Here is a 122,991-nt window from a genome sequence, read left to right as displayed (position 1 = left end):
TATTATAAAAAAAATATTCCTTTTGGGTGCAACTTAATACATAGAATTTCATACCTGAAAAATACCGAGCACAATTTACAATTTTTTTCCTTTCGTTGGGCACAATTTACGTTTGTCCTTTACAATGCCCTTTATGAAATAATGTTAATAGTAATCAATACCCACATAAATGTCACAAATGTATAGTACCAGAGTACCTTTATAACGTATGAATATTGATAAATGATATAACTAGATATAAATATTTCAACCAACATCATTCGTATAAATTAATAACTAAAAAAAAAATGAAGATGTATGTTTCTTATATGTTTGGAAAATCATCATTTATACAAGGTGATTCATTATACATGCTTATCTCTATTTTTTCCTTTAATGATGAATTTATTCAAATTCTAATTAATGAAACTTTTAAGTATAACTAATTATGATAAATATTTTCATTATTTGGACTTTTCGTAGCATTTAATGAGTGTCCAACGGTGATATAAATTCATTTCCAAATAAGACATACCCTTTTTTGATGTATTTAAACTTTAAATCAAAATTCTATCAAGTAGTTTATGAGTTATTACAATTTGTGTACTCAGAATGATTGGTATATATTAATGGGGTTGGAAGGTATAGAGAATATGATAATTTTAAAACCTTAAGTAGGTAAGCACTTAATTATTAATAAAAATCAATCTATAAACTTTTACAATTTGTATAATTAACATAGTCATCCGCTAGTTTAAATTTAAATTTTTATATATAAATATGTTCAAAAACTAACTTTTCAACAATATATAGTAAAAAAGAATGTTTGTTATATTATATCTCCACAGAACATAGGATTCAAATTATTGAAACAATTACTGAAAACATGGTCTCTAAGTATACTGAAGATTCTAGAAATTAGAATTTGAATAAATTCGTTACTTAAGAAAATGTAAATCACCCTGTATAATATATTATCTATAAAGGAACAATTCAATGTAGTTACCTTAGACCTATGTCCTATATATTATATACGTTGCCGTTTACCGGAAGCTATCTTGCGTGTATTTAAATTGTCGAAAAAACACTTAAAAAAAAAAAACCAAAAATGAAGATATAGTGCATTATATATGTTGAGCGCACGGCATATTACAATACAACGAAACGTCATTGACACGATTATGGCAATAACGACAGAAATTATGTATACAGGGTAATTTTTTTATATTATCATCATGGTCTACAAAATTTACTATTTTTATAATTTTCAATAAATTCCAAGGTTACAAACATCGAGTAAAAAATATTTAATTTCTATTTTCTAATAAATTTAAACTTTTAACGTTTTGATTAGTGATGTCGAGTCGTAGGACCGTAGGGAAAACCCCTTGAAATGTTGATACCTTACTCCGTTCATTGAAACCATTTAAATGCTTATAAAGTTATAAATCATTAACTATTTATTCAAATTCTGAAATTAATATTTCACATACTAAATTAAAAATGTAGGGCACCGTGTCGTTAAAAAAACTTTAAGACCGTATAAACAGAAATAATTATTTTATAATCAAATATTTCACATTGAAACTTCCAAAATCAAACTTACTTCTGATCTTCAAGCCCATTGCTTGTTCACAATAAAGAATAAAATCATCAACCTGTTCAATGTTTTGCAACATAGTGATTCACAAAGAATGTCCATCTCTTTTTTTCCTTTAATATTTAATTAATTTAAATTCTGATTTTCAGAATTTTTGAGTATTTTGGAATCTTAATGACCTTATGTTTAATACTAAGATATTTAATAGAATTTAAAAAGTTTCCTATGGTGAAATATCAACTTCTTTTTTTTTTGAATGAGAATCACACTTTTTTTGTAAATTGTTCAGCTTATAGCCTATGATTTTGATCTTTAATGTTTCCAAACTCGAAATTCTAACAAGTAGTTTTTTTAAATATTTAACCTTGTGTACTAAGTATAAAATATTTTTTATAGATAATAATTACCTTTAGTATAATATACATATTGTATTATCTTAGGAACTACTCGTACAATTTCTAATTTCAATAATTCAACATAAAAAAAAAAAAAATCAACTGTTTAAAAATTAACAGTGAAAAGGTTGAATCGTCATTTTAAGAAAATAATATTGGTATCGATACAAAACACTTCTCAAATCGTAAGTATAAAAAATCTATAAGTATTTGAAAATATGAATTTTAAGTATATATACTTACTACCTAGTTAACTTCCAATACAACGAATTTCAAGGGATCGAGAAAAAAAATTATTATATTCAAAAATCTCTTAGTATATCGATTAATGTTGTATTATATCACTATATTTTCAAGAAAATAACAGTTTCGTTCGTTATTACAAGATTTTCATTGTATATTATGAGCTTCATTATACACGAGTCTGCTGTATATACTTAAAAATTCCTTGAATCGGTATTTGAAGAAAATGCTTGTTAAACGAAAAAAATGTGTTTTAACTACTTTGTGAATTACCCTGTATATTGCGTATATTTGCGTGACGTGTCTGATGCCGTATAAACCCGGCTGTTTTGCCAAGTCGGCCGTTCGTGTCGTACCATATTATATTAATTGCCAGACGAAAAGTCGTTCCCTTACACTTGATCGAAATTATACAAACGAAATATGTACAGTGTTTATAGTGTTTATACAACCGTATTTACGAACCAAGCATCATCACTGGCACACTATATATACTATAATATACAAAATAACAAGCGAAAAATGTGTCCAGATCGTTACTGAATACACGAATGTAATGTTAAGTTTTCGTACCCATTTCCAAAATTATTGTTATAATTAAATGCTCGTCTAACATAACATCTTATAGTTAACATATAAATTATCATTTTATTTTCAATTCATCATATTATTTATACTAAAGGCTACGATTGAATTGCCTAAAAATCCGTTAAAAAAAATTTCCGAAAGCTAATACCTCTAAGTATTTAGGATTTTTTGTACCATTTAGAAAATTTCCTGTAGTAATATAAACTTCTGTTCGTCTAATGAGAATCAAACTTTTAGACTCTGAATAGAACGATGAATGCATTGATTTTAATATTTTACAAAGATTTAATTTTTGGTTATGTTATAACGTTTTTAACCAATAAAAATTATTCAACCTTCAACTTAATATCTTTTATGATGTAGGAAATAAATTTAGTATATACTTTGATAGGTCAAAAAGAAAAACATAAAAACAAATTAGGTTATTCGAATCGAAAACTTAAAAAATTTACCAATTTTTATATAAAATACTTTGACTCTTTTTCAGTTATTTATAGACTTTTAAATTTTTCAATCGATATCAATAGATAAACTTACCATCGGTCAAAAAGCTTAAAAATTTAACACAAGATTCTTCATAAATTATAGAATATCACAAGTTGTAATATAAGAATTTTAGAAAATGTTTATTGTATATATATATAATTAATTATAAGTAATAATAATAGTTTTGTAAATGAATAGTTTAAAGTAAAAAGGAGTAGTTATTGCCAGATTGTATCATCACAGGACCTCATTTTACGATAAAATAATCTCAACGTTTTGAAAATACTGTCTTTAATTATATTGTTTAAAAATTTTAAAAATCAGATTTAACTTTGAACAACTGAAGATAAAAGTATAATAAGTAGGTTAAAATGGTTGAGAATGCAAGGTAAATAACTCTCTCCATATATATTTATATTTAACATATTAAAAATATGTATAGACTATTAATTTATATTTTAATAGTCCTTCAAAAGGAAATTTTCGTCGCTAATAACAATAAGATATATTTATTTGTCTAACAAAATAATGATAAATACTAGGTTTCATCTCAATTCATTCCCTTTTTACTGCTCCTTCAAACCGCTACTTTGAACATTCATGAAGTATAATATTATTGTAGTGGACTATCCATTAATTAAACTACTCATATTTGGTGATATGTCACAACTTCGTCTTAAGAAGAAAACCGTTGCCGTTTTCTCGTGAGTAAATAATTACCGTACTTAGGTTTTTGTATTGTTCGTTGAAAGGCACCGGAAGTATATTCTTTTATTGCTATTTCTCTTACTTATCTTCCACTGTATCAGCATTAAAAAACTTAAAACCAATCTATTTACGTACTAAACATCTTGATTCATATCATAATATGGATAAAAAAAATTTGATGTACTCGTCCGCAGTAGAAAAAGACATAGGATACAAAATAATATGCTAGTATAAACCACTTTAATTTTAATCTCTATCATAATAGTACAATAATAGTAAATATTATATAATATACATACTATATCAATATCAAAAACAAATAAAATAGCTTTTAGACTGTCGGTAACTTGAAGATAAATCTTGGAAAACTCATTAGGTATTACAAATTTTGTGATATCAAAAACCAATTAAATGGACGGTCTTTGAAGGAGAACTTGTTATATTCGAGATATTAAGATTAAAATTACCGAGAGTAGAATGTATAATGATCAATTGACGAACGTGATGCACTTACTAACATATAAGACCCCAATAATTAAAATTTATGCGCACTCTAGGATCTTGAAATTACGTCCCTGTATTCTTTGTTTAATATACTATTCAATTTTAAATAACGCGTTTTCCAAGTAAACCTAATTACAATAATATTAGAAATAAGTAATAACAATAAACTGTTATATTATTTGTATTTTGCTTAAAAGTATTTATGATATTTAATTAATATATAAATCATTTATAATAAATATATTGCTTTAAACTTTTTAAAAATAACATTGATAATAGACATCATGCCTTTATAAAACGTTTCTATTACAATTTAAGTTATTTTATTCAAGCTCATGTAAGTATTTATATTATTATATGATGCCAAAACAATTACTAAATATTAAAATGTCTATAATTTGAGTACATTAATAAATACAATGGTAATTATTTAGAAGCTATTAATAATAGATTAACAATTTGAATTCATAATATGATACAATAATAAAATATAACAATTAATACTAAATTTTAGATACATACTATAACACTATTGCTATTATGTTAACATAAAGTAAATAGTTATAAATAAAAATATATTATTTTCTTAGTATTAATTAATTTGTGTTAATAACAATTGTTTTTATTTCGTTGGTATTATCAGTCGTGCCATGACATTGAAACTTTTATCTTATACTAACATTAACTATATTAATAATACTAATGCATATAATAAGCAATATAATATGCATTAGTATATTGTTAATATTTTATTATTTATTACCAATTAATACTGTTAGCCATTCGATTTATTTTCGTAACACGGCGCTTTGTATATGCAATTTTAATACATAAATTCGATTCATCTTGATTTACTGTTTCATAATAACGTCACTCATATCAAAATTAATTGGACACACCTTCCTAACATACTTCTATATAATCATATAACAACATCAACCAATGTGTGACACATGCCAAAAAGCTCTAATGATAAAACACGAATTCCAAGAATTTACTAAATATTCCACGTTACACCTGAATGTGTCAACCTACACGACCTACACAGTAGATGCACTCAATGATGTTAGTTATGCTACCAAACTATGAAAATAATTACATTCTAACAATATAACACTAGCAAAATTATAAGGAAATTTTTAAAAGTGAATAAGTGGATAACCTACTCGTATAGTATATTTCAAGATTTGTTTATTGCTATCACTATCAAATATTCTAATACTAGTACAGATATAAGGTAAGTTGAACATTGAATTTATTACACATTATCAGTATGAATTGATTATATTAATATTTAATAATATGTAAGTGTATTGTTTTTAACTATTAAATCAATACTATACACCTTACCATACAACAGTCTGAATGGATTTGTGGTAAAAACCATTATACATTTAATATCTTAAATTCATCTAAATGTTTTTAAAATATCACTGCTTTTAATAAAATTCAAAATATACCTATATCTATATAAAAGTTTTAAAAACGGTTAAGTTTCCTCGAATAATGTTTTTAAATTATAAAAAATAATTAAATAATTAATATTGTTATTTATCATTAAAATATTATATGATTACGTATAAATTTGAATTCCATACGTCTATAAAAATAATTGTGTTTGTTTATTCTTAAGGTTTTTAGTTATAATAAAAACTACTACTAAATATAAGAAACATGGTATACATTTTCAAACATTTGTTATACAAATTGAAGACTAAATATATTTTATTACAAAATATTTGTGATTGTAATACATTCATCTCTCCACTCAGAATCTAAAATATAAAACGTTATATAATATTTTAATATCCAATTTTTATATGCAAACTCATTCGGCAGCATGCTAATAACCTTTGCTGTTGGCATGATTTCTTAGAAAAAAAATAAACAAAATAATAGATTGAATTCGGAATTTATTTATAGTGTATATTATATTACATACTAAGCTGTGAGCACCAATCTATAACATTTTAGACTGTGCTTATAATATTTTGTCTTATAGACTTTTGAAGAATCAACCAAAACTTTATTGATAACTAAGAAAAATCTAATAACCAACAAATAATTTTTATATTAATTTCAGGATATGATTCTGTTAATGAATTATATAATTCATCAATAAGAATACATACTTCTGCTTAAGAAATTTAGTTATCGAAAGTTAAAACCAAAAGATAATTTTATGTTAGTTGTAAGTGTTTTTCAGTATCTAGTATTTTTATTTCAATATCTTTACTTGAATGTCTTCTTATAAATCTCATGATAAAAATATTTTGATTATCTTTATACTTTTTATTATTTTCTTTCGCGAAATATTTAGATCGTACCTAGCTAGATACAAGAACGCAAAATATTATTATAAACAATATACAATTTTTTTTAGATAGCAAAACTACATTAAATCACTAGGTATGCATAAATATACGTATTTGTATATTTGTGTATGCAAGTGCACATAGCCCCGGTAAATCCAGATGTAACAAACCGATGACTATATTTCTGACAAGAGATTTGCAATACGAAAGTATGAAATCTGATAAATATATTGTAGGTTAAACGTATTTTTTCCCGTTCTCTAGTGCATTCTTATTTCCTAACGTAATTTATATAATGGTATTCAGTTTGAAATTTAATTTGTAATCATATACCAAGTGTACACTTTTTATGCAAATAAAAATTTAAAAAATGTATTAGTTGCAACTATAATTAATTATGTATACTGTGTACTACGTATTTGCATTTAATTATCTAATTGGTAATCCACAGTTACTTGATACGATATATTTTTGAAAATGCAAAAGGCCAACTCAATATTTTGCACGAACTGTTAGATGATTGATTAACTTTATAACTATACACAAACAATAAACCTTTCATTTTACTTGGAACATATTATAATATTATATTTAATGCATAGATTTTAAAAATTATTACTAGTTTGACCAATTTTTATTTAAATAAGTAATCACTTTAAATATAATGTTTCAGAATTTTACAATCAGTTTTTTTTTTATCGACTATACGAGAGTTCTTAGATTTACAATCTGTATCTTTATCATAATATTATGTATAAAACTCCTTCATTCTGTATCATATATATATATTTTTTTTTTTTAAATGCCGTATAAAGTAACCTAAAACTATTCAACTATACGACCCGATCGTATCTGGCTACTAGAGGATAAAAAAAAATATTTAAATTTATATGATTTATTCTTGTTTTGTTTTTATAATTTTGTTTGTTTTTGTTAAAAATAAATCTATACATTTTATGCATACTAATATGTTTATATGCAAACAACAGTGAAATATTGTTTTAGCATTGAAAAATTTATAAAAACCAAGAATTGGAGATTAAAATTTTTAAAATTTGATTACTTTTTTTTATCACTTTTAAATAATTTTATGTGTATTTTAATACAAACTATTATAATACTTATCACTTGTGGTTTTAATACGAATTTCAGAAGAAATAAATATTTAAAAAACAATTAATAATAAATAATAACAAATGAAAAAATTAATGATATTTTAAATTTTAAATAAAAACACTGCACCGACGTAAAGTATAAACATTTCAAGAAGATATTTTAGGATATAACTATGTATTATATTTAAATATTAAATTAAAAACAGTTTTATTTTAAATAAAACGTGTATAATTTTCTTATTATAAAAACAAAATATTTTTTATGATAAGTTCTAGGTCATGATAATAGCTGTAATTATTAATTATTATTAAAACTTCGTCAACAAAAATAAGCAATTTTTGAAAAAAATTTTTATCATTTTACTATAAATAATCAAAAACAATTATGTTAGCCCGCAATCGTAGCACTCAATGAATTACCATTATTATTTGTATTCAAAAATTAAATTAAATTTTTCACGTTTTTGTGACTTCAAACACTATATAAAATACGTGCTTAATTAGTTTATAAGCTGTAGCGGTAATCTATATAACTATAAATTCAGCAGATAATTATAATTTATTATTAAACATATTATTCCTTATCGTATATTCTATATACGACGGTGTGTTTTTTGTGTTTTTACCGGGATCCCAAACCCACATCAACCCAAAACTCGAATTAATTTTGAAATAAAAAAATCTCACAGCCACTATCCAATGCTGGTCGAATAATGCAAACGATAAAACGTCTAAAATTAACCCTCAAAACCAAATATTTTTATTCTATGTATACCTATATATAATTCTATTAGATATTCAGAGTGACCCTAAACCCGAATAATAAAGTTCTGAATAAAATAAATAAATGAAAAACAAATATATATAATATCTTAGTTATATATACTTATAATACGGTACGCCCAACAATTTCCGTATCATCATAAATATTCTAGTGGTTAATCAAAACATTCAAAACCCTTTGATACGATTTTTGAAATTTGTACTTTAAAATCGGTTTTTCATAAAAGTATGTTGTTTATGTATGTTTGAAACCCAGAATTTAAATATATTGATTTACCACGGAGATACATCTTTATTATTGTTATCACCTCAGATTTTATTTATTGAGACACACTATAATATATATAATAATGAAAATAAATATTTTACTCGACAAAACGTTAAAAATTCAAAAAATAAGATACTGATAGGAAAACAATAAATTTAATGATTTTACAAACAACAAATATAAGTCAAGTGTGTTTATAATAAGTAAATCAGTTTGAAAATTAATTTCATATAAGTTAATTTAGCAGTAATTAAGAAATATTGAATAATCAAAAACATATAATCACATTTTTTTTATTTATTATTGTTACCTGTAAAGGTAGTGAAAATTATATTTTTTTTCAAAAATATCGTTTAGTAATATATTTTTCAAATACATTTTTTTACAATTCAAGATAATAATTTTTTATTAAAAGGATACTTCTCTGTACTTTTTATAATCTACATTATGAAGAATTGTAACGCCATAAATGATAAATTTAAAAATCGTTTTTCTGTAAATTATCTATAAATAATAACATTGAACGATTGAACAAAAATTATTGTGTTAATATTTTCAATCATTTTTTTTTAAATTTATTTTACTGTCGATAGAGCTTGTTAATCGTACATAAATGTAATTCACGTAATTATTGGGTAATATATATGTAGATGTGTGTACTTAAATAATGACAAACATATATATAACCAAACAGTAGGAGTAATAATATTTAATTAAAAAAAATAACACCTGATTGTTGTAATAAAATATTAATTGTGGACTGTATTAAAATAGTATATCAGTACATCACATACACGGAATACATATTATATTTAAATAAAATGACAACTTATATGGGGAGTAGGCGCCCACCTACTATATAAAAATCAAAATGTATTATAATAATACTAAAGTGAACAAAATCAGTGGTAATATAATGATAATGAAAATAAATAATAATAAAAACTGATTATAGTATCAACAAAACAAAAATGATAATACAAAGATATAAAATATCGCGTATCACATGTGTGATAACGCGTTACCGTGAACATGTCGCCGATTGAACCATAACCTCTCAAAATGGACGATATGCTGTTGACCGCCAAGATCCGCAACCCACGTGCATATGCTTGACTTCAATAGACAAAATAAACAATTCGAAAGTCAAAAAACGGCCCGATGCACTGTCGAACAAAATAACAAAAAAATAATACGCATTACCGTTAATTTATCGATGCCCGGTGCACCATAAATTCACAAAACAAAAGGTAATGACAAACCGCACACCGCCCGCGCTGGTGTCTAACACGTTTGGCATCCGTATGCACGACGAATAACGATGGTCTCAATACCGTTACGGAATTGAGAGCCACCATCAAACACGAATCGCCCGCGTCACATACGCCTTGAGCACAATTGCGTAAATAAAACAACAAATTCTATGCCACCGATGGCAAGTAATAAAAAAAAGGCGACGATCGGAATCGGAATCGCGACGACACTTCGAACGAGAGTAGCCCGTAAAAGCCAGCGCGATAGGCACAGTCGCACGCGCGAACTGCGCAGGCGTGCTAGCAACCGGATCAAAAATTAATTATAACTAAAACAATTAGCTGGTGCGATCTGACGGTATTTGGTCCGAACATCCTCCCGCCTTTGAAAGCGATGAGCTTTCAAACTTTCTTGACTGCAGGTCATTGTAGACATGGTCTTCGAAGAAACATAATTGAATACTAATAAAACTAATAATACTAATAATAATAATTACAATGCATAATAATATAATAATATAGGAAAATAAAAAAAAAAGAAGATAAGGATATTAATGGGTGCCTTTTAGGGTCTTGGATCAATCGGAAGTTTCACTAACTTGACCACAGGACGGGTCAAAGTTCCCTCATGTGTTTTGACAGTTGCCACACGCACAATGTCATCCGCACCTGGATGGACTTGAACGATTCGACCTATCTGCCAGGACATGGGTGGTCGTGATGGTGTGTTGATAAGCTCCGTCAGACGAACCTTTTGAGGCAGAAGGATTGGATGTTTTGCATCTTCATCCAAAATGCACGCTTCAATCTTCCAACGACGCGGATGATTCCCTTTTTAGAGACATCCGCAAAACCCAATAATCGTATGGTTTTTGATGAGAGTACGTTAATGAATCGACAAAGCGACAATGACGATAATGCAGGTAACTCCGTTGTAAAATCTTGCCATTTATTGATGATATCAGGCGGAGGCGGCTCATCCCAATCTAACTTTTCTATGCATAGCTCTTGCAGAACGCGCTTGGCCCAAAATATCACGGGTCCCAACGTGCCAACTGGATCATATAGACGAGCAATTGCTGAAAGTATTGAGCGCTTAATTGGGTTGACTTGGTTGATATTAATATGATACCCTAAGATATCCGAATTAGTACTCCAATGCAAACCCAGTACTTTCACTGATTGGTCATCTTTAAGTTCAAAAGATGGGTCCATTGCGCGATCTTCAGCAGGTATACCTTTTAATATTGCGTCACAATTGCTGGCCCATTTCCTTAGATTGAACCCTCCTTTACGTAATAAGGATATTAATTGACGTTGAAGTTCTAGCACAACCCTTTCTGTATCAGCTCCTGCCACAATATCGTCAACATATGTAGATGTAACTAACAGATTTTTTGCCAGAGGAAATTGATTTCCGCAATCTGAATCTAATTGGCGTAAACATCTGATTGCCAAATATGGAGCTGCATTGAAACCATACGTTCTTGTACATAATTCGTATTCTTTGACTTCCTCATTGGGTGAATTTCTCCAAAGTATATGTTGATACGCACAGTCTGCATCATTGACTCGGATCTGCCCGTATATCTTTTCAATGTCGGCAATGAATAAATATTTGTAAAAACGACTTTGAAGTAGTATATCCGTAATATTACTTTGTAATTTTGACCCGGTTGCCAAGCAGTCGTTCAATACAAACCCAGATGACGACTTAGCCGACGCATCAAATACTACCCGAATTTTCATCTTACCGTTTTTCCGTTTGACTACTGCGTGATGCGGGATAAAATATTTTTCTGGTTTATCAGCTGCGCGTATGTGACCTAATAAAAGATATTCATTCATGAAACAACGATACGCGGAATATAGTTCAGGGTCTTTAGCTAAGCGGCGTTCAATATTAAGCAACCGGTTTAATGCCATGGTACGCGAGGAACCAAGACCACTTGGTGTAATCAAATCTTGCTTTGAATTACATTGTACGTTAATTGTAGATCGAAAAGGGAGAGCAACACAAAACCTGCCTGATGTGTCCCGTGACACTGTTTTGCTAAACCACTCTTCGCATCGTTCGTCTTCTGTTGTTGACTGTGTTTGAACTATCGGCTCTTCAATCCTGCAAAATTGTTGCAAAGTCTCATTCATAACTGGTACCGTACTAATCGTTAATGACGTGAGAGATAATGGAGTAGAATCCTTCAATGAACCAACAATTATCCAACCAAGGTTTGTGTGCATTGCTGAAGGTAATCCAGGCGTATGAATAATGTCAGTTCTAGGTTGCAAAATCATCGGATATAAATCACCACCTATCAGCATGTCAACGGTACCGGGACGATCAAATTCTGGATCAGCTAGTACTAGGTGTTGATAGCGTGTGCGAACGGTGATAGGAAGTGAACATGTTGGCATTAATCCAGTGATTTGGGATAATATAATAACATTGGTTGCCTTAAACAGTGGTTGCTCTGACTGAAGAGGGAAAAAATCACACTGAGTAACCCCTTTTACCTTGGAGACTGGTTGTTGAGACAAGCCAACCACTTCTACGTGACTTTTGCTACGTTTGAGACCGAGTCTGTTGGCACAATCCGCTGTGATAGCTGAAACTTGTGACCCACTATCTAATAAAATTCTGATCTGATGCATAGCACCTGTGTTATCTTGTACCCGAATAACGGCAGTCCCTAATACTACAGTTGTTTGTGTTGATATAGTACCTGCGAATACAGTATTATTTTCAACTGGTTCGGACGTAGTGGCCTGAACAATTGTATTTTCCTTCTGCGTCACCTCACTGTTATTCGTTACACCACCAAAACTTTCCAGATGTAACAGTGTGTTATGACGACCTTCACATTTCTTGCATGTAAAAACGGCAGTACAAGAGCTAGCATTATGCCCAAGTTTTAAGCATATAAAACATAAACTGTTGTCACTCACAAACTTACGCCGCGCCGTAACTGGTTTGCGCTTAAATGAGAAACAACGATGAATTTGATGTTCATGTTGACAGAATGGACAATTTGATGCAGTAGATGAAGTTGAAATTGTCAATGAAGTTTTGCCAGAAGCCCACCTGTGTCTTCTATTACCTACCTTAAAGGTGTTATCCTGTTTTTCGTTAGTTCCAACCGAGGTTCCAATATTTTCTAAGATTTTGCATCTCTTTTCTACAAATTTTAATAGCATATCTAAACTAGGTACTTTCATTGTTCGATGCTAGCTTCAAAAAGTCTCCTGGTCTCTGTATCAATTACCCGGGCCCCGATGTGAAACAAGATAAAACCAGCCAAATCTTGAACACCAAGTGCTTTAATAGCCGAGACATTTTCGGTAAATACGTGAACAAATGAAGATAGTGACGACAATGATTCTTTCTTCAAAGGCACAAATGAAAATAGTTTATCAATATGTGCAGAAGCTATTAACCGTTGATTCTCAAATGATTGTTTTAATGCGTCCCAAGCTATGACATAATTATCAGCCGTCAACGGAATGGCTTTCACTACCGCTAGTGCTGGACCGGACAAGCTTAGAATTAAAAAATGATAACGTTGAATGTTGGAAATATCAGGGTTGTCATGAACTAGTGATTGAAACATGTCCCGAAATGATACCCAATCAAGTACATTACCATCAAATTTTGGTAATTCAATTTTTGGGAGCACAACAGGCTGAGCTATTTGTCTTGCACCAGTAGAAACATTATTAGTAGCAACAACATTAACCGAAGCGTTATGGAAGCCAGTAGCAATGAGTTGAATATTTGCACATATCTCTTCCATAGCGTCAGTGACTTCAGAATCAACCGTTTCAAACTCGCCTACATTATCCGAATCAACAAGAGCATTTAATACTGCTTGTTGTGCTAACTCAAATTGATCAGTGAACCGTTTCAATGACAAGTAATGAGCTTCAAACAATGCGCGAAGTTCGACATTTATTTTAGCTTCCTCGCCTATAGTATTTATTTTCTTAATTGACCGTAACGATGCATCCCGCGATGCACGAGCACGAATTAACGACCGTTTATTTTCAACATTGTCCGAGTCTTGACGCTTAGGCCTTCCCATATTAACCGATTTTTAAGGAATAAAAGAGCAAGCAAGACAAGACGGAGAAATTAATTAATTAAAAATTACATAAAATTATCCGGATCGAAGGTCCAAAAATGTAGATGTGTGTACTTAAATAATGACAAACATATATATAACCAAACAGTAGGAGTAATAATATTTAATTAAAAAAAATAACACCTGATTGTTGTAATAAAATATTAATTGTGGACTGTATTAAAATAGTATATCAGTACATCACATACACGGAATACATATTATATTTAAATAAAATGACAACTTATATGGGGAGTAGGCGCCCACCTACTATATAAAAATCAAAATGTATTATAATAATACTAAAGTGAACAAAATCAGTGGTAATATAATAATAATGAAAATAAATAATAATAAAAACTGATTATAGTATCAACAAAACAAAAATGATAATACAAAGATATAAAATATCGCGTATCACATGTGTGATAACGCGTTACCGTGAACATGTCGCCGATTGAACCATAACCTCTCAAAATGGACGATATGCTGTTGACCGCCAAGATCCGCAACCCACGTGCATATGCTTGACTTCAATAGACAAATAAAACAATTCGAAAGTCAAAAAACGGCCCGATGCACTGTCGAACAAAATAACAAAAAAATAATACGCATTACCGTTAATTTATCGATGCCCGGTGCACCATAAATTCACAAAACAAAAGGTAATGACAAACCGCACACCGCCCGCGCTGGTGTCTAACACGTTTGGCATCCGTATGCACGACGAATAACGATGGTCTCAATACCGTTACGGAATTGAGAGCCACCATCAAACACGAATCGCCCGCGTCACATACGCCTTGAGCACAATTGCGTAAATAATAACAACAAATTCTATGCCACCGATGGCAAGTAATAAAAAAAAGGCGACGATCGGAATCGGAATCGCGACGACACTTCGAACGAGAGTAGCCCGTAAAAGCCAGCGCGATAGGCACAGTCGCACGCGCTGAACTGCGCAAGCGTGCTAGCAACCGGATCAAAAATTAATTATAACTAAAACAATTAGCTGGTGCGATCTGACGGTATTTGGTCCGAACAATATATTTATAAATATTGAAGTACATCGTATAATAAACAGTTCAAAACTAAAAAATCCTGCTGCAATAACTAATGAGCGTTAAAATACCACGAAATCTACGTCAAAGTACTACCATTACATAATACATACCTACCCATAATATATAACCATGTATTTAATTGGCTTTTCGGTTCATATATTAAAGCGGTTTTAAGACCATAACTGCACTAGCAGCGTATAACTAAATCAACCTGCAGATGTCAAAACGTCACATTTCCGTACTTACATATTTCCTGCGTGATTTATATACCTACTCGTACATTGCTTAGTAGTAGCAAAGCATAAGGATCTACTCGTAAAAAGATCGGAGAACATTTTTTTTTATTTTACATTTATATCGTTGCATTAAATATTTTATATTAAAAAAAATAATTTAAACAGCATAATAAATGTTATTAATTAAAAACTTGGTTAATAATAAAACATGAATATTATAAGTATCAGGGTATACAATATGCAATAAGTTATGTAACAATAAAAATTAATACATTATGCAAAACTAGATTGAAAAATCATCATTAAACTGTACTTATACATGCTGCAATATTGCACCTAGCCAGTAAGTATCAATTAATCAATACGTACAGGATACGTTATAGGCGTGAAAAGGTGTTCTTGGGTGGTGTCTTGTGATACGATCTCTATAAAAAACCGACAGTAGTAAAATGTTATATTTTAAAATATTGTACATATTATTCAATACTTATTAGTCTATGTGTGAAGCAATTGGAGTAAATGACAATATTGTACTACGTACATGTTATATCTTATATGTATATATTTTTATACAGAAACAGTGCGATTTATCAAATAGGTATGCCCCTCCCTATTATTTTTTTTAATAATGAATTTATTCAAATTCTAACTTTTAATATTTGTAAGCACTTGCAAGTATAATCAAGGACAATATTTTCAAACACTTCGATTTTCTATCAATCTTTAAAAAGTGTTATGAGACAATACTGACTTTTTTCAAATGAAAGTCACACTTTTTTAGTCATAGCCCATTCAGCTCCCGTTTGACAAAAGATCAATTTCTAAACGGTTCCAGTTTTTTACAGCACAAATTGAACTTTCAACACACAAACTTTCATTTTATACAGATTTAAAACTGTCTCAAAAGAGGTGTGGTTAAGCATATGTTGGTATAAACTAAATAAAATAAAAAATCATATATTATTGTGAAATTTTTATTAAAATAATATTAAATTTTAACGTTAAAAAAAATGCATGTATAAGTAGAAATATAAAAAAAAATCATACATTGGGTAATTTTTTTAGGTATAGTTTTTTAATATAATCCATGCACGTGTTCTTACACTCGATGAAAATTTGTCAATTATGTTTCTAATGAACTCTTGTTTTTTTTTTTTTTTTAATTAAGGGTGTACTGACATGACTTTGAGCTTTAATTTTATTTTTTATTTTCTTTCTATAGTGGGAGCTGTTTAGGAATTTACTTTTTCTGTAATTTGTTTATCAGGATTAACAATAAGACATATTCGAAAAACGTTATCCTGTGTATCTTAATATAAGCTCAGACTTCAAATTGTTGAAATTTAACTTTGTGATCTAAAGAGATTGGCTCATAATAATAATGGTAAAGAAGATATGGCAACAATAAATCATATTTTTGATAAAATATGTTCTCGGTTGACCCTTGCCATTCTTTACGTCAATTTATTTTTCCTTTTATTATCCTATAAGTTAGTTCATTTTCATGTCACATAGTATATCCAATAATATATTATTCCGCATTTCCGCTATATTCATTTAATTTATTGTTCTTAGTATATTTCTAGGTTTATTTTACACTAAATAGTTGTGTTACATTATATAAACTAAAACGTCATTGAAAATTAGATTAGATAAAACAATTTAAATTTAAACATGTAAAGCAATATTTTGAATTTCAAAATGACTTACCTAAATGTGAGTTTAATTTTACAAATCTTGTATTATATAAAATTCAATACCGAATAACCAAAAAATGTAAGGTTTGTAAATTAAATAAAGATTTAAACAGATTATTATTTACTACCTACTATATTGCTAATTTGTAATTAGCAATTAGAATTTTTTACAGAATTATAACGCACATTTTTCTTAATTTACCTGTAAAATCATAACGTGACTGAACACCAAATTAGGAACATAATTTGTGACAACTCGATTATTTGTCAAAGTGAGCAATTCAAGAACCGAATGTCACGTGGTCTCTTGTTAGTTTGGTATTCAATCACTAGCCGAAACATGAAGAGTCGGAGTTCTGCGTATTTGATAATATAGGAATAAAATATTATGATGGAAATAAGTGAAGTAAAAAATAATAAAAAAATTAAATTCATAACACAATAATGATGGACACATAATATTACAGAAAATGGTATAAAAGACAAAAATACTTTCCATAATTTCAATGATTTCAAACACATATATGTAATATGTATACCTATATGTATTATATATAAATCCAAAAACCAACCGTTAATCTGGACGGTTACCAAATAATATGATAATAATAATACATACATAACTACATGATAATTTCATAATGATGCTAACGTCATAAACTAACCAAAGGACTAGACATCTGCCGATGTTTAATGATCTCCCACATCATCGTTACAAACGTCGTAGGGGAAAGTTTCAGCTGATGCACTCCATAATAATTGATATTAAAATTTTGTATACAACATAAGATATTTTGTTGTCCATGATGTTTTTCTTGGGAAAAGCGAAGAAAGAGCTGAGCAAACAGGGCGGCACGCGGCGCTAGCCTGTCGTTGCCCGTTAAAAAATGATGCGATCCCAGTAATTAAACTAATAATAATAATTTAAATTGGGTATTCGCGAGTAAAGATGATGGTTGAGTACATTGGTCGGAGTACACGGATAGAGCCATGGTGAGATTTTCTACACAGTCGTGAGGCACGTGTATGATAATTACAACAATATATATAAATTAATAATATAAACATATGTACCCCGTGTTTATACTAAACGTTACAAATTACACTACAAAATTATACATATTATACAAGTATGCATGAAATGTATAAAATACACAATTAAAAAGTTATGAATTGATTTTATTTATAATATTTTCTATACATTTACTCATAAAAACTTATCATTAAGTTACATTTTTTCTTCTAATCAGGAAAGTCATGTAGGATTTGGACTGAAGCAAATGATCATAGTTGCCATAGTTAAAAATTATATGTCAATCCATAGGCACGTTCCTACAATAATAAAATTGCTGTAGGTGCATGATTGTAACAAAGAAACTAGTAGAAAAATCTTAATTTGTGCAAAGCTATAGATTATAAAATACTAACGCAATTGTTACTAAATTCACATGCAACATTGTGTAATGATTTTTCAGATTAAAAAAGAAAAACGTGCTGCACTGAAGTTATTTATTTATTTAGTAAAATAAATAAACAAACCTTATGGATAACATTTTATAACTCGTGACAAAGAAATTTCTATTGTTTTTTTTTTTACTGTTATGATTAAAAAATAAACAGTTAGGTAGGTAAATAGTATAAAAAACAAAATTGAGTTTAAAATAAAATTCATTATATTGCACAAATAATGACAAAAACAATTTTATAAGAAGTACAAGCTCAAAAGGTGGATTTTGATACAAGTACCAATCTAAGAACTTTAATGTTTCTAATACAACTTAGTACTTACTCGTATTTTATTACGATTACATTATAATACTATATAGGTTAATCAATAACCAATAGATATTATGTTATACAACGGTAATCATAATACGTATATGACAACTGTTTTCAAATAAATTAGTTTTCATTTTTTTTTTTAACATTAACATAATACAATAATTATCACACAAAAATAATATTACGTTATTTTTTATCAACAGTTGAAATAATTATATATATATAATATACACATACATAATATATATATTATACATACATAAATACAACATACATTTATAATTTTCAATTAAAACAAATATTAAATAATACACTATACATTTGCCTATTATGAATAAATAAAAACAAATTAATGCATTTGTATTTAATACACTTTGATATTCATGATTTAAATACAATTTTGGAACTGTGGTAAAATTTCCAGTTGACATGCTGAATAAAGTAATGATTATTATTAAAAAGTTTATTTTGTATTGAATTGCCTAGTAGTTCGGTGAATAAGTTTAATACCGTTATGATAATATAAAATATGCATTATCTAAAACACAATAGATGTCAAATTTCAGAATCTGATGAGAGTTTATAATGAAATATCATGGAATCAATATTATCATCTTAAATACAAACACTTGCATAGTTATAATTTTTTTTTGTTATTTTTAAATATAAATCTATGTAAATATACTGACAATTAATTATTTAAAATTTAAAGTATAAGAACAATTATTATTAATTAAAGCATAATGTATTACCTAAGTATTAAACTTTTAATAAATGTGTTTAACTCTAAATAAATTGTGACAACATACATAATAGGTTATATTTAACTATACTTTCAAAACTTCTATTTATCGAATGCTTATAAAAAGTCATTCAATTTAATTAATAAAATACTGAAAATAATCGGTCAAGTCCATACTTTTTTCATTAATGAATAAAAATTTTAACTTAATATTAAATACATACTTCAATTTAAGTTATAATAATATTGTATACAAATAAAATAGGTACCTACATATTATGTATTGTTTAATTAATATTTCTTGAAACATTATTTAATAAAATAGGTATATCAATTATTTATAAACTCTCATCTTAAAACAATTTCTTTAGAAAGAAATTATTAACAACTCTGATTTTATAAACTTATGCATGTTTGATGCAACTTATAAGAACATAATATTTTTCCTACCAAAATTTCAAGAATTAAAAATGCATTTTTTTCTACTTGGTTTCATAATGGAAGTTAGAGAATAATACACAATACTACAAGTGATCCATTAAAATATAGTTTTAATATTTGTGTTAAAATAAACCTTTTAATCACAATAACAAATATCAACAAGCTTTCGTTAGACTCACTGCAATATTGTGTTAGAGATATCAAATGGAAATACCACACCACTTTAAAAATTTTTCACAAAGTACGGTATGGACCATTTACCTTGAGATAAGTCATTACTAAAGATGGACCGCCTTTAACTGCATCTCCAAGTTGACTCAATGGACAATTTTCAATTCCCAACAACTGCAACTTGGAACACAAGGCAAGTTCGAATGGCAAATGATGAAGACTTTGGTTGTCGTTAATGTAAAGTGCTTCCAAATTTTCCAGTGTACCGATTTCTTCAGGTAATGTACTAAGCTTGTTTTCACCGACACTAAGGTAGGCCAGATTAGTGAGATGACCGATTGCCCGAGGTAGAGATAGCAATTGGTTTGACTGTAAAATTAATTTTTGTAGTTCTCGTAAATAACCAATTTCCTGAGGTAATGTTTCTAGTTTGTTTTCTTCAAGATCAAGCACTCTGAGTTTTTGAAGATTTCCTATGGTAGCTGGCAGTCTTTTCAATAAATTGTTGGATAAAATCAACACCTCCAAAGACTGAAGATATTGTATGTCATCAGGCAATTTGGTAATCATATTTGTTGCAACATTTAGCTCTACCATGTTGGTCCAAGAACCAACATCTAATGGAAGTGATGTCAAAGCATTATCTTTCATATTTAATTTTGTTAGGTAATTAGCTTTGGAAAATATTCCGTAGGGTATTTTATCAATTTTGTTATGTTCAAAATTAATCGAGTCTACAGCAATAAATTGTGCAGGCCCTCCAGTAGGATATGCTGTGAAACTATTTCTAGCTAGTGTTATACTGTTCATTTCTTTTAAGTTAACAAGTAGACCATCAGGCAAACAACTTAGCATATTACCTTCTACATTAAATTCATCCATTCGATTACAATTACTCAATGAATTCGGTAAAATTTTCAATCTGTTATATCGTAACCCTAAACGTGTCAGAAGTGTAAGATTGCCAATGGTTTCAGGAATGTCGACAAGTTCATTATGTTGAAGGTCTAGTGTAGATAATTGTATACAATTTCCTATCTCTTCTGGTAAATGTTCCAAATGATTATGTGATACATCAAATGTAATCAATCTTTCCAGTTTGCCAATACCAGATGACAGTTCTTTAATTTTATTTTCTCGTAAACTGAGCATGACTAGATTGACTAATTTACTAATGTCATCACTCACTGTACGTATACGATTGAAGCGCAAAAACAAAGTAGTTAATGTATCCAACTTATAAACAACATCTGGTACTTCAGTAAGTTTGTTGTGCCTTAAATCTAAAACTTTAAGACTAGTAAGATTAGCTAATGAATCCGGTAGACAGGTCAGAGAGTTTTCGCTGAGTGCTAAAGTCTGCAAGTTGGTCAGACATCCAATTTCTGATGGTAAAGTGATCAATTTATTACCATACAAATACAATTCAGTCAATTGTGTAGCATCTCTAATGGTTATTGGCACTTTGGTCAGTCCTGATTTACTCAAATCTAGGCGCCATTCAGAACTATCGTTGCAGTTTTGAATCTCCTTTGTTGCATCTTGAACAATTTTTTTTGTATTTTCCTTTTTAGCAGTCGGCGTGTACAGCTTTTTTGAATCGTGTTGCTTGACAGTCACCACTCGAGGTTTCAAGTCCGATGCCGGACTGCTGTTGATAGAACTTACCGACAACTTTTTCTCCTTTCGCATTTTGTTGGCATCGATCATCTTGACCACGTCTACTTCGCTGGACTTCATTGTCACGATATCAAATTACTATTTACATTAAATTACATTTTCAATTAACGAGGAGAAAGAAAAAACATTTTGAACTTAATGTTCACTTTAATAATATTATAAATATTATTATTTGTGTTTTTATTATTATAATACAGTATACAGTTTTTCTCAGGATTTATTATTGATTATAGTTTCAGATAAAAAAAGATCATGGGTGAAAAAACATTTGTTGTAGTTTTCCTGCCATGACTAAGCATCGATATACTTGTAGACTGAAGTCTGAAATCATAAATAATGAACAGTGACCCTCAACGTGTGAGCACTGCGCTGCCGCCGCATATCTCGTGAAATCCACAGCCTCAGCCATGGTATACAACTGTATTCAATATTGTTTCAACTTCATAATGTTATCATACTAGACTAATTCAATTAAAATCGAATATGATTGAAATTTTATTTGTAAATATAATGTATGATATTAGTTTATTTTAATTCGTGGTCTATGATTGTTTTAATAAAAAAGCAACTTATTCAAGCATTCATAATAATTAATGGTCCTGATGGACCTAAATCACAGAATAGATTGCCTAAATCTCCTAACATCGATGATATTATTATTATCATCTGTGATATTAACAACACCCATTTTGGGCACCAATAAAAATATTGTATTTTGAGGTTAGAGGCATGACTGTTAAATTTCATTGGAGTGTAAAAAAAACAAACTTAAAATTCCCTATTCACTTATCTCATTAGTTATTATCTTTTATAATCGAAAATTCGTAAAGAGTATTAAATACTAAATTCTAAAGTTGCTCTATCCAAAAATTAACATTTTTTTATAAGCCATGGGTAAATCTACAGAACCCAAATCCGATGGGGATAAGCAAAAGAATACTTTGGATATAGGTCTGCTAGAAGAAGACGATGAATTCGAAGAGTTCCCAGTTGAAGGTAAACGATTCAATCTTTTTGTTATGAATTTATGTTAATATATAATATCATTATAATAATTGACAACATATTAATAAATATTTCTTATTAAATTTTATTTCAAGAATGGACCAGTCAAGATGAAGAAGATAAAGAGGCTAATGTTTGGGAAGACAATTGGGACGATGATAACGTTGAGGATGATTTCAGTGTTCAGTTAAGGTAAATATATTAATTATAATTATTATTGTCAATTTCTTCAAAAAGATAATGGGCCTCACTGAACAGGTTTGTGTGGAGGACCATTACTTCACAATTTACAATTATAGTGTACATTACTTTCTGTTATTAATTTACACTGTATTGGATTAAAAATGTATTATATATTAAATGCCTTACGTCTGACTTTTTCAAGATAGTAAAAATATAGTATAATAGTTAATATAAATTATAATTATAGTTATTAATTTAGATCTTCAATAAATATAATACCTCTTATACTAATTATTAACTTAATAATTTAAGAATAGTTTTCTGAAAAAATAAATACTTTATTACATTATAAAATAACTTAAGAATAATATTAACTAATAGTTTTTAAGAATGGAAATCTATTTCGAGTTTCTATTATATGCTTATCATTTAAAACCATTTCAAATCTGATGGGTGTTTTATGGTTTTCTATGCCTTTTCCATTTTAAATAATTGATTATGATTGCTTTTGTTTTATTATTGATTAATTTTAACACATTTTTATTATATTTTACAGAGCTGAATTTGAAAAGCAAAATATTCCTGCTACCTTCTAAGTCTTCTGCTGGTCCATAATATGGTGTTTTTTGTATTAATAATATGTAAAAATAAAAAATTATAATTTCATACAGTTAATATAACGTTATTACTATTTATAATATTTCTTCTTGTTTAATATTTGTAATTTGGATTAGAATATTTTATAAATGTGTACATTATACTAAAACTAAACATAAATATTATAGCTTTACATTACCAAAAGTATTTCCAAGTTTTTATTTAAGATATTTAATAGATCTCTTAATAAATCATCCTTGTCTATTCAAACATTCCATAGAACAGTGTATTGTTTAGAATAAGTAAGATTTTTAATTGAGATTCTTACATTTTTAAATTATTATTAATGATATCAAAGTCTTATTTTAGTTAGAAAAACATATGTTTTCTACATAAATAATTTCATTGGATACTCATAAATTAGTTCCTTTTAAAGTAGAGCTTTTACCTAGTAAAATGTGTTGCCACGAATTACTACATAATTATATCCTATTGGATAAGAAATGTCAAACAAAATGGGGTAGAATGCAATGAATTACTAAACACTTTCAATGCTGCTTACATGTACAGTGTATACACTTTAACAGGCCAGTGATGCATTTACACTTCAGAAATGTATATATTTGTATCAGCTATAGTTAAATTGTTATTTTAACAAACTTTGAAACATACTTGGACTATAGACCAGTGGTTTTCAAATATTTATTATACACGGAACATCGTAAACTTAAAAAAATTTTCACGGCACGCTGACTTTATTTTTAGATGAACAAAATTGTTTTGAATTAATTATTAATTTATTTTCTTATATCACAATTCAATACAATCGGTAATTTATGGGAAAACCATGGCACACTAAGTGGATACTTGCGGCACCCAGTTTGAAAACCACTGCTATAGACATTAGACAATGAACTTGAAATTTAACCACGTGGTTAGTTTTAGTCAGAAATAATGAGTACCATCGAGTTTTATTATTATGTAAACATAGGTATTGTAAAAAAATATTTACTTAAATCATACTACCCTTTAAACAAATTTTTTATTAATTTAAATATCTCAATATACCTACTCAAAATGTAAACTTTTCTTCAAATTTACTTAACCTACATTCATTTATCACTATTTCCATATCATTGCAATTTCTTGATAATACAGAATTCTCTGTGTACCTACCTGCTATTTAAAAGTTAATCTATAAATTAACGTACACATTTTACCAAAATCATAAATCATGAACACAAATCACGTTTTGATTATAGCTTTTTATTATTTTAACTCTTGAGTAAGAATCAAGATTAAGTATTTAAAATGAAAGTTGTGATTTAAACATAACAAACAAGTTCTTTTCATTTTCAAAATTAATTAATAATAACCACCAGTGTGAGCAATGAATTATATGTAGACACACAAGATTAATATATTCTGCAAAAAAACAGTACCTCCCCTCTGCAACACAGGCATAACTGTGTTTGTAATTATATTATTTATGTAATATTGTGTTTGTACATCAATAAAGTATTTAATAAATATTAACTACTATTAGGTATGTTATAGTAATACATAGCAACAGATGAAAATTTACAAGTGATTTCTACTCAACGCTGATCTAAATGAAGTGCATCATATTTTTATTAATTTATAGAACAATATTGAAGACTTTGAGAATATTTAAATAGATTTAACTATTACTGTCATAATAACTCAATATTCATCTAACTGTAAAAAAAATATATATATAATAATAATGTATGCTCATTAAAGTCAGTGAAAACTTTCTGATGCCAATTAACAGTGAGATTTTTGTATGGAAATGATTTAGAAAAAGTGGTTTTAAGCTGATACAGAAGTTTCAAACATGTTAAAACATGAGCAAAAATAAAGTAGATGCAAAACTTCAGAGGTAGAACACTTTGAGTTAGTAACCACCTGTTTGCTTATAAATGATACAACATGGATTTATCAATATTTTTTTTATTCCAACTGACATATTGTCTATTTATACATGTATTATTCGATATATCATATGATAAACATAATAAAATGTTTAGCAAAAGTTTTTGTTTCAAACTTTTTTTAATCATGGCACTTTGTTGTACTATTAATTACGATTAACATAATTTTAGCAAACGTACAATCATCGGGTTTGTAATAATAGTGTTATACTTAATATTATGAAGTGATTAATGTTTAATTTTGATATAATATTGAATATTATACTTTAAGATATATTAATATTATAATATATTAACATATATATGTTTTTAAATATGTTATATTTTAACATTGGAAAACTGGTACGTGATATAGAATATTATATTTAATTGATGCTGGTACTCTGTTAATACTATTGTTTAGATGTATGGTAAATAATAACAAAATACACAAATAAAATAAAAATACCAAGTGTTTAAAAGCAGTCTTATTTGTTTAATTAAACAAAAAATAACAAAAATAAAATCTTAAAGGACCTATGATTAAAGTCTATAAACTGAAATATAAAGGGAACAAAATAAAAAAAAAAAATGATAATTTACAACATAATATGATATCATAAACCTTATAGTTATATAAAGCAACATTAATACAGTATTAATCAAAGCTATTTTCTTGCTTAAGCGAAGGGCTAAATTATTTTCATACATTAGGCTTGGGGGTATACAAAAGCATAGTGGGTAGTATGACACACAACATCCCATAGATAGGACAAGGGTCATTCAACACACAAGTCGAGACCTTTTTTGTTCAAATCTGTTGCACAAGAGCCGAACAAATAAGGTCTCAACGTCAACTAAAATTTAAAAAAACAAAACAAAGTGATAGTAGAAAAATTTTGTAAAAAATAAAAATTAAAGATATGTTCTATAATCTAAGTATTAGTGTAATACTTTTAATTTATTTTTTATTACAAAAGTAGTTTTCTCGTAGTAAGTATTATAAATAATGCATCGATTCTTGTAACTAAAATATATTATTATATACATACCTATTACTTATTAGGTATATATAAAAAATGTATTTTAAATTATAAGAAGAGCTGTGTGGTTGAATAACAAATGTTTGCGTGATTTATAAAAACATAAGAATTAATTTTTTCACAGTGCACAAGAACAACACAATACGCGACAACAAAATATCATAAAAAGCACCTAACGACACGTTTCCCCGCGAGAACGGCTGTAGATAATTGTTTTATTTCCTGCAAAGTGCGAATTTCATTGCATAAAACAAAAAAAAAGACTGGTGAAAATTGTTAAAAATAAAAAACAAAACAAAAACAACGAAGAAAAACAAAGCAGCAAATCGACGATTGCACTTGGACGCCAATATTATTATAATATGACATCACAAAACTATCCCATCATCACGAACCGTCGGTCAATATTAATGTAATAATTAGCAAAACATATTAAACAAAAACACAAAAAAAATGTACATAATATTATCGTAGTAATACTCTATACACAGAAATAAACACAAAATATAAGGAAAATGAGACCATTAAAAACGAAAGAGAAATACATATTAATAGACGATAAATTAGACGCACAAAAATAATCAAAATCAATTATTATATAAAATTATATAAATAATATCATTGCGGAATGTGCCGGGCGGCCGCTATACACGACATCCATCGATGGTTCTCACTTAGACACCATCAGCACGGATGACCTGGGCACGAGACCTTTGCGCGCGCCACGACAACAAAGTATCCATTTGTCATCCACGTCCAGGACGAGCTGCAACTTCTCACCCTCGTTGAACGATAAATGTCCGTTGTCGGCCGACAGTCGATGTGAAAGGGTTCGCACGTAACGAACAGGCTCCCCTCTACAGGTCGTCGTCGTCCTTTGCGTTAAGCTGTTTGGTCGTGTAGCTTTCGAAGCGGACGCTGGCGGCGGTTTTCTAAGCCTGAAAATCCAGAGAAACAGTCATAAATACGTATAATCAATAATCATAATACTATAGGGTCTTTGACACGTTTTTAGCAGAACGGCCACCACTCGTTTAAAAAATCAAAAACTATTTACATAAAAAATCTCACAAACTGCATATAATTTACTAAAAATGATCATGTTTTTTATTATAATATATTATACCTAATTGATTTAAACTTATTGACAAACATAGTTTTAGATTGGAAATTAAGGTATTAGTTCACAATTAAATACATAAGGATTTATAGCGAGAGCATGATGCACAACGCCGTTTTACCTTTATAATAATTTATTTATTCTAATACTGATTATTATTGGTACTTTTAAAATAATATACTTGAGGACTTTTTTTTCAATTATTTAGATTTTTTAATACCATTTGAAGAGAAGCGATGTACAGACTGTAGGCGTCGGATAAAGGTTAAAATTATAAAATTTGTATACCTACAAATATATTATGCTTATGTAAATTGATTCAACTTTCAACATTTTAAAACATATTAATTTATAATATTATAATGAGTGTTACAGCATTATTTCAGGCAAATAATAATATATTTTTGAATCAAACCAGGTAAGGGTATTCTATTGTTTTAAATACCTATATTTATAAGTAATAAAACAATTATATTATGATCATTATTTTGTGTTTTACGTAATCCCTCCCCACTTCCATCGTACAGTTTGAAATCACCAAATAAGTAATGTACGTTATACAGTGCCATAGTGGGCAAGTATATAATAGTGGCGTACACCGACCTGGTGGAAGTATGTTCGATTTTGTTGTTGGTATTGCCAGACGGCGAAGTCGGGGAATCGGCTCTGTAAGTAGCGGTCATCGGACGCTTACTGTTGCCGAACGCATCGGGACTAGGTTGTTGGACCGGCGATAGAACTGGCCGTGGTATACGTGACTTAACGGCAGCTCTCCTGTATAGGGCGAAATTGGTGATTCGATTAAAAATTTCTTTTAACATAAAGCGGTGATCTGTTTGACAACTACTTTTAAAGCGTATATATATATATATATATAAAATATATGCTTTTTAAGTTATAATGTTGTATTGGTTCAGCACTCCTACATCGCAATATTTATGTTTTCTTTTAGACCCACAATTAACATACATAATATATAAAAAACATTCACGTAAAATCAATTCTTATGATTTGACATGATTTAAATTGTATTATTATTTCACTATTTTTACTTTATACTCAACATAAAAATACAATTTCAATGGTCATTTAATGATTTTTACACAATGCAAATAGACATGTAATATCCTCAAAAACATTACTCTCTTTAATTTATGTGATTGGCGATTTTACTCTAAGAATATAGGTACTCTTAAAAATATTAAAAAAAATTATTTTGTATTTTGTTTATATTAAACTTGACCAGAGAGAAAAAATAAACAATATATTATTTTACGCAAGCTTTTGTGCAAAAATATAGATTTTTAAGTATTGAATAAAAAATTTTATTTGCGTGTGAACAACAATGAGTTCCTCAAAAACACAGTTAATAGTTATACTATTCAAACGTTATGAAAATATCAAACGATTTTCCAAACGTCAGTGTAGCACGTCAAATAGATCACCAAGGTATATCTATTTTCTATATCATAATCAATAAGTAGATAACACTAAAAATAAGTACATTGGTAGCAGTTGAAAAATGTGTTACAATATAAATACCTAGAGCTCGCCGATTCGCCCCGAGGTCCATCAAAATCAGGGGTGTCCAACGTCAGATCTTTGGTGCTAAGCAGCTCCCATTTCATCTGAAGTCGTCTGAACCGCTGTCCTTTCACAGGCGTCTCCTTGGGGGTGTCACTGCTACTGTGGCAAGGCTCGGCTGCTTCCGGTCTGTTACGAACATATCAATTGTATAAATTATGCAAGTCGAATCATATAAGAGATGAGAGAGAAAAGAAAAAACTTAAAACATCTAATAATCAAATCATTGATCCTCTCCCTTACATTGTGCGTCATTGAGCTTACAGTGAATTGTGTTATTACTATTATACATAGAGCTATAAAAAGTTAAAAATCGTTTTGAAATCTATTTTTTAATCATTTTCAAATTTGAACTATTAAAATCATAGATAATAAAGATATGGATAGGACATATCGGTCTTATCAGCGGTATTTAAGGGGTTCAGTTGAGGCCAAACAAGTATACCTATATAGAGTATCAATTATATCATTATAAAAACGCCTCAATTGCCTTCAACTCCAGGCACGCGGCCTCAAATATATTAAACATAGGCGTGGCCTATCCATATCTTTATTATCTATGATTAAAATATAAAATAAACAACTTTATAGCACAGTTAAATTTGTATTATTATTGTTGGTGTATTAAAAATACGTATTCACTCAACAACTTACAATGGGGTTCTGACGTAAAATTTAAAACTTAACTTGTCATAAAAATATAAAATGCTATACTCGTACTTTCTTAGTATTACATAATATCTATTAGTTATTATTATACTTAATATTTTAATATAATATACACTACACTTACTGGATCCTCTCGTCAATATTGTCCAACCTTTCGAAGGCCGTGGCCAGCTTAGAGCCCATGTGCACGCCGCTCCAACGTTTGCTAGCTGTACCCGCCACGTCTACCGTTGTTTTAGCAGCCGAATCGACGTACGACCGGGGCCTGGAAGTTTCATTTTCTAACGTTCGAGCGGTTTTTTTCAACAACCACGACGTCCGGTTCTGTTTATTTTTGAAAAAAAAAACACGATCGTCATTCACAAAACAATAATATACATAATACAGTGCTTGTATATACTAAAAGCAATTCAGTAATATTTTCTGTTTTTATCGCGTACCAACAATAGTATATTATTAATATTATTAGAGAACATATTTGAAGTAAACTTATTGGTATAGATTTTTTTCTCAACAATAGTGTTGAGTGGAATCATTTAAGTTCAACTTTGGGAAAAAAACAAAAACGATTAAAATAAGTTAATAACATGTTTAAAACCATATGAACAAAACGCTATTTCATAAATAATTATGATAAATTACCGAAATTTTATTTACTGAAAATGTTTACAAAACCGCGTTGGTTCACGATAAAATGAAATATAATATACGATAAAATTATATGAAAATTAGTTGACAGAAAACACTTACATTTATATTGGATAAGCTTTCGTGGAGCTTGCGACATTCGTACAGTGGATCGAAAGCGGGCCTGTATTTAGCCAAAGGTTTAGCGGAAGCAATCAAACGATCCACGAGATCCCTGTGCAAGGTGCACCCAAAATTTGCACGGACAAATAGCGCGTTCCGGTTATAGTATTTTTGCCATATAGATTCACGGGTTCTCATATAGCTCAGCCAAGCGTCCAAGCCCCCAACACTAAAACAGATATATTATTACAATTATAAAAAAATATTTTTTCTACCGTTAATATATATTGTTTTTAGGTTTTAACGATGCTCACTTTAAGAGGCCGAAAATAAATGCATTGAACTTCATTACACCCTCGTTGAGTGCCAGTTCATTGTTGACCTTTGCCGTCAGTTCATTGAGCGCCGAAGAAAGAACACCTGAAACAAATAATTAATTTATAAATGGATAAGTATAAATTAGATAACCCAAAATCATTTACACTTCAAATCACAGTTGTAATATTGTATGCATGTACTATAAATAATATTTTTATACACCCAACATATGAAATTTTTTTTATATTAGAAGTTTTAAAATAAAATGATCTTCTATGTGCAATGTACACATGAACGTTACAAGCCTAATTGAGCTTTTGGAACGAGGACAGCCTATTATTATTTCACCAGAAATTAGAAATATGAGTTGTATTTATATTAAATATATTTAACGTTAATGCGTATGTAAGATGGAGAACTAACACAGGTTTTGCCATCCCATGTTGTAGCCATGTTGACTACGTTGCATCATACACCTTAAGATTTGTTACACTTGTCAATTAGTATTTTAGTGAGAAAAAAGTGATTTTTTTTTATATATACCTATTGGCTATTATACCATTATACCTATACTTTATGTCAAATTGCCAACGTGTTTAGAAATAAAACAATGCAAATATATTGCAACAATTGATATGACGAAATATTAATTTAAAATTTATAATAAATTTAAAAAAATCTAACATATTATGTACATATAAATAGCCATAAATAAGATTTAAAAAATATAATATAATATATTGTATATTATTCAATAACAATTAGCTATACTAATAATAGTACCTAATAGTATACATAAAAATATTAATTAATCGCTTAAAACAATTAAAACCAAGTTTCCTCATAATTCACATCTCTATCATCAACCGTTTTTGGTTGTATCAATAAACACTGGCGATAATGTATTTTCCATGTCATTAGTTCATTAATTATTAAATAATAGTTTTAATTTATTTTATTATACAGTTATTTAGATTAATAACTTATGAAGTTAAGAAAATTTTTGAACGTAAATGCACAAATAATAATTTAATAAAAAAATCATAGTTCATAATATTGTATTTCTACTATCTATAGTAGATAGTAGATACATACTATATAACTCTAAATTTAACTATTTGATATTACATAATACGAAATCGCTGTAGGTAATTGACAATATAAAATATCATAATGGAATTAATAAAATGCGGGTAAAAACATCATGTATGATTGATATTATATGGGTGTATCGATATTATATTTTTACGTAAAAATAACGAATTATGGATCGTATAGAGGTATGAGATAACAGTAAATACCAAATAACTAATAATTTAAGCTATACATTCTACTTTTTGGGCGATTATAAAAGTTAGATTAATAATATCTTGAGTCAACAATTACAATTTTTGTTTGTTTTCTGTTGAAAATAAGAACAAGAATTATTTTTATTTTTTATTTTATATTAAAAACAAATAGAAAACAAATATTAATAAAAACACTGACTGATATAATTATATTAACTAAGATATTTATCTTATTCCGTGATTAAAAATATTGAGATCAGGATAAAATTCATCTATCAACTATTATAGGATAACAAAACCTAACCTGTCTGTTATTTAGTGACTGATTACAAATTATAAATGTATTACACTTTACTCGATAACGAACGATAATTTAGCATTTTTGACATCGAACAATAATAGTAATAAATTAATAACATAATATTATAATTGCATTACTCTACCAAAAGACAGCGCTATCCGCAATAATCTAATTAATAGTATTATCTTAAAACATCCTGATGATTACCAATAGACTGGAGACAAAAATAGAAAAAAAATCGAAGGGAAGATGTAATAGTTTATTATTATAATGATAAAGACGATAAAATAAAATCGGTTGCAATAGGGGGCAAAGTTTAATAAACTTGTAATTACTGATAAACAGCTGAGCATGATCCTCTATCCGCTGACCATCATAAATTTAAACCAAATGTCCTCATTTGTTCATTCAATTATAGTCTCATTGTCTCATAAGAGTTTCACCTAGCGGGCGAAACTAAGCCTGAGTCGACATTCCACTTCTTCAGGATGGCATAATTGTTTCATGTTTGAAATTTTTCAAACAATTACCACGTTAGATCAAGATGTCCAATGGCCAGTAAGTTTTCTAATATTTCCGTACACTAACAAGGATATTATTATTTTACTACTCTATATTTTAAGGTCAATTCTACGATTTTTAACTAATTTAACAATTATATATTTATTTTGTAATCCTCAATTTTTTTAGATTTTAAAATTTTAAAAATTCACTTTTATTTAATAAATTATTAAATTGAAAAAAGTGTGTTTGACCGATAACATGTTCATTTTTATATTTATTAAAATATATAGTTGTTAAAGTTACTGATCATTCGTGTTAAACTTTTTACTTTAGCGTTTGGTACTTTAAGTATCTACTACTCTACCATTTGAGTTATAAGACAACCGTTTTGCGAAAGTAGACAAAATATATTTAATTTAATATATGTTTGTTTTTTGTATTATTAAACTTATACTATTGTACATTTATTAATTTTGATATAAAAAAAAGAACGAACAAATACTTGTAGCTAACAATTGATTTTTTAATTGGGATATATAAGATTTAAATTCATAATGAAGATATAAATGCTAGCAGTACTCATTTAAATTATATTTTACTAATTATTTAAGAATATTTTTAGTAGGTAGTAAAAAATGTATGCTTAATAATCAATAGTCATAAATAATAAATCCTCGTTAGATGCAGGATCGTCTTCATAGGCGGATGCTGTGTGCTTCGGTACCCCCCTATATTTTGTAAATGGGACTCTAAAACTTAAATACCAAAGTAAAGAACTTGTATTAAATTGATGTACCTAACTAAAATAGAAAGGTAATTTTTCAAATGGTTATTTTAAAGTATTAAAAAGAGTCAACAATTATATTTTACGGTCAATAGTCAAGACTCATCACTTATTATCCTTTATTAGAAAATGAAAAATTATTAGCTCTATAAATATTATGTGTTATAGACTGAGTTGTCAGGAATATAAATATTAGATAAGTAGTTACTAGATTTTTAAAACTTAAAGCCAAAAAAAAAAAAAACAATTATGTAAGTTTTATAATAATATGATAATATGTCGCATAAATCATTATTATTAAATTATTTTGTTTTTTTAAATTATTAAACGGGGGCCATAAAACCCCCTTTGTGTTAACGGATCATGATCCTTCCCCACGAAAAAATCCTGCATCTGCAGCCACCAATGATCACCACCACCACCACCACCACCACTAATTCGGGGATGGAAATCAAACGATCGTTTCGTCATTCGCAGGGCACAACAACCCGAATCACAACAACGTTTGCAGCGACCAGTACAACCACCGGAACGGCGACGGTCGGTCACCAGGCAGGGGAGTTTGGAGTGCGCTGAGGATTTTGAATGCGACAAGTGCGCGCGGATGTTTCCTACCAAGAGGTTCATGGCCCAGCATTTGGCGACGGACAAACGCAAATGCCAAATGTGCTGCAAACGGTTCCGGCACGTTAGCAACCTGGTGAACCACGTCCGAGTGCATACGGGCGAAAAGCCGTACACGTGCGCGGTGTGCCGCAGGTCGTTCGCACAGGTGGGTAACCTGCGTACGCACGTCCGCGGCGTCCACTCTGGCCACACGCCGTTCGTGTGCGACATCTGCGGCCGGCAGTTCACGCAGATGGGTAACCTGGCCACTCACAAGCGCGTTCACGACGTCGACAAACCGTACGCGTGCGACGAATGCAGGATGTCGTACTGCCAACAATACCAGTTGGTCAGGCATCAAAAGAAACACAGAGTATCCGTCTCTTGCGGTCCTTTGCCACCGGTACCGGTTCTTCCGGCATCACCTCAGCGCCAATAAAAGGATCGCGGTCGATTGGTCATCGTCTTAATCACTATTATTATAATAATTATATCAACAGATCACGGCGCACGTCTCACTCCCGAAGGTCCGGAGAAAAGTTTAAGAATCGTTCAAATAATATATAATTTAAGAATAATATTATGCATAAAGCGTATCCTATTATAGATTCTATGATCATTATATATTATTTTTATGTTATTCTGCGAACAGGTGTCACGAACTCTGAACAGTTATTTGAGTATTATTTATATTTTTATTTGTATATTACACTTGAATACTTTTTGTCCTACGCCACGAACAAGTAAACAAAGTTAAATTTACATTTATCTCGAAGTATTAATTAAAAATATACATTTGTTTGTTTTACATGTATACACTTGGTTTTAATTGTTCTAATTTTAAGAAAAACGTCAACACCCGCATTTCACCATAACTTGAAATGGTATTTACAGAACTAGAATATAAAAATACATTTAGAAGTAGTTATGTTTTTGAACAATAAATAGTACGTATATTTATTATTCATAAAAATACTGTTATCTCCATAGCAATGCTGGTTATACGTAAACTGAAAGTAATAGGTACACCAAAACTTTTAGTTAACAAAGGCTCATTGGGAACAAAAAAAAATTCGTTTTATACAGAAGAATTCGTTAAACAGAATTAACACATGATTAATAATGAAGGTCATGGTTCTAAAAAATAATTCATTAAATGGAAGTTTCATTGTATAATAATCAAAATAATTTTAGTATAATGTTATAAAGTATTATAAGTTACAACACAGCCAATGTATAATAATAATAGGCAGATTGAATTTAATTGATATCGTACATTGTATATAACGCCATGCATCATATTTTGAAGCTTATAATTTTATTATTTAGTATTTAACTTTAACGTCTAGTTTCTTTTTAAAAATACTAATATTTCAAAAGCTACATCAATAGAAAATACGTTCTACAGATGCTGAAGAGCATAAAATAGTATTAAATCAAATAAATAGTTTTTTTATACAAGACACTGTCTTGAGTTCTCAAAAAAATAATTATTTGGCATTAAAAAATATTATTGTAATATGTAAATGAATTAAAATAAAAAAAAGAACAATATTTTTATAACTTTTCATCAATGACTTATATAAATTTAAAATTATGCAGCATAGAACATATGATTATGTCTTGTATGTGCCATGTGTTTATTACTGACTGGAAATATTATTATCTAGGTTTCCGACCATAGTTGTACAATTATAGGAGAAAGGATAAGAATAGGCTCTCGAATACCCAATTAAGTGTTCACGACATAGGTCGGGTATAAACTATGTACACAGGTACGCAGGAGAATATAAAAACGTGGAATGTAAATATACCAAAAAACGTATAAATGTATTGAAACAATTAGATATTATACATTATATTGGCAAGAAGCAATTTTCTTATAGATCAGTCTGTTTATGAAATGTTTAAGATAATATTTCTAACCACCATCAAAGATTGGTAAGTAGTTGGTACTAAAATATCTTCTTATTTAAGGAACTAATTTTAATCAATAAAATAAATGGAAATCTATATATTTCCTAAGCATAGAGGAATATTGAAAAATTAAGTTGTATTTCAATTTCACTGTAATTATATTTTATTACGAAATTTTTCTTGACACTTGAATAATATTTCTTTTTTCATCATTTTAAAAGCCTAAAAATACTTTAAATTGTCCTAAAATATTGAGAGATGGCTAACTCATTTTCAAATATTTAATATTTTCCATACTCATAACTCACTAAAAAATCAAAATATAGTAAAAAAACCAACAAGAGAACACTTAATGTTCTTACCTAGAAGATTGATAATAGGTCAATTCACTCTAATATCAAAACTAAATGCACACTATTAAAACTAGTGAATGAAAATTTACTAATCGTATGGGTGGAAGACGGAGACACCACATGTGGGTGAAACGCCCTATTAATAAAAATTTACTAACCTTGTTGAGATGAAGCTTCTATTACTTGCCATACAGAGTTATTAACAGAACCAAAAGATGTTTCTAAAACGGATTTAAGATTTTCACTGAACAATGCATACAGAGCTGGACAAAGAACATCCAGGACAATTGAATGCAAATCTTCTGTATAGTCATTGTCCAGACAAAATGTAATTTTCTCAGCACCAAAACAACAATTTCTTACTAGGTCTACAAAAAACAAATTATATAAAATTATAAGAAAAAAGTTTCTAATAAAATTTACCTTTTTTGTGTGTTATAGAATCTGTCAGTTTATTTATTTCACATCCTTCATATCTATCAATGTTATCACTTCCTTTCTTTGCCTAAAATTATAAGTTACAATAAATATAATATTTTAATATTGAATATTGCATAAAAAGGTAATATTACCTGAATAGTTATTTGATTTGGTGAATTTGGTGGAGTATGATGACCACTGGCACGGTTTAAATATTTATTGACTTGTGCTTTTAAATTAACACGAGATTGTTTATTTTGTCTTAATAATGAGTCTAATCGTTTAGCTTCATCAACACATGGATTAGGACTGTCACAGTTACTTCCTGAACATTCAACTCCTTCATCTTCAGAAGTGCCAACATCAGAACCAACCTTAAAAAAGTAATTTAGTTATTTTTGTTTTGAAATTAGAATTATTTGTACATAGTTTAAGGTTTAAGACAAACAACTCAAAATTCATTTTTTATTAAAAATATCTATGTATAATATTAATCTGAATATTCTGATGCAGAAATCTTAAATTTAACTAGTTATTATAATTCATTGTTATGCAATTCGCATTTATTACATTTGGAAAAGTAGACTACTTTTATAGGTGTATAAAAGTATGTACATATAATTGTAAAACCAATACATTTGTCTTTTAGCTCAGAATCTAAAAATTGATCTTTTATTATAGGCTATATTATTTTGTTACTTACAATAGGAGTGATATTAGGAATTATAGTCAACTGTGATGGAAGAGAACGCCTCTTGTTTTGTTGTTCTTGAATTGTTTCTGACTTCATATCGTACATACTAAATCTATAAAAAAAAATATTTTTAGTTATCATCAAGCTGTTATTTAATTTAACAAAAAAAATACAATACATAGATTAATAATAAATTGCATGGAATTTACCTTTTTGGCACTTCATGTATAGGTCTTTTCTGTTCATTTTTAATTGGAATCTTTGAGTTAACTCGACCTACTGGTGGTTTTTGATGTTGACTCAAATCATCATATTGATAAACGAACATGTTATCTTTTTTATCAACGGGTTTAAATGCCATTTGGCAAAATGATGGTTCTTTAATATCAAAATCAATATGTTTGAAACGATCCTTAAGCTCGGGAGTTTTGGATAAAGCTATAGACACATTTCGTGGTAATAACAAAGCCAGTGAATCCCAATCACTAACATGGTCAAATCCTTTAGCACAGACTGATTTTAAATCAAATGAATTTTCTGCCGATGATGGTTCATGTACAGGTGTAGTGTTAAGTTTTTTGCTTTCAACTTCAGGAGATGGCATAGGTGAAAATTTTTGAGGTACAAGAAATACATTGTTTATATCCAATGCAGCTTTGGGATTCTGCAGGAATGAGAGATCTGGTAATGTATAACTAGGAAACATCACATAAACAGGACTATTCTTACACTATAACAAAATAAAAACAAAATAAAAATAAATAATAATATTTATTTAAAATTTGTGCATACCTTGGTTTCTGGTTTTGGGCTGCTTATTCCGTCTAATGATGAAGTTTGCATACTTTTATTTAAACTAGAACCCTTCCATAAATGCTTGCTAGGTATAATAGATGAATTGTTGGACCCATTATTGTTACTTACACGTTTGATACTTTCAGTTTTTTCATTTTCACACATCAGACTATCTTCCAAATCATTTTTACTAGGTTCAGTTACTTCAACAGTAGCATCATTATCACTAATAACTAAGCTGCCATCTGACTGACGGTTTTTCTTTTGACTAATAAACATTTTGACAAGGCTGAATTTAGCACTATCGGTTTGATCTTTAATACCAGATACATCGTACAACTTAGCTCTACCTTCTATAAATAAATAAATAATAAAAATTTCTTATAATTATTCAATAAAAGCTTATAAAATATTACCATTTCCTCCTTCAGATTGTGTAGATTTGACTAGATAATCATAATGACTTTTCTTTTGCTTTAACCATAATAGTCGTAATGGCATAAGGTCGGGTAAACTTTGGGTCTTTTCATTCACACTTGATGATAAACTTGTATGCTTTAAAAAATAAAAAAAAAGGTAATAAATACCAATATATTAAGTACACACTACAGTGCTAAATTTATAGGGTATAAAAATGTAAATTTTATTTTATTCAATATTTATTTTAAAGTTTTAAACATTAACAATAGACAACATGTAGCTTGGTTTACATAAGTACCTAACTATACATTTATAATTAAATATTTAATAATATTTTAAACGTTTTTGAAAATCAATTATTTGAAAACTGACCTGTGGCCTTCCTAGAGAATTTTTATTCCTAATTCAGAGATAATTGTATTAATTTCTCAAATTATCAATCAGCATATATTATAATGCTAATTATATCTCTTCTCCCTAAAAAAAATGTATAATACTCTGGTGCTAGCTCTATGTACTTATAAGAAACTTTGCAGAAAAATTTGGTAAGTTAGATTAGATTTTATTAATATTGATATTACAAATAAAAATGAAATTTTATTATTTTAAGATAGTTTTAATATCCAATTTAATTTAATAAAATGTTGTTTTATTTTATTAATAATATATTTATATAAATATAATTAATACCTCTTTATGTTGTTGAGTGCAATTGGTGGTCGCTGAAGTGGTACATTTTTTTAACTTATTCCACGTGGTAAAAGTAGTATCTGAAGATATCATTGGAACATTGACTGGAACACTACCATCACTTGACCATGCTTCACCTGAACCAGTATTACGGCTCTCTCCTGTACTCATAGCTTCACTATTTTGAAATTCTTCCGAAACACCCATGGTTGGTTCTTCAAAAGCAATTGTATAATTATGTTTGTTATTAGCCTTACATGTGATTAACATATCATCACTACAGTCTAATGAATCCGTGCTAAATGTTATGAATGGATTTGGTGATTGTTCTTTTACAGGGGAGAATAGCTGTTTATTTTTACAAAATGATTCAGTTGATACATTCTGAAAAAAAATCAGTTATTTAATAAACAAAGTAATATTAAATAATCACTGTTTGATTTTATATATACTTGTAAATCTTGACCACACATAGATGGCAATGTGCTGAGTATATTGTGTATGTCTTCGGTTTTAAGATGTTCCATGTCTACTTGAGCCAAGTTAACATCCAAATCTCTGGAAACTTCTTCATAACATGGAATATTATAATTTTCTGATATGGATGATAGAATACTTGTGTGATGGTTAAAATTGTCTGAATCACGATACCTAAAAGAACACAATTTAATAATTAAATAATTATAATAAATTCATGAATTTTACCTATAATCGGCAAACCATTGGTAATCTGAATAATCTTGGAAGAAATCTGCATTATCTTGAGATGATGCATTGCTCCTATATGAACTTAAGGTGGCATCCAGCACTTCCAAATTATTGGAATTGCAGTCGCCTTGATTGGCAGCAAATACCTCAACCATTGCAGATTTTTGAAGAACACTGCAATATGTGGTAGAAGATAAACCTAATATAGAATCTGTAAAAAACACCAAGTTTTAAAAAAAATTAAGTGCATTCAACAAGGAATTGTAAAAAGATTAGAACATGAACTAATTTTTAATATATTGAATTTGGGACTCTTAACAGTATAAGACAAATGGTTGGCAGCAGTATATGTTTAAATTTAGTGAACAAAAACAGATGCTTGCCAGTTGCCAGACTTGCAACAGGGTGACAGAAATACATACACAAAGACCTACAGTTAAACACAGATTTTATACTCATATTTTAATACACTGTAATGAATATACTAGAAGAATTTAAATTATTAAGATTTTAAATGTATAAATGTATAGTTGTTATTATTTACCAATCTAAATTCTTAAATTATTTATGATCAAGAAGATTTAAGATATTTAACATAATTATACTATATATATTATTATGATACATAATATAGGTACTTTTTATTATTTGCAATTATGTTTAGATAAATTGAAACTAATAACAAAAAATAGACTCTGAAGAACACAAATTTGCCATGTTTTTGCCAAACGACACATGAGGACATCAAATTCTCTTTTTGTAAAAATGATTATACATAAATAAATAAATATAGGTATAGTAAAAATTATTCCTGCATCATTTCATATGCACCACTGGATACACCTACCTAATATAACATTAATTTTTACTTATTAATTTTGTATAGAGATTGTTATACTCTGGTCTCTGATCAATAGGTTGGGTAATAATAATATAACTAAAGAACTAGAATTACATTTTAGCCTTAAAGCATCTGTAAATATGGGTTTAAATAACATTCTTAAATAAACTCATACTGGTGTGATATACCTATAGTTAAATAATAATAATAATTATTCCATCCAGTATAATTATAATATAGAGAAAAGTAGCATAAAAAAACTGAATTAATTTAAAGGAGCAATCAAGAGCCACTAATTCATGAAAATCACTATTAATTTGCATGTTTAGAGACTGTTTATTCAACCCGGCATAAGTATACAATAAAATCTATTACCTAGCAGGTATATAAATTCTTTGATATATTATGAATATGATGTAATACTATTAGGTGTATTGTTATGTTCTATAGACACCCCTATCCATATATTATATTATATTTGATAATAATGTTTAAACAGAAAAATAAATAGATTATAAAATGGCATACCTAATGATTTAACATTTTTTTGTAGATTAATAAATAATAATGGGATTGGAAAATTATGAATAAATGTATACTACCAAACAAAATATATTATAAGCCTTCATTCAACTTATACTTGACCATTAATATACAAATATATTGTTACATAGTACCTATTACTGACATAATTTTCAAGCTGATAAATATAAATTGCAAAATAGGTAATTTTTCAATTGTAAGTATATATAATATAATAAATACAATTCTTCGTGAATGTCTTATTTTTAAATAAAGTTGATTAATATCATGTTAAATTGAGTATTCATAGTAAATAAAAATCTAAAAATTATTCATACATAAATAATAAACAACATACCTACAAATGCATACACAATTTAATAAAAATTAATTTTTTCTTCTAAAAACTGTAACAAGAAAACTACATTAGGTATATTAACCAAGAATAGAAATATTCAATTTCTTTAGAAATTATATAACATTTTACACCTAATTTAATTTATTGGAATTTTCAGTAAGAAAATTTTCAAAACTTTTTTGGTAGCTCCACCTACTACCTATACTTTATGCACAAGCTTACTATTAATAAATGCTCAATAATTGAGTATTTTTTTTTTATATAAATATCTATTAAGTAATACCTATTTACTATTATTTATATACTAAATTGTGAACTGCAATTCTACTCATACCTATTCTAATTAATATAATTAAGAGGATGCAACGCCCATATGTATAGTCCCAGTTTTACAAACAATACATTATAACACATAACATAGGAAATTGTACGTTCTAAAGAATCCATTTCACTTTTTTATGATTAATAATACAGTGAATTTACCTATCTTGCTGCAAAATAAAACAAAGAAAAATTAAATGATATTCTTACTCTTAAATTTAATAATAGGTAGGTAAATTCACTGTAATATTAATCATAAAAAAGTGAAATGGATTCTTCAGGACATCTAATTTTCTATACTATGTGTTTGTAAGATGGAGACATACAGCCATGTTGGTGTAGTGTTCTCAAAATCAATATTCCTATTTTGATTGCACTGAAAAAACTTTAGGTACCTAGGTACTTTGATTCATTTAAAATTTAATAAGACCCGCTACTAATAACCACTGTTGGTTAGTCTACAAACATAATTATGGTTTGATTACATTTAAAATCAAATTGCTTTTATATAAGACGGTACAATATAAGGTTTTTTTATATCATATTAACCAAATTGAAGTGAATTTTATTAATAAAGGTTAGGTTATGTTTAGTGGGTACATATAATATTCACTGAATGACATAAACCAATCGATGTTCAAAAGAGATATGTAATAAATATATTTTAAACAATTACACATGACCTCGGTACTAGTTAATACGGCACACCAGACATGAAAGAAACATAATAAAATGTTAGTCACGGGGGTCTTGTTGTGGGTAGTTATTGAATGTCAACCTTGAACCAAATAGTCATTAACACACAATAAGAGTTTAAAAAGCTACTGCATAAGTTTCTGCATTACTGTTGTCACATCCACCTACAGTGGAAATCAACTACAGAGCTGGTAAATTATAAAGATGATGACGACAAAGTTAAAATATTTGAAATTATTATAGTAATTTTTATTATTCAATGCCTACAAAAATACCTAATCAGTAATCACGATTTAAAACCAAATATACGAACCATTAAGATTCTGCGGTCAGATGCATCGGACCGGACGACAACCAATGATCAGTAGAACGGGCACTACGAATAAGCAAACACTTATTCGGGCCGTCGATAGTTGGTGTCGTTTTTGATGAATCCGCGGAAAGGAATTTCGGGCGGCGACGGAACGTTCGCAAACGATTGTCGGTACTCGTAAAAAAGCACTGCGATACCGTTGCGAATAGATAAAGTTGAAGAGAAAAAAACACTCGAGTCACCGTCGAACGATTTAGTACGGAACTCGGAGGAAAAAAAAAATAAAAAAAGCGAAGTATTATAACAATTTACAATATCACGACTGCGGACTGGCAACATATGTAGGTACTGGGTACCCCCTGTCCATTAATATCGCAAACATTATAATAATATTATATTTTTTTATTACATTATGCGGAAACGCGCAGATAACGATATTTATTTATAATATTATGGTTTGTCAAAAATGTTTGAGTTGTTCTCCTTATCACCGCCGCCGCGACGACGTGTTTACGGAGTCGCGCAAAAATAGAAACTAACAGTGGCGACACCCGACGGGCGACGGCCGACCGCGACGCGCTGTAACAGATGTCGGGCGAAAATGGTACCCCGCGCGCGCCGGCCGAATACGAAGGCAGCAGCCATGGTTCGCGACATAGCAAATAGTACCGCGAAAACAATAATAATAAAAATAATCGCCTGCGGGTTATTAATAATAATAATTATTATTATTTATTATTTATAATAATATACTTTTAAAATGTCATTGTGTGTATACATCGTTTTTCCGTGGTGTGTACAGTGTAATAGGTATATGATAATACGAACAATACGAAAGTCTTTCGGGAAGACCGCAGTTGTATAGGTAAGAACAGATAATACCTACGATATATTATTATATCGTAGCTATGGATTTCTTTTATGTGTACTATTTTTGTATAATATTCATTATTAATATTATTATTACCTATTTATTTCTACTGTCATATTATAGTCACTACCTTATATAGATATCGAAAGATGTCCGGACTCTACTCCTCCTTGATTATTATAACAATTATATAGGTACGTACCTATATAATATTAAAATATTATATTATTATATTATATTGTTAATGATGTCCAAATTAAAAGTTAAAAGTCACTGATTGCCGATGTAAGTTTAGGTACTTTTAGAAAGTGAGTAAACCGTGGTAAGTAAAAACAGTTTTAAATTAGTGCAACCGTGTAAATATTTTAAAATGTAATTGTGTACGGCAAATGATAGAAGAGAATGGTTTATGTTTCTTCAAATTCGTGAATTTACAATTACAAAATAGTTAACTCATTTTTGTGGGTGAGTCTAAAAAATAAAAACTATTTAAGGATTATTATTCTAAACTATTAATTTATAAAATTAAATATTATAAAATAATAATCACAATATTTGTTTATATTTTTTAATTGCTGTAATAAGAACCAACTTATAAGGAATCTCTTTTATTAAAAATTTAATTCCCGTACTTTTTGAACTAAAATTTTTTTTGACAAATTGAAATTAATATTTTCCCTTGATTGTTTTGAGAAGTTCTGGGAATTTTCTACTTTTACCCACGAAGTATCAACCAAATCCAATTCGCTATCAGAAACTTCCTCCAAATTTTAATATAGAAGCTTTTTTCTCCAAAACGTGATGTGATAAAAAAATGTTTTTTTTTTTTAAAAAAAAAACCAATACATTCATCGCTATTCATTTCACTCAGCATCTATAACAAATCTTGATTTTTTTAGTCCTTTTTTAGGCTTACTATTCTTAGTGATCTAAAAAGTGAAAATACTTTATGTCTTTGTAGGACGTATAGGTATGGTTTTTACTTGCATTTATTTACGCTTCCCGAGCGCACACATAATAGCATCATAATATATATCTATATTATAGAATATAATATAGCTATATGAAACATTTCATTACCACAATTCATGATGTACCTTAGGTAGTATAACGTACATATATAACTGGTATAAGTATTAATGTATTATTTGTCGCTACGGCAATACTCATGTATGTACTTATATAGGTACTTACTCGTTGCGTGTTAGACACCAACAAATCCTTTAGACAACTTTCTCAAGACTTGGGCGGGTTTCAATTATATTGTTCCCTGAGAAAGTCGAAATAATATATGATTGTGCAACAAAAAGTAATTGTATTAGAATCATACACACGAGAATCAATTTTACAAAGCTTTTGGCCCAAACTGAAATTGTTACCTACTAATTATGCTATGCGCAGGACACAAAAACACAGATTTGATGAAAATGTAGAGTTTTTTAAAGTTTCTACACCTAAGAGTCATAACTTTATAAGTAAAAGTTATAGGAATTAAATTAAATTAGGTGCTTTATTATTTTTGTCAAAATAGAGTAAAGGTCACAATGCCACACAGGTACTCGCAAATGTTTTAAATGTTTGTGTTATAATAATAATTGATATCATTTTTAAAATGTGAAGTGATTTTTAAAAAAAAATCATATCATATAATATTAAAATATATCATAGGTACATGATAAAATAAATAATAGAGTGCATCAGTGTTCTAGACAAAAAATCAATAAACACAATTACCTGCGTTCTACAATAACTAAACTTCATAATATAATAGGAAATATGGATCATTGTGACACACAGCGTTGCTACATTTTTTAATATTTTAGAACAAATAATTAAATACAATTATGTAGTAACAAATGATGAGTAATAGCTTAAAAAAATAAAATACAGTAACATAGCATATACTTTTCTGATAACATGAAAACATGAAATTGACTTAAAGTTATAATCGTAATAATAATAGGTATAAGATATATGCAATAAAATATTAAAATAATATAAAATTGAACAAAAATAGTACAATATAATATAAATGTATGTATATTAATAATTGTTTATTATTGTCATTGGAGACAACTGTGTGTATAATTCCAGAGTTTAAACTTAAACACATAACTAAGGAATAGTCAATATTTTGGAAAATATATATAAACGTATTTATTAATTTGTTGGTTTTAGTATATGTTTATTATTAGGATATATGCACATAATTATGTATTTTATACTAATTGTACACAGAAGTGAAAAAAATGACGAGTAAAAATTAAAATAAATATTTAGTTTTTTATCAATTATTATGATATATTACAAAAGGTAATAATATGTTTAATCTTTAATGTGGGTATAAATAATAGATCACAAGATAAATTTGTTTGAATGGCTAGTGGGGTTTTATTTATTATTTAGGAATTATACATTATAGCTAGTATATAATAGTCATACGCCCTTACTAGAAGGTGACTCATTATTGTAAATAGTATAAATATTCCCTACTAAGAAGTAAAGAACCCTACCCTACAAAATGTGTTAAATGTTAAATAAAGGTTAATATTCATAATTAGGGTTACATTTTCTAACGGCTAGGTAACGTATGTTACAGATATTATTCTAAAAAAATTATTAGTAGTCGACAATTATGCACGAGTACCTAAATGTTTTTAAGGTATATACAATAATTGAATAATGAATTTTACCATAAAATACTAAATAGTTAATTTTTTTATTAATTACCTACATTTTAATTATATTTTTACTTATAGCAATTATATGTATAGATACAATGGCATAATTTGGTCATGTTTTTTTCTTTTTGTCGATCCACGATAAAATAATAATTGACTGCTCAGTGGTTTATTTTTGTACCATCATCACAATTAATAGGTACAATACAATATAATATAATATAATATTATGTAATTTGTATATTTGTGCAATACTAAAATCTGCGTTTACTATGAAGTATTTATGTACTGATTTAACTATAAATATTATTATATAAAGTCTATATTTTATTTTCAATCTATTTAAGTTCAAATGTGTGATACCTTTACTACCCTTAAAAAATAAAACAGCACATCACATTTAAATTATAAAACGCAATAATTTTCTCATTATTTGTTTATAATTTATAAAATATGGTAGGTACTATTATAATACCTTTGCTATTAGTTGTAGAAATAATATATATACTTGGGTATTTATTAAATATTTTGATTTAAGCTTTGAAATTCGACATTTGTGTATTAAATAAAAAGTTTAAAGAATTCAAATCCACCGATGATCTAAATTCAATAGATAAAATATTACTCTATACATGATGGATATCTACTTTATATTCATTAGATTTACTTTATTCTCACATGATCCTTGTAAATATCACATTAGAAACTTCAAGAAAACTTACCAACAAATTTAATATATATAGTAGAAAACTAAAATATCAATGCAAATAGGTATCAACTGCAAAACTATTAAACCAACAATATAAAACTAATAAGCTACTAAGGTACTTAGACTTTATTTAAGAATTAATGCTTATTGTATTGTTTGACCTCATTATTGTATAATTATATATTATTGTAATTTTTAAGTATTGCATATAAATATTTAAATCCTGTACTGTGTGTATTGTTTTGTTTTAATATTTAAATGCGATAATCCAACTCAGTGCATTCACTTACGCATTTTTGATTTTTTTTTAATATTTTAAATTTTGAGCGGACCATTGAAGTTTTTACAGTGATGTAGACTTTTTAGGCCAATATACTTAAAGTAGCCAAATCAATCACTTGACTTCTTAACCTATAAACTTTAAATTAGCTAATCTACAATCCTGAAACAATAGCAGCAGTAGTAGTATAAATTATAAAATAAAATGCATGATTCAAATACATTTAAATTTAATATTATAATATTTATGAATAGAGAAAAAATGTATCAATCAGTCAACACTTGCACTGTTATTTTTATTATTTTAAATGTCAAAAATACCATTTCACATGTTTTATTTTCTGTTATTATTTTTAACCTAAATTTTCTTAGCGGGAGAAAAAATAACACAACGTACTGTCTAGTATAATATGTTCACTAAAAAACGTATTCTTTGTATAGGTTTAGTTGCTTGGTATTTTATATTATCTCACTATTTACTATTCCACGAAATACAGCCTATTTTACAAAAATTGGAAATTAATAAGTTTTATGTAAGATTATTACTAAATAATCTCGTTCCTCAATAACTTTATTATAATATATATAAATAGATCAGTAGGCAGTAGTGTATTTATGAGGTCACTGAGAAGTAATTTATCACTCCCTTGAAGAGCATAATTTTTATGATATAATAATTTATTTGATGTTGTGATACTTTTCAGTCTATAGATAGACTGTAAATTTTTAACAAAACAAATAAACTTGCATTTAATATTTTTTATAGCTTAAGTTCAACATGATGTATAATGTATACCTTATATTACAGACTATAGTAAAATGCTGAACAGTGCCTATAGTGTTAATTGATAATATAAATAATAACATTATAAGAATTTATAATATTATATAAGAATATTAGGATTTAGAGACCTCTCAAATCCTAGTGAATATATTTCATAAGAGTGTACGACTCGTTCAATTTAAATAAAAATAAATGCAACTTATGTATTTAAAATAATCAAAGTACTATATAACTAAAATTTACTGAATAACAAACATATTATTTATACAGCGTATTACAAACAAACGTAGGTATTCAGTATTTTCGAGGCCCCGATGCTAATTGTTATTGTCTGCACATCAATACAACTTACTCCGCCTTTATAAATATCAATTTTTATGATGACAATTAATAATATTCATTTTATAAAATTATATGAAAAATAATGTTGAATTAATTTTTATGATTAAATTCTAAAAAATTTTTTGAAGTATAGTTTGTTATCGACTTATAAAGTCTAAAGACAATTTTTTCATGTATGATTTCAGGACTTGACGATTACATATATACTTTATCTAGATTTTTCCTATAGCTTACAAGCCATTATAGGCTTTATTTACACATAGAATTTTCAATTTTGTGCAACTATAGTTAATTCTAAATAACGGTTGTACAATCTATCTAGTACCTACCTACCTACGACGAACCTGTGAATAAGGTGTATAAGTTACTGATGTGTTCCTACGTCATAAACTCATAACTTGACACACCACTTTCATCTTGATATAGTTGGGAAACAAGAGAAGCGTTTCATTTGGTATATACAGCAGGAAGTGAAGTTCTCATAAATAAACGGGTATAAGTACAAGATTTGTTTTGCTGATACCGCATGTCATCGTTTTGCATAAGTCGTCATGCAATTGCGAATAGGGGCGAGACAGTAATTATTTGAACAAGAATCAGATGATTTAACGGACGCAAAAAAAACATTACCACCGACCCTGTTGGGGCGACACATTATAAATACCCATTTATGAGTAGTCATGAGTTTTTAATACACAGTACATCACGCGCCGTGTCATATTTTGAATATTTAATATAATATATGTAATATTTAGGCACGTAGCTGCAGGTAACAAAATTTTAGTAACACTTTATCTAGAGGAAATTTGATAGTATTTATGTTTTAGAATACGGACGCCAACGTTTAAAACGTTTATAAAGTTAAAATTCGTAATAGGTGTGGTATACTAATTGTAGTGCAGATATTATTACTAGTATTATAAGACATAAAGAGTTATTCTATTAGTTCTCCGCGATAAACGATAAAATAAAAGCACTATAAAGTCGGATTCACAGCTAAGTCGTCTGTAGTGTCGTGTTCAAAAGTTGAGCTCAGTCCAACTCACAGTAGATCATGGCTAGTGAATAATATCATAATTACAATTTACAACGACCTACACGAATACGATATAAGGAACACGACACGGCGGACGACGTAATTGCGAACCCGTCTTAATCCACTGTTTATAGTGGTAAAAGTATAAATAAAATTTACCACTATCTTGATTATTAGAACCAAACAGATCAAACGCTGGATTGTGGAGTTTACGATATTTGAAAACGTTTACTTTACCGTTTAGCAAACACAGTCTGAATTTTTTCGTTATCAAACGTTTCCAATGTTTACCATTATCGAATTTCCTCTTGTATAAAAACTGATTATAATAAACTCTACACGACTTGTGGTATAGTAGAAGCATGACATAAGACAATGTATAAACAATTTGCATAATACAATAATATAGTGATCCCTATTCTCTTCGACCGTGGTAACCATAAATCATAATAAACAGTTTGTCACCTTAACCACAGTAATAGTAACTATAATTCGCAAACCGCCAACCGCCATATTCGTCGGAGACCACGGTCCATTATATTTATACGGTGAATTCGCGACTCGCAAGCGATATTTTTCTTCACCAGTTATTCGTTATTAGTCTCATAGAAAAACGCGGTCATCACTTTTACATTGTTTTTTTTCTTTATCTAGTGATCTGTCGTCCGTTTTAAACGATTCCGGATGAAACAGTTTTCGTGTAGTCTTATTCTATACAAGTGCATTATGTGGTGTCTTTGAGCGAGATTTGTTCGTTTATTTGATATAGCCTCATAATATCTAATCCGATAAAACGGCCTTCTCAAAGATTACAAGTCTAACTAGTGCTGCAAAAGGTAGGATTTATAATATTTTAACATATCATATTAACTAATATAAGTATAAGCTATATTATTCATCACAGGTTCATTACAGTTATAAAGGTGCCCATACATTTCTTTAGCCATCATTGTACTTTATTTAGAATATTTTATTACTATATTTTAATAATACCTAAATAAAATAATAAAAGTGTTAATTTTTATAAGTTAATACAAGTTAAATCTTGATATAGTAATTGCGTATGACGAAGTTTAAAATAATTTATAAATATGAAGTATTATAAGTATTATACCTAAGTATTATATTATAAACTATATAGCCGATTTGTTATTACCGGTTATTAGTTAATTTAATTTAAGCTAATAAAAACACATCGAGTGTACTTAAAATAACTTTATACTATACCTATGCTGCATATAATATTATGTACTATATAGTGTTTATTTTGTACCTATATAAAAGTTAGAACCATTAATAGAATATACGTTTAAAAATTAAAAATATATATCTGTAATAACCGGTAACCGCAATACCTAAACATTATTATATTATATTATCGTAAAAAATCACCATAAAATTGGCAACATCGTTATCTAATATTCTAGACTCTAGAGTATAATTTGGTATAATTATATACTGCTTACCTATACAGTAGTAAATACGCATAAATATTATCTGCAGTTATTACTGAAATCAGCGCATTATTGTCATGAATTGTTTACACTTGCATCTGTATATGTTACTAATTAGTAATTACTGCTATCATATCTATTATAATAAATAGAAACCAATCTAAATTCTAAAGTGAATGTTCTGTATGACCTATACCTGTAAAGTGTATAGTTTTCTAGGTTATTTTCAACATATTCTTCTTATAAACACATATTTACTGATTTGTAATAACTAATAAGTAATGGAAAAAATGTGCATCAATTCGTAGCTCAGAAAATATAAAAACAATAAAAAAAGTATAAATATCTAAATTCAATATTTAATGTTCAATATACGAATGTAGTAAATATTTATTTCTATAATGATTAGAGAATAATCTAGGGTCATAATAGTAAGTTTAAATAATAATTACCCATATGGCTAAACTATCTGTGTATTATATTTGTAATATTATAATAATAATTATAAATGGATTTATGTCTTTGTAAAAACTGCCATCATCACAAAAGGCCAACGGGGGCAATCTTCAACTAACTTTCTTAAACACGTCTCTGGAGTATAAGGATTTATAAATTTAACATATAACTGTGCGAGACGCACTCTGTATATTATATTTAATCACTTATTCACCGACAGTCGCATTATGCACGTATACATTATTATATACAGACTGTAACCAATAGAAAGAACTGTCCAATGTACGTAATACATACTAATAGTCAATAATTTAAATATTATGTTTTATTTTTTTCGTTCTATAGTTAACATTAAAAATGTTGTTTTAATATAATAATTAATAATCATAAGTTGAATAAAAAAGTTATTGGATATAGATTTAGGTTATATCAATTGTATTAATTTTTTCTGTTACACTCTGTGTTCTATATTTTTTTATAAATTTGTATAATTTTTAATAAAAATGAATTCATTTATACCTTTCATATTCCGTTTGTTTTTTCGTTTTGACTTTTTACGTTTGTGATCGCCGCCGTTGAATATTTTCTTTGACGACAAGTAAATCGCTCTTTTCACGATGTAATACAAACCGAACAATATCATAATCCGAACCGGTGCCCGCCAAAAATCAACGGCACTAATTACTCGAGCCAGTTTTATTACGTGGCACTTAAATAAACGTAAAACGAAACCAATATTTCTTTTTTATTCGTAAATATCGCGTAACGTCATAATACTTCTGTTTCTTTTACTGCGTTTATTGTTTCTATATACACATATCCCGATATCCGATACACACAATTTTTTTAAAAAATGCAATTATATCATAAGTATATTATATTGTTTTATCTGTGGAATAATAAAATATGATCGATGACGTCGACGCCCGGATGGCATAAATATAATATTGTTATTACGCAGTGGGGCGTATAAAGAGGCGCATTTATTCGCTATCGATAACAAAAAAATTTTAATAACGGGCGCGGACACTGTGTCACTGTATTATAATAATATGCTTACGCGTAATGAAAACAAGTGAAATAAAAAATAAAATACAAATCAGTTCGATAAGACGCGGTTGAATGCTTATGTTTTACTGCAATATTATAAACTAAACACCAGGTATAATGTACGTATTATAATAAATTATATAACGCGACACGTCGGATACGGTTTATATTAAAATTATTATTCATATTATACGTATATACGTTATTACTTATTATAATATTAGCTCGATGTAACGATAATAATAATGCAATGTATTGTGTTCGCGAACAAAAAGAGAGATCGAAAATCGAAAAACAAACAAAAAATGTCACTGGAGAACGCAGTACGAGACGACGAGACGGCGCGGGACGACTTATTGTCATATATTGTGCCGAGATGGTCGGATGCCAAGGCAGATGTGTCGGCAGGACCACGAACGGAACAGCTCATTGGTTGTTGTATTAATAGACGTGTGAGTGTGGTGCGTTCATCGCGCGCGCTGCATGGGGATCGAGTCGTTTATAAATGATTACTTTAATTTTATTATTTTTTTTTCCACTTAAAAGAAATATTTACAATGTATTTTACTTTTTTGTAGTACAAAAAGTAAATTTTTTAACATAATTAAAAAAAGAAAAATACTGTTGGTATTCGAGATAGAGATGAGGCTATATGAGAAATCTATTTGCATTGGACAGTATTATATTATTGAAGTACCTCTCTGATTATATTATAATATTACAAATCATTAATTATTCACCGTGCACATAATATATTCATTAATTATCTCATTATACCTTGGAATATTATTTTTTATATTTATATCGTTTATATAATAAGAGGACGCCATACCTGCATGTGTTGTCTTTGTCTTATACACGTGAACATAGTTAAAAACTGTTTTGCACGGGACAACTTTACTCCCTCGATATTTATATCAAAATTATAAATCCCATTGGAAGAACTTTACATGTGTCGTAGCGTTTTAATTTTTTAAGAGGAGTTTTAAAAAGAAATCTTCCGTTGATTAAATTTGTATATAATATATTATACATCAACTAAAAATAAGTATTATATTATAGTATTATAAACGGATATTATTTAGTTATTATAAGAAAAGCTAAGAGGATGATTACCATCTTCATTCTCTCCCCCTTTTTTCAAAACAGCCATTGCAGTCATATAAGTATATTATATAAGTTATAAGCTATAACGCACTATATACTGACGTATCTACTGTGTTTAATATAAGGCACGCCTATCTCAAAATGACAAAATACATCTCCGGTATAGACATAGACGGAATAGTACGTCTCACGCAGCTGTAGTGCAGGTTTTATAGGAGCTTAAAATAAATGTATGGGTCGGATACGTTTTATTCTATTGTTCACACATTAAACATCAACCATTAAAATAATATCAGAAGCCTTAATCATATGTTTCTACATTTAACTTTTTATTGTTCAAAACAACAACAAAAACTTAATATTTAATATAATAAAATATGAATAATAATCGTATACAAGAGTGCAACTTTTGTAATATTACGTAGTACCCAGTACTATTTTCACTACCTGCTCACAGCTCAATATGGGCACAATTTACAATCCCCCCTCAGTACCTACCTATTATTGGAAAATTGGGTTTGGAAGAATACTCTCTGAAATTTCCTATCAATCACTCATTTGACTAATTGTTCATAATTCAAAAATAATAATTATAGATAAATTCAAATATCAGGCTACTCATTAATCCATTTATTCAGATAAAATCCAGGCTTTCTAGTTTAAGTCGTTGTTTTAGATTTAGAGTACCTATAGATATTTTAGAACAGTTCTGTAAACAAAATCATGAATATATTATTCTGTATTTATTTGGTTATACGTAACACAATTGATTGATTACAAAGGATATGAAAAATGTTTATTGTGTGTAAAGGTAATAATATAATAAACGAGTTTACGTTTTTTTTTTTTATTATTATATTTTTATGACGTAATAAGCTATTAAGAGAAAAATGTTAATCAACCGAGATTGATCTAACGGAAGTAATTTGAAAGAAGAAATTTATTATCTGACATAAGTATCTACCTATATAAGCAGGGTGGGTCCAAAAATAGCAGAGTTGAATTGAAAATTGAAACAATACGCAATATTGTCGTTTTTATCATTGTTGATTTGTTTTTTAAAGCGGCATGAATGCTATTATTTTATACCTAAATAGAAATGGATATAATACTATTAATCGCAGTTACAAAGAAAAGACCTATACATAAATTCAATCTTCTTGAATTTTTCATAAAACAAATAAACAATATTTAAAATTTAAATTTGTATTATACAATATTAGAATATTGATGTGAACATTATATAGAGATTTGTATAAGTACTATAAGATCTCGTATAAGACGTATAAGAAAATATACATGATTTAATAAGGCAGGTACTATAATAAATAGTGAATATTTTTCAAAAATATAGGCTTGTGTTTTATATAAATAAAAAATACTCCAAAATATTGAATAGTTTACTGTATACATTAATAAATTTTTATTAAATTAATGATTATCATATTTTGGATACGTAAAATTTATTTTAAAACCAAGATGCATGCCTGTTGTTTTTATTTTAATAATTTCTTTATTAAATACATCAGTTATCGTGGTTAAATTATAAAGAATACAAATTCTCAATAATATGAATCAGGTATCAATGTATCAAACTGTTGTCGTTAAGTACCTGTGATGTAACTAATTTACACAACTTATGGCATTATTTAATATTGTTAAGAATGATTCTTTAGTCATCAATACTCAATAGCATAATATAACATTAATATTGTCGAATTATACTTGCTTAATGGTTCATACTTAATTTTGTTATAATTTATAAAATATAAGCTATAATAATTTCATGTTAGTTTATCAATAACCAATCAATGGAGAATTGAAGATCTTAAGTACCAAATATTTACATTCATAATCATAATAAAATATTATGTTATATTTCTACATTTTCCCGCTCTTATTTCGCGCCAAATGAAAAATAATATGGATAAAAATAATCCAACATCTGGCACAATACCATATAATTATTTTTATATTTTGTATTATGTTAACATATGGTACACATTTAAGTTTCACATTTTTATTATACATAATTTGTAATATAAGAGAAAAGATATTATAGAATTTAATTTATTTATTCAAACAATTTTCATTAAATATTAGGTAAATTCCATTTTTATCAATTAATTATTGAATACTGATCAATAACCATTATTATTTAATAAAATACATCAAATTATTTTTTTCATGGGGTTATATTTTGTTTTCAGCTATTATTTTCATAATATAATAAAATATAATTATAGTACATTAAAATCATTAAATGTTTATTAAGATTACAAAAATGATTTAACAATGCACTTATGAAAGTAAAAATTTTATTTAGTGAAGAATACAGTCTTATAATAATTAAAATATTACAAAGAAAATTAGAAATATTTCCATTTTAATCAAAATCTAGACGTTCTGAACCCACGAACCCATCAATAAATGCAAATGTTAGGAGTTTTAACATTAAGTGGTTTCATTTTTAAAACAATTAAACAATTAAATATTTTAAACATTCTGAGATTTATGGGTTTTTATGGGATCATATTAAAACTGTTAACATTAAATGTTGAAATCGTAAAAAAAGTATTCAGTTAAACCTTATAAATTTATTTTTACGGTGTTTTATAAAATAATAATTTTTGAAAAATATATTATCATTACACAAAACTATTATAAGAACTATAAATATAGTTTTGTTTGAACCCTAAAATATTATTATTTACTTACCATCTTGTTGACAGTTAATGCAATATTCAATAATATGCATTGTATTGTTATGTCAGCATAAATATATATATATACAGTATATAATACATATTATATATTCTGATAATGTATTATTCGTATGTATTAAAATAACATAAGTAAAGGCTTATTTTAATTAGTACCTATATAACAAATAATAATAAAAGTTATTAAAATTTTAGAATCATTGTAAAATGTACACAAATTATTGGTTATTTACTTATATAAATGCAGCAGCCATGTAAAAGACCTTCGTCTAACTGTCAAAGACAAGTTGTTGAAAATATATCAAAAAACAAATTTTTAAATTGTAAAATAAATTTTAGGATTTAGTAAACACGTTTTATTTGCATCAATTTTAAAATAATAAAATATCCATGCAGTAGATACCTTACATAACAAACACAACGTTAAGTTGTGTATGTGTTTAGAATGTTTAGATCATTCTTATCATTGATTTTTAAAATGTTCAAGTTTATACTGTGAATTGTTCTAAGTGAGTGGTTCCTAACTAGGGTGAAGTATTCCAGAGGGGAAATTTAGGTACTGCACGAAATATAGTGATGATGAAATAATAAGAATTTTTGTTATAAAAATAATGATTTCATTTTATAATCGATAAAATTGAAAACAATAAATTAATCTTGGAACAGTAGCCCATCGAGTACTTTATAATGTGAGTCAGGAAAATCCACTATTTTGTAAATAAAAAGCAAACAAAGAAATAGGTTAAAAGTGGAAAATGATATACGTGGTTGCTCGTTATCAAAAATATTCCCACGGATTATGGGTTTGGTGAAAAAAAACAATCTCAAATTTCTCATTAAATTAGTTTTACTTATAGAAAAATAATTGTATTCAAAAATATAAAACTAATAGTATTAATATTAAGTTGATTCATATTTTATTTTTAAAATAATAAAACAATAAAAAAGTCATTAATTGTATAATACATAGTTTATTGTAAAATTTATTTGTATGCCTCACTAAAAAAAAGGTTGTTTTAACTCTAATTTAAAGGGGTGGGGTTTAGGTATTGAGAGTTTTGAAAATTTACAAAGTGGTCGTAAAATAAAAAATATTGGGAAGGAATAATTGTTTTAAATAAGAAATTAAAATAAGAAATAAGAAACTAGGTAAGTAATAAGTATAACAAAGCAGGGTGTTGAGCTGTATTAGTTCTAACTTAAGGCTATCAATAAAAAAAGTAAAAAAATAAAGTAGTTAATTCAGAACAATAATGATTTATAAGCTTAAAACTTATAATAACATGAAATTATAAATTAATGTCATAACTCATATAATAATAAAAGTCCCTCCTCCCACAAAAAAATCACGGGTGCGCCCTTGAATCCCATGTCTTTTATAGGCGTTTAGATTTTGTTAACAGAAGAACATGAACCATAGACGTAGTAGTTAACCCTTGGCATTGTATTTTTTATAGTAACGAAAATTGTTGGCACCGTTTTAAATGTGGCGTTTCTTAGTTTCTTGTCTCTTAGAAAAAAATACTAAATTGGCAAATTACCATAAAAACTCAATCCTTTTTTAAATTTGTTACTAAACCACGAAAATACAGATAGAAAACGGATACGTCGAGTTAAAAATATTGATGTTATAATAAAATATGAGACTTATAGTTTTATTGCTTATTACTTTCAAAATTAATTGAGTATCATTTTAACTATAATATAGTAGTATTTCATGTTTTGAGAGAGTCGTTTATAACACCTTATAAGTATTATTATATCGACTTTCAGAAAATATTGATTATACATTGTTAATAATTAAACTCAAGTTTTATAATGTTTTGTAATACATTGAGTATTAAATATTAATTTTTTTTTCATTATTTAACTTAATTATTGTTTAACGACTTTATCTATATAATGAATTATAAAAAGAAACTAAGATAAATAAATAAGATTTCATAGAATATTATAATATATTATACTAATAAAATGTCTAAATTATATTATACTATAGTACCTATAGATATTAATAACTATATAAATTAACATAATATATGAATTAGATTTTATTTAATTGTATAGTACCTACATTAAAATAATTACTTTTAATTAACACTTATTTTTAGTTACCTATTGGTGAAAATGTGAAGTAAGTACATCAAATAGATTTTGTAAATCTGTGTAACATGAACGTTAAATTTAACGTAAACATTTCATATATATTTCAAACTAAATCTATACCAATCTTTGTTAGACTAGGCAAATTTGATCAATTGAACAAACAATATTTTATCAATTATATTTAATCTAGCTAGATGCTATGCAGAACAATGAATATAATAGTTTTTATAATGTATCTTTTAAAGTGCTGAGTGGTGAGATGAATGTATTATTGGTTTATAACGACGAGTGTGTATTTTATGTATGTGTATTGTGTCATCGATTTTGTATAGCATTAAAAATATTTCAATATTCAACTCTAAGCTAGTATTTGGTAGTAAGTTGGATTCAGTTGGTTCTTTTGAGAATCAAAAGTAAAAATAATTAGTATTACTGTTTTTCTAATATTATATAATACTAAATCAATTTTACTACTTTTCACAATAATTGAAGAAAAGCAAAATGAATAATATTGTACAGAAACTTAAATTCTTCATCAAATATTTTTATGAGAATTTATTTATGTACGATATTATTGTTTAAAAAAATGTTTAGCCTTTGGTTTGATATTGCTAGACATTTGAAACTTGTATGATGCAAATGATTTTTGTATAATTTTATATGCGTTTTGTTATTGACAAGAATTAGTTCAACCTGCATTATTATTTATTATTAATAGAAAAATAAATATTACAATGTATAGTAAATATCCTTAAAGAATATGCTGATATAGACTTAGAAGTTAGAGTCGTGTTATATACTTTGTATATCACAAACAATTAAGAGCTAAACATTATACACATAATATACGATTTGTATGTAAGTTTAGAATTAAATAATGGATAGTCATTATCTAATAATTTAATAAAAAATGATATCAATACGATGCCGACACGTCATATTGCATCATATATTATTTTATCATACATGTATACCAAAAATATTTATTTAAAAAATATATTTCATGATTAATTTGTGAGTAACATCCGGTATGTTAGTAAAAGATGCATTGATTCCAAAAATTTTATATTGATATAAAATTTGTCATAGTTGGACGTGACAATTTATGGCATGTATCTCATTGGCTGGAATATTGGATCGCATAGATAGATAGAATATAACCATTTAAGACTTAAGACAAGGATCATTTCAAATGTAAATTTACAGTTAAAATAAGCACATTTATGTCTCTCAGCATAGGTTTTAATTAGATATACAACATTGAGAATATTTTTAATTTAAACTAAATTATTTTGTATAATTTATTTTAACTTTAAAGTTTTATTCAAATGATTGTTAATAATATTGTTTTTCATTCTACCTATTACACTGATTTAAATTTAACATATCAATATTGTAGTGCCCTGATTTACTCAATGACGAGGTATTGTTGACTCTTACTATATACCTAACAGGGCGACTTCTCCAATTTTAATATTTTATACTACTATAGTACTATACAGTACTACATAGGTAAACCTCCTAAAATGAATATTATTTTGTTTTGATTTACCATAGTATAGAGTAATACAGTATCGTATACAGACATAATGACCAATTAATATACAGCAATATAACTGTACCTATATTATATTTAATTGTGTCAAGCAAAAGCCAAAAGTATTCGCGGTCCATTCGCCATCATATACAATAGTTACGTTTTTATTGATTTTTTGTTTCACGCTTTTTCTTATGAAGGGGGATAGACCAAAATGCCAAAATGTCTGATGAGGGATTGTGTTTATTGGTCGTGGTATACAGTGATAATAATATCAACATTAAAATTAACACCATTGAGATCTATGAAGTAAAAAAATATTGGTTTTTATTTATTTTCTCATACATTTATTATGGCGCTGGACGACATTTCGTTATCAAAATCGGCAAAACTAGAATTATCAGACGAGGTGTGTATGTTATTCGCATTTCCGACGTGGTGAAAAGGCATTGAGTTTTTTATGATAAACTGGTTATGATGTTAGTATCATGCCATCATGATTGAAGAGTCTATCTAAGTATGTAATAAAAATATAAAAATACAACCTGTATGGCTGTATGGTTCTACGTTTATACATACTGACACAGAGTAGCTTACTACTGATATCAATCGATAAGGCGTGTGTAACGTGTTTAATGTGTCAAATGTTTATAAACTGCAGTGCAGTATTTATGCATTATACAATGTACGTAGGTAATATTGTACATTATAATTTATAATGTACCTATTTAGGTATATGACTTTCTAATAGATATACGAGTAAAAACTCGGTTATAAGGTCAGTTTTCGATCGATTGTCAGCGATTTAACACGTACGTATTACATCGACTTGCGCTGCAGACTAATCCTATTAATAAAATATATAAATACATAAAATTGAAAAAAAAATTGACCACTTGAATTTATCCAAAGTTTACTTCTGCCACCCTTATAAATTGTTTATTATTATAATCACATTGCTGCGCACACACCATATTTTACACATATTATTACACAAATGCATGAAGGTATTTATAAGTATAGATCGAATCGCCCCCGTCGAATTAATGTTATTTAACTCACTTGGCTTCTCCATTTCCCGGTCCATCAATTATTCAGCCATGCAGTCCTTCGCGTATCGCGTTCGTATTCGCGGGTTCGCGACCGCTTCCGGTACGACGGTGACTCATCGCATTCGACCGGCCTCAACAGCCGATACGATATCCGCTAGCCGCACGCAGCGCCGACTGGCCACCCTCTTTGTGGTTGCGATCGGACGGGAAAACAATTTCGTACCCAATTCATGACCGATAGGTTTGCGACTTATGTTCGACGTTCTCTCGATTACAGCAGCGATATCTCTCTATTTTTCTCTGTATATATACAATCGGGCGCCAATAGCGAATGGTGCGAATAGTAGAGGTGGGGTGGTATTATTTACACGTATAATTTGAAATTTGTATTATCTTTAATGTATTATTATTATTACTACACGAGTATTAAAAATTTAAGTACCTATAGTATTGTATTATTACATACACTATAAAATATAAATCGAGCTGGGACACACATCATTTATGATAATATATATACCGTCTCCGACGTTGTATTTGTTACTGTTGTTGTTTCATATTGCTATTTAAAGTGTCTTACTCAAGTTTAGTTTTCTAGAGAAAAAAATACGCACAAACACGCCCGAACACGCTGTCGCGAGTTGTGTAGTACCTAGGTACTAGTATCCGTCGTTACGGTATAGCACGCGCGCGCCCCCGATCGATAGCGCGGCGCGACCGTGTGAATGTGTGTTTGTGTGTGTGCGGTTGACGTACGCCTTGATGCAATTCGCCTCGACGGCATAGTATTTATAATTTTATATACTTATTTTGGACGCAACTAGTCGCCTTAAGATGCATATTATAATGTATAATATAATGCGTATAATTATAATAATTCAATCTTACATGGTCGGAAACGATTAAGACTCAAAACACCAATTATATAATAATAATAACAAAAAATGAAAAAATGACGACTTTCACGGCTACCATATTTTGTATTATAATATAGTAATATATCTATAGGGTTGAGCGCTATTATATCGTCTATATACCAATATGGATTTTAAACTATAGTCCACGATGCTCATGTTGCAGAGGTGTGAAGCACTATCAAGTAAAGTTTTGAAAGTTGTAATTCTATTCCCCTGCACAAAGTTGAATAAATAAGTATTTATGTGAAAAAATCTACTCTGCTATACAAAAAACAGAATCCAAACTACGGATTAGGTTAAAGTTATCGAGTATTGAGCCCGATGTTCAAAAAATGATGTCTGGAATAATGAAATGTAGCAGTGTCCTTGGTATTTATTAGTAAAAACTAAATTTATAAAATAAATAAAAATGAAATATTAAATTTTTATGTAAAATTATAAGTACCTCTATATAATTATATATGTTAATGTTTTAATATACCTTCTTATGTGGTTTATAATAATGTAATACATAAAAGCCGTTTTGAGTTATTATAACATGCAATTTATTGTAAACAGTTTTGTAAAAAAAAAAAACAAAGGTTATTTAAGAAAAAATGTTGGAAAGAGTTGCGTACTTCAAAAGTTTAATAGCAAAAGAACCGCTGTTCTATACTATTGGGGACTGTTGATTTGTTTGACTGCAAAAATGCAAAGAATCTGCATTCGAATATAGGGGGATTTATAAAAAATATTTGGGTAATTTCAGATACTAGTAGTAAAATATTGGAATACACCGTCTATGACTACGAATAATGAAGGAACGCAAAAATGCACAAACTTTTATGATAGTTTCATGATTAACATTTTTTAATAATATATATTGTGGGGATATCGTTTATTCGTTTATATGCCTTATGCAAATTATAAAAGCTACTATGCAATGTTTTTAAAAATAATGTATAATAATATTATATGTACTTTTTAGTTATTGGTATTATAATTTATAGCATTGACGCAGTGGATATAATATACATAGTATACACGTTATACATATTTTTGATGAACGTTAACATTAAGAGATATTGGATTTTGAGTGGTTGAAATTTATTATTTCATCAAAAAATGTACGTTTTTAATAATCGGCGTTTTCTGAAGACATTATCAATAATTATGCATGAAATGGTTGGTATGCGGGTTCAGCCGTCTATTTAATAAGAATATCCGAAAAATGTTTATTAATATAATTTTAATTCTAGACTTTTGTACATTCATATAATACTTGTATGTATAAATAATATACCTATACTGTATAATATGTATTTATGTGTATATAAACCTTGATAAACCAGCTATTATTTATTATTGTTATAATAAATTACTGAATTTTATTTATTATCAAATGGTATGTTCTTTTTAAAAATTAAATTAAGTATATAATTTGTGTGTATTCTTCGACTTATTATTATGGGTTATTGCGTATAAAGATGATATTTATACTTTTGGTATGAGAACATTTAACTTCAGTCTACTAGTTTTGCATTTCTAGGTATTAAAATATTGGACCAGCTATTTCATGCCTCGGCAAGAACAGAAATAATACTGCCGTATTATCCCCACCATCCCCTATCTTTAATTTTACCACCATATACATATTTATTAGGGTTTTTACTGTAACCTTTATAAATTTGTATATATTCAGTCTCAGAATGTCTATTTTGTATTACAATTAAAAATGTGTAGAAAAACTGCAAAAATGTAATATAAGCGACGTATAAGGGACGTATTACACCTATTCTGTTTTAGTTTAAAAAATTAATGAATTTGATAATTATTGTGTATCACTAAATTGTGTAAAATTCATTTTCAAGTGAATTTTATACAGATAACTTAGAAGTAAATAAGTAATACACTTCTATGATAGTTGAGGAAAGATTGTTATTTTTTACACTGCATGTAGATATATAATTTTTCAATTGACTATAATTGTCGCTAGTATATAGACATTGCAAACAAGTATACAGTGTTACACATTTAAGTATTAACGTGCTACTGGTATAATAATATCTAACTTTTTTAAAAGAATAATTTTTAAGTAATACCAGTACTGACAACGACATCTGTAGGTTACAACAAAAACCATCAAGTCAAAAATAGGAACTACAGTTGTCGTTGACTATAACAATTTAGTACTCTTTTGGTAATTTAATATTATAATTTATTGTTACCTATACTAAATTATAATGAATCTATACATCACATAAAATTGAAAATTATTTTTGGATTTTTTTTTTCAATTAAAATAAATCATAATCGGTAGGTTATATATTTTTCGATGACTGCACAGTGCACATGGTCTTGTTCTTTGTCTTTTATTATATTTATAAGAACATTTAGGACATATATTTTAATTGCTTGATAAATAAATACCTTTTATTCTTTAGCACGAAATAAGTATGAAATAAAATTGCTATAATTTTTATTTCAAAATCATTAAAAATAAGGTCAAAAGAATTAAAATCTATAAATGTATTTCAAAATCCCTGGTAGGATAAATGTTTGTGATGATTAATTATTATTAAAATTATGACCATTTTAAAACAAAAATAAGCGTATTATTTAGATACATATAATATATTATAGTTGTTTGTATAGTAACTAATAAGTAGGTAAACAATATGAAGGCATCACTTATCCTATGATAATAAAACTATTTTAAATTTGTATAAATATATATAATTTACTGAGTTAATTATTTAATAATGCATGCAATTTTATTTTTTTTTTAAACAATGCATAACATATTATTTATATTATATAATATTAGATAATATAATGTTGTTGTATTTATGGCTTTTAATTAATTGTCATAGGTGGCCGGTAAATCATGATTTCATACTCAGTGACGGATACTTCTTCTCCGTTATATGGAATGTAAAGTGTTCCATGGCTGGGATGTATCTGTACATAAATAACAAGAATAAATTTAACATTAAAAATTATTTTGTGCGGCCAATTGAACGACCAAACAAAAAGTATGGAGAGATGTATTGGACTGAATAGGAAAATCAACTACTATTTGAAAACAAATGGTAAATTTATACACTTAGATCATAAATTTCCATTTGGTATTTCAGTACAACTAATAAAATTCACGTTAGAATATTAATTGTTTAAAGTTTATAAGTAAAATATTACTTTTCCGGGAGTTAATGTTCCGTCATGAAGCGTGCGTCCCATATAAAGTTTTTCCCCGTTAACGGTTGCACCTATAACAATAGCGTTTGGTGGAATATGGTTTCCTTGAGCGGTTTGCCATGCCACGTTTGCATGACATAAAACCTGTAAGAAAAAAATGAAAATGTTATATCAATAATGTAAATAAATATTTGTATACATCGGGATTGAAATTTAAAATTTAATATTATCCTACCCAATAGTTAAAACAATAGAAGTTGTGAATACAACTAATTAAAATAATACATAAATTAATAAATTATATTAATGGTCCTAATCAATATATTTTAGTTTAACTAGCTAACTTTTGAATGTTTTGAAAACTATTATTATAAATAATATAGGTCGCATAATCTACTCAGGTGGGATGGTCATTGGTTACCCTGCAATGTACAATTCACTATACTATAAATATAATATGTTATAATAATTTTTATAAATCGGATTTAAAGAAAATCAATTGGGAAAACGCACGCACTTGTCAAAAAATGCTTTTCGTTGAGTAAATACTAATTAAAATGATCAGATATTTTAAAAAATAAAGAGTATAAATAATTAGATTCATAGCAAAATAGAGATCTACGGATTTTTAAGTACCTACTTACAGTGGCATTATAATATTTAATACGTATTGCCTTTAATAAAGTGCTTAAAATATACAAGGAAAACCACGAGAACAGTTGTAATACTCCTACGACCTACACACCTACAAAAATTTTTGCTTACACTTAATAGAATGAAAAACATTGTGCATGATAGAAAAATGTTTGTATATATTATACATTACAATAATGTATTACACGTCATCTAAATCTTGCATTACAATACTTATAATGAATGGGATTAGGTACAATAAGGTCTAACGCTAAATATGTATAATATAATAATATACGATATGTAAGCTGCCTGTGTACTAATATAACACAAATAGAATAGTTACCCAAGTACTAGACACAATAATAGGTATGTAGTACAAATGTTAAATAATTGAACGTCCATCATAATAATATACATGGAAATAATTAAAATAACGCATGGCATCGAACATTCATGCAGCCCCTCATAACAAGTGAACGTTTTGCGGTTTCCGTTTCGTTATAGTGTATGCACTATAATATTAAGTGTGCTATATGCTATATAGGGTAATTATTTGAACACAGGCTACTGATAATTAATGTCAATTTATATTTAAACTTTGTATTTAAAAAAATTTATAATTTAAAGTATTAATTATTGTTTAACTATATTACTAATAAGAATAATTTAATTATTAATCTTCAACTATTCTAAGTATTTTTCTTTTTTGACTACCACATTACCGTACATATTTATTTATATTTCGAAACAAGATATTTTTTTTATTAATACGTCGAATATTGGAATAATAGTTTATTGTTTATGAGGTAGGTATTCACACTTCTTAAAAAAAAACTAAAAAAAACTTAAAAATGAAAAAAAAATAACTCTAATTAAACTATCATTTAATATTTGTCATTCGTCTATATACCTATCTACGTCGTAATGTTTATGAAAATATTGGAATCAAGAACATAAATTGTTAGAAAAAGAATAAAATATTAAAAACAGTAATGCGTATACCTAGTAGGTACAGTAAGACGTATACCATTAATATATATAATATTATAGATATCTATATCCACCTACTATAAACTATATAGTATACATATTGTTTTTAAAAACTACAATCGATTAGAATAATATGACGTGTTAAACATAATCACCCTATATGCTAATATACATACATACACGGCACATTTATTACCTATATGTATGTATAATATAATTTACAACACGGGTTTTAAACGATTATAAAATTAACAGTAATTGATCTGACCTCGAAGTGGCTCAAGGCATGCTCCATGCCTCCCCAACACACGTACGCCGACGAATGACTCGGGTTTATTTTTGCTGGCAGCAAGTCACCTTCGTAAAAAGCTCGACCCGCGTACAACGGGTCACCGCCCTTGTCCGTGCCCGCATGTACGGCTCCCCTGGGCAATGGATCGCCGGAACTGCACGGCACCCACAACAGCGTGTGCTGTTGATCCATCGGGACCCATCCATAACCACCTGTGAAGAAAGGACAAAAGGAACATGCCAAAAATTGACATAAAATTATAATACATTCTTTTCTTTATTAGGTATTGTTTTTTCTATTTTAATTAAAGTAACATTAACATTTTATCACATTAAGAGTTTTCACACTAATGATTGAACACCTATATACGTAAATAATAACGTCAATATAACAATAGAGTTATTCTAGTTGGTAAAAATTAATATTTTTAATTGTTTAAGGTAATATATTATTTTAATCGTTTTAAGAACGTGGAATATTATACATACAGGTAGTTTAAAGTTGTAGTAAATACTTTTTACTTCTATAATATTTTTTAGAAATTAATTACCAAGCCTTATTAATTGTATTATAATATGTATGAAAATAATACCATAGTAACTAAGTACAGTCATTCACAAATAATCCATTTAGAGTTTATACATACCGGACATTGGTAAAATCATTGGTTATCAAAATCGAAAAATCGTCAAAAAAATGGTTTTGAAAATCTATATTGTAAATCCTAAAAAAAATATAGATGAATCAATATAAAAAGACTCTTTTAGACCACATAGTGATCATATTCATACAGTGTATTACCGTTACAGAGACGAAGAGTAAATACTCCTCTAAGTAGTAAGAAGTACTAAACTAGTATCAAATAACGATGATTTTATATTGTATTTTGATAGTTATTTTACTAATTTGTTTTTAATAAAAGTAATTCAACATCAAAAGTTTGCCACGGCCCCACGGGGTGATTCACTTATGAATTTAGTTTTGGTTCATGAAAATTGAATATTTTTTTGTTTATTTAAATAACAGTTGCAATTGATTACATATTGTATTACAGTAAAACGTCAATTATTTGCATTACCTATTTGGGACCAATGCGGTAAAAAATAATTCAAAATATACAATAAACACTAATAATAATACTTATAATGTTTTACATTCTTAAAAATAAAACTTATGTGTGTTTATCGTATTGATATGATATTATAAAGTAAAATCTTTATAAATGTATTGTTGAAACTAGGTAAGTACCTATATAATGTACTATATACTTAAAATTAAAAAATTCTGTAATTGTGTTTGTATTTAATATTTCAGTTGATGCGAAATGGAAAACAATAGAAAAATAGGTTAATTTTAATTCAGTCGAAGTTGGGTAATACAGTTAGTAAATACAAGTACCAATAAAATAATTAATAAAATATACTTAATAGTATAGATTATAGGCTGATAGTCGACAGACTGTCATTGAGTTCAAATTTAACACTTCCATTAGGTACAGTGACCTACTCAATGATGAGGTACTCTTTACACCTACTAGATAGCAGAGCGATTAGCTACTTATTGTCCTATTTTTATATTATATTTTATAATAAATGAAATATTTATGTAATTGTCAATGTCAATCTACAGTTAGGTTCATTTATATATAGGTTCATATACATGTACATGATTAGGTTTGGGTGTTGGACATATTTTTCGGTGAAATGTAAGACATACCTATTTTTTTATACACATATTTCGTAGTGTAACTGAACCACTATACTTGCTACAGTCTTGTGCTGTCACATTTCCGGTAGGTAACGGAAATCTCTATATTTCTTTATTTTAACTAAAATTCTAATAATAAAATCGAATAATGTGCACAATGATTGTTATTAAGCTCGATTTCATCTGATATTTATGAAAATGTATAGTAATATTCGAATCGCCTATAATTGTTTATCATATTTTTATTTAATTACTAAAAATTGTTATGAATTTGAACTCTTTAGAATTATAATAATTAGCTCATATTTTTATATTAATTTGAATGGTTATAAAGTCGAAAATAACGAGCATGAAAGTAAAAAATAACAACATTTCTGAACACTGATTATCATATTATATTGATTGGTAATATGTATTTGACCGGTTATAGCTTATAGTTGAAAAATCCATTTTAATTATTACTTATTAGGTGCAGTATTAAATTCAGTAGAATTTTAATAATAATATTATTTCAGCATAGGTCATTATTGTACGAGATGTTAGCATACAGCCTATATACGGATATGCTTTAAAGTATAGGTAATAAAGTAAAGAAATAGTTACAATGTTTCATTATAAATATTATTTAGTAAAAGCATTGATGAAGTTTTCAAGTAGGTACCAAGTATATACGATATACATAAAACTTATAAAAGGAACACATCGTACAACAGTAATTCGGACAAAAAATATCATATTATGTACAATAATTAAGTTATTTACTTACTCATCATTTTTATAGTTCTTCTTAAGATATAATTTCACAAGCTTGAGTTTCACTTATGAACAACAAATGCCTAATCACTGTCACAACAATAATGACATATTGTGCAGAATTTCGTGCGCACGAAAACATGTACACGGCAGAGTGAAATATGTAGATTTATCTGTAATCTCAAGTGTTTATTTTAATGCTAATAAGATTAGATACGTTACTCATTACCAACACATTATACTTATTTTATTTATGCTGTAGCTTTTATATAAGTTCGGTGACGCCGTTTTACATTATGTTATTGGATGCATATAAATACTTTTAATTAATATCTGTACCAAAACCAAACGCAAAAATACTGTTTTTACGTATTTTTTAATATGAGTATAGATTATGGATATTAAATAAAACACATCCAGGATGTGCATTGTTGTATCGTCCCAAAAACCCACAAAATATTATATCTTTATTCACTATAATGTACGATTGTTAACAATGTATCTATATATCTCTATAAGTGGTATTTATTCTTTGTTTATTCGATCGAAATATATTTCACTCTAAATGCAGTTAAAATGTGTGTTAGCAAAATCAACAAACTTTATTCTATATTATCATAAAATAGTTTCACTTTTAGGTTTTTACAATATGTTCAAATTATTATCATTAATATCATTTTTAATGTAATTTATCTTATAATTAATATATTCAAGTGTAGATACCGTACGTCTCGTTGAAGCTATATGATTTGTTTATTTTTTGGATGGAAGATAGTAAATCTGTGTAAAGATAGATCAAATAATCAAAAGAGTTTGACTATTTGTGAATTATGATTACAATATTGTATAACACAAGACAACAAAATTTAGTCGAAAAATATAAATAGATACCTACTTTTTAATTTCAAATTGTAATAATTAAAAGTTTTAGATATGTACACCTATACAACAATAGTTATTGATTTAATATTAGGTACCTACTTACAAATACCTTCCTGCTATTATACATACTTCAATTAAATTATCAAATTTTTATTACATTTTCAATATTTCGCATTTTTGTAAATTTTTTTTAACATTAACCATTAACTTCCTATGATTTAAGTTTAGTATGATTTTATAATATTATTGCCTATTGCAAATAGATATAGTACCTATATTTATTTTTTAATAATTTGAATGAGTACCTAGCTAGAAATTATATAGTAAGTTATAAATGTATACATTTTGTTTTATCAACAAGATGATAGGTTTATAACACTTATTATATTATTATATATTATAAAGGTCCGGTGTATGTTTAGTAGGTATATATATGTATACCTATATTATTATACTTTTATAGTAGCTTTTTCTTATCATAATAAAAACACTTCACTTTAATTCCATGTAAAAATTGAGAAATAAAATTGAACTATCTATCAGGAGTATGTTATTTCTTTGTCGATTGTCTTAACATGAATAAATTATATACAAAATTAAAAAAACTGCAGCGGTTCTCAACCAGTGCACCCCAAGGAGCTTATTTTATAAAAATCATGGTTCATACGTACGAATATTTAATAAACAAAAATTATTTACTATTTATTACTGTAGTTAAAAAGACATTTAATTTTTTATTTACCTATAAAATTACTTAGCACACGTTGTATATCATGGAATGTAGACAACACTGCACATTCAAAACGGCTCCCGTCAAAAAAGGTTTAACGAACAGGTAAATTCCTAAACAGCACCGTTAGAAAAAAATTAAAATTTAATTTAAAGCTTAAAGTTATGTCAATACATCTAAATCTAAAAATAAGACAATAGCTCATTAGGAACATCGTTGACAAATTTTCATCAAATATATTATATTATAATATTATGCCTAAAAAAAATTATCCAATGTATGATTTTTCTTATATTTCTACTTATACATATATTTTTATTCATTTTTTTAAAATTTAATATTATTTTAATAAACTTTAATTCACTATAATAAATGGTTTTTTGTATTATTTTTATAATTTACTTAGTTTACACCAACACATTTTTAACCACCCTTCTTTTGAGACAGTTTTAAGTCTATATGAAAAAGAAATAAATTTGTGTAATTGTGTTGTAAAAAACGGAACCGTTTGGAAATTGATCTTTTTGTAAAACAGGAGCCGAATGGGCTACGTCTAGACTACATTATCGACTAATAGATAAATAATATACGTTTATGATACTTAATTGGTTATTAATGAGAACTTGTGTTCATTTTTATTAGGTTCTTCGCGGAATTCATAGAAAAGTATCATGGTTAAATTTGATCCAACAAAAGGGATTTGTTGGCTAAAAAGATTTGGAGCTGCTGATATATAGTAATAGTTATATCTTTTGGGTGTGCTTCATCACTAAATAGGTTCACTGTAATGGATGAGTTTAATTTCAATTAAATGATTAATCATTGTATACGAAAAATAAGCGTGAAGGATATGGATGGATCATATGGAAGCACAACTTATGTATAATATCACATCACGTGAAAACTGTTTAAGGCGAACTCAATAAGTGAAATCTAAATATATTTGTTATTGCTTATATTTTTTTTTTGATAGCATTTTCAATCAAATATCATTATTGTTATTCATATTTAGAAGTAAAGAAAAATAGCAGCAATAATATTATGGTAACAAAATAAAAAATTCTTCTTGATTTCTTGAAAAATTAAACGTTTAAATTTGATTGCTTTTAATAATAATAAAAAAATTAATTTAATTTCAAACTATTACAAACTATATAACTATGTAAATATGCAATATAAATTATTTAATTTAGAATCGAATCAAACAATTCAGAATTTTTCCGTTTTATTCAATAACATAACGTAATTTTTGATAAAAATTATGTTATCAACAATAAATGCTTTTTAATGCCCCAAAATTCAAAATACTAATATTTAAAGGTATGAAAGTAATATAATATTAGGTATTATATAAATAATAATGCTATTATTACCATTACCTATTGAGGTTGGTACTTACTATCTCATTAATGGATTTAAAAGAATTTATCTTATTTATATATATCTTGACTCATTTAAGTATATTTTTATAATACTTATATAGGTACCTAACCACAGTAACGCAGTGATGACTAAGTTCTAAAATGACATAACTTTTACTGATGAGACTATGAACCATTGTTTTGTGGATCACTAACCATCGATGCTAATGACTCATTCAGTCATACAAACTTAAAAACTAAAATTATTATAAATGGCCTTCAGCAATAATAATAATAAAAAAAAAAAATCAAATATAAATATTTTTCAACGAATTTATTAAAAGGAATAAATAAGTACAAACTGATAAAAAATATACATTTGTTTCTTAATTTCTTATGTGATTTGAAATTTTACTTTGATTTAATCTTCAAGAAGATAATGACGTGCTATATCTGTGTTATATAGACCCAGACCCAGATTAGACAGTCAAGCTACCGACAAAATCTCGGTGGACCGCTCAAAATATGGGCTAGCTATGAATGATTAAACATAATTTTATTTTTTTATTGTAATAACGAATTTTTACAAAAATTATTTGAAAATATTTGAATTGAATAATACAGTATAGCTACAGAGAAACTGTAACTGTAATCAAATGTTAGAAATCATTAAACTCCTAAATAAAGATACATTATAGTACTGGATAGAGCCCAGAATATTAAAATTACATAGTTTTAAAAACGAGATATTAGATATAGCTACCTCATAGTAGTGTCTTCGTACTTATGATATTTATATGCTTTTTAATTGCTGTTTAACTACTTTTCTATAAACACTTATGACGTTGATGTATGGGCAACGTTGGATTTTTTATTATCTATTGTTCTGATACAGGTATCTAACGGATTATGCCCTATAATAAAAAGTTTAAATTTTAAAGTTTAACATCTTCTGTGCAAATAAATAAATTTACATTTAAAAACTTATGTATTCATTAATTTATCTGAATTTGTCCATACCAAATCATACAAAACAATAATAGCCTCTATTTTCATAGATATACCTTTGACAGTTTTCCTAGCATTAATATTCTCACTGATGTTTAAAATTAACCGTTAATCAATGACATTTTAAAGCTCATACTTTTTATTAAAATGTATTGATAAAGACTTAAAGTTTTATTCTTTTTAATTTAATATAAGAATAAATACAAAACATTTTAAAATTTCCTTTATTAACCGTGTTAATAGTTATGAGTTTATAAGTTATATAATATTATTTTCCCGTGTCATGTTCATTTTAGTACCTACCTATCTAACATCTAAATCAGTGGTTTTCAAACTTTTAGACTCGCGACCCAATTTTTTTACCATAAGTACATTTTTGAGACCCATATCAGCTTTATTAGCCAAAAAAAAAAGGTTCAAATTGCTTATTGTCTATTGCTCTTAATAATTAACCTAACCTATAAAGCCTTAATAGGTAATATTTAATTTTATATATATATGTAAAGATACAGGACACGTAATAATATACCTAGATAAAAATTAATGAGATATAATATGAGTCTGAATGTTTTGACACAAATTACTCCATCTCTGCTCAATTTTATAATCTGAAAATCATGTTCTGTTTGAAGTCGATTTTTTTTTGACGTTTTCAAATTCATCATAGTTGAAAACCTATATTTACATAGATATGTGGCTAGAAATATTAGTAGGATTGAAATGAATTATTTTCTAAAATTATAAAATAATATGGTTTACACGAAAATAATTATCTAATCTTGAGTGAAATAATTTTTTTGTGGTGTCATACAACTAACATACATAATATATAATATATATAAATACCTATGGATTTTTTTAAATTTTAAACAGTATACTTATCGCAACCCAATCTTAATGCTTATGCGACCCATAGTTTGAAGACCACTGATCTAAATTATAGCTATTTCATAAATAAGTATAGCGTCTGTAAATATGTAATGTAATAACTAGCGTAAATACAAATAGGTATCTAAAGTTAAAAGTAAGACCAATGAGCTCCTTCTTTGCTTTTGTTATTCCAAAATTTCTATTATTTCTTATTACGTAAGATTTTTCCTGTAGATAGGTAATACATTTAGAATTAGAATTTAGGTAAAAAATATTTAAATAAAAACAATTATCTAAAGTCTACGTAGACATATATATATATATATCTATAACTACACAAACCAATGTTTTGTTTTAATATTCATAACTCATAATAGGTACTAATAAGGCTTCTCATAAGAATATATTTTAAAATATTTCCATACCTATATACTACGTGCGTGAAGAATAAAATAAAATTTAATTTTTAAACAGTAGATAGTCTACATATATTCTCATTTTGAATTCAAACACGAGAAATTTGTATCGTTTACGGAATACAATATACACTAGTTATACTTGTACCTATATAAGTTATATATAATTATATAAATAGTAAGTATGTGGTACACATATTTCTGCTGGCTGCTGATCTTGTAGACGATGGCAGAAGAGATACCTTTTATTATAATAATTTAAAACATAGGTTTAAGAACTTTCAAACTGCAGCCTTTTAAATAATGACAATTAGTCAATAGGTAACTATATCATTTTTAATTTATAATAAAGAGTATACAAATATTAAGATTTGAATAACTTATGACTGGATAGAATATTGATTTTACATTTTTAAAAGCATTCCTAATTATTAAGAAATCAACAAAAATATATTTATTATATTCTGAGAACTGAGAAGGTATTATTTTATTTTTGAGACGTTCGGAACTTAATTTAATAATACTTATTGCACAGGATAAGAAATTTACATAACGTCCAAAGTCGTTCAGTAAAACCCTACAATAAACCTCAACCTTGGTATCAGCATTAGGAATAATCTATTTAAAAGTATACTACACCCTTAAGACAGGTAGAAGATGGCATCGGTAGGGTTTCAATTCTAGGCTCTTATTTAAAAAAGGACAACTGAAGTGTAAGAAAGTTACAGTCCTTTCTTGGACGAGCCCTCGGAGAATATACGGCAGTCGGCAGTACAACTTCAATATCTAACTGTCAATTCGATGTTCATATTTTACTGGTGTATCGATGATAGAGTCGTGTTAGACATAAATGGCTTTAAACAGTTTGAACCTTTGTTAAACTTCTTGAATTCTTAGCACAAACGCCAAAAATATTTGTGCAATATATTTTTTTAAGTATACCTACATTCACAAAGTAAGTGTGTTTTAGGTAATCTAAATTTAACTTTAAATTTATAAACAGTTAGTACCTACTGGTTATTTGGGTTGGTATTACAGAATGCTAGATAAAATCGGATCTCATTATGAACGGCAAGAATCGAACTGGGTGGCTGAAGGAGGTTTTGGAAATGAAACTGTGGTTGACCGAGTTCCATCAGATATGATGCACCTGGTTGATCCTTCTTGGTAAGAACAACAAAATATTATAAGAATAAATAATTCAAATTTTAAAACATACCCATATTTCAAAGGTATCAATTTCCACCAATGGAATCAATGTGGTACAAATGGTTAGGCGTTACTATATTCTTTTTGGGCATATTATCAGTCGTGGGTAATGGAATGGTGATTTATATATTTACCTGTACAAAAAATCTTAGAACGCCATCCAACTTACTGGTAGTTAATTTGGCGTTTTCCGATTTCTGTTTGATGTTCACAATGTGTCCGGCAATGGTTTGGAATTGTATTTACGAGACGTGGATGTTTGGTACTATATAAATTTGATAATGTTATATTTTCAATTAATTACGCAAATTATGTTAAAGGACCTTTTGCTTGTGAACTGTATGGTATGTTTGGATCATTATTTGGGGTTACATCAATATGGACAATGGTCTTTATAGCTTTAGACCGTTATAACGTAATAGTTAAGGTAAAAAAAAAATATAAATATTATATAAACCATTTTTTATTTAGTAAATTTTCATAAAAAATAAAATATCATTTGTATGTTTAAGGGATTATCTGCAAAACCTATGACAACCAAGTTAGCATTATTACAAATATTTTGTATATATCTGCATGGACTTTTTTGGACTTTAACCCCTTTTTTTGGATGGAGCCGGTAAATTAAAAAAAAAATACACAGGAAAAATGTACTTAAAGGATAATTTAAATTTATGTGTCTTGTAGATATGTACCAGAAGCAAACATGACAGCATGTGGCACTGATTATTTAACTCTGACGTGGCACAGTCGTAGTTATGTTTTAGTATATGCAATGTTCGCATACTTTTTACCATTGCTTGTCATCATCTATGCATATTATTTTATTGTGAAGGTAAGTTTTCAAAAACTGTAAAAAAAAAAAATATGTAAAATAGTAGGTAAATGAGTATCACTTTGCTGTGCATTGGGCGTTGAGTAGCCAGTAGGCCATTGTTATGGGTGTGTTATTTGAATTCAATGATATATTATTTTAAACAAAAAACGATTCAAAGCGTAGACGATCTATCAGCTTATACCATTAAATATATATTTTACGATATGTTTTTGATATAGCTATTAAAATCATTTATTTTACTAATATAATTACGGTAGGTTGATATAATTTTCCCGAAAATATTGCATTTATTATTTTAATTTTTTATTAGTATTTAGTTATTATAATAATACAAATGTATATCATACTACATCAATTTATATAACCCAAAATGTAATAACATTTTTCTGTAATAACTTAAAACAGCAAAAATAGATGTATAATATAAATAGATTATATCAGAATATAAATCAAAAATATAAAAGCGTATACTATAATGCATATTAGTATAATATTCATAAAAGTTTAAGTCCCCGTGTATACCGTTTTTGAATTATAATTTATAACAAAATAATTAACACCATTATTCATTATAATTAATATTCACCATATTCATCATTAAAATACGTTTTCGAATCACACAGAATAACAAAATTAAATTTGTTAAAAACTGGGTTGGCCTGAAATTATCGGGTTTTCTTAATTTGTTATTTGTTTTTCCCGATTATACTGGTTAATTTTAATTTTGTCTTCTCTAAAGAACAAACTAGATACAATTAGTTGAAAATCGGACTATTTTTTCGACTACTTATCGTGTACATAACACACACACATACAAAAAAAAAAACTTGTTAGTTCATTGTAAAATCAATACATTTATGGCTCCCATCAGGATCTAAAATAATTTTTTAAATAGGCAGTAGCATCGCACGAGAAATCTATGAGAGAACAAGCAAAAAAAATGAATGTATCTTCTCTAAGATCTGGAGATCAAAGCAATACTAGTGCAGAATTTAAGTTGGCTAAAGTGGCTTTAATGACAATTTCCTTATGGTTCATGGCTTGGACACCATACTTGGTTATCAACTTTGCTGGAATATTTCAATTAATTACAATTGATCCATTATTTACAATCTGGGGATCTGTTTTCGCTAAAGCTAATGCAGTATACAATCCAATAGTATATGCGATTAGGTGGGTATTAATTAAATTAAAGGTACATCAACAAATGTTGCTGATTATTATTATTATTTTTTTTTTAGTCATCCAAAATATAGATTGGCATTAGATAAGAAGTTCCCATGTCTGGTATGTGGAAAGTTAGAAGACGACAGGAGCGATTCAAAATCAGTTGCTTCTGCTCAAACAACTGTATCCGAAGACAAAGTCTAAGAATCAAACTAACTTAATCTCTTGGAGTATGTTTAATCAAACTATCAGTCATTTATATTGTTTATAACAACTATACCTTTATTTCAATTTTCTACGTATTTTCCTTATCCATTGGGATTGGTTCTGTTTCAAAGCAGCCTCTAGTGTATCTTTGATGTGAACCAAGTTTAATGGATCTGTTTGTAGGTATAATGTTTCGAAAACATTCTTTTTTTCTAAATCTAATTTCAATGTAACAACTGGTACTGTTTGATGTAATAAAGATCTTGATCCCATCTGTATACATAATATATTATGATTAGTTAAATCTATATATTTATTTAATCCTAAATTATTATGCTTTCAAAATATTATATATATTTATATATATAAATATACGACTTAAATGTTTTTAAATGTAGTTCTACATAAATACTAAATAATATTTCAATTTTTGATGTCAACAGATTCATTTAATCTATTTAGTATTAATTGTAAATTTACTCAACTTAGAATAGATAAATATATAAAAATACAATTCGAAGTAAGTATCTTAATTAACATACTATTTAAGTATAACAACTTATGAAATATGTTCATGTGCTTTTAGTAGATAATATTATTTGTGGTAGATTAGTTAAAGTTTTTGTCTACTGAACCTTATTTTAGTTAATGTAAATGGATTTTATAATAATACAGATAATAAATACTTTATATATATATAGGAAGTAAATTTATATCCAAAGCAAGAAATTAGAGCTCATAAAATAAGTAAGTTTTCATAATTTTTGAACTAGAAATTATAATAATTACCAACAAAATATATATATGTATACATATGTTTTTTTATACTGAATTCTACAGTCATCAGATTTATAATCATTTTATATTTGTTAATTAAAATTAGGGCTACAAATTTATAGAAAAACTAATTTTTTTTTAGCTTATTGCACAACATCAAGTTTGAATTAAGTACTAACAAATTAAATTTTAGAAAGTTTTACTGATTTTTTTTTAATAATTTTTGTCAATTAAAGCATTTTATAATTTTTTTATTAGATTTTGTAATCTTATTAGAATAATTTAAATTATATAGAATTTTAAATTTTGATATTTAGTTAATTTTTGAGATTTGATTGCATTATTTTAAGGTTTTTTTAGTACATTAAAGTTGTAGCCCTAGTTATTAAACATATATTAAATGTATAATTACACATTCTACATATAAAAATAGAGAATGCAAAAGAGTATAAAACTATTTAAAGTCTTCAAAATCTGAGTAATATTTTGTTATCCGTATGCTAAAATTAAGCTAAAATATAATTCAATCAATCGAATTTTATTAAAATTTTATTTTAAAGTCCTATATCACATATTTTATAGTTATAAGCATTTATTTTTAATAAGTAGATTTCTAAATGCTTTCTTTAAAAAATGGTTAACAATGATAATGACAAAAAATTGTATAGTAATTACTTATTATTATTGTTATGTAATAAATCAGTTTTTTTTCATTAATAAAATAAAAATAAATTACCAATTATGGAATAAAATCAATTTATAAACTTACATCAGTTTCAAATCGCCATTCTAATTCTTTGAAATGTGGAAATACAAATGCGCTAGATGATAAAATATCTAGTAAATGAGGTTTTTGGTTTTCAAAAAATAATATAATCATGTCTAATTTGGTATCATTAAAACCATATTCTGTTAGTGATTCCTTCATTTCTATATCAGTTAGCTAGAAAATCAATAATAAATAATAATTATTATATAATATTAAAATACTCAAATTGAATTATTCAGTTAAACTTACTTTATGCTTACAGCTTTGCACACACATAAGACATATGCTTTTTACAATTGATACAATTTTGTCTTCATCAATCTGCAACTTTTCTTTAATAAAATACATTTTTATTAAAATTTTACAAACATTTTATAATATTTATATTTAATAAAGGTATAAAATCAATAAAATAAATGATATTTATTTCACCAATAGCAAAATAATGCATAATATAATACTTTTGTGTAATATTATGGTATTGTAATTGATAATAGGTAAAATATTTCATTAATTTTTAAAAAGCGAATTTAAAATTTTAAGAAATTGCTTAATATTTATTTTCTCAATTAATACTTTATAAATTAAAATCCAAAATTGTTTGATTATATACACTTGTCATCAACTAGATGATTACTTAAATAGTTTGTATATGATTAAACATGATAAATCAATAAACCTGATTCAATAATTTTAAATTAATAAGCAATAAACATATAATATAATATAATTTTAAAATTAAAAATTAATTAGATATAACCTTATTAAAAATAATGTTTGTTTTTTACGCTATTTCTGTGACATTATATTAAAATATCTTTTAAATGAAAATCTAAATTGTATTTAAAATATATTTTTTAAGCTAATTGTATGTATGAACAATTCACAATTGGCTAACTTCTATTAACAATAATTCATAGGTATTTACAGAAATATTTAATTTTTGTTGTTTTTTTTTTAAGTTAAATATTCAATACATTTTTAATTACATTTCTGTACTCAAACTAATTTTAATATTTATGTATATTTAAGTATTTAAAATTGTATTTAAATAATATTTAAAAGTATAAAAACATTAAATGGAAAAAATCAAATAATACTACCTAAATATTAAAATTGAATAATGTTTAAATAACCAAAACATAAATAAACAATTCTAATGTTTATAATTTAAATCCTAAATTCGAGTTATTAATTTTTGTGGGCAATCACTAATTACTGTGTTGATTGAAATTGTTGACAATTGAATAAATTGATCAACATCACATTTATTTCAAACTATTTTGATAATCAACTTGGTATAATATTGTTTTATATTATATACAATAACAACAATTTTTAGAAATCTGAGTAATTTGAATGTCATTATCTACTTAGTGCTTATCGACCATATTTATAAGTTATAATTATCACTGACTAGATATATTATTAAATTTAAAATAGCTTTAAAAAAATTATGCTTAAATTGTTAAATATTTAAATATTTAATATCATTTATTTCACTGATTGTATCAAACTATCTTTTTGCTTAAAATTCTATAATTAACATTAACCAAAAATTACAAATTATTAATAATTAATACAATAAAAAATACCTGCAGCTTTATTATAAAGAATGGCATTAGGTCCATTGTCCATAAAATCTTTGGTAAGCCTCAAGAAATCCTTGATAACTATAAATAATGAATTTTAATAGTTATTAAAATAAGATCATAAATTTAATAATCAAAAATCAAAAATATATTTCATAAACAATATACATTACTATTAAATATTTACATTAAAAGATGTAAGTAATGAAAAAATATATATACCTATATAAATGTATACTGTTTTTGTCAAAAAGTAAAATTGTTAAGAAGTTTAATAATTTAATTAATAATTCACTTCTCGTTATTAATAATAACATTGATTATAAATAATAGTACTACTATTTACAATTATTGTAAATACTTATAAAATTATAATGTCATTGGTATGTTGATTGCATAACTAAAACTGATCCTAATTTTCTTACCATTATCTGTTTGTTGAGCTAAAAGTTGAAAACTAACTTTGAAAACTTCCTTAACTGATGACATTATACACAGCAATCAGAATAAAATACTTGGCAAAAACAAGAAAGATTAGAAAAAAAATAAAATAAAACTCTTATTTAGCTAATACCGAGCTATATTTTAATTTGTATTAAAATATGTTTGTAGGTAGGTAGTACTAACTACACAGTATAATCTTTATTAATATAATATTTTAAAGATATTGAAATTAACATTTCTCAAAATTAAAAAAATAAATACCCAACTAGAAACTAGGTATACTATAGTTTAATAATTTATAAATATTTATTAACTAATATAAAATATCAAAATGCAAAATGTTGAATTAGGTACTTGAATTGAAACTTTTACATTTTTCAAAATTTAAAAAGATAATGATTAGTGATTACGTAATGATAACAATGATAAGGTCACAACCAACCAATCAGAATGGTTTGCAACACGTTTTTTATTACCGTGCTATGTTCTTATCAAAAATACTGGAGGCTGCTAGCGCTGTCAGCTGAACTAATAGTACACTATAATCTAGTTTTGAAATTTTGAATAATATTGCAGAATATAATATTATGTTCAACTAGTTTTGAATAATATTTTACTGAGTATAATGTTAGACAATAGACATTGATAGCCACTAGCAGTAACGCAGCAACCCTTACATTTGTATAATTAATAACTTTCTATTCAGTGGCGTAACAAAAAAAAATTGGGGTCCCCGCAAAAATAAAAAAATGTTAAAAATGGGCCCCTAATACATTGTTATACCAAATATAACCCTATGAGCAAAGACCCCAAATTACCTGCCCCTCCGCAACTCGGGCTCTGCGGCCCCTCAGTTATGCCACTGCTTTCTATGATCTATGATACTTTACATGTATTCCTACAGTAGTCTGTAGCAGTGGCGTAGACATGATTTCTGAAAGGGGGGATCAAACATAGCTAAATAGGAGGGAAATTAGAAAATCTCCCACCCTCTCAAAACTTTTTACTTAGGTAGTAAAATATTTAACAATAAGAAACAATAAATATAATTTTAATTGATTCAAAATGCACATCAAACACAATAAGATAAGCTATAAATTATAATAAAGTATAGATAATCGTAGTCGTCATCGACCATTTCGACCAAATAAACATTACTTTGCTATAAATAAACCAAAATAAAATTATAATGGTATTCAGTTTTGACAAAATTGTTAAGATTCAATAGCTCGATTGATCATTATTCATAATATAACAAAATATTACATTATAGTGCATAGTGCATACTATATAAATATTCCAAGCAAAAACATAAAATAATAATGCCAATGGGGGGGAGGGTCTGACCCCCACGTCCTCCTTGTATACACCACTGATCTGCAGTACCTACTATACAAACCAGTCATAGACACTCATAGTCAAGTTATTGATTTTGTAACCTATAATCAACATTATTACAATAATATTTATTACAATGCTGTCATTGGTAAGAAAAAACTCATTGTAAGTGTCATCAAATGACCCAACCTAACCTGAGGAGTGAGGGATACTGCAGAGTGCAGGTGTACGAAGTTAAAAGTCCTTTCGGCTATAACACGATTCCGCAAATTTCATATTTATATATACGAAATATACGATTCAATAAAGAAGTATTTCATTGACTAAATTAATATCACCTGTAAATGTTAGGATTTGGGAAAAATATTTGAGTTGTAAACTAAATGTTAACTAAAATTATGTTTTCCGAAAGTTTTATTTTCAAAAACCCAGAATTGTTAGAGCAAAATGATTTGTAATGTATTGTGTTACAATAACAGGTATATATTTTGTTTTCGGAATGAAAACGTTGTGTTTAAAATTATGCGGCTATTATTAAAGCTAACACGATTCCTAAAATTTGCGAAATCGTTCTCTGTCGGTCCTCTCGTTTTCGAGTGGACTAATCTGCAGCTTGATAATATTTTAACATCCATACTGCGCTTATATATTTTTTTTAAAAAAAATTATACCTAAATCATGTAAACATACTGCCTATAAAACACTAACTTACTCAACCGCAATCGCGTAATACACAGTAGCGGCACTCGTAAATCCCCATAACGCACAGCCGAGTCCATTAGCAAAATTATTCGCACAGTTACGTCATAAACCATAATTATACACGCCCACATTATAATATGGTGGGGCGTCTGCGGTGTTGAACCGAATATTGTTGTAATCTTATTATATTATAATACCGTTTGTACCCATATACTGCGTGCTAAAATAAAACTATCCATTGCTATTGTATAATATTACCATTTTACAGTAGTGTATTTGGTGTATAATGTGTTATGTGTATGTTGTGTTCATATTATGTATTCGTATAAGTTCTCGCTACGGAAACGCTTGTAAGTTTTCTGTTTCTCTTCTCGACAAATTTGCGAGTTTTCTGGCGATCAGGTGCGGATCTAGAATATATTTAAGGGAAGGGGGGCGATGATGATCAACGGTCTCAGTGACCGTGTGCATATCGTATATTCGTATCGTGACCTAACTATATAATATGTTAATTATAAATTTATATTTTTACTGAAAAATTATCATTACACTATACAATATAATCATTAATAAATAATAGGTAAGTGCTACAAGTAACCTGCAGACAATTTATTGTGTCAAACAAGTTTAAATGTCCGATTAGATTATAGTCTACCGCTATAGCTTTTTGACGGCGACCGATAAACACGGACATGGCAGATATTCGATCAGCAAAATAATTAATTTTATCGGCTGCCGAAAACATTAAGACAGACACCCTTTAGAATTCACTACCAGTCTATAAGGAGGACTAACGGCTCCTTGCTCCTTGCCCTCCCCCATGGATCCGTGCTTGCCGGCGATTATATATAATTCTCCGACAAAACTACCACAACTATTAAATTAATCAATATACACCATTAAAACGTTTATCGCCATCATCATCATCATCATCATCATCATCATTAGTGAGTGATTTGTAATACGTATGTATTAATCTTATCGACCGTCACGTTATCAAGTCGCAAGCTGTATTGAACTCTATTTGAAAACGGACTATCGTAATTTTACTACGGTTAATTACATACAGTAATAAGTTATCTCGTTGTTTTTTATATAGTTGGTATAACAACTTCGCACTTATGTGTTGACACGTTCATCACTTTATTATTACAACTAAATATTATAAAAAAAAACCAATAGTAACCATTTATAAACAGAAATTTCCATTGTAAATATTTAAATACCTGTTTTAGCTCCTACAAAAATTGGATCTATCCAAAATTTTCTTTCGTAAAAACTTTCCCCTGACAATAAATTATAAGTAACTGAAAAAAATTGACCAGAATTGATCCAGCCGTTGGAAATTGATGAATTACTACACATTTTTCACATCTTTTTTTTTTTAAATATATTATATGGGTATAAAATATACTCCATATTTGAAATATATAAGCATGTCCATGTGTATGCATTTGTTTCGATTGTTAAAAAAATACTTGATAATATTAACAATCAACAATCAATTTTGAAAAACAATATAAGTAGTGGAATTGAAGTATAAATTAATAAATTTATTTATGAAGTAGGTTCTCTCAAATAACGGTTTAGAAAATGAACTGAAACTATTTTAAACAATTTTAAATGGAGAGACAGCTGAATTAAAAAGCAGTGGAGCTTCTAAATGGGCAATAAAAGTTGTAAAGAGAAAGAAGATCAATAGTTGGAAATTACGGATGTACTGAATAATGCAGAGTCTGTGATGTAGAAAAATGTCAACGCGGTCGAAGCGTTGAAAAGGAGGGAAAAATATCGGATCACACTGTCACAGAAGAAGAAGTACGCGTGTACTGTCGCAGCGGTCAATTTATTATTTTTAACTGGAATGACTCTAATATGTGCAACAGTCTGTGTGCACGAGTCAGGACAATATAGAAGTGGCTATTAATATATGATTCAATTTTTTTACGTGATATAGAAATATAATTTTGTCACATACTGAATAACTTACCAAGATCTAATATTAAGTAAGAAGTATTTAAAAAATGTCAAATTGACATTTCAAATATGGTCTGCGAAGCCACGTGTTGTCATTTATTGAAGAAAAACAGTTTTTCGTATTTTTCACAGTAAAAAATGATATAATCATTTTACAAATGCACTGTACACATTAAAAAAACGTCGGTTTATCGTATAGAACAATAATATAACGGATTATCTAAGAATTTAAAGTCAAAAAATACGATTTACTGTTTTTTTGAATAAACTTATTTTGTACCTATATTACTTTGTGAAGGAATAAGTTTTCAGGTTCAAAATTCCACATATATGATCTACTGCGTTGCCTCAATCATGTTAAATCATAAAAATGGAAAAAATGTCAAATTTATTTTTTTTATTCGGTCCATGCAGCCACGTGTTGGCAGTTTTTTCTAAAAAATCTAGTTTTTCGTATTTTTCACAATGTAAAATTGATATAATCATTTCACAAATGCACTGTACACATTAAAAAAACGTCGGTTATCATATAGAACAACAATAATATGGAATATCTAAGAATTTAAAGTCAAAAAATACGATTTACTGTTTTTTTGAAAAAATTTTATTTTGTATATTACTTGGTGAAGGAATAAGTTTTCAGGTTCAAAATTCCACATATATGATCTACTGCGTTGCCTCAATCATGTTAAATCAAAAAAATTGAAAAAATGTCAAATTTATATTTTTTATTCTGTCCATGCAGCCACTTGTTGGCAGTTTTTCTAAAAAATCTAGTTTTTCGTATTTTTAACAATGTAAAATTGATATAATCATTTCACAAATGCACTGTACACATTAAAAAAACGTCGGTTTATCGTATAGAACAACAATAATATGGAATATCTAAGAATTTAAAGTCAAAAAATACGATTTACTGTTTTTTTGAAAAAAACTTATTTTGTATATTACTTGGTGAAGGAATAAGTTTTCAGTTTCAAAATTGCACATATTTGATCTAATGCGTTGCCTCAATCATGTTCAATCATAAAAATTGAAAAAATGTCAAATTTATTTTTTTTATTCTGTCCATGCAGCCACGTGTTGGTAGTTTTTTCTAATAAATCTAGTTTTTCGTAGTTTTCACAATGTAAAATTGATATAATCATTTCACAAATGCACTGTACACATTAAAAAAACGTCGGTTTATCGTATAGAACAATTATATAACGGATTATCTAAGAATTTAAAATCAAAAAATACGATTTACTGTTTTTTTGAAAAAAACTTATTTTGTATATTACTTGGTGAAGGAATAAGTTTTCAGGTTCAAAATTCCACATATATGATCTACTGCGTTGCCTCAATCATGTTAAATCAAAAAAATTGAAAAAATGTCAAATTTATATTTTTTATTCTGTCCATGCAGCCACTTGTTGGCAGTTTTTCTAAAAAATCTAGTTTTTCGTATTTTTAACAATGTAAAAATGATATAATCATTTCACAAATGCACTGTACACATTAAAAAAACGTCGGCTTATCGTATAGAACAATAATATAACGGATTATCTAAGAATTTAAAGTCAAAAAATACGATTTACTGTTTTTTTGAATAAAACTTATTTTGTATATTACTTTGTGAAGGAATAAGTTTTCAGGTTCAAAATTCCACATATATGATCTACTGCGTTGCCTCAATCATGTTAAATCATAAAAATGGAAAAAATGTCAAATTTATTTTTTTTATTCGGTCCATGCAGCCACGTGTTGGCAGTTTTTTCTAAAAAATCTAGTTTTTCGTATTTTTCACAATGTAAAATTGATATAATCATTTCACAAATGCACTGTACACATTAAAAAAACGTCGGTTTATCATATAGAACAACAATAATATGGAATATCTAAGAATTTAAAGTCAAAAAATACGATTTACTGTTTTTTTGAAAAAAACTTATTTTGTATATTACTTGGTGAAGGAATAAGTTTTCAGTTTCAAAAATGCACATATATGATCTAATGCGTTGCCTCAATCATGTTCAATCATAAAAATTGAAAAAATGTCAAATTTATTTTTTTTATTCTGTCCATGCAGCCACGTGTTGGTAGTTTTTTCTAATAAATCTAGTTTTTCGTAGTTTTCACAATGTAAAATTGATATAATCATTTCACAAATGCACTGTACACATTAAAAAAACGTCGGTTTATCGTATAGAACAATAATATAACGGAATATCTAAGAATTTAAAGTCAAAAAATACGATTTACTGTTTTTTTGAAAAAATTTTATTTTGTATATTACTTTGTGAAGGAATAAGTTTTCAGGTTCAAAATTCCACATATATGATCTACTGCGTTGCCTCAATCATGTTAAATCATAAAAATGGAAAAAATGTCAAATTTATTTTTTTTATTCGGTCCATGCAGCCACGTGTTGGCAGTTTTTTCTAAAAAATCTAGTTTTTCGTATTTTTCACAATGTAAAATTGATATAATCATTTCACAAATGCACTGTACACATTAAAAAAACGTCGGTTTATCATATAGAACAACAATAATATGGAATATCTAAGAATTTAAAGTCAAAAAATACGATTTACTGTTTTTTTGAAAAAATTTTATTTTGTATATTACTTGGTGAAGGAATAAGTTTTCAGGTTCAAAATTCCACATATATGATCTACTGCGTTGCCTCAATCATGTTAAATCATAAAAATGGAAAAAATGTCAAATTTATTTTTTTTATTCGGTCCATGCAGCCACGTGTTGGCAGTTTTTTCTAAAAAATCTAGTTTTTCGTATTTTTAACAATGTAAAATTGATATAATCATTTCACAAATGCACTGTACACATTAAAAAAACGTCGGTTTATCATATAGAACAACAATAATATGGAATATCTAAGAATTTAAAGTCAAAAAATACGATTTACTGTTTTTTTGAAAAAATTTTATTTTGTATATTACTTGGTGAAGGAATAAGTTTTCAGGTTCAAAATTCCACATATATGATCTAATGCGTTGCCTCAATCATGTTAAATCAAAAAAATTGAAAAAATGTCAAATTTTTATTTTTTATTCTGTCCATGCAGCCACTTGTTGGCAGTTTTTTCTAAAAAATCTAGTTTTTCGTATTTTTCACAATGTAAAATTGATATAATCATTTCACAAATGCACTGTACACATTAAAAAAACGTCGGTTTATCATATAGAACAACAATAATATGGAATATCTAAGAATTTAAAGTCAAAAAATACGATTTACTGTTTTTTTGAAAAAATTTTATTTTGTATATTACTTGGTGAAGGAATAAGTTTTCAGGTTCAAAATTCCACATATATGATCTACTGCGTTGCCTCAATCATGTTAAATCAAAAAAATTGAAAAAATGTCAAATTTATATTTTTTATTCTGTCCATGCAGCCACTTGTTGGCAGTTTTTCTAAAAAATCTAGTTTTTCGTATTTTTAACAATGTAAAATGATATAATCATTTCACAAATGCACTGTACACATTAAAAAAACGTCGGTTTATCGTATAGAACAATAATAAACGGATTATCTAAGAATTTAAAGTCAAAAAATACGATTTACTGTTTTTTTGAAAAAAACTTATTTTGTACCTATATTACTTGTGAAGGAATAAGTTTTCAGGTTCAAAATTCCACATATATGATCTACTGCGTTGCCTCAATCATGTTAAATCATAAAAATGGAAAAAATGTCAAATTTATTTTTTTTATTCGGTCCATGCAGCCACGTGTTGGCAGTTTTTTCTAAAAAATCTAGTTTTTCGTATTTTTCACAATGTAAAATTGATATAATCATTTCACAAATGCACTGTACACATTAAAAAAACGTCGGTTTATCATATAGAACAACAATAATATGGAATATCTAAGAATTTAAAGCCAAAAAATACGATTTACGGTTTTTTTGAAAAAAATTTATTTTGTATATTACTTGTGAAGGAATAAGTTTTCAGGTTCAAAATTCCACATATATGATCTACTGCGTTGCCTCAATCATGTTAAATCATAAAAATTGAAAAAATGTCAAATTTTTATTTTTTATTTGCATGCAGCACGTGTTGGCAGTTTTTTCTAAAAAATCTAGTTTTTCGTATTTTTCACAATGTAAAATTGATATAATCATTTCACAAATGCACTGTACACATTAAAAAAACGTCGGTTATCGTATAGAACAATATAACGGATATCTAAGAATTTAAAATCAAAAAATACGATTTTTACTTTTTTTGAAAAAAACTTATTTTGTATATTACTTGGTGAAGGAATAAGTTTTCAGGTTCAAAATTGCAAATATATGATCTAATGCGTTGCCTCAATCATGTTCAATCATAAAAATTGAAAAAATGTCACATTTTTATTTTTTAATTTGTCCATGCAGCCACTTGTTGGCAGTTTTTCTAAAAAATCTAGTTTTTCGTATTTTTAACAATGTAAAATTGATATAATCATTTCACAAATGCACTGTACACATTAAAAAAACGTCGGTTTATCGTATAGAACAATAATATAACGGATTATCTAAGAATTTAAAGTCAAAAAATACGATTTACTGTTTTTTTGAATAAAACTTATTGTACCTATATTACTTTGTGAAGGAATAAGTTTTCAGGTTCAAAATTCCACATATATGATCTACTGCGTTGCCTTAATCATGTTAAATCATAAAAATGGAAAAAATGTCAAATTTATTTTTTTTATTCGGTCCATGCAGCCACGTGTGTTGGCAGTTTTTCTAAAAAATCTAGTTTTTCGTATTTTTCACAATGTAAAATTGATATAATCATTTCACAAATGCACTGTACACATTAAAAAAACGTCGGTTAATCGTATAGAACAATAGTACAACAGAATATCTAAGAATTTAAAGTCAAAAAATACGATTTACTGTTTTTTTGAAAAAAACTTATTTTGTATATTACTTGGTGAAGGAATAAGTTTTCAGGTTCAAAATTCCACATATATGATCTAATGCGTTGCCTCAATCATGTTAAATCATAAAAATTGAAAAAATGTCAAATTTTTATTTTTTATTCTGTCCATGCAGCCACTTGTTGGCAGTTTTTCTAAAAAATCTAGTTTTTCGTATTTTTCACAATGTAAAATTGATATAATCATTTCACAAATGCACTGTACACATTAAAAAAACGTCGGTTTATCGTATAGAACAATAATATAACGGAATATCTAAGAATTTAAAGTCAAAAAATACGATTTACTGTTTTTTTGAAAAAAACTTTATTTTGTATATTACTTGGTGAAGGAATAAGTTTTCAGGTTCAAAATTCCACATATATGATCTAATGCGTTGCCTCAATCATGTTAAATCAAAAAATTGAAAAAAAAAAAAAATGTCAAATTTATATTTTTTATTCTGTCCATGCAGCCACTTGTTGGCAGTTTTTTAAAAAATCTAGTTTTTCGTATTTTTAACAATGTAAAATTGATATAATCATTTCACAAATGCACTGTACACATTAAAAAAACGTCGGTTTATCATATAGAACAACAATAATATGGAATATCTAAGAATTTAAAGCCAAAAAATACGATTTACGGTTTTTTTGAAAAAAATTTATTTTGTATATTACTTTGTGAAGGAATAAGTTTTCAGGTTCAAAATTCCACATATATGATCTACTGCGTTGCCTCAATCATGTTAAATCATAAAAATTGAAAAAATGTCAAATTTTTATTTTTTAATTTGTCCATGCAGCCACGTGTTGGCAGTTTTTTCTAAAAAATCTAGTTTTTCGTATTTTTCACAATGTAAAATTGATATAATCATTTCACAAATGCACTGTACACATTTAAAAAACGTCGGTTTATCGTATAGAACAATTATATAACGGATTATCTAAGAATTTAAAATCAAAAAATACGATTTACTGTTTTTTTGAAAAAAACTTATTTTGTATATTACTTGGTGAAGGAATAAGTTTTCAGGTTCAAAATTGCAAATATATGATCTAATGCGTTGCCTCAATCATGTTCAATCATAAAAATTGAAAAAATGTCACATTTTTATTTTTTAATTTGTCCATGCAGCCACTTGTTGGCAGTTTTTCTAAAAAATCTAGTTTTTCGTATTTTTAACAATGTAAAATTGATATAATCATTTCACAAATGCACTGTACACATTAAAAAAACGTCGGTTTATCGTATATAGAACAATAATATAACGGATTATCTAAGAATTTAAAGTCAAAAAATACGATTTACTGTTTTTTTGAATAAAACTTATTTTGTACCTATATTACTTGTGAAGGATAAGTTTTCAGGTTCAAAATTCCACATATATGATCTACTGCGTTGCCTTAATCATGTTAAATCATAAAAATGGAAAAAATGTCAAATTTTTTTTTTATTCGGTCCATGCAGCCACGTGTTGGCAGTTTTTTCTAAAAAATCTAGTTTTTCGTATTTTTCACAATGTAAAATTGATATAATCATTTCACAAATGCACTGTACACATTAAAAAAACGTCGGTTTATCATATAGAACAACAATAATATGGAATATCTAAGAATTTAAAGTCAAAAAATACGATTTACTGTTTTTTTGAAAAAAACTTTTTTGTATATTACTTGGTGAAGGAATAAGTTTTCAGTTTCAAAATTGCACATATATGATCTAATGCGTTGCCTCAATCATGTTCATCATAAAAATTGAAAAAATGTCAAATTTATTTTTTTTATTCTGTCCATGCAGCCACGTGTTGGTAGTTTTTTCTAATAAATCTAGTTTTTCGTAGTTTTCACAATGTAAAATTGATATAATCATTTCACAAATGCACTGTACACATTAAAAAACGTCGGTTTCGTATAGTAGAACAATAATATAACGGAATATCTAAGAATTTAAAGTCAAAAAATACGATTTACTGTTTTTTTGAAAAAAACTTATTTTGTATATTACTTGGTGAAGGAATAAGTTTTCAGGTTCAAAATTGCAAATATATGATCTAATGCGTTGCCTCAATCATGTTCAATCATAAAAATTGAAAAAATGTCACATTTTTATTTTTTAATTTGTCCATGCAGCCACTTGTTGGCAGTTTTTCTAAAAAATCTAGTTTTTCGTATTTTTAACAATGTAAAATTGATATAATCATTTCACAAATGCACTGTACACATTAAAAAAACGTCGGTTTATCGTATAGAACAATAATATAACGGAATATCTAAGAATTTAAAGTCAAAAAATACGATTTACTGTTTTTTTGAAAAAATTTTATTTTGTATATTACTTTGTGAAGGAATAAGTTTTCAGGTTCAAAATTCCACATATATGATCTACTGCGTTGCCTCAATCATGTTAAATCATAAAAATGGAAAAAATGTCAAATTTATTTTTTTTATTCTGTCCATGCAGCCACGTGTTGGCAGTTTTTTCTAAAAAATCTAGTTTTTCGTATTTTTCACAATGTAAAATTGATATAATCATTTCACAAATGCACTGTACACATTAAAAAAACGTCGGTTTATCGTATAGAATAATAATAATATGGAATATCTAAGAATTTAAAGCCAAAAAATACGATTTACGGTTTTTTTGAAAAAAACTTATTTTGTATATTACTTTGTGAAGGAATAAGTTTTCAGGTTCAAAATTCCACATATATGATCTACTGCGTTGCCTCAATCATGTTAAATCATAAAAATTGAAAAAATGTCAAATTTTTATTTTTTAATTTGTCCATGCAGCCACGTGTTGGCAGTTTTTTCTAAAAAATCTAGTTTTTCGTATTTTTCACAATGTAAAATTGATATAATCATTTCACAAATGCACTGTACACATTTAAAAAACGTCGGTTTATCGTATAGAACAATTATATAACGGATATCTAAGAATTTAAAATCAAAAAATACGATTTACTTTTTTGAAAAAAACTTATTTTGTATATTACTTGGTGAAGGAATAAGTTTTCAGGTTCAAAATTGCATATATGATCTAATGCGTTGCCTCAATCATGTTCAATCATAAAAATTGAGAAAATGTCACATTTTTATTTTTTAATTTGTCCATGCAGCCACTTGTTGGCAGTTTTTCTAAAAAATCTAGTTTTTCGTATTTTTAACAATGTAAAATTGATATAATCATTTCACAAATGCACTGTACACATTAAAAAAACGTCGGTTTATCGTATAGAACAATAATATAACGGATTATCTAAGAATTTAAAGTCAAAAAATACGATTTACTGTTTTTTTGAATAAAACTTATTTTGTACCTATATTACTTTGTGAAGGAATAAGTTTTCAGGTTCAAAATTCCACATATATGATCTACTGCGTTGCCTCAATCATGTTAAATCATAAAAATGGAAAAAATGTCAAATTTATTTTTTTTATTCGGTCCATGCAGCCACGTGTTGGCAGTTTTTTCTAAAAAATCTAGTTTTTCGTATTTTTCACAATGTAAAATTGATATAATCATTTCACAAATGCACTGTACACATTAAAAAAACGTCGGTTTATCATATAGAACAACAATATATGGAATATCTAAGAATTTAAAGTCAAAAAATACGATTTACTGTTTTTTTGAAAAAATTTTATTTTGTATATTACTTGGTGAAGGAATAAGTTTTCAGGTTCAAAATTCCACATATATGATCTACTGCGTTGCCTCAATCATGTTAAATCAAAAAATTGAAAAAATGTCAAATTTATATTTTTATTCTGTCCATGCAGCCACTTGTTGGCAGTTTTTTCTAAAAAATCTAGTTTTTCGTATTTTTAACAATGTAAAATTGATATAATCATTTCACAAATGCACTGTACACATTAAAAAAACGTCGGTTTATCGTATAGAACAATAATATAACGGATATCTAAGAATTTAAAGTCAAAAAATACGATTTACTGTTTTTTTGAATAAAACTTATTTTGTACCTATTACTTTGTGAAGGAATAAGTTTTCAGGTTCAAAATTCCACATATATGATCTACTGCGTTGCCTCAATCATGTTAAATCAAAAAATTGAAAAAATGTCAAATTTATTTTTTTATTCTGTCCATGCAGCCACTTGTTGGCAGTTTTTTCTAAAAAATCTAGTTTTTCGTATTTTTAACAATGTAAAATTGATATAATCATTTCACAAATGCACTGTACACATTAAAAAAAAACGTCGGTTATCGTATAGAACAATAATATAACGGAATATCTAAGAATTTAAAGTCAAAAAATACGATTTACTGTTTTTTTGAAAAAATTTATTTTGTATATTACTTTGTGAAGGAATAAGTTTTCAGGTTCAAAATTCCACATATATGATCTATGCGTTGCCTCAATCATGTTAAATCATAAAAATGGAAAAAATGTCAAATTTATTTTTTTTATTCGGTCCATGCAGCCACGTGTTGGCAGTTTTTCTAAAAAATCTAGTTTTTCGTATTTTTCACAATGTAAAATTGATATAATCATTTCACAAATGCACTGTACACATTAAAAAAACGTCGGTTTATCATATAGAACAACAATAATATGGAATATCTAAGAATTTAAAGTCAAAAAATACGATTTACTGTTTTTTTGAAAAAATTTATTTTGTATATTACTTGGTGAAGGAATAAGTTTTCAGGTTCAAAATTCCACATATATGATCTAATGCGTTGCCTCAATCATGTTAAATCAAAAAAATTGAAAAAATGTCAAATTATATTTTTTATTCTGTCCATGCAGCCACTTGTTGGCAGTTTTTTAAAAAAATCTAGTTTTTCGTATTTTTAACAATGTAAAATTGATATAATCATTTCACAAATGCACTGTACACATTAAAAAAACGTCGGTTATCGTATAGAACAATAATATAACGGAATATCTAAGAATTTAAAGTCAAAAAATACGATTTACTGTTTTTTTGAAAAAACTTATTTTGTATATTACTTTGTGAAGGAATAAGTTTTCAGGTTCAAAATTCCACATATATGATCTACTGCGTTGCCTCAATCATGTTAAATCATAAAAATGGAAAAAATGTCAAATTTATTTTTTTTATTCGGTCCATGCAGCCCCACGTGTTGGCAGTTTTTTCTAAAAAATCTAGTTTTTCGTATTTTTCACAATGTAAAATTGATATAATCATTTCACAAATGCACTGTACACATTAAAAAAAACGTCGGTTTATCATATAGAACAACAATATATGGAATATCTAAGAATTTAAAGTCAAAAAATACGATTTACTGTTTTTTTGAAAAAATTTATTTTGTATATTACTTGGTGAAGGAATAAGTTTTCAGGTTCAAAATTCCACATATATGATCTACTGCGTTGCCTCAATCATGTTAAATCAAAAAAATTGAAAAAATGTCAAATTTATATTTTTTATTCTGTCCATGCAGCCACTTGTTGGCAGTTTTTCTAAAAAATCTAGTTTTTCGTATTTTTAACAATGTAAAATTGATATAATCATTTCACAAATGCACTGTACACATTAAAAAAACGTCGGTTTATCGTATAGAACAATAATATAACGGATTATCTAAGAATTTAAAGTCAAAAAATACGATTTACTGTTTTTTTGAATAAAACTTATTTTGTATATTACTTGGTGAAGGAATAAGTTTTCAGGTTCAAAATTCCACATATATGATCTACTGCGTTGCCTCAATCATGTTAAATCATAAAAATGGAAAAAATTTCAAATTTATTTTTTTTATTCGGTCCATGCAGCCACGTGTTGGCAGTTTTTTCTAAAAAATCTAGTTTTTCGTATTTTTCACAATGTAAAATTGATATAATCATTTCACAAATGCACTGTACACATTAAAAAAACGTCGGTTTATCGTATAGAACAATAATATAACGGATTATCTAAGAATTTAAAGTCAAAAAATACGATTTACTGTTTTTTTGAATAAAACTTATTTTGTATATTACTTTGTGAAGGAATAAGTTTTCAGGTTCAAAATTCCACATATATGATCTACTGCGTTGCCTCAATCATGTTAAATCATAAAAATGGAAAAAATGTCAAATTTATTTTTTTTATTCGGTCCATGCAGCCACGTGTTGGCAGTTTTTTCTAAAAAATCTAGTTTTTCGTATTTTTCACAATGTAAAATTGATATAATCATTTCACAAATGCACTGTACACATTAAAAAAACGTCGGTTTATCATATAGAACAACAATATATGGAATATCTAAGAATTTAAAGTCAAAAAATACGATTTACTGTTTTTTTGAAAAAAACTTATTTGTATATTACTTGGTGAAGGAATAAGTTTTCAGTTCAAAATTGCACATATATGATCTAATGCGTTGCCTCAATCATGTTAAATCATAAAAATGGAAAAAATGTCAAATTTATTTTTTTATTCGGTCCATGCAGCCACGTGTTGGCATTTTTCTAAAAAATCTAGTTTTTCGTATTTTTCACAATGTAAAATTGATATAATCATTTCACAAATGCACTGTACACATTAAAAAAACGTCGGTTAATCATATAGAACAACAATAATATGGAATATCTAAGAATTTAAAGTCAAAAAATACGATTTACTGTTTTTTTGAAAAAAACTTATTTTGTATATTACTTGGTGAAGGAATAAGTTTTCAGTTTCAAAATTGCACATATATGATCTAATGCGTTGCCTCAATCATGTTCAATCATAAAAATTGAAAAAATGTCAAATTTATTTTTTTTATTCTGTCCATGCAGCCACGTGTTGGCAGTTTTTTCTAAAAAATCTAGTTTTTCGTATTTTTCACAATGTAAAATTGATATAATCATTTCACAAATGCACTGTACACATTAAAAAAACGTTGGTTTATCGTATAGAATAAAATAATATGGAATATCTAAGAATTTAAAGCCAAAAAATACGATTTACGGTTTTTTTGAAAAAAACTTATTTTGTATATTACTTTGTGAAGGAATAAGTTTTCAGGTTCAAAATTCCACATATATGATCTACTGCGTTGCCTCAATCATGTTAAATCATAAAAATGGAAAAAATGTCAAATTTATTTTTTTTATTCGGTCCATGCAGCCACGTGTTGGCAGTTTTTTCTAAAAAATCTAGTTTTTCGTATTTTTCACAATGTAAAATTGATATAATCATTTCACAAATGCACTGTACACATTAAAAAAACGTCGGTTTATCATATAGAACAACAATAATATGGAATATCTAAGAATTTAAAGTCAAAAAATACGATTTACTGTTTTTTTGAAAAAAACTTATTTTGTATATTACTTGGTGAAGGAATAAGTTTTCAGTTTCAAAATTGCACATATATGATCTAATGCGTTGCCTCAATCATGTTCAATCATAAAAATTGAAAAAATGTCAAATTTATTTTTTTTATTCTGTCCATGCAGCCACGTGTTGGTAGTTTTTTCTAATAAATCTAGTTTTTCGTAGTTTTCACAATGTAAAATTGATATAATCATTTCACAAATGCACTGTACACATTAAAAAAACGTCGGTTTATCATATAGAACAACAATAATATGGAATATCTAAGAATTTAAAGTCAAAAAATACGATTTACTGTTTTTTTGAAAAAATTTTATTTTGTATATTACTTGGTGAAGGAATAAGTTTTCAGGTTCAAAATTCCACATATATGATCTACTGCGTTGCCTCAATCATGTTAAATCAAAAAATTGAAAAAATGTCAAATTTATATTTTTTATTCTGTCCATGCAGCCACTTGTTGGCAGTTTTTCTAAAAAATCTAGTTTTTCGTATTTTTAACAATGTAAAATTGATATAATCATTTCACAAATGCACTGTACACATTAAAAAAACGTCGGTTTATCGTATAGAACAACAATAATATGGAATATCTAAGAATTTAAAGTCAATAGATACGATTTACTGTTTTTTTGAAAAAAACTTATTTTGTATATTACTTGGTGAAGGAATAAGTTTTCAGTTTCAAAATTGCACATATATGATCTAATGCGTTGCCTCAATCATGTTAAATCATAAAAATTGAAAAAATGTCAAATTTATATTTTTTATTCTGTCCATGCAGCCACTTGTTGGCAGTTTTTCTAAAAAATCTAGTTTATCGTATTTTTAACATTGTAAAATTGATATAATCATTTCACAAATGCACTGTACACATTAAAAAAACGTCGGTTTATCGTATAGAACAATAATATAACGGAATATCTAAGAATTTAAAGTCAAAAAATACGATTTACTGTTTTTTTGAAAAAAACTTATTTTGTATATTACTTGGTGAAGGAATAAGTTTTCAGGTTCAAAATTCCACATATATGATCTAATGCGTTGCCTCAATCATGTTAAATCATAAAAATGGAAAAAATGTCAAATTTATTTTTTTTATTCTGTCCATGCAGCCACGTGTTGGCAGCTTCTTCAAAAAATCTAGTTTTTCGTATTTTTCACAATGTAAAATTGATATAATCATTTCACAAATGCACTGTACACATTAAAAAAACGTCGGTTAATCGTATAGAACAATAATACAACGGAATATCTAAGAATTTAAAGTCAAAAAATACGATTTACTGTTTTTTTGAAAAAAACTTATATTGTATATTACTTGGTGAAGGAATAAGTTTTCAGGTTCAAAATTCCATATATATGATCTAATGCGTTGCCTCAATCATGTTAAATCATAAAAATGGAAAAAATGTCAAATTTATTTTTTTTATTCTGTCCATGCAGCCACGTGTTGGCATTTTTTTTTAAAAAATCTAGTTTTTTGTATTTTTCACAATGTAAAATTGATTCGCAATTCATTTCTTTGTATTTTTATTAATTTAACGGATTTTTTCAGAGAATGTACTTATTGTCGAGCTGTTTTTTAAAACCATTTTATCAATTTTCAGATTTTTACAGAAATGGCCTTTGTTCCAAGCAAAAAAAAATTATGAAAAAGTTATTTTATATTATATTGATGATGTTTGCAGCCGTTACATTTTTTTGACCGTTCCCATATATTTTTTCATTTTATGGTTCAAGGAGTTTTATATCAATTTCTAACCTATATGTTTTTATATTTTACTTTAGATCTATTTTTTAAGGATATCACTTTTAACAACGTCTACTTTTAGAATTTTTTTATCTCATTAGTGTGCGTTTGAGTGAGGATGAGTGGAAGAGTATTTAGTTTTACATAGCCCGCCGAGTCCATAAAATATTAATTACTTACAAATAGAGCCAAGAATTAATATTCTTAATATATAATTCTCATGATTAAAATGTTCTTTAAAATTTTAATTTTTTTTTTGTTTTTTAAATATTTATACAAGCTGGTAGCTATAGTGGTTTAAAATTATATTTTAAAGTAAAATTACGGCGATTATACATTTAATTTTTAAGATGTTGTTGATCTACGCATCTATGTAGTCGAATTGCCTGTACATTGCGCCGGACAAGCTGGAAATACGATAATAGTAATTTATTGAGTCGTGCTGTAATATAGTGGCATATATTTCTCGCCTACTGCAGGTATATACATAATACATAAGTAAATACACATTCACTCAAAGGCACTTAATTTTTATCATCAATGAATTAATAACAATCAAACAAATGAAAACGTGTTTAGCGTATTAGTGCTACTATAACCAATGAAGATCTGGTTAACCGCTTATAGTTTTAAAATATAATTTAATATTTACATTTTAAAAAGAAAAAACGATTATCAATGGTTACATAAAAACACGGGTACGTACTTGTAATCTTCAACATCGGTTATTAACATTATTCGTACTCGTACTTGTAGATTTGTAATGCTGTAATAGTATTATATTATTAGCCGACTGTAGAGTATTATAATATTCTGTACGTTATGCGCATATCACAAAATATAATATATAATAAATACAAAACAACTTATTATAATGTTCTATACACATTCATAATTATTCCCATAGTCCTTGAACTGCACTTAAAACATTAAGACGGGACAAAAATTTGCAATAGGTCGTAACTAATAACTATAGATTATTTTATAATTCAATAGTCATTTAACGATGTATTGTTATTATAATGTTTTCTATATACTTATACAATAATCGATACATTTATTTTGTTTGTCGATACCACGAATAATAATGATTTTACGGCGCTTTTTTGTGTTAGTAACACATTATTACTTATAATTTACACGTTGCACGTAGGCACGCTTTCTTTGATATGTATTACGTACATGTTATGTATTACGTAGTATATTATATTACACTATATGCAAACGTGCTTCCTTCCGGAATACTGGTATGGCGAACGAAACGTATATACAAAACTATTAAGCTGAAATCTCGTCGATTTATATAAATCAAATAAATATGAATCGTGGATTCGCAACCACTCTATCATATGTACTGTGATGTCAAATAGCTTGTAATATGGTATTAAAACTTACAGTTGCGTGTATTGTATACGCGTATGTATATATATTTATCTTTTATGACTGTGTTTTGTGAATAATTTATTCAGACAACAGTTGACTTTGTTTCTGAGAACATAATGCCCGAATACCTACATTAATAAATAATAGTATACATAATAGTCATACTAGTATAATACCATAATACCTTAATTACCGGTTTTATAATTATTTCATCTATATGTACTGCAGGGACCGTGTTATTATTAGTATAATATGTCTTAATCCTGTAAGAGCTTGTTAAACGTATTATATTTATACATATTTGTGAATTATATACCATTTTTATTGTTGTATTATATAGCAACGCAAGCCACACCATTGTTACAATTCGTTATATTATTATGTTTTAATTTATAATAATTTATGAAGTAGATACAAACAGCGCAACGCTTACACATCACATACACAGGTTCACACACAATTTACTTACATATAGGTATAGTTCAGTATCCTCAGAATTAGCTCCGGTACTCTGCAGAAACACTGAAGCACTAACGCAACTACAGATTGAGTTGGTACGCGTACGTTTCGTATTACGAAGTTGATTGGTGTTACCGACATAAGTATAAAAATACACTTATTATTCATGCCATAGTGTAATTGTCGTGAAGTTACCCACAGGGCCACAGCTATACACATATATAATATTATTTATTGATTCGCATACCTTGACGTCGACGATTCGGCCGGCGCTTCTATATAGTGATGAGTAGACATGATGATTAGTGGCGGATTTACGAGAGTGGTCCATGGGGTCTGGATCCCCTCCCCAGACACTGATATATACAATATGTTTCTTTTTTTGTCTACAGACAGTCGAACGTTGTACTGGCGCACTATTATAATTAAAGTAAAATACTTTAGTGCGTTTAAATTACAGTTTACTTTTTTTTGTAGTTAGGTACCTGACAGTACATTAGTTATAGTAATAATTTTCTGCACAACTCAAAACAGTTAATTTATTTAATGTTTAATATTAAATTATAAGTTATAACAAATAAATGTTTTCGTTTAGTGATATTTAATTTAATTTTATTATTTAATTGGTTTTTATTTGATACAGGTATATTAGTATAAAATTCCAAAACGCTATGGTAAAATTACTTTATGGTGTGTTAAAATCGTGACTACGTACTTTCGATTTGTTTTCTGCTGATATTTTAATATTAACCAATAAATAATACATACATACATATATATTATGTCGCATCCGTTTCGTGAAATGGATAAAAATTTCATCCAGTTCGCGAAACGGAACTCTTTTTTTTTTTACACATCGCGTAATTACACAATGAGGATAACTTTACACGAAACGGACATGGATGTTTAGGGCCGAGCCACACTAAAGTGGTTTTCAAAATCGCTAGATGAAAACGCACTGCATAGAATATGAGCGCATCAAACTAGTGCGACAAAAACGCGCGTTACCGCGTGCAACCGCTGTTTTGCGTTTTTGCACGTGGTAACGCGCGTTTTTGCACGCGGTAACGCGCGTTTTTGTCGCACTAGTTTGATGCGCTCTATATTATATGCAGTGCGATTTCAAGTGGCGTGTTTTAAGCGCGATGAAAATAATGTTTTCACCGCTCTTCAAAACTGCTCGGCCCTAAAAAGCCGGGTCCACTTCGTGAAAAATTATCCATATTGTGTGATTACACGATGTGTAAAAAGAGAAGTTCCGTTTCGCGAACGGGATGAGATTTCTATCCATTTCACGAAACGGGCCGGAACGCTAAATAGATGCGACATATTATATATATATATTGTATATATTATTATGTATCTCGTAACTCTGGTTTTTCATTTCGCATCATATAATGTATTGATTCTAGGAAAAAAATGAATACAGTATTATATTATTTGATACTTTGATATTTTTTCACTTATTATAGATATAATGTAATACAACTCATCAATTTAATTCAAAATATTTGTCGTTTAATACCTATAGTTTATCTACCAATATACGAGTACAAAGAGTTTTAGTCAGTTCAGAGAGCGCATAAGGACCTCAAAAACGTTTAAAACCCTAATAGTATTAACTCTATTGTTTTATTCCCACATCAATGTTTTACAGTCGATAATTTATGCATTTTTCATTTTTATAAATAATTTAATAACTATGATTATTTTTCAAAATATGTGTAAATAAAATTATTATAATATCAATAGATTTTACTAGTAAACAAATAGTGAAACATTAAATAATTATTTATGTTTATTCGTTATAGATTATATTATAACTAAGCGTACTATAATATAGTATTAAATTAATATATAGCTCAATGTGTTCTATACTTTTTATATTGCAATAAAATATTTAAGTATATAAATTGAAGCTATAGCAACTACATTAATTATTCTTTGTTGTTAATGATATAGGTACAATATGTCATCATGTATTTATTTACCTATGTAATTATAGCATTATAAAATTATTTCATTCTTGATCGGTTTTAAAGTAAAAATAAAGTTGGGGACAAAATATTTTTACTGGGCGACATTCGTGTCACTTAATTTTCTAGTTTAAAAAAATGCACTGTTATAATTTTATAAATGATATTGGTATTAATGTTATTTTTCTGATCGACTGGTACACTAACTAATAACTATGAAACATTCCTTAGTTTCACGGTATATACTACCGAACATTCATTTTTGAGGTAATGTATGCCCTGCATTATTTTTTCCGGCGTATGAAAAGAATATCTATTTAGGTATAATCATCTATTTCAAATATTAAATTTGGACGGCGGTAAGAAAATAAACCTGTGTAGCGGTGCTATGAAGTTTTCATTCGCCCTGGCAAGGTTCTAATAAACTAATATCGATATCTTTTGTAAAATTACACATAACTAATTTATTTTAAATGGTTAGTCAAATAAAAATGTGTTCAACATATAAGTAAAAATAAAGATATATACAGTGTCGGCCCGGCTTAAGATTGGGCCCACGGCATAATAATTTACAATTAACAATTTTACAAAAAAAAAAAAAGGTTTTTTAAATTATAATATTTATAAACATATAACATAAAGGTAATTACTAATTACATTTTCCGTGTACATTTAATATAAAATTAAAATGTTTTATCATTAAATAATTAAATAAAATATACAAATTTAAAATAATATTTTTAATACTTTTTAATAATACTATAATATACTTAGTAAATAAATAATATATTAAATACAAATATTTATAATCAATTGTTCAATGTTTACAAATTGATTCGATTGGAATCCTAATCCGGAATCGCGAGTAAACTTAATATTTTTTCCATTTAGGTATGGGCCCCTAATTTATAAAAATGTCTAGGGGCCCCCGGCGATTGCCGGGTGGCTCGGGCAGGCCAGACCGACACTGGATATATAACTATCACAAGGTTAGGTTAGGTATAGAAAATAAACTATTAGTTTTTATTATTATTTTTTTATGTTTTGGTTTTTAACTATTTAATTTTTCATCACTGATGTCTAGAGTATGATATACAATTTTAGATTTTAGTAGCAAATTTCATACAAATAACAATTTAACATGTGGTAAATGAATACGTCTTTGTTGTATACCTAGCTTACAATTTAGGTAATGTGTAAATAATATGTTTACAAAATACTGAAAACATTTATAATATTTCCTGAAATTTTAAAGAAGGATGTTACTATGCCAGCCCTATGGCAACTCAACTTTTATGATGTAAATCTATTAATATTGGTTCGGTGCACAATGTAATAATAATGAAAAAAATGTCCATCCATCAGTTTTAATAATATCTGACAATTACCATCCATAACTAGCAATCATACTACAAGAGGCATACATTTTTTTAAATACTAGTTATCTAGTTAAATAAAGTCGATAAATCTTTTTGTTACAATTATTTCAACTCATGGTATTTAAACTAGAAGTTTTATGAATTTATATAACGATAACAAATTTGGATGTCTTAAAATACATATTTTAATCAGTTTTATCTTATGGACATTGAACAATTATTCTTATTTATTTATCTGAAAAAGTGTTTGTTAGTTTTTAAATAAACAAAAAGGAATTCAACGTTTTTAATTCGTTTAGGTAAAAGTTAATAGATAGTACATTTATAAATAAATTACTTATAGGATATAAGTATAATGTAATAAAAAACAAGAAATCCAAATTTGTTTTTAAAATCTATATCGCGTAATTAAATCGATTATTATTTAGTACCTAGGTTAAAATGAAATTAGATTTTCTTAGTTTCGTACTTTCGTGTAGAACAGACCATTTCGAACCACTTTAGTATTCATGTAATTAAGACAATCCTTTGTGATTTTAAAACTTCTACCAGTGGGTGGCAATTGATCGAACACTGCGTAGGGACGACATTGTCTTCTAGATATATATCTGTATAGGAGTAGAGTAAGAGTAAAAATAATACAATTATTAAAATTCATGATAATTCGTGACAGATAATGATTTAATTAATTTAATACTTTATTTGTTATGACAATGACTCATATCGCGAGACATGAATCATCTCATACACTCAATTCACCTTGGTTCAAATGTTTATATTCAAGGACGCGGCAAACATTATCAGCTGCAGAATAATATGATTAATAAATTGACCTTGAATTCAGTTTGATTCAGTGGTTATCAGGATTTACCGTACTGCCCCAGTGCGTACCTTGTACAATGGTCGTCATCGAACATGGCGAGCCAGTAGTAACACTGTCACGCACGTTGGACATCCCTGCGCCGTTGCGATATGCCGCGGTATTATTCATACTAATTACTTGGTATAAGGTAAGGTACGAACGACATTATATTCGTAACCAAACCATTATTATCGTGGATTGTGGTCTCACATTTTTGCGCTCAACGCCTCAACAGTCAACTGATTTTCAGACTTTCAGATTGTAAGAGTAGAGGCTAAAGGATAGAAGATCGATTAAAGTTCAGAATTCGTAAACGCACCGCCGGCCCTGCAGAACGGAGTACGCATTACGAAGTCCGAACCAAATCCGGATTGGCGAAGACAGGCATAGCGTTTTAACCGGTAATAACCAACTCGTGGTTGTCATCAGTGGCCATCCGTTCACCGGCAACAGTACGCGCCAACGGGTGTCATCAGTTACGAGGTTTACATCGTAACAACTTCGACAGGAACCGAGAGCACTATCACGAGTTAGATTAATCATGGCAGGAGGCGACAATATGGGTGATTTCCATCAAATACTCACTAGTTTGCTGAGTACTGACAATAATGTGCGGCAGACCGCCGAGGTAAATTTATATTTTTTACTGTAGGTCGGTAACAGAATAGATGGCTAATGTTCTGCATTGACCTCATTGGGGGTGCAGTTGTCAAGTCCTTCAATTGTCTCTAATCCTTGGTTTTTTGTTTGTCTATCTATACATTTATACATTTATCAATTTACTCTTTGAATGATTTGTATTGATATATGTGTGTTCCAAGACCATGATTGCTTTTGAACTCTGTAATGTTTCTGTTCATTGTCAGTTTAAGTCTTGAGTATAAGTATTGATATCCATCAACTACTTGTTGATTTTTATGTATGTGTACGGCTAAAGTTAATAGATTTATTTTATATAACTTGTGTTAAAAGTTATTGCTCAATTGTTCATAGGTAGTTATGATTTAGTAGAAATGTTAATAAATCATTTGTTTTGATTTTATTTCAATAATTCATTTAATATTATTTAAAGCATGATACCAATTCTTTAACTTGAATTTGAAGTTTCATGATTAGACTAATTTAAGCCAGGTTTCTCTAAATTGTTTTATTCTGTATTCTTTTAAAAACCTAAAAAAAAAAAATAGTTGCAAGTCAAACTATAATCAACTTTATGTGATAAATGAAAATATAGGGTAGTGGAAATTCTTCTTTGTACTTGGGTTTTAATTTTTTCTTTGGTAATTAAATGATTTTCATTAAATATTTTTTCAGAAATAAATGAATTCAATAAATTTGTTTTAGTATTTTTAAATTGTCCTATTAATTTTTATCTCTATAATAAATTTATAATAGATTTTTCTAAGATAATTAATAAGGTACCTACTTAATAGTTGGTATAATATATGTATTGATAGTAGGTACCTATATTTAAAATATGTTCGTTTTTTTATTTTTTACTTAAGCTTAAATCATAAAACCATATTTTTATTTTGTTTAGGAAACTTATCAAGCGTTACCTTTAGAAACAAAAGTATCATATTTATTCAATGCTGTACAAAATCAAGCTGGTGATATAGATGAAAAACAAGTGGCAGCCGTAATGTTGCGCAGACTTATGGCCAATGAATTTATGGATTTTTATTCTCCCGTTAGTTCTTTTATTTACTTTCATGTATGAATTTAATTGTTTTTTTACTAACTTATTATAATATTTAATATAATAGTTGTCACCTGAAAATCAGAAACAGTTTAAAGACAATTTGTTATTAAGTGTAAACAATGAAAAAAATGACATATTACGTAGACGTATGTGTGATGTTGCTTCCGAGGTAGCTAGAAATCAGTTGGATGAAGATGGTAATAACAGTTGGCCAGAATTTTTGAATTTCCTGTTTCAATGTGCTAATTCTCCTTCAAATGATATGAAAGACTCTGCACTTAGAATGTTCACGTTAGTAAAATATTTTAATTACTTAAATTAAGATTTGTCTTTTATTCCTTTTTTTATGGTTAATTAAAATTTTTTTTTTATTAGAAATGTACCTGGTGTTTTTGGAAATCAACAATCAAACTATTTGGTTGTGATAAAACAAATGCTTCAGCAATCATTAAATGTACCTGATTCAAATGTAAGTCTTAGTATATTATATTAGTTGCTTATGAATTTCACCTATTCATTTTGTTATAGGTCCAAATACAAGCTGTTAAAGCAATTTGTGCTTTCATATTACACCATGACAAAGTTATAGAGATTCAAAAACAATTTACTGATTTATTACCAAACATGATGAGAGTAAGACTTTTTTAAAAATTTGAGTGAAACAAAAATTTACTGTATTTTTTTTTAATAGATAACAAATGAAAGCTTGGAAGCTGAAGTAGATGATTCGTTGATTAAACTATTGGTCGATTTATCTGAAAACGCGCCAAAGTTTTTAAGATCTCAGTTGCCTAATATAGTAGAAATGTGTTTGAGGGTGATTTAATTATTTTATGTTAGTATCGTTCAGAGTTATATTTTTAATGTTTTTAGTATCTTGGAAACGAAGAGGCAAGTGAATCATACCGTCAGATGTGCCTTGAAGTAGTTGTTACATTAGCTGAAACAGCTCCAGCAATGATGCGTAAAGAATCGTCTAAGTATATTGTTCAGTTAATTAGACAAGTGTTGGAGCTTATGGCTACTGTAGAAGATGATGATGATTGGGGTACCCAAGATGATCCGGATGAAACTGACCAAGAAAGGTATTATTACTTTGTAAAGGTGATTCAGTTCCTTAATATTCATTTGAATATTTCAAATTATTTAATGTATTTGTGTATTATTTGTTTTAAGTATGAGTGTTATAGCTGAATCTGCACTGGACAGACTAGCTTGTGGTCTTGGCGGTAAAACAATGTTGCCACATATATTAAGTAATGTTTCATCAATGTTGGCAAATCCAAATTGGAAGTATAGGTAGAACATATAATAATTAAAAAATATTTTATTTCTTTGTAGTTATCTATATATTTTAATATTTTAGGCATGCTGCACTGATGGCAATATCTGCTGTGGGTGAAGGTTGTCACAAACAAATGCTGCCTATGCTACCAGAAATTTTGGATGGAATTTTAAACTTTTTACAAGATCCAGTGAGTAATTTAATGTTATAATTATAAACAATGTTATCACTTTAATGTTGTCATTATTTATTTAGCATCCTAGAGTAAGATATTCCATGTGCAATGCTATTGGTCAAATGGCAGCAGACTTTGCTCCCACATTTCAAAAAAAATTCCATGAAAAAATTGTACCTGCTATATTACTTTTACTTGAAGATAATTTGAATCCTAGAGTTCAAGCACATGCAGGTAAATTATAATATACATAAATAAAAATTTTTTTTAAAAGTTCCAACGTTATTATTAATTATAAATTATTAAGTATAAAAAATTGGTAAAAAACATAATATTGATACAAATTATTTTATTTTAAGAAGCCTTCTAATGAATGCATTTTGACATTTTTACTTACATTTTCAATTATATGTACTTCAAATTCTTAAGATTTTTCAAAAAAATGATTCACTTAATAATTTGTGGTAAAAATGCATTTCTCATTTGAAGTACAAGTTTGTATGCCACAAAACTCCTTAAGTAGTTTTAATAATTTGAAAGTGTGGTCTTACAGTAACTTTAAAAATATCAAAAATTAGAATTTGAATAAATAAATTATTTTAAAAAAGGATATTAAGATAATTTTGTTAATTATATCATGGATTCATAAGAAAGAAAAAAATGATATAATTTTCCACTTAAACAATAACTATATGGTATTGATATATTATTATAAATTACCCTAATTCATTATTTTCATGTTTGTGTTTTAAAAATGTTTAATTATTGATATTAGTATTTATTTGAATTACATGTTTGTAGATATGTATTAGTAATATATTATTTATTTTCTTAATTATTTTTATTATTAAATGTGCAATTATTTTTAATATAATGAATCAATGAATATTTATAAATTATTTTTAGGCGCTGCACTTGTAAACTTTTGTGAAGATTGCCCAAAAAGAATACTTTTATCTTACATGGATCAGATTATGGTAAAGCTTGAAAGTATATTGCAAGCTCGTATTGCTGATCTTGTGGAAGGTGGTGGTAGACGATTAGTATTGGAGCAAATGGTAACCACTATCGCATCTGTAGCTGACACTTGCGAAGGAGATTTTGTTAAGTTTTATGACCATCTTATGCCATGTTTAAAAGAAATCATCCGTAATGCTATCGCTCCTGAGTTAAAGCTGTTAAGAGGAAAAACAATAGAATGTGTTAGCTTGATAGGTTTAGCTGTTGGTCAAGAGAAAGTAAGTTAATTAAAAATTCTATTATATTTATTTTATTGAAATGTGTTAAATTGTGTCTTATGTATAGTTTTTGGCGGATGCTAGTGATATAATGGATTTAATGTTGGCAACTCATAACAAAGATGAAAAACTCTCGGAAGATGATCCACAAACTTCATACTTAATATCATCATGGGCTCGAATGTGTAAAGTGATGGGTATGTGTTATTTAATCAACCACTTTTTTAAGTTTTAATTACTAATTCAAAACAACTTATTAGGTCCTCAATTTGAACAGTATCTTCCTTTGGTGATTGGTCCAGTAATGGCTGCTGCTTCATTGAAACCTGAAGTTGCATTACTGGATAATGATGACATGAATAATATGACTGACAATAATGAGTGGCAGTTTGTACCTTTAGGAGAGCAACAAAACTTTGGTATTAGAACTTCAGGTCTAGAAGACAAGGCATCAGCTTGTGAAATGCTTGTATGCTATGCACGAGAGTTGAAAACTGGTTTTGCTCCCTATGCAGAAGATGTTGTTAAACTTATGGTGCCTTTATTGAAATTTTATTTCCACGATAATGTTCGAATTGCTGCAGCTCAAAGCATGCCTAGTCTTTTAGAGTGTGCACAAATCAGAGGTATGTAAAAAATTAATTCATCTATATTATACATTAATTTTTTTCTTTGCCTGATATCAACAATGGAGTGATTCTTATTTATTGCCTTCTCTAGAAGAAATAAAAAAGATTAATATTTTTTATTTCTTCCTTTTAATAATAATCAATATGTTATCGAGTCGTTGAATAGTTACGTTCAAATTTATATAATAGGCTAAAAATAAATAAACTACTTAGTAGCACGGTATGTATAGTAAGTGGTTCCCACCTTTTTTAATTGAATGTCCCCTTTGTAAATTTTCTGAAATCTCATGACCCCCCTCCTCTACCCTTTTAAAGACCTTAACAGTTTTTTATGTTTTAGTGATACTAAATAACTAAATTTTACAAATAATCGTAATTTTATTAAGTTATTTCATAATCACTTTTCCTCACCAGTGCAGTATCTAAATTTCCCCTTGGTCGTGTACCATTTATTCATAGTATTTATATTGCCAATGACTCAACTTTAAGTAAAATGTGATCAGCAATTTTCTGTATCCACGGTTCTCAGTTTTTTTAATTATAAATTTTAATTTTTGAGTACTAATCATGTATTTTCCAAAAATGTACTTATATTTTTATATTTAATATAATATTTTATTTGAATGGTTGACTAAACGTCTTCCTTTATGTTAATAGATTATAGTTTTATAAAAAATAAAAGTATATATTCGAAAATATGTTTTATAATTAGCCTTTAAGTTTAAGAGGACATAAATATATGATATAAATAGCATTGTGTATAATATTTGAGTGAATTGTCTTATTTTAAATTTTTAAAATGATATGATAGCGTGTAAAGGTATCAAGTAAAGTGTTTGATCCTTTTTTGGGTTCCGTACTAAATGGTAAACCGTAAGACTATTACTAAGACTCCGCTGACCGTTCAGACTGTATCTTATGAACTGTGATAGTTACATCGTTGAAATTTTCACAGATGATGTATTTCTGTTGTTTTGTTGTTGCAATAACAACAAATACTGTAAAACAGAATATAACAAATATTTAAGGGAGGCTTCCATACAACAGACATGATTTTTTTACTATTTTTATAGATAATGGTATTGAACCCTTCGTGTGCGAGTCCAACTTGCTTTTGGCTAGTTTTTAATATTTATAAATTATTTTGTTTATAATAGGATCAGAATATTTGACACATATGTGGGGTTATATTTGTCCCGAACTTTTGCAAGCTATTGAATCTGAACCTGAACCAGATGTTAGTGCTGAGATGTATGATGCACTAGGAAAAGTAATTTACAATTATAATTTTAATGTAATTCAATTATCATATTTACTTTTAAATGTAATTTTAAGTGCATAGAATTATTGGGAACAGGATGTTTATCAGATAAATGGATGAAAGATCTATTGCATACTTTGGAAAAAAATTTAAATTCTCACTTTGAAAATGAAATTCAACGTTTAGAAAGGCGTAAAGATGAAGATTATGATGAGGTACAAATTGATGCAATTTTTCAGTTTATTTATTATTGTTAACTTTTAATATAAACTGTGATATTATTAGGTTGTGGAAGAAAGACTAGCTTTGGAAGATACTGATGATGTCTACAAATTAAGCAAAATGACTGACATTCTGCATGCCCTTTTTGTCACTTTTAAAACAGATTTCTTCCAGTATTTTGATCTTATTGTACATCAATTTGCTAAATTATTGGTAAGATTTTACTATGTTCATTTATTTCATATTTATAACTTTTTAAATTTTATAATATTTATATAGGATTCTGATAAGAGTGCATCCGATCATCAGTGGGGTCTTTGTGTCTTCGATGACCTTATTGAATTTTGTGGACCGGGTTGTGCTAAATATCAAGAATATTTTTTACGACCTATGGTTGGATATGTTACGGATGTTAACAGTGAAGTTCGTCAGGCAGCTATTTATGGCTGTGGAGTGTTAGGCATGTGTGGAGGACCTAGTTTTGCTGGTGTATGTGCTGAAATCATGCCATACCTTTTACAAGTGATCAACAACAGTGAATCCCGATCTGCTGAAAACATAAGTGCAACTGAAAATGCTGTATCAGCTATTGCTAAAATATTAGAATACAACAGTTCAGCTATTAATGTTAATGACATACTACCTCTCTGGTAAAACAAAAAAATCATTGTTCCATAATTTTGTTTAAAATATTATCAATATGTTTTTAGGCTGTGCCACTTACCGGTTTGTGAAGATACTGATGAAGCTCCTTTTGTATATGGTTACCTGTGTCAGCTCATCGAAAACCACCATCCTTTGGTATTAGGACCAAACAATTCTAATATCCCTACTTTAATAAAGATAATTGCTGAAGCATTTGTACGAGATGCAATTGACAGGTCACATGCTGTTGCCCAGAAAATGATTATGATTGTTAAAGGAATACAGGTAATTACATGTTAACTTGTATAATAAAAATAGACTTTTATATAAATTATATACATTTTTCAATTAATTCATTTTTTTACCAATTTTTTTTCATTTCTTTTCTAATCTTGCCTAAAAGTCTTAGATTCTTTTGTTATTATCCATATCATATCAAACAATTTGTAATTATTTTATCAAGCGTACTAATCAATTATTTTAGGTTTAAAAAATATAAAAGTTATCCAGAAAGTCACAATTTAAAAATGCCTACTGTTTTATTAAATTTATAGATGTAACTAAACTTATACCATAGGTTTTAATTAAATTTAAGTTTTCTTTTATAAACTAAATATTTGAGAATCTTTTTCAAGAATTTTGGTTTTGATTCAAGGAAAACTTTTTGTTTTAATTGTGCACTTATTATGTCACATTTACAACAGCATATTCCATTGACTGTTCATGATTTTGTTTATCTAGGTAGTATGTTCTTAACCATTAGCAACATTTGTGTTGAGCATCTTTCTGGGAATAGGTGTTTATTCTCTATTATTACTTTTAAAACAGTTGCTAACTATGCAATATAAAGTTGAGCATTATCACAATATTTTATTTTATATTAAAAATTAACATTTTTCTTCTGAAAATTCTATTATTTTTTTTGGTGTTAATGTAAAGATTTGTTCTATATCTGACTGTGAAAATTGGGGAAAGTTTAAAAATACAAGGACCTTGTGTTATTTGAATGGGATATTAACACCCTCTTATAGTCTGGATCTTGTACCCAGTAAAAGGCATACAAGTATATAAAATTGAAGAAGTATTTTGGTAGATTAAATTTTACAAATAATAACAGACATAAGGTGAGAGACTGTTGATAAGTGACTAAAAGAGATGGTATGTGTGTTCTATGCTAGTAATAAAAATATCTTGTGCTAATGTGCCATATCAACAAAAAATTATTTTTTTTAAAAATAATTGTTTCAAAAAACAATTCAGTACAATCTGAATATTCCATGAAGATATATTATGTACTTTTCAATTTAAAAAAAATGTAATCTCGTCTTTTGGATAGTTACATAAAATATTAATTGGTCATGTATAGTAAATGTGAAAATCTTAAAATAGACCAAATACCTATTAAAGTACAACTGAAATTGTATGTGAATATGTGACGACTGATGATAAAATATTTATTTCTAAATTATGATTATTGTTGATATAAGTGTTAAGATATTCAATTTTAATTAATTATTTTGTTATTTATTATATGATTTTAGGCAAACCAAGAGCTATTTAATGCATCTTTAGCTGTATTGAACCCGGAACAGATGAAGATGTTACAAAGTCTTCTAATGACTAATAATTGATTTTAACATTTACCCGTTAATGTTTTATTTTTGTGACAAATTTGAATCCTTATTATAACCCCGCTTCTACTATTTTTAATTTATATCATCACTTGTTATTTTTTGTTATATAGTAACAAAGTTAAATAATTTTGAAGATGTATTAAAAATATTTTGAATTTTAATACTCTTAAAAATTGAAGTTAAATTAATGTTAAAAACTTTTAAACATTGCAAGATTTAAATTGATATGTACTGCAACATTTGTAATATACATTTTTTTTTTTAAATCTTATTTTAGATCTTAAATACCAGTTATCATTGATGACACTTTATACTCACAATTTTATTTTATTATGTTAAATAATATTTACTGTATTTAACCAGCAATCAATAATTACATATTTTTTCATGCCGAATTAGAAAACTAAATTGTACACTAATTTATTATTTTTCCCTCAGATTTAGTAACATGTTACATTATTGTTATCATCTAACTCAGTAATTCTCAACCAGGATGACACAAAAAAATCAATGAGAAAAGGAAAAAAATTAAAAATAAATACATTTTTGCAAAAAAAAAATCATATTTTTTTATTCCTATTAATATCATGTTTTGAACGTTTTTTTTCTGTGTACTGTATTTTTTTTTTAATAATAGAATTATTTTTAAATATAATGCTTAGTTTTTTATTATTTTGATGATGCAGATTCTAGTGGTTAAAGGTGACATTAATAAAAAAAGGTTGAGAACTACTGATCTAACTCTATCAAAATATCTATGTACAATAGAAAATATTTGGTAGCAATTGATTGTTTATGCTTCTCTTTAAGAGTACCATCTAGATGATTATATTATATATTTTTGTAGAAATAAGAAGATTACTTTGAGTTTAATTTATTAATGCAATGTTGAATTATTTAAAAATGTGAATTATGAAAAAAAATCAATTTTTAAGATTAACGTGGATGTTGTGCTTACTATGGTTGAATCAAATTTCACAGTATCTTAGATTTGTTTATAAATGTTCTCAAAATATATTATTTTTAATATTGTGTTGGAGAAATTTTTTAGAAATGTAACTCACCTGCAGTATTTATGAATTTCCATTACTAAATATTGGTTTGCATTATTTCAAATATTCAATGCAGTTTTGACAATATTAATGAATGTACAATTATATAGTAAAATTTAAAATTAATATTATGGAAAAATTATAAGAGCCAGTGTTGACTTTTCTGGTTATTAGGAGTGCCAGGACCATCTTGTCAAAGATCCATCTCAATTGGTTGCACGGTTCTTATTTGAACCTCCACCTAATATTTCTAAACGTCTACCTCATCATCTCATCTCAGACCTATTTAAAAAATAATATACGATTTGTTATTGGTAAAAATTAGTTGAACCTAATATCAAAAATAAAAAAATAAATTTCTAATAGCAATAAAAATACATTATTGTAAAATATCCTTATAAAGTATACCTACAAATAATAATATGGGCTGATAGATTAACAAATCATTTTTCTATGTATACTATTTGATTTATCATTGAATTCAAATTATATATTACAGAATCAGTGACCTATTACTCACGGAAAAGTACCTACTCCACAAGGGGATTATTATAGGTTTTTCCTATAATAATTATTATCTTGTTACAATTAATAGGTAAATTATCTTGTTTTTTTTTTTTTTGCAAAAGTCTTCTGTATACTAAGACTAAATAGTAATATTTGTATTAGTTTCCAAATATTTAGTATTTTATGCTGTTTTTATAAATAATTTATGTAGGTAGGTACGTTTATCATCATGCGTCTTGGACCTTGATTTAGGCAAGATTACTTTTCAATGAAGTTTTAGTGGATTGTACTTATTAAGTTCTATAAGATATAATTTTATAAATCCCAAATAAACTTAATAATTAACTATATTAGTATAAGGTACCTAGTTGAATAAAATAGTTTATTTTTTATTGTAATGCAATAAACGAACAAATTATAATACAAGTAGGTACATGTGTTATGAGACTAGATTATATGGTTAACAACTAAATATCAATATATTTCTTATTTTCTTAATGTTTTCGAGAACCATAAAGCATAAATAAATGTCATAAGTTTTAATACATTTTTAAAACCTGATTATTTATCTTGCGATGTTTTTCCTATATAGCAGAGTAAAAAGATTTCTAAAAATTATACTTTACAGGACGTAAGTAGATTAATATACATTTCGAAAAACTCATTTCTTGTATAAAAATTAAAGCACCTATCATAAAAAACCTTCTTGGGGCTCTAGAGTTGAGATAATCCGTATTCTTGCATTTATATATTTATTAATTAAATAATAATAAATACCTAACTGGTCAAATCACTTAAGTACCTATTTCAGATAACATAGTAAAATGGATTCTTCAAGATGTATCTATACATTGTTATAAATAGGTAGGTAAGTACTTGAAGTACTTATATGCGTTACTGCATAGGCACTAGTAAGACGAAGATTTACTTACGACATCATCTTAAAAGATTTCACATTGGTAAATACTAAATGCATACAATAATTATTTAATGTGCCTATTTATAATATTTCTATTGCCTATTTAATAAAATCTTAAAAACATTTATTTAATATTACTAATCTCTAGGCCAAAAATCGAAGTCCGCCATTTGCATGATGAAATCGACACTTTTGTAGAACAGAAATACGGAATAAATCATTTATAATGCCAATGCGGTGGAATATAGGTACAGGTGCTTCAACGTTTTTAACGATCGTGATGAAAATCCAATTAAGTATTTTATTTTAGTTGGTGAGATCACATATTTTATGAGTACCTACATTATTTCTTGTAGATAAGTTAATTGGGTAGCAGTAATAACAACTAAGATCTCTAAATATTGTGTTAAGGCACTATATTCATTGTGAAAATAATAAATTATGACGATAATGAGTATTGACGATGACCGTTATTATACAGTAAAAGTTTCTGTTCTACACTAGCAGTATACGTGCACTTACAGTATTATTATTATAGCAAACAAAACGCATGTGGTTTAAATCGTGTTTATTTTAAAACGTGCCGCCTACGGTCTACCCGTTAGTATAATACTTGTCTATGGGTCGTCTACCCACGAACGAGCATTTAGCGAACGTAATATATCGATGATAAATAAATTAGGCATTTATCTATTATACATACTTCCTAATTACGGTTTCTAAGTGTACTGCAAATTACAATAGCTATATTGTTATTACTATTGATGCTTTAAATATGACTTATTTAATAAGTATGACAGTAGCTTTCAACGAATAGTATTTCATTTAAATACAAATTATCTCGAGCGGTATTAGAATACAACAAATAGTCAGAACTTTGAATTATATTATGTTTCATAGTCAGAGATTTTATTGGATTATGGCTGCAGGAACTAAAATATTTCTTCATAAAATACTCCAATTATAATAACATTAAAAAAAAATAGTTTTTATATTTTAACTTTGAGGAATCGTCGAAGAATGTGTGGGAAGTGGGTTTATTTCACCATCTAAATAACTGCCTATACTATAAGCAAAGGTTTTCTTATGATAAACGTAACATAATAATTTGTCATTGTTAAAGTTTCGTGATTAAAAATCACGAAAATTCGTCTATAGAACGCCCGATTATAAAAAATTCAAAATTTGGACGAAATTAAATGGAAATAAATATTTTACAGTATATTAATTATTGAGCAATCATAAAAAAGAAAGTATACTGACGTGCAAAGGCCGTGCTTACTAATTTAAAATATTACTTAGTAATTATATGACCAAAATGGTAGTACTCCTACATTTTTTAAAAGCTATGGTAACTTTAGAAGCTAAGGTAGGTGTCATTTAGGTGTCTCATACTCATATTTATTATATAGGTGCTATAGAATAATTATTTACATCCTTATAATTAATTCTTTAATATTAATTGAAAAGCTTAAAAGATTTTATTCTGAGCTGGAGATGAATATCGTATTAATTTCGCAATGATGTGTTTTTGTGTGTGTGTATAATGTATATATTATATACCATTAATAGTAAAAATTATAATTTGGTTTTAAATATTGAGTGTGGTTTTTATTGGCAAATTATATCTAGTTTGTACTTAAGTAAAGGGGTCAAAATTAAATATATTCAGTATTTAAAATGGTAGTATTGTAAAATGATCGGGATAAATAAATAAAGGAAAAACAGAAATCTTTACGAAAAATTACTAATATAATTTTTTAAAAAATGTTATGAGCGCTTGAATTTTACATTTTCATGAAATTGCGAATCGATAACGATTTATCCTCAAATGATCTTAACTTTTAACTTTAAAGTATTTCAGTATTTGTTAAAGTTTAAAAAGTATAAGTCATGAATACTATATTGAAACTTTCTCTAGTGTTTAGACTGGTATTTTCTTTAGATAATTTTATTTTCAAAATATTCCACTTATTTTAAGGCTATTTATATGCATTTAAAATAAACGTTTTAGTTTTTTTCTTTATAAATGACCATAAGATTTTTTTAGCTAAATCAAAATACTTAAAAATTTAATTTAAAGCCGGTATGGTTGATAAACTATTAAAAGATGTCGTCATAATATGCCAAATTGCCACCTACTTTAGAATCAATAGTTAAATATAGATGTATCATTTTTTTCATAAATTACTTAATAATACTATCCAGATGACCAGATTTACTAGAATAAATTTATCTTGAAATATCTAAAAGTTTATACTTTAGCCTCAATTATTTTTTACTAATTTAGACAAAAAGGATTACATCAAAATCGTCAAGTATATTAAGTACTCGTACAGTCCACACCGTATGCTAACCCTTTGTAATAACATCGTTTATTTTTCTTATGATAATAATTAGTATCAACTACGATTATGACCTTTGGATATATTATCTGTATAATACATTCAATAATTCGAAAAAAAAAACGATTTTTTTTATGAACGATTTTCAAATTTATACTGGCAATAGGCAATAGTTTAATACGTCAACACAATGTAATATCAACACAATACATTGTATTAACTTAGTGGGTTGCGGTGCGGTTGCATCCGGTTTCCGGATTTCGTCTCCTATCGAACATCGAAGTATCATCATCGGAATGGACGGCTGCGGCCGTTCCTTGATCGAGTGATGTCCACTCGACCGGCTGCGCATCAGGTTCTTCCGACGACGATATGTCTTCGTCGGTCAACGTTTCCAACACCGCGTGTACCGGATCCTCCGTTATTCCGTCGACAACGTTGTCGACATTGCCGTCACCTGCGTATGGTCTTCTGTAGCTGTGTTTAGTTGTTCACTGTGATCGTGAAGTATTTTGTGACGGTTTCACGAATGAATTCAGCGACATAATGAGTCTTTTGTATTTTCCTTAGAGTAATATAGCAATATTGTATATTACCCTATGTGCTTTTTTTTTCCAAAAACCGTTATAATTAACTATATACCTATTGACGACTACGGACTATTTAAGTATATATTATAATCACAAGAAAAACCCTTCGCGTGAACTACGTGTAAAAATGACTAAGTAAAAAAAAAAAAAAAAATTTAACACAATAAAGATGTGATATTATAATAAATAAATACTAAGTAGGAATAGGTAATAGGTATATTGAATTTAAGTTAACTTATTTTGTTTCAAGAATTTATTTACCGTGCGAGGAATTATTTAGAATAGTATATAAATATAAATATTAATAATAATATTTTTTGTATGATAATAATTTATATTTTAATATAAATAAAATGAGACATTAATTTAAAAATTGTCTATTATATTTCCATATTAAAAATACCAACAAACAGGCTAAACAGTTGTACGAATAAAAACTGTTTCTCTTTAATGTCAAAAACAAATACAATTAACAAACACAATATAAAACATTATTCTAAAAGCACTACACTTCAATGCTAAATATAACAATAATGACATAACGAATAACGATATTTTATTGACACAAAACTGCAAACATATTATGTTGCATAACGCATAAAACATTATACATTTGAATCTAAAAATTAAATCATAAACAAAGTACCTACCTAACTATAATATCAATATGAAATTAACAACTCCAAATAAAGAACCATTAAATTTAATGGGTTCCACACAGATGAATACTAAAATAAACTTTCACATTTTTCAAAATATTAACACATAGGTATATTGTTGAAGACTTTCTTAGGTACACACTAATAATTGCCAATTATAATGATAACTTACATTTAATAATAATAAAATATTTTTTTAGTAAACCAACAAATCGGAGAAATATATTTAATATTTTTCTGTTATTTCATATTACCAATGATATAACATACAAATAATAAAAATATGTGAAGCATAGTTTCTGTTAGGGAGTTTTAATTGAGTTGTTATAAATAATTTAATAATAAGCATATATGATTAAAATCGTCATTTTTAAGTATAACTTAAGGGGAACGGTGGTGGTGTATATTTAAGGAGTTAGGTATAGGTAATGTTTTAAGTGCGTGCGTAAGTCATTATTGTGACAGTGTGCATAGTAAATGATTATTAGGATGTTATGGGTCTCTGCCCTACACAAGGTACTACCCACTCTAAATCTTATCTGCTAATTGACAAATAACTATAACAACACTGTACAGTGTATATTGTGTATTTTTTGTGTAGTGCATTTCCATTATGGAATTTATTTATAAAAATTTAATGTATTCTACATATCTTAATCATATATATATATCTATATATACAGATACAGATCTCTTATACTAAATTGCTTAAAGATTTAAGAACTTTAATATTTGTATTTTCTTTAAAGCGTTTCGCAACTTGTGAATGACACGATCAATATTATTTCTAAATTTTTAAAAGAATAATAGTACATTTTTATAATAATATAAATTCTTAATAACAATTAAATTTAACGAGTAAAAATAAATATATGATTAGTAATTCTAGTTATATTAAAAATAAATTAAATTACACTTTTTAAAGAAATAACATAAAAATTATATTAATATGTTTCTTCTCATAAATCAATGCTATTCAGAATCATAGAAATCACGGCATCCGTTTATAGCGTCGTCGTTAATATAGATAATAATAATTCTTTATTATTATTATTTGCATTGATAATAAAAATTAGTGATATTACAACAAAAACCTTTCGTAAATTACGTGTAAAAATGGCTAAGTAAAAAAAAATATAAGAGTTAGAAATAGAATATTATTAATAGTTTATTTGAATTTTTATAAGATAAAAGCGCATAAATTCACATTTATTAACATTCAAAAATAAATAATTACTTCTACACCACGGAA

At 27.3% G+C, this 122,991-nt stretch overlaps 9 protein-coding genes across 12 annotated transcripts; 4 read left to right on the top strand and 5 right to left on the bottom strand.

The window, feature by feature from the left end:
• Positions 1 to 10,978: 10,978 nt before the first annotated feature.
• LOC126549769 (uncharacterized) lies at positions 10,979 to 13,453 on the bottom strand. The gene has a single exon (XM_050200135.1). It carries the CDS (start codon positions 13,451 to 13,453, stop codon positions 10,979 to 10,981), a length of 2,475 nt encoding a protein of 824 aa, XP_050056092.1.
• Positions 13,454 to 19,002: 5,549 nt separating this feature from the next.
• Positions 19,003 to 22,529, bottom strand: LOC114127365 (leucine-rich repeat protein soc-2 homolog). Its single transcript, XM_050200431.1, has one exon. It carries the CDS (start codon positions 22,226 to 22,228, stop codon positions 20,552 to 20,554), a length of 1,677 nt encoding a protein of 558 aa, XP_050056388.1. The 5' UTR covers positions 22,229 to 22,529; the 3' UTR covers positions 19,003 to 20,551.
• Positions 22,530 to 22,901: 372 nt separating this feature from the next.
• Positions 22,902 to 24,160, top strand: LOC114127344 (26S proteasome complex subunit SEM1). Its single transcript, XM_027991552.2, has 3 exons — positions 22,902 to 23,164; positions 23,269 to 23,365; positions 23,913 to 24,160. The coding sequence occupies exons 1-3, from the start codon at positions 23,059 to 23,061 to the stop codon at positions 23,950 to 23,952; spliced, it is 243 nt and encodes an 80-aa protein (XP_027847353.1). The 5' UTR covers positions 22,902 to 23,058; the 3' UTR covers positions 23,953 to 24,160.
• A 2,200-nt stretch (positions 24,161 to 26,360) lies between these two features.
• LOC114127367 (uncharacterized) lies at positions 26,361 to 62,723 on the bottom strand. Of its 3 annotated transcripts, none has more exons than XM_027991588.2 (17): positions 62,101 to 62,723; positions 40,850 to 41,063; positions 40,597 to 40,795; positions 40,145 to 40,528; positions 39,451 to 39,589; positions 39,032 to 39,387; positions 38,449 to 38,969; positions 38,249 to 38,351; positions 37,698 to 37,919; positions 37,549 to 37,630; positions 37,284 to 37,493; positions 31,368 to 31,473; positions 31,054 to 31,282; positions 30,428 to 30,627; positions 29,593 to 29,763; positions 28,654 to 28,824; positions 26,361 to 27,868 (listed from the first exon to the last, which is right to left on the bottom strand). In XM_027991588.2, the coding sequence occupies exons 1-17, from the start codon at positions 62,123 to 62,125 to the stop codon at positions 27,601 to 27,603; spliced, it is 3,600 nt and encodes a 1,199-aa protein (XP_027847389.2). In that variant the 5' UTR covers positions 62,126 to 62,723; the 3' UTR covers positions 26,361 to 27,600. The 3 variants fall into 3 exon arrangements, with proteins under 3 accessions (XP_027847389.2, XP_027847387.2, XP_027847388.2); XM_027991586.2 differs by lacking the exon at positions 62,101 to 62,723 and adding an exon at positions 53,035 to 54,074; XM_027991587.2 differs by lacking the exon at positions 62,101 to 62,723 and adding an exon at positions 53,035 to 54,072 and having other exon boundaries at positions 40,865 to 41,063.
• Positions 33,379 to 35,512, top strand: LOC114127368 (zinc finger protein 32-like). Its single transcript, XM_027991590.2, has 2 exons — positions 33,379 to 33,519; positions 34,727 to 35,512. Exons 1-2 carry the CDS (start codon positions 33,506 to 33,508, stop codon positions 35,292 to 35,294), a joined length of 582 nt encoding a protein of 193 aa, XP_027847391.2. The 5' UTR covers positions 33,379 to 33,505; the 3' UTR covers positions 35,295 to 35,512.
• A 3,015-nt stretch (positions 62,724 to 65,738) lies between the features above and the next one.
• Positions 65,739 to 70,715, bottom strand: LOC114127373 (natterin-3-like). 2 transcript variants are annotated; one of them, XM_027991596.2, is made up of 5 exons: positions 70,576 to 70,712; positions 68,749 to 68,826; positions 68,079 to 68,314; positions 66,185 to 66,328; positions 65,739 to 65,947 (listed from the first exon to the last, which is right to left on the bottom strand). In XM_027991596.2, the coding sequence occupies exons 2-5, from the start codon at positions 68,765 to 68,767 to the stop codon at positions 65,843 to 65,845; spliced, it is 504 nt and encodes a 167-aa protein (XP_027847397.2). In that variant the 5' UTR covers positions 68,768 to 68,826; positions 70,576 to 70,712; the 3' UTR covers positions 65,739 to 65,842. The 2 variants fall into 2 exon arrangements, with proteins under 2 accessions (XP_027847397.2, XP_027847398.2); XM_027991597.2 differs by lacking the exon at positions 68,749 to 68,826 and having other exon boundaries at positions 70,576 to 70,715.
• A 5,503-nt stretch (positions 70,716 to 76,218) lies between these two features.
• Positions 76,219 to 79,537, top strand: LOC114127313 (opsin-1). Its single transcript, XM_027991505.2, has 8 exons — positions 76,219 to 76,784; positions 76,868 to 76,996; positions 77,062 to 77,300; positions 77,359 to 77,465; positions 77,551 to 77,657; positions 77,726 to 77,873; positions 78,772 to 79,049; positions 79,118 to 79,537. The coding sequence occupies exons 2-8, from the start codon at positions 76,869 to 76,871 to the stop codon at positions 79,245 to 79,247; spliced, it is 1,137 nt and encodes a 378-aa protein (XP_027847306.1). The 5' UTR covers positions 76,219 to 76,784; position 76,868; the 3' UTR covers positions 79,248 to 79,537.
• LOC114127314 (uncharacterized) lies at positions 77,612 to 83,157 on the bottom strand. Its single transcript, XM_027991508.2, has 6 exons — positions 82,814 to 83,157; positions 82,392 to 82,469; positions 81,046 to 81,128; positions 80,797 to 80,970; positions 79,324 to 79,523; positions 77,612 to 77,888 (listed from the first exon to the last, which is right to left on the bottom strand). Exons 1-5 carry the CDS (start codon positions 82,875 to 82,877, stop codon positions 79,326 to 79,328), a joined length of 597 nt encoding a protein of 198 aa, XP_027847309.1. The 5' UTR covers positions 82,878 to 83,157; the 3' UTR covers positions 77,612 to 77,888; positions 79,324 to 79,325.
• Positions 83,158 to 107,017: 23,860 nt separating this feature from the next.
• On the top strand, positions 107,018 to 116,607 carry LOC114124802 (importin-5). Its single transcript, XM_027988171.2, has 19 exons — positions 107,018 to 107,504; positions 108,417 to 108,566; positions 108,643 to 108,869; positions 108,954 to 109,047; positions 109,107 to 109,211; positions 109,270 to 109,395; positions 109,452 to 109,663; positions 109,755 to 109,877; positions 109,945 to 110,053; positions 110,119 to 110,272; positions 110,945 to 111,276; positions 111,344 to 111,473; positions 111,537 to 111,902; positions 113,063 to 113,175; positions 113,241 to 113,381; positions 113,452 to 113,601; positions 113,668 to 114,038; positions 114,099 to 114,318; positions 115,575 to 116,607. Exons 1-19 carry the CDS (start codon positions 107,418 to 107,420, stop codon positions 115,662 to 115,664), a joined length of 3,300 nt encoding a protein of 1,099 aa, XP_027843972.1. The 5' UTR covers positions 107,018 to 107,417; the 3' UTR covers positions 115,665 to 116,607.
• The last annotated feature ends 6,384 nt before the right edge of the window (positions 116,608 to 122,991 follow it).

The sequence above is a fragment of the Aphis gossypii genome, chromosome 2 (assembly GCF_020184175.1).
Source record: "Aphis gossypii isolate Hap1 chromosome 2, ASM2018417v2, whole genome shotgun sequence".
In the NCBI taxonomy this organism is placed as follows: domain Eukaryota; kingdom Metazoa; phylum Arthropoda; class Insecta; order Hemiptera; family Aphididae; genus Aphis; species Aphis gossypii.
Note: the sequence above shows the minus strand (reverse complement) of the source record. Positions and strands in the feature narration are given on the sequence as shown.

Bases quoted from the DNA above. Each gene is read 5' to 3' on its own strand.
- LOC126549769 (XM_050200135.1), bottom strand. From the start codon at position 13,453: ATGAAAGTACCTAGTTTAGATATGCTATTAAAATTTGTAGAAAAGAGA.
- LOC114127365 (XM_050200431.1), bottom strand. From the start codon at position 22,228: ATGAAGTCCAGCGAAGTAGACGTGGTCAAGATGATCGATGCCAACAAA.
- LOC114127344 (XM_027991552.2), top strand. From the start codon at position 23,059: ATGGGTAAATCTACAGAACCCAAATCCGATGGGGATAAGCAAAAGAAT. The intron at 23,165-23,268 runs GTAAACGATTCA...TTTTATTTCAAG, and splicing joins CGAAGAGTTCCCAGTTGAAG to AATGGACCAGTCAAGATGAA. The intron at 23,366-23,912 runs GTAAATATATTA...TATATTTTACAG, and splicing joins GATTTCAGTGTTCAGTTAAG to AGCTGAATTTGAAAAGCAAA.
- LOC114127367 (XM_027991586.2), bottom strand. From the start codon at position 53,158: ATGATATTGTTCGGTTTGTATTACATCGTGAAAAGAGCGATTTACTTG. The intron at 31,283-31,367 runs GTGAGCATCGTT...TATCTGTTTTAG, and splicing joins TTTATTTTCGGCCTCTTAAA to TGTTGGGGGCTTGGACGCTT. The intron at 29,764-30,427 runs GTAAGTGTAGTG...TGTTCGTAACAG, and splicing joins AATATTGACGAGAGGATCCA to ACCGGAAGCAGCCGAGCCTT.
- LOC114127373 (XM_027991596.2), bottom strand. The intron at 66,329-68,078 runs GTCAGATCAATT...TTTTTCTTACAG, and splicing joins ATGCCTTGAGCCACTTCGAG to GTTTTATGTCATGCAAACGT. The intron at 65,948-66,184 runs GTAATATTTTAC...ATTTATGTACAG, and splicing joins GAACATTAACTCCCGGAAAA to ATACATCCCAGCCATGGAAC.
- LOC114127313 (XM_027991505.2), top strand. From the start codon at position 76,869: ATGCTAGATAAAATCGGATCTCATTATGAACGGCAAGAATCGAACTGG. The intron at 77,301-77,358 runs GTACTATATAAA...ATTATGTTAAAG, and splicing joins TTACGAGACGTGGATGTTTG to GACCTTTTGCTTGTGAACTG. The intron at 77,658-77,725 runs GTAAATTAAAAA...TGTGTCTTGTAG, and splicing joins CCTTTTTTTGGATGGAGCCG to ATATGTACCAGAAGCAAACA.
- LOC114127314 (XM_027991508.2), bottom strand. From the start codon at position 82,877: ATGTCATCAGTTAAGGAAGTTTTCAAAGTTAGTTTTCAACTTTTAGCT. The intron at 82,470-82,813 runs GTAAGAAAATTA...CATTATTTATAG, and splicing joins AGCTCAACAAACAGATAATG to TTATCAAGGATTTCTTGAGG. The intron at 81,129-82,391 runs GTATTTTTTATT...ATTTTATTAAAG, and splicing joins TCTTTATAATAAAGCTGCAG to AAAAGTTGCAGATTGATGAA.
- LOC114124802 (XM_027988171.2), top strand. From the start codon at position 107,418: ATGGCAGGAGGCGACAATATGGGTGATTTCCATCAAATACTCACTAGT. The intron at 110,054-110,118 runs GTGAGTAATTTA...TTATTTATTTAG, and splicing joins TAAACTTTTTACAAGATCCA to CATCCTAGAGTAAGATATTC. The intron at 113,602-113,667 runs GTAAGATTTTAC...ATATTTATATAG, and splicing joins ATCAATTTGCTAAATTATTG to GATTCTGATAAGAGTGCATC.